The sequence below is a fragment of the Coffea arabica genome, chromosome 5e (genome assembly GCF_036785885.1).
Source record: "Coffea arabica cultivar ET-39 chromosome 5e, Coffea Arabica ET-39 HiFi, whole genome shotgun sequence".
NCBI classification, from domain to species: domain Eukaryota; kingdom Viridiplantae; phylum Streptophyta; class Magnoliopsida; order Gentianales; family Rubiaceae; genus Coffea; species Coffea arabica.
Genome location: NC_092318.1, coordinates 44,932,438 through 45,076,616, shown reverse-complemented (window position 1 = coordinate 45,076,616; position 144,179 = coordinate 44,932,438). Strand labels below are relative to the sequence as shown.

Below are 144,179 nucleotides of genomic sequence, written 5' to 3'. Positions count from 1 at the left end.
CATCATCTATGTCAATCATATAAAAATCAGTGGGGAAGACCAATTCATTAATTTTTACTCAAACATCCTCAACCAACCCATCAGGGTATGCATTGGTTCGGTCAGTCAATTGGATTATTATTCCCGTATCTTTCAAAGGGCCTAAGTTCAAAGAAGCATATATGGACTTTGGTATGACATTAATTGAAACTCCCAGATCCAACATGGCCCTACCAATCTAGGTATTACCCATCCTACAGGGAATAGTGAACATACTTGGGTCCCCGCATTTTGATGAAAGTTTCCTTTATAAGATTGCTGACACGTTCTCCCCCACTATAACCCGTTCATCTCCTTTCAGCCTCCTTCGGTTGACACACAAGTTTCTCAAAAACTTTGTGTATCTGAGTACTTGTTTAATAGCGTCCAGTAGGGCGATGTTGATCTCCACCTTGTGGAAGATCTCCAGGACCTCTTTCTCCTTGTCTTGCTTCTTTGGTTTCTCTAGCCTGCTAGGAAAGGAAGGTGAATTACTCTTAACTCTAGTAATCAAGTCCGGGGGTACCTTTTGATCTTTGTTGTCTCTGCCCTCCTCTTCCAACTCTTTCTAGATTTGTTCCTCGTCCTTGTCCTTAGGAATCACTGGTTCGGGTCCTTGGACTTCCTTGCTACTTCTCAAGGTCATTGCACTCACATTCTTCGGGTTCAACTCAAGTTGAGATGACAACTTCCCTTGAATTTGAGACTCCAAACGGTTGATCGTGATGGCCATTTGATTTAGTTGAGTTTGCAATGATTGTACTTGTTCCAGTTGATTCCTCATGCTTTGCAGGTCTGAATTCATCTTTTGTTGATTCGCAAGTAATTGCTTCATCATCTCTTCCATGGACGGACTTGAGTTCGAAGGGGGCGGTGGTTGGCGAGATTGGTACTGTTGCTGGTACCCTTGTTGCCTATTTGGTACGAAATTGGACTGCCTGTTCCCTCTATAGCTGAGGTTGGGATGATCTATCCAACTGAGACTGTAGGTGCTTGAGTAAGGGTCGTACTGCTTTCTTGGCGCGGGCGCGTGACCAGCCATGTTCACCTGTTTTGCAGTTTCTTCCTGAACCAGTGGGCACATCTCCGTAGAATGACCCACGGCAGCACATACCCCACACACTTTGGCTTGTAAAACACTTTCCACAGCTAATTGTCGCACGAAGGACGTCAATTCTGAGATTTGTTGTTGTATGGAGGATGTTTTTACCTCATTCACCCTACGTGTCGGGACATCCTCCCTCGTACCAAACTGCTGCGAATTCTCAGCCATTCCTTCAATTAGCTCCCATGTTTCCCGAGGAATCTTGTTCACCAATGCCCCTCCACTAGCAGCATCAATTATGCTCATATTTCTAAAAAGTAGTCCCTCGTAAAAATATTGGATGGGCAATTGCTCACTTATCTGATGTTGAGGGCATTTTATGCATAGCGTCTTGAATCTTTCCTAGTACTCATAGAGGGATTCGCTTGGGTGTTGCTTGATGCCGCATATCTCCTTCCTTAGATTTGCAGCTCGAGACGCAGGAAAATATTTGTCTAAAAATTTCTTCTTTAACTGGTCCCACGTGGTATACTACCTGGTGGTAGATAGTACAGCCAGTCTTTCGCGGAGTCCTTCAAGAAGAAGGGGAATGCCCTCATTTTTATCTGCTCCTCTGTAATACCCAGAGGTTTCATGCTGTTGCAAACTACATCAAACTCTTGCAAGTGTTTATACGGCTCCTCACCTGGTAAACTATGCAATGCCGACAAAAGATGAATTAGACCAGATTTAAGTTCAAAAGGAGTGTTATCATTCAAACTTGGGAAAGTAATGCATAAAGGTTGCTGATTTAAATTAGGAGCAGCCAACTCCCTTAGTGTTTGTGCATTCGCCATGGTGACTTCCTCTTGCTCTGAATCACTTGAGTTATCATCACGCAAATCCGTCAACTCAACCTCCGGATCAAGTCCTTGAGATGCAACACTGGACTGCTCCTCTGTGATCTGTTTGGTTTCTTTCCTTGTTCTACGCGCAGTCTTCTCTACTTCAGGATCGAAAATTAATTCGCCTGTACGAGAAGAATGAGGCATAAACTAGAAAAATACCAGAAAATTAGAACCAAATTGGAATTAAAAAAACAAACAATTAACGTCAATCTCCGGCAACGGCGCCAAAAATTTATAAGTTGTCGAACCTGTGCAATAATAATAATAAAAACCTAACTACCATTAAAAGCAGTCAACAATTAATCCTAAGTACTGGAGCAGGGACTCTAAGTGTGCAATGGGTTACTTGATTCACCCTGTTCCCGAAGAGTTTGCTTAATCCGATATACCAGAATTAATTAATTGATAAAATTTACTAAATAGTAGACAGTGGCAAGCAGGGTCGTCTCTTCAGGAACTGGGGATATTTGTCTCTTTGAGATTTCAATTGGTAAAGAGGGATTTTATCGGAATGGAACTAAAAATAATTAAGCAATTCAACTAAAAATAAATAATTAACTAGCACGAATATAGTAGGAATTAAATCAAGAGTAGATAAATTCTAGCCAAGGATACAACTATTTAAACACAGCCCACTTACCCGATCATTGATGCAAGAGAGATTCACTTAACTTATTAATAGGCTAGTTATAGTTGCCGACGAACTCTAACGACTAATTTTTCCTTAATTTATTGATAACCAAGGTACGATCATTGATTACCCCTAACCAGAAAATACTCCTAGGTACGACCGTAGGAACTAATTTCACAATTGCATTAAGATCTAGAAAAATCTAACGCCAATCAATAACACGCTACAAGGGTTATTTAAATTAGATTGCACATTCCCCTAGTGTGTAAACACGTCAGTTGCCACTAATATTAATCAATCAAACAATTACGGATTTAATTGACAAATTTGGCAGGAGATTAATAAGTCACATTGAACATCGGACCCTTGACATCAAATTAACAAAATAATCCCATGGGAATTCAAATAGGCAATGTGCAAATATTAACAAATTAAGAAACGCGTGAAAACTAATTAGATCTCACAAATATTTGGAACTGCGCCGTCGAGTTGATCCTTGACTAGATGAAAGACTTAGCCACGCCACATAAATAAATTCCCACGCAAATCAATTGATTGCAAAGGCATCAAGTTTTTTACTAGGTAGCGAGAAATAAAAGATATTTTTTTCGTTGAAAAATATTATCGAATAGTAGACGTGCGCCTGACAAGGAAAAAGAAAGAAAACTAAAAACTATGCTAAAGACTAATTTCTAAAAGATGTCTTGGCCTGTGTACGTTCTTTTCCTTTTAAAGCCAAAAGAAGTGACTAATGCTGTCCAGTGGTCCCCGTCGAAATTGAGAGCCAAAGTACCAAAGGAAAGCCCCTGCCAATTCCCCTTTTCTTGTTTCTTCTTGGTAGTAGAACTCTCGTACCAGCACTCCTCATCAGCAAGAGAAACGAAAATCTGTTTCTTCCCTCTTGTGGACCTAGTTAATGGAGCTTTGCCGAAGACTCCCACGTGTGAAGTAATTTGCTTCAGAAAGTCCCTCATTTTTTTTGTAATTGTCTGCTCCATTCCTTGAAATTAAGTTCAAATACCAAATATAAGTAGATATTAACAATTAAAACAATATTTGGTAGGGACAAGGGAAAAATTAATAATAAAATAACCAACAATTAACACCCTATCAATTAAATAGTGTAGTGATAAAAAGAACTTGTTTATAAAAACTTTGATAAAATATTTTACTTTGAGCTACAATCAGATAATTTAAAAGCTAAGAAATAGAAATTAAACAAAAAATACAAGCCAAAAATTTAAAATTACTTTTGAAAATTACCATTTTCGACACACAAAAGTTTGCTGCCTAACAAAAAGTCCTAGCTAAGCTACTGGTAGTCAAGGACTTTCAAGTAGAAGGAATAGTAAATGTTTTTGGTCTAGTGAAACAATGATGATGAAATGGTAAGTGCAAGTTTTTCGTAGGGCTATAAGTTACCTAAGGTTTCATTGTTTAGTGTGGCATATCAATAGTTAGAGTTCGTATAACATTATGGCAACGTGGGGTTCTAGATTTAATTCGTCTTTGATTGTAGAGCACCTTTCCTACTTCTCATTAAGTATTCTTAAGTTAGTTGAAGTCTTCCGCAAGTCATTAGTATTTGAGGGTGTTTTCTTGACTTATCATTAATATTTCTAAGTTGTAATTCCTTTGTAGGATTTGGTAATTTAAGAAGAGTCATAGTATCAAATATTAGTATAAGCTTCTTTTGGTATCAGTTCCTTAAGATATGTCGCTGTTGTTGGATAATCATGAATTTGGATGTAACTCTCAAACTTTTAATCCTGCCATACTACGTTTTACATATGATTAATTTGGTTAGAAGCCATAAGTTGGAATTTGTTTTACGCATAGATGCCTTTATAATTTTGTTGACATTGTAGTTTTAAGCCATTTAAATCCTCCAATAGAAGTATAGAATGTAAGAGCTTTGGAATGATAAATTCAATAAAGAGTCATGTATAATTGCGAGATGCTTAGGGTGGTGTAGACTATTGATAATTCGAGAACTACAATAGCATTTAAAACATTGTTCATTAGGATAGGATGATTTGGGAAATTTTTTTTTTATTATTCATAAGTTTCCTAATTATCTTTTTATTTTACATACACCACTTAAAAAAAGTGCTACAATAAATAAAATGAAAATCCTTTTCCCAACAATGATCTGAGAGCTACAGGGTTCGTGTAGATACGATGATTTGGGAAAAATTTTTCTTCTTATTCACAAAATATGTTTTTTAACCATATCTGACATACATCATATAAAAAGTACTAAATTAAATAAAATCAAAATTTTTTTCCAAATATTCTTCATGGTAATGGGAATAGCCCCAAGATTCCTAAGCACGAAGTGGGTACAAAAACTCATTTAATCTTATTATTGGGCCCTGGTTGGATTTGCTATGGATTATGGGTTTCACAAGTTTCAATTCAAATCAGTTGACAGTCTTGTTTACACATTACTAAAACTTATTTACATTGGCCTTCACTTATTTATACTCTAGGACAAACTGGTTTGAAATGAAACTTGTGAGGCCCCAGATTTGATGATTAGGGTGCTAAACAACAAAGATTGAGCTAGCTGGTCATATTTTTATAATACACCCTTGGAATCAAAACTAAAATCTTACAGAATGGGAAAAAAGATAGCTGCTTCATTCATTTCAATCTTCAGAAAGGATAAGAAACATTAAAGCAACCTGATTAACTGATACAGCAAAGCCAGTAGTAGTACAGAAGTAAAGGACTAGGGAGAAAAAAAACAGGTAAAAGGAATGAAAGTGACTGACCAAACTAAAGATACGTGAGAAGATCAGTAATCCATTTCATCTTCATGGGATGAAATGTCGATCTTCAGATCAGCATTTCCCAAGTCCATTTGTTCTTCCTGAAGTGGCTCTATAAAACTCGCAGAGAAGGGACAATGAGACACCTCAATAATTTCAAGAGTCGAACTCCCCAAACAAGAAGGAATCTCCTTTAAAGAGCCACAGCTTATCAATACTAGATTCTGTAGACTTGGAAAACAGTCCACGCCCTCGTAGGCAGTCCACTTGACAATATCCAAGGCAGATATTTCCAGAAATCTAACTTTAGGGAACCCCTCTTTTTCCATGTTCCATATTTCCCCCTTGAAGGCGTCACAGCGTAATTTGAGAACCTCCAGATTGGGAAGATTTTCGATCGCTGAAATTTTGCTCCAAGGGAAACGAAAACCGGATAGAGTCAACTTTCTGGTTGCCAAAGGGAATTGAAACTCAAACTGGCATGGATTTGGAAGCCATGTATCATGATGGAACATCAGATTCAGTGATTCTAGTCCACTTAGAAAGTCAAGTACCAGAATCTTGTCTGCCGAAACCCAATTATGTTCATTACCCGCAACGAGAGTGCATTTCAGCTTGTGGATATTAGGAATTTTTCTGAATACCTTGCGGATGGTTGCCCATGAAGAAAGAGATAAACCGGAGAAGGTATTCAAATCATACAAGTCTGCAGCAGTGTCAAGATTGTCTGTGGACAACTCAAAGTCCGTTATTTGTAAGCGCCTTAGCTTCTTCAGATTCCATATAGTATCAGGTAGTAAAATAGTCTGAACAACCATGTTAAAGATGAAAGTTTCCAAATTCGAGAGATTGTCTATGGAAGATGGAATTGATCTCATAGCTCCTAGAATTGCCAAGTACCTCAATTGAACCAATAATTCTAGTTCTCTAGGAAAAGCAGTACCTAGATTTATGTTGCTCAATTCTAACACTCTAACAAGTTTGAAGATACCAAAAATGGATGAAAGCTCAAGTCCACAACGTCGGAGCCTTTTACCTCCATAGGAGTGTATTAGAGAATGGATTGTGGGAGCAAATAACCTGGACTTGCAAAAGTGCTCTGGGTTAGAGTTGATGCATAGGCGGCGTAGGTTGCGTGGCACTCTGAAAGTATATATTTCATCATACCCACGTACCAGCTGCAGAAAATTTTCTTCTTTGCCTTTTGTCACACAAAACTCATGCAGCAAATCATGAACGCGACAAGCTTTGACACCACCAATGGAACTTTGCTTGGAAACAATGACCAAGCTTCTGTGGATAAGATCCATTAAGAAATCATTTGCCACATCCTCTACACTCTTGAACTCAGTTTTCTGGGTAAATCCTTCAGCCTCCCATAACCAAATCAACTTCTTAGTAGTGTGGTCATGGTCTTCTGGAAATGCTCTAAAGTATAGAAAGCATGGCTTCAAATTATCTGGTAAGTTCTTGTAACTCAACTCTATCGCAGCAGAGCATTGTTCTATACTAGAGACTATTCTTGAACTTAAACCGTCCACAAGTTCTTTCCAACCATGTTGGTCCTCATTTGCCAGAATTCCAGCTAGAATGACGATTGTAAGTGGCAGTCCTTGACACATTTCCACGATTTTCGTTTGCAATTCGCATAATTCTGGTGGAGGCAAATCATTTCCAGGAAATAACTTCATATTTAGCAAGTCCCAGCTTTCATCAGGAGTCAGCGGACGGAGGAAATGAGGCCCTTCACCAAGTTTGTCTATCGGAGCAGCAACATCAGACTTTCGACTTGTCACGATCACTCTACTTCCATTTCGATTGTCAGGGAATGATGCTTCCAATTCATTCCATGCTTCAGTGTCCCATATATCATCCAAAACAATGAGATATCTAGTCCTTAGCAGACCTCTTCTAACTTCTGCGGCCAAATCTTCTTCACACATCTCAGAAAAATTGGTAGGAGGCTTGGAGTGAATACAAGTCAAAATTTCAAGTAGCAGATTTTTTCTATGATACACTTGAGAGACAGTACACCAAGCACGTGTATAGAAATACGATGTAACAAAAGAATTATTGTAAACTTTTTTAGCTAAAGTTGTCTTGCCAAGTCCTGGCATACCTACAATGGGGACAATTTGCAGTTGGGATGATCCTCTTGTGAGTCGATTGATTATTGACGTTGCCTCATCCTCCAATCCCACGATCATGTCATTGATTATTGGCATGCTTCCCTGTGATGGCATGTTATTTGGTCTCTTGGTAACTTCCTTAACATTGAGATCAAGTGTTTTTCTATCAGAAATGTTCAAGGCCACAGCTTTGATGATCTTAATTTCTTTTTCAACAGAATCAAATGAGATTGAAGAAGAATCTAGAATATCTCCATCCAACAAGGAGTCGATAAGAAATTCTATATTGTATGCCACCTCAACAACACGATCCCAAAGTGCTTGAAGCTCCTGATCTTTATTGCGCAATTCCACAATTCTTCCCAAGAAAGAGCGTAAGTAAACAAGCTCTTCATGGATTGCATGAATTCGATAGTTTGAAAGAGCAACTGAATGAGCATCAGGATTTGTCAAATCTCCGATATATTTTAGAAGAAAATCGATAAATCCCAACTCATTAGTCCGAGGAAACTTGGATGATGGTGATGTTTCTGGATATTTCTCTGCAACTATTGCCTTGATAAGCTTTATCCTTTTCAGGAAATTTTGAAAAGACTCCAGATCCATTTCCTTGACTGATCCATCTTTAATTTCGTCGAGAGAAAGGGAAAAAATAACAAGTCCTGCATCACAGAGGAGGAGTCCAGTAAGATCTCTCATTTTCTCATCAAACACGTCAGGGTTCCCCTTGAGAATGATTCTCAAGGACCTCAACCCATCATAAACCATTTTCAATCGATCCTTCAAAGACATCATAACACAACCTCCAGTCTTTAGTATCTCCCACAGATAGATTAGGAGAGTATTGATGAAGACTCTGAATATGTGCTCATCTTTTTTCTCGTATGGTTGTCTTGATATCTTTGAAGCAATCAGGGCCTGGAAACAAGTCCTATGGACTTCGGGTTCTACAGGAATGATCTTCGGCAGCAGGTCCTGAACTGGATTTTCTTCTAACGGGAATGATCAAAAGCAACACAGGAGATAGTTGCATGCTGAAGAAGCGCTGAGCTTCCCCGGACCGAGCTGAACTGATGAGCTCGGGGTGCTGATGGAAGAGCTGATCCTAAGCCTGCAAAACAAACAAGGATGAACTAGCAAAAAGGGGGGCCCGAGGGTTGTCCCCGAGGGCACTCCGACGGTCAAGTTAGCTTTCCGGTGATTAGGGTTCACAGGGAGTATTGACGATCGGAGGTCATTTGCCGATAGTGAGCGTACCTTGTACAGTTGATGTCTGCTATTACTTATACCTGTTGAGGGAGTCCGACCTCCGTACGTTTCGGGACTTGCCCGGAATAGCCAGCATCCCGCACTCAGGAGGATTATCCCCGACCTCCTCGGGATGGACTCCTGCCTCCTTTACGAGCCCTAACAGGGCGGCCCAGGGCTGCTGCCAGGGGCCTGAGGTCAGGGCCCAGCTCGGCCCAGCTCGGCCCCGCCTGGGCTGCCACGTGTCTAGACCCAGAATAAGGCCTCTGCACTAGCCCCCTAGATTAGGTAGGACTGTCAGGCAGACCTAATCTACATCCGCCACGTGGGAGGCCAGCGCCGCGCACTACCCTGCCGAGGTCACCTCTAGTACAGTGCTGTTACAGGGACGCTGTGCCCGCGTCCTTTCAGTTGTCATACCTCTTCGGTTTTCGTACCGGCATTAAATGCGTTCACATGGGGGGCGGTTCAAATTCACGCAACCGTTTTCCCCCCACTCCTCCCCCTATAAATAGGGGGCACCAAATTCCCCTCTGTTCCATTTGCCACTTCCGCTTCCTCTTGTGCATTTTGAATTGCCACTCTCCTTGTGCATTCGCATTTCCATTTTCCAGCAGCTTCCGGTATCCTGTGCCCAGATTCCGGCGGGTCTCCCATCCCTCTTCTGCCTTGATCATCATCAGTAAGTCCCTTTTTGCGATTCATCTTCCCTTTTTGCAGTGTCCCTTTTTCCTTCTGCCACCTTCTGCTTTTTATGTCGGGTCATTCCGACGTGACTTCCACCGCACCCCCGAGTCCGGCCCGTCGCAGAGCCATCAGAATCCTCATTTCTTCCTCATCTTCGCCCTCATCCTCACCGTCGCCTTCTCCCCCTCCCCCTTCTTCCTCTTCCGCTTCTAACCCCGACCTCCTTGACCCTATAGTCATTATGAGTTCTCCTTCACCTCAGTCTCCTTCATCCCATTCTCCTTCTGCTCGCGCTCTAGAGGAGGCGGCCGAACTCGACGCCTACCTCGAGCGGGAGGCCGCAACCACCTCCTCTCCCCAGTCTCCACACGACTCCCCCGGCGGGGCCCAGGGCGGAGCTGGGGAGGACAGGGATCCCCCTGCTTCGGAGCAGGGGAATGATCCCGAATTCTCCTACGGTTATCCAGACCTACAGGAGGCCACCCTATCACCCCAGGACGGCGGCCGGGCCCGACGACCGAGCCTGCCGACCTCTCCCTGGCTTCGTAGCCATCTACAGGGAGCAGCTCATCGCAAGGCTCCGTCTCCCCATCCATTCAGCTCTAACTGAGATTCTGAACTACTGGGGGCTCAGAATCACCCAGCTTCACCCCACCTCTATCAGGATCATCACCGGATTCCTGATCTACTGCCTTCTCTGCGACATCCCTTACTCTCTCTCCCTCTTCCGAGCAGCCTTCATTCTTAAAACCGCCCTCCCTGGGTGGTACTACTTCTCCCGCCGTGGTCCCCAAACCAAGGGAGGGAAAGGTGCCCAGGAGTTGTTCTTTGAGCTCCCCTCCTCCGTGAAGGACTGGAAGGAGGACTTTTTCTTCGTTAAATCCACACATTTTCCCCCCAATGTGTGGAAGGTTGGGGGGGTCAAGGCCGACTCCTACCCGGAGGACCTGGGCTACGATACCCTCAACCAGCTGTTGGGCTCCAAGGTGAATCTTGATGTCACAAAGTTCTCCACTGAGCAGATATCCGCAGCCGGGCTGATTGGGACGTTGTCCGGATCCTCTGGGGAAGTGGTGACCCCCAAACCCAAACTTGACACCTGTAACGCTGGCTTTCCCCCTGTTGCATTTGCATATGTGTACTCTCTTTCCATCCTGCTCTGACTGACCCCATGATTCTTCTTGCAGTGAGGAAGCTGTCCAAGTTGCTGGGCGCGCCCATTGAGGAGGCGACCGCCACTCCTCAGCCAGAAGCTGCCCAGGAGGTCCCTGGGGCGACCCCGACCGTGGGGGGCGGCCAAGCCCCCCAGAAGGAAACGCAGGGAACCCCCTCCCCCACCAAGAAGGCCGCCAACAACAAGAAAAAGGCGGCCGGGCAGAAGAGGGGTCGAGTGGACGAGCCCTCCCAGCCCGGGAAGAAGCTCGCGCTGGTCCCCGCACATCCTTCTCCTCTCACGCTGGTCTCCGGGGGGCCAGTCCACCTGGGCGTGGGCTCCGCCGAGGAGCATGCCCAGGAGTCAACTCCCCCGAGCTTGTGGCACTTCCGCCACATAGCTCCCCTGAAGCCAGGCCAAGCCCCCACGATGCATGACCCCCGCCACTTCTGTCCGGGCTGGGAACTCTCCATCAACGACCGAGCCCAGTTTCCCGAGGTGGCTCGCGAGATGATGGTGGGCTCGGTCCTTCCTCGGGACAAGAGGTGGATGGAGCTGGCCAGCCCTTCCGAGCTCTTGGACGCATACTACACCGCCCAGACTCAAGTAAGTATAGCTCGTGGGTTAGTTTTTACCTCCGTGTCTGGGTTAAGTGATGTGGCGTGCTGACCCGTTCTCTTTCCTTATCAGTCCAACGCTGCCGGTGCTGCCCTGGCTACCCGCTTCTCCGAGCTGTCTCCCGACCTGGAGAAGTTGCGGAAGAAGAACCTGGAGGCGGAGAAGAAGCTCTCCCAGGCCCTTAAGGAGGCGAGCTCCCTTAAGGCCAAACTGGCCAAGGCCGAGGGGGAGTTGAACGAGGCTCAGGTCCAACTTGCCTCCACCAGGTCGGAGCTCGACCAGGAGAAGGCAGGCGTGGCCAAGCTGAAGGAGGACCACGCCCTCGAGCTCTCCGGCACCGTCAGCCGGGAGCGGAAGAAGGCTGTCCGGGAGTTCCTTTCTTCCGAGCAGTTTGAGGAGGACATCGCCCTCCTTAACCTGCCCATCCTCCAGGTCGGCGCTACGCGGGCCCTGGACAAGGTGAAGAGCCTCAACCTTCCTGGCTTCAACTTGGCGGACTTCAAGGACTACAATCCCGCGGCCGAGGAGAGGCTGGACTGGCTCTTCGACGGGTACCGCAAGGGGCATGCCCTGAAGGGGTTGGTAGGCCGAACCGACGTTGGGGCCGAGCTGGCGGAGGTCCCTTTGGAGGAGAGCGAGTCTCCTGGCAGAGCTGCTGGGAAGGAGCCGGTGGTCTAGGGCGGCGGCCACTCCAAAAACCCTTTCCGTCTTCTTATAAGGATGTGACCATGCTCCAGTTGAAAATGCTCTTGGAGGTCCATCTGAGACGGAAAGGTTCTCCCACCTGGGAAGCCTTCACCATACGCCTCTCAGCATGTTTAAGGTGTACCTTCAGCTCCTGCTCCAGGCGGACTACCAGCAAAAGGAAGGAGGCTCAAGCTGTATTCTCTTCATAGCTCGGCACATTTTGCAGCAGATAGGCAGCTCGGAAGCTTTGTAATAGATAGGCTTTGAATGCATATGCGAAATTTTGAAGAGTTATTCTGCCTTCCTTGTCTGCCCGCAACGCCATGTGCCGACCTCCTGGGCCGAGCACTCAACGCGTTACCTTTTCAATCCAGTCATGGAGTGGCCCAATCGGCAATCTAACTATTAAAATCATGCGCCGGCCTCTAGGGTCGAACACCAGATAGACCCACTAATGGGGTGTGCCAGTCTCTTGGGGCTGAGCACTTAAACATTAAGGGCGTTCCTGCCGACCTCCTGGGTCGAACGCGGAGCCCCCGGACTCGAAGGCCCGTGCCGACCTCTCGAGATCGCACGTCGGGCATCGAACTCCTCTTTCGCCGACCTCCTGGGTCGAGCGAGGAGTTTCTAGAATCCTCCCAAGCTTCCAAGTTTTTCTCCATCGTGTCGACCTCCTGGGCCGAGCACTTCCCCCGGATTCCTAATTCCCAGTCGTGCCGACCTCCTGGGCCGAACACTTGACCTCTTGGGATCGAACATCATGTGCCAGCCCCTTGGAGCTGAGTACTTAAACATTAAGCGCGTTCGTACCGACCCCTGGGTCGAACGCTTCACACCAAACCCCCTACTACCCCTAGCCCCCCACTAGGACAGTTAGTGAGGGATCGCTAAGTGTGCTAGTGCAAGGTGCAAACTTGAGCTTTCGAAAGGAAACAAGTACAAGTGAAATTAGAACAAGTATAAGTGCAAGCTGTGAAGTCGATCTTTTATTGAATGATAAAACAAAAATTCAGATTTCAAAGAACAGGCAACTGAACACCCTGGTCTAACCTATGCTACAAACAGTCGCAAATTGGAGAAGTGCCAAGTACGAGGTACTTCAGATCCATCCACCTTGGCGAGCCTGCAGTAGCCAGCTCGGCTCACCTCAAGGACCAGGTACGGGCCCTCCCAGTTTGGGTCGAGTTTGTTGGAACTGTAAGCTCTGCTGATCGAGTTCTTTCGCAAGACCAGGTCTCCTGGCTGGAACTGTATGCTCCTTACTCGGGCGTTGTGGTAGCGGGCGAGCTGGCTTTTGTACTTAGCCATCCGAATTGCTGCCTCCTCCCGCTTGGTCTCCACCCTGTCCAAGTTGCAGCTCAACTCTTCTTCGTTGGCTGTCGCAACGAAGTTCTGGGTCCGAGGAGATGGGAGGCCGATTTTCGCGGGGACCACTGCCTCTGCCCCATACGTCAGGGAGAACGGGGTCTCGTGAGTAGCCGCCCTAGGCGTGGTGCGATAGGCCCAGAGAACACTAGGGAGCTCCTCCAACCAGTTAGACTGGGCTAGCTCCAGCCTAGTTTTTAGTCCTTGCAAGATGGTTCGGTTGGCGTTCTCCACCTGACCGTTAGCTTGGGGATGGCCGACCGACGTGAAGTGTTGATTGATCCCGAGCTCGGCGCACCAGTCCCTGAAGGGGTTTTCGGCGAACTGGCGCCCATTGTCAGATATCAGAACATGTGGAATTCCGAAACGACAAACTACATTCTTCCAAAAGAACTTCTGAATCGCCTTCCCCGAAATAGAGACCAGGGGCTCGGCCTCCATCCACTTCGTGAAGTAGTCGATGGCCACCACGAGGTGCTCGTACCTTCCAGGAGCTCGGGGGAAAGGACCTAGGAGGTCTATCCCCCATTGGGCGAAAGGCCAGGGACTGTGAATGGGGATCATTTCCCGAGCTGGCTGGTGGCGCAGCGAGGAGTGCACCTGGCAAGCTCGGCATTTCTGTACCAGTTCTGCGGCGTCTCGGAAGGCGGAGGGCCAATAGTAGCCAAGAAGGAGACACTTTTTCGCCAGTACCCGAGATCCTACATGTGCCGCACATAGGCCTTCATGGACTTCCCGAAGTACTTAGTCGCCCTCTTCCGGGGTCACGCACTTTAGCCATGGGGACAAGTATGACCTCCTATAGAGGGTTCCCCCAGCGTAGGCGTATTTGGCAGCTCGGAGCTGGATTCGGCGGGCCTCGATTTTGCTCTCGGGGAGGGTACCCGAGCTGAGGAAGTCTATGAGGGGTGTCATCCAAGTGGCCGAGCTGTCTATAACCAGGACCTGGACCTGGTCGATACTTTTTTGTTTTACCACCTCTACCAAGACTTCCTTGCTCAGATGGGCAAATGAGGAGGACGCCAACTTTGAAAGGGCGTCTGCCCGCTTGTTCTGGGACCTCGGCACCCGCTCGATTTCAAATGTTCCGAACAAGGCCACCACCTCTCGTACCTTAGCCAGGTATTTCTTCATAACCTCGTCCTTGGCTTCGTACTCCCCGCGGACCTGGAGGACGACGAGGTGAGAGTCACTCCGGACTCTGATCGTGGTGATGCCCATCTGGTGGGCTATCCGCAACCCCGTCAACAGGGCCTCGTACTCCGTCTCGTTGTTGGATGCCGGGAAATCGAATCTAAGCGCGTATGTCAGTTCTTCCCCGGTGGGTGAGGTGAGCGGCAGGCCAGCTCCGCTCCCTTCCTTGCTCGAGGCGCCATCCACGAACAGCACCCACGGCTCCTCAGCCGGGGTGTCCGTGGGTGTCGGGGCTAACTCGGTCAGGTTTAAGTTAGCCCCCTCCGCAAGGAAGTCTGCCAAGGCCTGAGCCTTGATCGCGGTGCGAGGCCGATAACTAAGGTCATGCTCGGCCAGTTCGACGGCCCACTTGGTCATCCTGCCCGAGACCTCGGGCTTGGTGAGTATCTGACGCAGGGGCTGGTCGGTCAGGACTACAATGCTGTGAGTTTGGAAGTAAGGGCGGAGCTTGCGAGCAGCGTGTACCAAGGCAAGGACCAGCTTTTCCGCGGGCGTGTACCTCGTCTCTGGCCCTTGTAGAGCGCGGCTAACGTAGTACACCGGTCTCTGAACCCCCCCGTCCTCCCGCACTAAAACCGCGCTGATGACCTCGTTGCAGGCGGACAGGTAGAGAAACAGAGTCTCTCCTAGCTCCGGGGCGGTCAAAGTGGGCAGCTCAGCCAGATAGGCCTTCAGGTCGGTGAAGGCTTTCTGGCACTCATCTGTCCAGTGGAAATCCTTAGGCGCTTTCAGTACTCGGAAGAAGGGCAGCCCCCTGACCGCGGAGCGCGAGAGGAACCTGCTCAGGGCTGCCATCCTCCCCGTGAGCCGTTGGACCTCCTTTACGTTCCTCGGGGGGGCCATGTCCATGATGGCCTGGAGCTTATCCGGGTTGGCCCGGATTCCCTCCCGGGACACCAGGAAACCCAGGAACCTTCCTGATCTGACCCCGAAGGTGCACTTCTTCGGATTTAGGCGCATCCGGCTTTCCTGCAGGATGTCCAGGATCTCCCTCGGGTCGGGTAGGAGCCGCTGGTCAGTTCGGCTTTTGACGATCATGTCGTCCACATATACCTCCATGTTTTTGCCGATCTGATTTTGGAACAACTTGTTGACCAGGCGCTGGTAAGTAGCTCCCGCGTTCTTCAATTCGAACGGCATGGTCCTATAGCAGTAGGTTCCCTCCTCGGTGATGAAGGAGCTCTTATCGCGGTCCTCCTCAGCCATCTCGATCTGATGGTATCCCTTAAAGGCATCCAGAAAGCATAAAACGTCAAAACCCACGGTAGAGTCTACTAACCTGTCGATCCTTGGCAGGGGAAAATAGTCTTTCGGGCAGGCTTTGTTGAGGTCCGTGAAGTCTACGCACATCCTCCAGGTCTGGTCCTCCTTCTTGACCAGGACGGGATTGGCCAGCCAGGTCGGGTAGTAGACCTCCAGGATGATCTTGGACTCCAGCAACTTGCCTACCTCCGCCTTGATCACCTCATTCCTCTCGGGGGCAAAGCTCCTTTTCTTCTGCTTCACTGGCTTGAAGTGAGGGTCCACGTCGAGGTGGTGGACTGCCAGGTCTGTAGGGATCCCGGGCATGTCCTCCACCGTCCATGCGAAGACCTGGGAGTACTCTCTCAACAAGGCCTTCAAGCCTTCCTTCTCCTCGGCTGGCAGAAATGCCCCGATGCGGAAGACCTGGTCGGGCCGCTCCTCCCTCAAGGGGAATTCCTCAATCTCGTCCTGTGTGCCCAACTGCTGTGTCTCGTCCCCTGGGATGTAGGGCTCCAAACTAGTCGTCTGGGCGACCATCTTTTCCGGCCCGCGGAGCTTGGCCAAGTAGCAAGCTCTGGCCACCTCTGGATCACCGTGCACCTCGGCTATCCCTCCTGGAGTGGGGAACTTCACACTGAGATGGAGGGTGGACGGAATAGCTCGGAGGGCGTTCAGAGCTGGCCGACCCAGGAACACGTTGTATGAGGATTGCTGCTTGACCACCACGAAATTGACAGGGATGGTCCGGCATTTGGGGGCTTGCCCTACCGTGACCATCAGGGTGATCATTCCCTCTGGGTTAACAGGTGGTCCGGTGAAACCCACCAGAGGTGTTCGAACCGGGGTCAACTGGTCGTCCTTCAACCCGAGCTCCTTGAACACCCGATAGAACATAATGTCAACCGCGCTACCCTGGTCGACATACACCTTCTTCACCCGGTAGTTGTTGGTGACCACGTCTATCACTATGGCCTCGTGGTTCCCGGATGGTAAGGGGACCGCATTCCTTGGCCCGAAGGTGATCTCCTCCTCCATGCGCAACCGTTTCAGGGAGTCGTCCCCGTCGGGGGGTGGTCGCTTGTTCTTCCGAGCTGTGTGACTGTCTCCGCCCGTGGGACCTCCAGCGATGGTGTTTATCACCCCCGCTAGGTTCTGGCCGTCCCAGTCGGGAGAGTGGTTTCGAGGAGCGTCACGCCGCTCTGGGCAATCGCGACGCTGTCCCTCGTACCTATCTCCGTAGTTGTTGCGCCCGGGCTCTCGACCTGGTCGGCGTACGAACCGCCCTAGAAAGCCGCGCTGGATCAGGTCCTCGATCTCCTTACGCAGGGCCCAGCATCCCTCCGTGTCGTGTCCGACGTCGCGATGAAAGGCGCAGTATCTGTCCTGGTTCCTTTTGTTCCGTGGCGTCCCCATTTTGGGCGGCCGATCTCCCAGCTCTTCCGCTTCCATAACAGCCAAGATCTGGGCTCTGGGCCGTGTCAGAGGGGTGTAGGTCTTCTCTGGGAGTGGCAGCGGAGCAGGGGCCTTCTCTTTCGAGAGCCGATCGAAGACGTTTTTCTTGGACGGAACGTCCTTGCCCTCTGGGGGGTTTGTCCGACCTTTCCGATCTCCGAGCTCCCGATCTGATTCTTTCTTCAGGCGACCTGCCTCCTTCGCATTAGCAGCCTCATGCGCCCTGCGTAAGAGCTCCTCCAGGTTTGCGGGAGGCTTCTTGGCCAGGTCGTAGAAGAGCTCCTCTACCCTGAGCCCATTGGTGAAGGCGGCCATCGCCACTTTTTCGTCTTTCTCCCTGACCTGCAAGCTCTCCGCATTGAAGCGGGTCATGAAATTCCTCAGCGACTCATCGGGCCTCTGCCGGATGGACATCAGGTGGGTTGCGTTCCTCGCGTAAACCTTCGAGGAGACGAACTGGGCTGCAAACTGCCGAGCCAGCTCGGGAAAGCTCCGTATAGACCCCGGTGCCAGTCCCTGGAATCAGAGCCGTGCCTTCCCCTTCAGGAACATAGGGAAAGTTTTGCAGCGGACTTCGTTCGCGGCGGTTTGGAGGCGCATATGCGTCAGGAAGACCGAGAGGTGGTCTTCCGGGTCTGTAGAGGCATCGTACATCTCGATGCTCGGAATCTTAAACCTCCGGGGTAGCGGGTAGTCCTCTATCTCCCGGGTAAAGGGCGAGATTGCGTAGTTGTCCTCGTACGGCCGGGGCCTCAAGATCTGCTCGAGCTCATCCCGGGCAGGTTCCAGATAAAGGGGGTCGCGGGGTCGGCTCTTGACAGACCGAGCAGGGGAACGCTCGAACCCATTCCGTGTGGGCTTCCGCGGGGAGGGGTCTCTGGGACGGCTCCTTGCGGACCGGTCGCGGGAATACCTCTCGCTGTCTCCGACCACCGAGGCTCGCGGGCGAGGTGGAGTCCGTGGTCATTTCCTCCTGGGGGGCTGGTCTCGTGACTCATCCTCCGAAGGATCAGGGGGTGACTCCTTCTCCTTCCCCTTGGCCTTGGAGGTCTGCGCACCCCCAGCCCCGTCTCCCTCCTTCGCCTGTCGGATTATATCCTCCAGCATGGGTAGATTCTCCGTCACGAACTGGAAGATCTGTTGCCTCCGTTCCCCCGAAAGGGCTGATCCCCCGGCGCCCCGGGACGCCTCAGCCTCCTTTCCCTGGGACCCCTCACCGCCCCCAGGGCCGGTGCTCTCTACCGTGCGCTTGGATCGCGTCCTGGCCATCGACACAATCTCACTTACCTTACGGTTCCCACAGACGGCGCCAACTGAAGAAGCGCTGAGCTTCCCCGGACCGAGTTGAACTGATGAGCTCGGGGTGCTGATGGAAGAGCTGATCCTAAGCCTGCAAAACAAACAAGGATGAACTAGTAAAAAGGGGGGCCCGAGGGTTGTCCCCGAGGGCACTCCGACGGTCAAGTTAGCTTTCCGGTGATTAGGGTTCACAGGGAGTATTGACGATCGGAGGTCATTTGCCGATAGTGAGCGTACCTTGTACGGTTGATGTCTGCTACTACTTATACCTGTTGAGGGAGTCCGACCTCCGTACGTTTCGGGACTTGCCCGGAATAGCCAGCATCCCGCACTCAGGGGGATTATCCCCGACCTCCTCGGGATGGACTCCTGCCTCCTTTACGAGCCCTAACAGGGCGGCCCAGGGCTGCTGCCAGGGGCCTGAGGCCGAGGCCCAGCTCGGCCCCGCCTGGGCTGCCACGTGTCTAGGCCCAGAATAGGGCCTCTGCACATGCTGTGTTCACAGCGACAGATTTAGTGTGAGTCAGTAAAGGTCCCAATTGCCCATCATCGATGCCATGAAGTGTAACAAAACAGATGAAGTTTTTCAAGAATGTTAGCTTCTCTTCTAAGTCTTCGCATAGTTCTTCATCGTCTTCTAAGGCTTCTTCTAAGGAAACGTACCGAAGGCTCTTCAGAAGAGAGTCCATGACATCCATTAGGTCATCTTTCTTTACCAGGGACTTGCTAGACAACCTTGATGAGGTGTCTAAATCCTTGATTTCTTCTACGAGGGATGACGCTTTTTCTTCTAGATCATCGGGGATATGTTCCGCAAGTTCCATACGATATCCATCTTCCACACTAGTAAGATAGATCTTGTGAATCGCCTGTCCCACATTGGAAATGTAATCTTTCATCCTAATTACCAGTGCTCCTAGATTTGCATCATCAACATCGCCCCACTTTCTCACACAGAGAAGAAATGTTCTGAAAATTCCTAGAAGTATTTTTACTGCCCTCAATTCATTGAGTTCGTACTCCCAATCTGGAGTTTTAGGACACAGATTCTCCAGCAACTGCAGATCATCCAAGATGGCTGAAATGCAAGTAGGACAACTGGAGGCCATTTAACGAAAGGAAGATTAGTTAAATTTAGAGATGAAGTAAGCCAATGAATGATGAAAAAAGTTGTACAGATCTCTCTTTCAGAAACTAGGAAAGCTCTGAGCTCAGAAGAAGTTAGATCGAGGTTTTCGGACAACTGGAGGCCATTTAACGAAAGGAAGATTAGTTAAATTTAGAGATGAAGTAAGCCAATGAATGATGAAAAAAGTTGTACAGATCTCTCTTTCAGAAACTAGGAAAGCTCTGAGCTCAGAAGAAGTTAGATCGAGGTTTTCGTGAGAATTTGTGTACAGTGCAATTGGGAGAGCTGGTAAAGAGGGTCTGTCATTGCCTAGCTGGACCTGGTGGGATAATTTGGCCTTTTCTTTGCAGAAACTTTGATGCAAATATATATATTTCACATCTGGCTGATATTAATCTTTCTTTACTCCTATTCTTGGCTGGATATAGTTATTTCTTTTACTGAATTATTGGGCTCCTCACTTGCGTTATTTTATCTCAATGTGGGGACTCCACCGGTTCTGTTCTGAGATGTGAAAAGCCAATCAATCCTACTGAATTATTCGCTAAGGTTTTCGCTTTTGTCGAGCAACTTGCTCACATGCTTTCTTTCATAGTTTTGGCCAAAAAAAAAAAAAGGAAAGTATAAGAAATTTGACAGGTGAAAAAGTAATGAATTCCTCGTCGTAATCTGCTAGAATATTTTTATTTCCTTATTTTCGGTTAGTAATGTTTGACAAGCTTATTAGTTTACAACAATTACACGTTTAATCAAGTGCTCAACTCTTTCTGGATATTGAATTCCCAAAAAAGTGAGGCATTTCAAGAAAAATTTTCAAAGGGTAATATTTTTAAAACTTTTTCTCAAATTGTGAATATAGCATTTAGTGAAATGCAATCTTTTTTTTTTCACATGATGGATTTATAAATTTTTTTTTACTATTTGTATAGGTAGATATTACTTAAATAACGTACGAACGTATCGTTTAGAAATCACATTTATTGAATTTTTTTTTTCAAAACCTTGACTATTTGGGACCCTTTCTTAAAACTCTTATGATTTGGAAATTTCCTCCATAGTTGCTAGTATATATACTCACAATTAGATATATTATTTATTCATAAGGAATAATTTTGTAGCTGAATTATTGACCCAAAAAGCTGATCTTATATAGAGTCAGCAAGTCATAATTTTGTGCATGCTGTTTATCATATTTCGGGAAATGCTAAAAATTAGTAGGACTCTATTTTCATTTGTTTATCTTTGACACTTTTTTTTTTGTCCAAATAGTTTCAACAACTTGCTCATCTTAACCTTTGATTTTTATTGACTCCTTATAATACTTACTAAGAATATGGGAAAAGATATTAATGAGCCTGTTAATTTGTTAATGTTGTCATAATATGCACATTATCGAGAGCTCATATTGACTATTTTATTATAGTTCAAAACTTTTGTGGTGAGATTATAAATAGCAAGAGATTGGTAATTTGGTCAGTTCACGAAATCATATGCTTTTCACTTGACTGGTTTCTTGGCTGACCCAACTTCGAGCACTAAAAACCAAATACAGAATTGTTTGATTCCATTGAATTGAAGCCACAGCTGGCAATGATTTTGTGTTTCAATTAGTTATTAGAATAAAATCATTACTTGAGCAATGTGAACCTAAGATTGTGAAAGATTGTTAGTCAGTCAGATAATCCTGGTCTGAAAACACCATTGGTATTCCTGGTCAAAAGTTCTCGTGATGGGAAAAAATTACAAAAAAGAAACGCAAGACTCCAAGCAGAGTTTGTCAGGTCTGGTCTTTAGAAATTGACCAATGAGAATAAGAGGAATCTTGACAATCAAATAAAAATAATAATAAAGCAAATAAAACACATGATTTGGTTGAATTGACCTATATCCACGAGCCAAAGGGAAGCAAATTTAGTCCACGGACGAGAGGCGAAGGGATAACAAATTTATTATAACTAAAAAAGAATATAAAAGAAAGAGTACGAAATTCTAGGAAATAATTTCAAGGCCAGCAGACGCCTAAAACTGAAAACATAAAAGGGACTAAATAATTCAAAATGCTTAACGGTCCAAAGTCTCATAATTAGTTCATTTCGTTTGATGTTTAACCAAAACTCCTCTCAAATTGGGTGTGGGTCTCCTAAAATTCTCTTGAACTAGTGCATACGGGGCACTTGGACTGATGCCCTTAACACATTTAAATTCACTTAAATGCATTGTATTTATAACTAGTAAGAGGAGAGATTTTTTTATAAAACTTCTAATGTGGGGATACAAAAATTAAATTCAATAATCTCCATCTTGGCGTGCATAAATATCAAACATACTCCACTTTTTTCACAAAGTCTCAAATGAATCCCAATGAACCACAAAAGTGCCAACAGACCTCAATGACCTACCAACGAGCCAAGATGCAAAAGATTTATCGAGTCCCAACGGATCAAAACTCATAAAATGTTCAACAGATCCCAATGGGCTAAAATATCAAACATAATAATCTTGCTTCATCCTCAACGAGTTCCAATAGGCGAAATAGCTTTTCAAAATTCAACTAAACTCCAATGGGAGATTTTTCTTCACTCTCTGTAGTGTAGCGTTAAATCAATATTTCGAAATTGATATTGATAGTCTGTTATCATCATCGTTGTCACCGAACCCAAAGCCTGAAACTCTGATACCAGTTTGTTAGGTTTGGTTCTAGAAAATTGATCACTAAGAACAGTAGGGTTCTTGGCAACCCAATAAAAACAATAACAAAGCAAATAAATAAAATAGAAAAACATAAAATTTTACGTTGTTCGGTCGAATTAACCTACGTCTATTAGCGAAGGAGTAACAGATTTACTATAACAAAAAAGAGTACAAAATTCTAGAAGATAATTCCAAGACTCAAAAGAGACTAAACAAAAGAGACTAAATATTATAAAATGCTTAATGGTCCAAAGTCTCGTTATTTGCTCTTCTCATTTGATATCTAACCAAAACTCCTCTCAGACTAGAGTGTGGTCCTCTAAAATTTTCTTGATCTAGTATATATGACACTTGAGTTGGTACCCTTAGCATATTTAAATTCACTTAAATTTATTGTAATGATAACCATTAAGATGAGAGATTTCTTTGTAAAACTCCTGATGTCGAATATGAAGACAGACTCAGCAACAGAATTGAATAATGCAAGTGGCAAATTGGGGACAAAAGGAAGGAAGAGGAGGAGGAGAAGGAAAGATTCATAAGTACTAGGTGGGTACAAATTACTCATTTAATCTCATTATTGCGCTTGGGTTGGACAGCTAGACTGCAAAACCTAGCAGAAAGAAATTGTAGAGGTAGACAATGGAAAAAAGAATTGGTAAATTATGAAATCCTAGTAATTAAATTAGTCGATGGCATTCGTTCTTTTTTGTAAGCAAATTACGTACTAATGGTATGAAAAACTTGACTAAATTTGTAGTTATTCTTCAAAACATAACTAAAATTTGAAAAACAACAACAGCTGCCTCATTCATTTAAATATTTAGAAACAACAAAAATCCTAGGAAGTGATCCTACCACACAGGTTTGAGACGGGATAATGAACAATAAAACAAAATGAGTAACTTGATCTTGATGTTAGACTGATGCAACACAACTAGTTACACTACAAAAGTAAAAAAAAAATAGAGAAAAATAAAATGAGTAAATTGGTTGTCCATACTAAACAAACTTGAGAAGATCCGCAGTCCATTTCTTTGGATGAAAATTTCCCATGTCCATTTTTATCTCCTGAAGTGGCTCTATAAAACTTGCAAGAGTAGGGACAATTAGACACCTCAATTATTTCAAGACTTGAATTACCAAACAAGAAGGGATCTCCTCCAAATAGTGACAATCTTCCAAAATTAATTTCCTTATCCATGGAAAACATTCCACGCACTCAGAGACGGTCCACTTGACAATATCCAGGGAAGCCAATTTCAAGAAACTACCTTTTAGGGGCCGCTGTTCTTCCATGTTCCATTTTCCCCCTCAAATGCTCCGTCAAGTAATTTGAGAACCTCAAGATTAGGTTGATTTTCGATTGCTGATATTTCGCTCCAAGGGAGTAAAAACGCGAAAGATTCAATTTTTTAATAGTGGAAGAGAATTGAAACTCAAACTGGCATTGAACATAGCTTTTCAACTTCAAAATAAGTGATCTAGTTGACTTAGAGAGTCAAGTACTAGAATCCTGTCGGATGCACCCGAAGCAGGATAATCCGATTCAAGGATTTCGATGCTACATTTCAGCTTGTGAATATTGGGAAACTTTCTGACTATCTTGTCCGCATTCTCCCATGAAGAAATAATTGTGTCAGATAAAGTATCTAAATTGCATAACTGTGCAGCATCATCAAGATTGTTGATGGGCAACCGAAAAGTGGAATAAAATCTAGGCTTTCTCCTAATGTGCAAATGCCTTAATTTCTTCAGATTCAACATGGTATCTGACAGTGAAACAATATGAGAAAATGTTCCCACAATGAAAGTTCCCAAGTTTGTTAGATTGGTTTATGGATGATGCAATGGACTTTCATGGTTCCTAGAACTGCCAAATACCTCAGCTGAACAAGTAATTCGTTCTTTTGGTAAAGTAGAACCTAGACTGGGATCAGTTTAAGAGACTGGAGCTAAAAGACTGGGTGGATTGGAATTTGGAACCTCCGAGAGAGAAATGTTGGGACAGATAGGGAGGTATGCTGGCAATTATTATTTGAGAACTTGGTCTATTTGGCCTGGTCAGCTAGAAATGCTTTTTGCTGTGCAGGGGATGGCAGCAAGCTGAGATGTAGCTATAGGCAAGTACTAGCTCAAGCAAAGCAAGTGCAAACAGCGTTGCAGAAGGAAGGTAAGATGGAGGGGAAGGAGTTGATGTCTATTAGTTGGGTAAAGCCACCAAAGGGCTGGATGAAAGTCAATGTAGACGGGGCTACTACAGCTAACCCAGGAGAGGCAAGAGGAGGGGGACTAAATGACTAATACGAGACGATAGGGGTCTATGGAAGGGGGGTTTTGTAGCGAACCTAGGGATAACCACAAATGTAGTGGCGGAGCTGTGGGGAATGATGTACGGCTTAGAAATGGCTTGGGAGCAAGGGCACAGGAAAGTGGTGTTAGAGTCAGACATTAACAGCATTATCTCTGTTGAAGACTGGCACTAGCACAGGTCTTTACTCGAATCTTGTTAAGTAGATACAGGAATGATTGAGGAGGGAATGGGAAGTTATGCTTGTCCACACTTGGAGAGAGGGAATGCGAGTGCGGACTTTTTAGCCAAGAGTAGTTTGAGGCAAGAAATGGGAGTGAAGTGGTTGGAGTAGCCCCGAGTCGACTGAGAGAGATTTTGGGCCAGGATATCATGGGACTGACAGTTCCCCGTCTAGTGTCCTTGTACTGAGCCAGAGGCTCTCCAATGTACCCAAAAAAACAAAAAAAAAAGTAGAACCTAGACTTATGTGTATTAGAGAATTTTCAAATTTGATCTAATACAACAAATCATTCCTACTAAATCTTTATAGTGTTGAGATTGAGAATGATCAAGGGTTGCAATCTTTCTTCATTAATTTGTGACTTCATCTTGAATTTTGATCAAAAAGTGTTGGGCTCAGAGAGAGCCTAACTCGGGGAGAATTTAACCATGAGTTAGAATGGGAACCACAACCATGGGGTTGACACCACATCCAACCCAAAACCTTAAGGTATTGAGTCTATGGATCATTCCTACTTATATGTTTCTCATTCTACTCATCTCTTTCCGATGTGGGATATTGATTCACACTTGATATCCCAACAATCTCCCCCTCAATTGTGGATCTCTTCCACATCGGACCTCTCTCCCTAGCCCATCCACTCCATCAAGCCCACTTCAATTTGGAGTGTACGATTCTTGCTCAAGAGCCCACATGCGCTTGCCTCACTGCAGGTCTGCATGATTCTTTTTTTTCCTCGCTCTTATCCAAGTCACGCCTTACCACTCCCACTGGCTTTTTATCCTGGAGTCACTGCCTAGCCGAACCATCGGCTCTGATACCACTTGTTGGGCTCAGAGAGAGCCTAACTCGGAGAGAATTTAACCATGAGTTAGAATGGGAACCACAACCATGGGGTTGACACCACATCCAACCCAAAACCTTAAGGTATTGAGTCTATGGATCATTCCTACTTATATGTTTCTCATTCTACTCATTTCTTTCCGATGTGGGATATTGATTCACACTTGATATCCCAACAAAAAGTTTCTCAACACTAATGCAAGTGTTCATATAGTTTTTGGATATTCAAACATTAGTTTTTGGATGTTTAAATACCATTTCGGTGGCAATTAACCATCAATCCTAGTTTGAAAATAATAAAAACCATTGTACATTTTCTGTTTTCGAAGAAAAAATGATCCTATTAATGATTATGTCTACTGTGAGATCATTCAAACCTTCGAATTTTTCTTATGATTAATTCCAATAAACTCCCTTAAAATACCTTTTCTTCACATTACCTCCTTGAACATTTAATTGAACCAATCAACACTAGTGTTATTACAATTTTCACAATCAGGTACTATTTAATCAGGAAGCTCAAATTTTTACCGGAATTAGTCATATGCAACACATAATCATTTCATAAAGCGATCAAATTAACCCACAATTTCTTAATTATAAAATTTTATTTATTTACTCTTGATCGAAAATTTTCTAAAACAATCTAGTAATTCCCCATAATGCCAAAAATTCTATTATTTATAGCTTTTGGCTTATTATCATAATTGAAATTTATTTTCAAGCCTTGTTTTGATGGTCACTTTTCCCCCTAAAATTTTTTACATTTTTTTGTAAACACATTTTCTAATCATCTTTTTATCCCACATACATCAAATTGTTACAGTGCATTTTTCTATAAAAACTCTAAAAAATTGCAATCAAAATCGGAAAAACTCATAGAAAATATCATTGTGAAGTACAACGTATTTTATGTTTGAGTAGGTCAAATGTCTTTACAAAGGTGTAATTATCTAGAGTTCATCTTAGTAGTTTAATTAGTTCTACAATCTGGTCAGTTCATGAAACCATGTATGCTTCACGTGACTGGTTCAACCTAAAATTGAGCTGCTAGACCCAATGGTAGTTGAATGGGAAGTTTGTAATAGTACAAGGATGGATTTGTTCAATTAAATGTTTAGCGGGGCAATGTGAACAAAGACACTTTTGCAGGCGGTTTATTGGAATTCACTCTTTATCTTATCGCCACACCATTTCCATTAATTATTCCATCTGGTTGGCTGACCGAGTTTTTAACACAAAACCAAATACAGAATGGTTGGATTCCATTGAACCGAGGAGTAGTACACTATGTTATATTCTTGTTAGTGTACCAAGAATCAACAATCATGGGCTATTGCACAGGCAGGGTTTATTCAGTGCATATTTTCGGATAGCGATTGAGGATTCCCTTGCAGAAAAAAAAAATCAATAATCATGACTAGTTTGATAATTTCATTAGTTATTAGAATAAAATCATTGAGCGAGCAATGTGAAACTATCAGCTTGAACCTCTTTTTGATCCATCTTTCAGAACAATTAGTCTGATAATCCTAGTCTGACAGTCCTGGTTAGACTTTCTTGTGAGCAATGAATGAAGAAAAGGTTCGCATGATGGCATAAAGTACAAAAAAGAAACGCAAATTCCCTATCCAAAAGTGTTCTTACCTTCTTGGGACTAAATAAAATTGTGTAATCCAAGTGGCAACATGGGAAAGGAAAAAGAAAGAGACAATCTATTAAATCTGGCGGCAGACTGGATTCATTTTCATGCTTATTGATACTAGTTAGTACCATACAAAATGCTTGATGGTTTAAGTTTATTTATGATACAGAACGATGAAGCTGATAGAGCACAACGAACCGGGATTCTGGAACTTAACGTTTGAATCAATAAAAATGCCACATAGGATTCTTAATTTTTAAGAGTACTTAAAGAAAGCCCAAACATTCTTGGAAATATAACTGAAAAAAAGGTTGCTTCATTTAAATCTTTAGAAACAATAATAATCCATTTCAAGAATAGCATGATCTTGATGGTAGACTGATGCAACACTACTAGTAAAGTCAGCATTTCAAAAGTGAGATGAAAAAATTTATTTCATGAAATATGAGAAATATTTTAAATGATTTTTCTTTAATTAATCACCAACAGAAATATATGTGGCTTGAAGAAGAATAAAGTCACAATCATATTAAGGGTGTGTTTGCTTCCCACTGAATTGGAGGCTTAGAATTAGAAATGTGATTGAAAGGACATTTGGTTTGTTCAAGAAGCGGTGGGCCATTTTGAGAGATGCATCTTTTTTTGATGTTAAGACTCATGTCATGATAATTAATGCATGTGCCATCCTTCATAATCTTATTCGAGTAGAACAACCAAATGACCCTTACTTGGATGAAGTTGATGCTGAGATGCGAAGAGTACAACATGAGGTTGATGATGAAGATGAAATGGAAGATGAAGATGAGGAAAATGGAATGGAAGATGATGGTCCAAATAATGATGGTGGTGTAAATGCTTTTAACGAGAATCGAATTCGAACAGTACAACCAACTAGCGAGTGGACACAATTTAGGAATGCTTTAGCACGAGCAATGTTTATTGACTATCAAATTAGACAAAGCCATCATGGAAGTTGAAATTTGATAGGAATTTATTCGAACTTAATTTAATATTAGAATGGCCATTTATTGAAAAATAGTAGCAATGTATAACTGTGCTTTTCTTTCTCTTTTCTTTTTTGGCTAAAAACATTTTGTTTGCGTATTCATCTATTGAAATTTCTTGTAAGATACAAAACTCACATATTTATAATAGGTACAAGTTATGATTTTCCTCCCAATTCATATCATAGAGTAGGCTTTTGATTTTCTAAAATTTAAAGTTCTTAACTTTAAAAAAGTATCAAGGTTTTAACTCGATAAATATTAACTACTTTTTAAGTTAGAATATACAATTATTTTTTATTTAATATAATTTAATTTAAAAAAAAGAATTTTTTTATTTTTGCAAAAAGGGAACTAATTTTTTTTCTTTTAAAGCTTTATTAACAATTAGTTAAATGCAAGAAAAAATAAATTATTAAAGGTACTAATTGGTTTTTTCCTTAAAGCTTTAGTAACAATTAGCTAAATGTTAAAAATTATTATATAGTAAAAAAAAGAAATTTTTTATGTAAGGAAATATTAGTTGGAAACAATTCTAATTTTTAATGAATTCTTCTCCCATCCAAACAAAGAATTTAAAATTTCAAATGAATTATGTATCAATTCTATGCATTACCCAAACAAAAGAATTCAAATGTTTTGGAATTCCAATTCATAGAATTCTAATTTTATAGAATTCCAATTCCAATGCAATTCCAATTCTGTAGAACCAAACGCACCCTAAGAGTAAAAAACCCTTTTGTGTATTTTTAACGCTCTAATTAATAGATTTTTTTTTTTTTGCTCCGTTGAACGTCCGACAACGTATATTAACAATTCCTCTGTGCATCTTTTGCGCCATTATTACTGCCAGCAAAACACCATGTGCAACGCAAGGTGAAAATAGAAAGGCCAGTCAACGTAGTAATGGGAATAGCCCCAAGATTCCTAAGCACGAAGTACAGTAGTACAGAAGTAAAGGACTAGGGAGAAAAAAAACAGGTAAAAGGAGTGAAAGTGGCTGCCCAAACCAAAGATACTTGAGAAGATTAGTAGTCTGACTTATTAAGGATCTTCAGGTCTGTATTTCCCAAGTCCATTTGTTCTTCCTGCAGTGGCACCATAAAACTTGCAGAGAAGGGACAATGAGACACCTCGATAATTTCAAGAGTCGAACTCCCCAAACAAGAAGGGATCTCCTTTAAAGAGCGACAGCTTATCAATGCTAGTTTCTGTAGACTTGGAAAACAGTCCACGCCCTCGTAGGCAGTCCACTTGCCAACATCCAAGTCATCTATTTTCAGGAATCTTACTTTAGGGAAGCCCTCTTTTTCCATGTTCCATATTTCCCCCTTGAAGGCTCGATCAAGTAATTTGAGAACCTCCAGATTGGGAAGATTTTCGATAGCTGAAATTTTGCTCCAAGGGAAAAGAAAACCGGATAGAGTCAACTTTCTGATTGCCAAAGGGAATTGAAACTCAAACTGGCAAGGAAGACGTGTATACTGATCGAACATCAGATTCAGTGATTCTAGTCCACTTGGAAAGTCAAGTACTAGAATCTTGTCTGCTGAAACCCAATTATGTTCATTACCCCAAACGAGAATGCATTTCAGCTTGTGGATATTAGGAATTTTTCTGAATACCTTGCGGATGATATCCAAAGAATGAAAAGACACACCGGAGATGGTATTCAAATCACACAAGTCTGCAGCTGTGTCAAGATTGTCTGCGGGTAACATAAAGTTCCTTATCTGTAAGTGCCTTAGCTTCTTCAGATTCCATATAGTATCAGGCAGTAAAACAACCCCACGAAATGTTTCCACGATGAAAGTCTCCAAATTTGAGAGATTGGCTATAGAAGATGGAATTGACTCCATATTTCCTAGATTTGCCAAGTACCTCAATTGAACCAGTACTTCTAGTTCTCTAGGAAAAGTAGTACCTAGATTTATGTTGCTCAATTCTAACACTCTAACAAGTTTGAAGATACCAAAAATGGATGAAATCTCAAATGCACAATGTCGGTGCCTTTTACCTCCATCGGAGTGTATTAGAGAATGGATTGTGGGAGCAAATAACCTGGACTTGCAAAAGTGCTCTGGGTTAGAGTTGATGCATAGGCGGCGTAGGTTGCGTGGCACTCTGAAAGTATATATTTCATCATACCCACGCACCAGCTGCAGAAAATTTTCTTCTTTGCCTTTTGTCACACAAAACTCATGCAGCAAATCATGAATGCGACAAGCTTTGACACCACCAATGGACCTTTGCTTGGAAACAATGATCAAGCTTCTGTGGATAAGATCCATTAAGAAATCATTTGCCACATCCTCTGCACTCTTGAACTGAGTTTTCTGGGTAAATCCTTCAGCCCCCCATAACCAAATCAACTTCTCAGCAGTGTGTTCATGGTCTTCTGGAAATGCTCCGAAGTATAGAAAGCATTGCTTCAAATTATCTGGTAAGTTCTTGTAACTCAACTCTATTGCAGCAGAGCATTGTTCTGTACTAGAGACGATTCTTGAACTTAAACCATCCACAAGTTCTTTCCAACCATGTTGGTTCTCATTTGCCAGAATTCCAGCTAGAATGATGATTGTAAGTGGCAGTCCTCGACACATTTCCACGATTTTCATTTGCAGTTCGCATAATTCTGGCGGAGGCAAATCATTTCCAGGAAATAACTTCATGTTTAGCAAGTCCCGGCTCTCATCAGGAGTCAGCGGACGGAGGAAATGAGGCCCTTCATCAAGTTCATCTCTCGAAGCAGCAACATCAGACTTTCGACTTGTCACGATCACTCTACTGCCGTTTTGATTGTCAGGGAATGATGCTTCCAATCCCTTCCATGCTTCGGCGTCCCATATATCATCCAAAACAATGAGATATCTAGTCCTTAGCAGACCTCTTCTGACTTCTGCAGCCAAATCTTCTTCACACATCTCAGAAAATTTGTCAGGAAGTTTGGAGTGAATACCAGTCAAAATTTCAAGTAACAGATTTTTTCTGTGATACACTTGAGAGACAGTACACCAAGCACATGTATAAAAATGCGATGTAACTAAAGGATTATTGTAAACTTTTTTAGCTAAAGTTGTCTTGCCAAGTCCTGGCATACCTACAATGGGGACAATTTGCAGAAGGGAGGATCCTCTTGTGAGTCGATTGATTATTGAGGTTGCCTCATCCTCCAATCCCACGATCATGTCATTGATTATTGGCATGCTTCCCTGTGATGGCATGTTATTTGGTCTCTTGGTAGCTTCCTTAACTTTGAGATCAAGTGTTTTTCTATCAAAAATGTTCAAGGCCGCGGCTTTGATGATCTTAATTTCTTCTACAACGGAATCAAATGAGATTGAAGAAGAATCTAGAATGTCTCCAACCAACAAGGAGTCGATAAGAAATTCTATCTTGTATGCCACCTCAACAACACGATCCCAAAGTGCTTGAAGCTCCTGATCTTCATTGCGCAATTCCACAATTCTTCCCGAGAAGGAGCGTAGGTAAACAAGTTCTTCATGGATTGCATGAATTGGATAGCTTGAAAGAGCAACTGAATGAGCATCAGGATTTGTCAAATCTCGGATATATTTTAGAAGAAAATCGATAAATCCCAACTCATTAGTCCGAGGAAACTTGGATGATGGTGATGTTTCTGGATATTTCTCTGCAACTATTGCCTTGATAAGCTTTATCCTTTTCAGGAAATCATGAAAAGATTCCAGATCCATTTCCTTGACTGATCCATCTTTAATTTCGTTGAGAGAAAGGGAAAAAATAACAACTCCTGCATCACAGAGCAGGAGTCCAGTAAGATATCTCATTTTCTCATCAAACACGTCGGGGTTCCCCTTGAGAATGATTCTCAAGGACCTCAACCCGTCATAAACCATTTTCAATCGATCCTTCAAAGAAATCATAACACAAGCTCCAGTCGTTAGTATCTCCCAAAGATAGATTAGGAGAGTATCGATGAAGACTCTGAATATGTGCTCATCTTTTTTCTCGTATGGTTGTCTTGATATCTTTGAAGCAATCAGGGCCTGGAAACAAGTCCTATGGACTTCGGGTTCTACAGGAATGATCTTCGGCAGCAGGTCCCGAACAGGATTTTCTTCTGGCCGGAATGATCTAAAGCCCCACAGGAGATAATTGTGTGCTGTGTTCACAGCGACAGATTTAGTGTGAGTCAGTAAAGGTCCCAATTGCCCATCATCGATGCCATGAAGTGAAACAAAACAGATGAAGTTTTTCAAAAATGTTAGCTTCTCTTCTAAGTCTTCCCATAGTTCCTGCTCTTCATCATCTTCTAAGACATCTATTAAGCAAACGTACCGAAGGCTCTCCAGAAGAGAGTCCATGACATCCATTAGGTCATCTTTCTTTGCCAGGGACTTGCTAGACAACCTTGATGAGCTGTCTAAATCCTTGATTTCTTGTTTGAGGGATGACTCTTCTTCTTCTAGATCGTCGGGGATATCTATATCATGATCCGTACGATATCCATCTTCCACACTAGTAAGATAGAACTTGTGAATCGCCTGTCCCAGTTTGGAAATGTAATCTTTCATCCTGACAACCAGTGCTCCCAGATTTGCATCATCATCATCGCCCCACTTTCTCACAGATAGAAGAAATGGTCTGAAAGTTCCTAGAAATATTTTTAATGTCCTCAAGTCAATGAGCTCGTCCTCCCAATCTGGAGCTTTAGGACACAGATCCTCCAGCAACTGCAGATCATCCAAGATGGCGGAAATGCAAGTAAGACAACTGGAGGCCATTTAACGAAAGGAAGATTAGTTAAATTTAGAGATGAAGCAAGTCAATGAATATGGCTAGGAATGATGAAAAAAGTTGTACAGATCTCTCTTTCAGAAACTAGGAAAGCTCTGAGCTCAGAAGAAGTTAGGTCGAGGTTTTCGAGAGAATTTGTGTACAGTCCAATTGGGAGTGCTGGTAAGGAGGGTCTGTCAATGCCTAGCACCTGGTGGGATAATTTGGCCTTTTCTTTGCAGAAACTTTGATGCAAATATACTTCCATTGCAGAAGAAGTGGAGAGCTACTGAATTATTGGGCTCCTCCTCACTTGCATTATTTTATCTCGATATGGGGACAACACCGGTTCTGTTCTGAGATGTTGCGCTTGTTTTCACAGTTTACTTTCACAGTTTTGCCCAAAAAAAAAGGGAAAGTATAAGAAATTTCACATGTGAAAAAGTAATGAATTCCTCGTCTGTGGCCTTGTTTGGTAGACAAATTTTTTGCTAAGTTTGTTTATTACAAGTTTTTTAAAAAAATTTAGCTACAGTAACCTCAAAAAACTTCTCAAAGTTTTTAAACTATACACTTCAAAATATTAAAAAAAAACACACTTCAAAAATTTTTTAAAAAACTTCTACAGTAAGTTATAATAAAGTTTTAGACAAACATCCAAAAAACTCACTTGCCATTTTTGGTCAGTAATTTTTGACAAGCTTATTAGGCTACAACACTATGTTTAATCAAGTGCTCAACTCTTTCTGGATATTGAATTCCCAAAAAGTGAGACATTTTAAGAAAAAATTTCAAAGGATAATCTCCCTCCATCTCATTGAAATTATTATATTTTTCATTTTGGAATGTCCCAAAACAACTGTCATGTTAGTAAAGTTGAAACACCTTTTAATCTCTCTTTCCAATATAGCCTTTTTTTCTAATCATATGCATGTTACCATTCAAATTTAAAATTTGAATTTGTGGGGATAAAATTAAATAGAAAAGTATAAATATCACAATCAAATCACTATTTTTAAAAAGTTGGATTTCCCAAATATAACTAAATAAATGGGACGGAGGTAGGGCTGCAAACGAGTCGAGTCGAGTCGAGTCGAGTTTTGGGTTAATCGAGCCGAGCCTCGACTAAATTTTACCAAGCTCGAGCTCGAGCTCGACGAACGGCAATTTTCGAGCTCGAAAAAAATTAAAAAAATAATTATTTTATTTTTAAAAAAAATAAATAAAATAATATATTTTTTAATAAATAATAAAAATATTAAGGATATATATGTAATTTTACTATTAAAATAAAAAATATATATACTTAAAAATAAAAAATATATATATACTTAAAATAAAAAAAATAAAAAATATTATATATATACTCGAGCTTGCAAGAGCTTAATATTTTGAGCTCGATTTCGACTCGAACCAGCTCGAGCTCGACTCGAGCCGCTCGCGAGCGGCTGGATTCGTTTGCAGCCCTAGACGGAGGGAGTAATTTTTTTTAACTTTTTCTCAAATTGTGAAAAGCACATTTAGTGAAATGCAATCTTTTTTTTTCACATGATGTATTTATATATATTTTTTTACTATTTCTATAGGTAGATATTACTTAAATAACGTACGAATGCATCATTAAGAAATCACATTTATTGAATTTTTTTTCAAAACCTTGACTATTTGGGACCCTTTCTTAAAACTCTTATGATTTGGAAATTTCCTCCATAGTTGCGAGTATATAGACTCACAACTATATATATTATTTATTCATAAGGAATAATTTTGTAGCTGAATTATTGACCCAAAAAACCTGATCTTATATAGAGTCAGCAGGTCATAGAAAATTGAACCAGTGCATGCTGTTTATCATCTTTCGGGAAATGCTAAAAATTAGTAGGACTCTATTTCCATTTGTTTATCTTTGACATTTTTTTTTGTCTAAATAGTTTCAACAACTTGCTCATAACCTTTGATTTTTATTGACTCCTTATAATACTTACTAAGAATATGAAAAAAGATATTAATGAGCCGGTTAATTTGATAATGTTCTCATAACATGCACATTATCGAGAGCTCATATTGACTATTTTATTGTAGTTCAAAACTTTCGTGGTGAGATTATAAATAGCAAGAGATTGGTAATTTGGTCAGTTCACGAAATATGCTTTTCATATGACTGGTTATATATTTACGTATGCGGCTTTCTTAATTGCCTCTATGTCGGGCAAATTTGATTAATTTTGAAATTTATTTTTGAAGTGTTGTATCCACGAAAAGATAATTTCTTTCGATGAAGAGGGGCCCGCCTTCTTATATTTCTACATCTAGGATTCCACTTGTATTATATTAAAGTGGGACTCACCCTTTGTCTCATTGTCGCACCGTTTCCACTATTCCAGCTGGTTTTTTTGGCTGACCCAACTTCGAGCACTAAAAACCAAATACAGAATTGTTTGATTCCGTTGAATTGAACCCGCAGGATAGTGCGCAGTATCATATTCTTGTTTGTGTATCATGGTTACGTCTAGCTGGCAATGATTTTGTGTTTCAATTAGTTATTAGAATAAAATCATTACTTGAGCAATGTGAACCTAAGAGTGTGAAAGTCGTTTTGATCCATCTTTTAGATCCAGTTAGTCAGATAATCCAGGTCTGAAAACACTATTGGTATTCCTGGTCAAAAGGTCTTGTGATGGGAATAAAAGTACAAAAAAGAAACGCAAGTTGATCTACCAAGGAGTATTTATATGCAAGTACCTTTTTCGAGACTCCAAGCAGAATTTGTCACGTCTGGTCTCAAGAAATTGACCAATGAAAATAAGAGGATTCCTGACAATTCAATAAAAATAATAATAAAGCAAATAAAACACATGGTTTGGTCGAATTGACCTATATTTATGGGCGAAAGGGGAGCCAATTTAGTCCAAAGACGACGGCGAAAGCGTAGCAAATTTATTATAACTAAAAAAGAATATAAAAGAAAGAGTATGAAATTCTAGGAAATAATTTCAAGGCCAAAAGACACATAAAACTGAAAATACAAAAGAAACTAAATAATTCAAAATGTTTAACGGTCCAAAGTCTGATAATTAGCTCTTTTCGTTTGATGTTTAACCCAAACTCCTCTCAAATTGGATGTGGGTCTCCTAAAATTCTCTTGGATTAGTGCATACAGGGCACTTGGACTGATGCCCTTAACACATTTAAATTCACTTAAATGCATTGTATTTATAACTAGTAAGAGGAGAGATTTCTTTATAAAACTTCTAATGTGGGATACAAAAATTAAATTCAATATCTCCATCTTGGCGTGTATAAATAGCAAACATACTCCACTTTTTTCACAAAGTCTCAATGAATCCCAATGAACCACAAAAGTGCCAATAGACCTCAATGACCCACTAACGAGCCAAGATGCAAAAGATTCAATAGGTCCCAACGGATCTTTTTTTATTATTATTATTTTTTTTAAGTGTAAACAAGAGAACTCGAACCCAAGATCTCACAATTACACTCCCTCCCGCCGTACCACCCAACACATCCCTCCCCCCCTAATAGGTCCCAACGGATCAAAACTCACAAAAGATTCAACATATCCCAATGGGCTAAAATATCAAACATAATAATCTTGCTTCATCCTCAACAAGTTCCAACAGGCGAAATAGCTCTTCTTCAAAATTCAACTAAACTCCAATGGGAGATTTTTCTTCACTCTCTGTAGCGTTAAATCAATATTTCGAAATTGATATTGATAGTCTGTTATCATCATTGTTGTCACTGAACCCAAAGCCTGAAACTCTAATACCAGTTTGCTAGGTCTGGTTCCAAAAAATTGATCAATCAGAACAGTGGGGTTTGTGGCAACCCAATAAAGATAATAACAAAGCAAATAAAAAAAACAGAAAAATACAAAATTTTATGTGGTTCGGTTGAATTAACCTACATCTATTTGGCGAAGGAGTAACAGATTTACCATAACAAAAAAAGAGTACAAAATCCTAGAAAATAATTCCAAGACTCAAAAGGCACATAAAACTGAAAACACAAAAGAGATTAAATATTATAAAATGCTTAATGGTCCAAAGTCTTATAACTTACTCTTTTCATTTGATGTCTAATCAAAACTCCTCTCAGAGTAGGATGCGGGCCCTCTAAAAGTTTCTTGATCTAGTGCATATGACACTTGAGTTGGTACCCTTAGCATATTTAAATTCATTGTAATTATAACCACTAAGACGAGAGATTTTTTTGTAAAACTCCTGGTGTAAAATACGAAGACAGACTAAACAACAGAATTGAATAATGCAAGTGGCAAATTGGGGACAAAAAGGAGAAGGAGGAGGAGGAAAGATTCGCAAGTACCAAGTGGGTACAAAATACTCATTTATCTCATTATTGGGCTCGGGTTGGACAGCTAGACTACTAAACCTAGCAGAAAGAAATTGTAGAGGTAGACAATGGAAAAAAGAATTGATAAATTATGAAATCCTAGTAATTAAATTAGTCGATGGCATTCGTTCTTTTTTGTAAACAAATTACGAACTAACGGTATGAAAAGATTGACTAAATTTGTAGCTATTCTTGAAAGCATAACTAAAATTTGAAAAACAAAAACAGTTGCTTCATTCATTTAAATATTTAGAAACAACAAATATCCTAGGAAGTGATCCTACCACACAGGTTTGAGACGGGATAATGAACAATAAAACAAAATGAGCAACTTGATCTTGATGTTAGACTAATGCAACACAACTAGTTATAGTACAAAAGTAAAAAAAAAAAATTGAGAAAAATAAAATGAATAAATTGATTGTCCAGACTAAATAAATTTGAGAAGATCCGTAGTCCATTTCTTTGGATGAAAATTTCCCATGTGCATTTGTATCTCTTGAAGTGGCTCTATAAAACTTGCAGAGTAGGAACAATTAGACACCTCAATTATTTCAAGACTTGAATTCCTCAAAGAAGAAGGGTTCTTCTCCAAAAAATGACAATCTTCCAAATTTAATTTCCTTATCCTTGGAAAACATTCCATGTACTCAGAGACAGTCCACTTGATAATATCCAGGGAAGCCAATTTCAAGAAACTACCTTTTAGGGACCCCTATTCTTCCATGTTCCATTTTCCCCCTCAAGTAATTTGAGAACCTCAAGATTAGGTTGATTTTCGATTACTGATATTTTGGTCTAAGGGAAGTAAATGCGCGAAAGAGTCAATTTTTTAATAGTGGAAGAGAATTGAAACTCAAATTGGCATTGAACATAGCTTTTCAACTTCAAAATAAGTGATTCTTGTTGACTTAGAGAGTCAAGTACTAGAATCCTGTCGGATGTACCCCAAGCAGGATAATCAGATTCAAGGAGTTCGATGCTGCATTTCAGCTTGCGAATATTGGGAAACTTTCTGACTATCTTGTCCGCATTCTCCCATGAAGAAAGAATTGTGTCAGAGAAAGTATCTAAATTGCATAACTGTGCAGAATTGCCAAGATTGTTGGTGGGCAATCGAAAAGTGGAATAAAATATAGGCTTTCTCCTAATGCACAAATGCCTTAGTTTCTTCAGATTCAACATGGTATCTGACAGTGAAACAATATGAGAAAATGTTCCCACAATGAAAGTTTCGAAGTTTGTTAGATTGGTTTATGGATGATGCAATGGACTTTCATGGTTCCTTGAACTGCCAAATGTTGGATTGAGTTGTAGTAGTTGGTAGGTGAAGTTGTAAATATCCTATTAGGAGTTAATGTGTATCAATTAAGGATTTGATAGGTGTTAGTAGTTGGTAGTTGGTAGGACTCTAATTACTACTCTTGTGTAAACCTATCAATAGGCACTTGTATCTTTGTATATTGATAAGAGAAATACATGAAAAACTTCCCCAATCTCTCTCTCTCTCTCTAAGCTTCTCTCTTCTTAACATGGTGTCAGAGTAGGGATTCTAAGATCTCTGCTCCAAAGTGTTACTCTGATAATCTTTGAGCAATAACCATGGCTGAATCATCTGTGCTCATGTAAGGTGAGAAAGGGCAGGATGACATAGTTCTAGAGGAATTGGCCACCCGAATGATGGAAGTCCTGAATAGATGTCAGAAGCCTTCACCGAGTACTGATTCATCTACGGTTCAAATCGACATTAAGTTGGACGACACCAACTATGCCTTATGGTCCCAAGTTGTCGAGATATACATCTCCGGGAAGGGCAAGTTGGGAAATATCAATGGTGAATTCCCTCAACCTCACCGACAGATCCGGCATACCGACGGTGGCGGACTGAAGATTCTATTGTGAAAGGATGGCTGATAAACAATATGGACCCATCCTTGATCGGTACCTTCATCCGTTTCCTACAGCAAAAGCGGTATGGGATGCTATTGCTACTACATACTTTGATAGGGCTAATATATCCCAGTTGTATGAGTTGAGGCGGAGGGTGACCAGGTTAAGACAAGCTGGCGGGCCGATTGAGAAGTACTACAACAACCTGCAAGGCTTGTGGAGAGAAATTGACTTTCGTCGGTCGAACCCAATGGAGTGTGCTGCCGATATCGACAGGTATAACTCTCTCATTTAGGAGGAGAGGGTATACACTTTCCTCGATGGGTTAGATGATCAATTGGATCAAATTCAGAGTGATATTCTGTGATTGAAACCTTTTCCGATAGTAGAAGAGGCATATGCCTATGTTTGACATGAGAATAATAGGCAATCGGTAATGCTGACAGGCGGAGATAGTCCAATCGGCACTGTCATGGCATCCAAGGGAAAGAAGAATGAGCCGATCATAGTGGCCCAATCTGTGATGCCAACTGGGAAAGATAGCTGTATTCATTGCGGTAGGAAAGAGCGCACACAGGATGCGTGCTTCAAACTGCATGGATACTCAACTTGGTGGAAAGAGCGCAAAGGGCGAAATCAACGGACTGATCGATTAAATGTTGCTGATCAAGATGGAAGCTCTGGAAGAGTGGCTGTTACAACTGCTGATACAACAACAACAGCTATTGTCCTCGATATTGCCCAGGTGCTTTCTACATATTCTGCTGATCAACATCAAGATATGTGCTACCCCAATCGACGTGATAGTAATTGGATTGTCGATTCAGGTGCGATCATATGACCTATGATCCCAATAATTTCTCATCGGTGACAAAACCACGACGGTCGATGATCTGCAATGCTAATGGTGTTTAGTATCCAGTTACAAAAGTTGGGATTGCTACTTTATCTCCATCTTTGTCTCTACCGAATACCTTATTGATTCCCTCACTGTCAAATAAGTTATTATTAGAGAGTCAAATAACTGCTGATCTACATTGTATAGCACTAATGTATCCAACCTTTTGTCTTCTTCAGGATATTCTCACAAAAGAGACAATGGGTCGTGGTACTAGGAGAGGGGATCTATATTACATTGATGATTTCAATCTCGATAGACCCAATCAGATAAAAAGTGCTGATAACACCAAAGAGCGAGATATCCGGTTGTGGCATCAGCGACTAGAACATCCTTCTTTTAGGTATATGAATCACCTATTTCCAAATCTCTTCTCAAATATCAATACTACTGATTTGAAGTGTGAGGTCTGTGTATTAGCTAAGAGTTATAGAGTCCCATACCCCATCAGTTTGAATAAGACTGATACTTCTTTTGCTTTAGTACATTCTGATGTTTGAGGGCCCTCACCGATTACTTCATCTAGTGGAGTCCGTTAGTTTGTAACTTTTGTAGATGACTGTACTCAAATGATTTGGCTGTATCTGTTGAAACATAAGAATGAAGTACTTGATATTTTCAAATCATTTTGTTCTATGATTCGTACACAGTTTTCAGCTATAGTTAAGATTTTTCGATCTGATAATGGTGGTGAATATGATAATCGGCCACTACAAGAGTTCTTTAATGCCAACGGTCTTATACATGAAACATCCTGCACTCCAACTCCACAGCAAAATAGAGTAGCCGAGAGGAAGAATTGGCACTTACTTGAAACAACAAGAGCATTACTAATCGGTGCCAATGTTCTATGCCGATATTGGCCTGATGCAGTCACAACGGCAGTCCATGTGCTAAATAGATGGCCTTAAAAAACTATTAATTTTCAAACCCGCTGCAAGCACTGTCTCAGTATTTCACTCTACCATCGGTCCTGATGCTTCCAACAAGAGTATTTGGTTGCATGGCATTTGTTCATTTGCACAAGAATCAACGAAATAAACTTGATCCTTGTGCTGTTCGGTGTGTCTTCATAGGGTATGCAATGCACAAAAGGGCTATCGGTGCTTTGACCCACTCACTAGCAAGATGTATGAGACAATGGATGTCATATTCTTGGAATTAGAAACATTTTTCTTATCGGCATCCAATTCATCTCTTCAGAGGGAAATAAGGGATATGGAAGAAAAGAATTGGCCAGGATTAGCATGACATGATGATTCTGCTGCCGATGCTGCTGCTACTGATTCTTCTACTGATAATGCTGATGGAAATATGATGAGCATGATGAACGTGCTGCTGCTAATTCAGATGGTGCTGATATAGGGGGTGTTGGTGATCTACCAGTTGCTGATATAACCCCTTTCTCCTCAATACCTGACTATACATCTCCTGAGAATATCCTTGAGGTAAGTACTCTTACCGATCCTACTATTATTTTGGATACTACTGTAAGATATGTATTACCTGACAGATCCACTCGTGGCAAGCCACCGTCTCAATACTCTCCAGAGACTCGTACAAAACGATCAAAGTATTCTATTGCCAATTACATGTCCACTGACAGGCTTTCTAAACCTCTTGAAGCCTTTGTGAATAATGTGTCAATAGCTGATATTCCAAATGATGTGCATGCTACCTTCAAGGATCCAAATTGGACTCAAGCAATTAAAGATGAGATGTCGGCATTGCAGAAAAATGACATGTGGACTTTGGTCACACTGCCAGATGGGAAGAAAACGGTGGGATGCAAATGGGTATTCACAATCAAGTATAAGGCTGATGGATCGATTGACAGATATAAAACTCAACTCGTTGTCAAGGGATATACTCAGACTTATGGCATCGATTACCGGGAAACGTTCTCATCAGTAGCTAAATTGGATACAGTCAGAGTACTGTTGTCCTTTGCAGCAAATTTGGATTGGCCATTGCATCAGTTTGATGTGAAACATGCCTTTCTGCATAAAGATCTTGAGGAGGAGGTTTACATGAATATTTCACTTGGATACTCTTCAGCACCAGAAACAAATGTTATGTGCCGATTGCAGAGAGCATTGTATGGGCATAAAGAGTCACCACGTGCTTGGTTCGGCCAATTTACTCTAGTTATGAAGAAATATGATTTCCAGCAAAGTAATGCCGATCATACTCTTTTCCTGAAGCATCAGCATGGAAAGGTAACTGTTTTAATAATCTATGTTGATAACATGATTATTACAGGAGATGATGAAGAGGAGATCTCTAGGTTACAAGATCAGCTGGCTGCTGAGTTTGAAATTAAGAGTTTAGGAAATCTCAAGTACTTTTTGAGAATTGAAGTGGCAAGATCGGCACAAGGCATCCTCATATCTCAAAAAAAGTATGTGCTGGATCTTTTGGCAGAAGTTGGGCTTTTAGACTGTAAACCTGCTGATACGCCGATTATGCAGAACCGCAGGTTGGGAGAATTTCCAAATCAGAAGCTGACTAATAAAGAGAGATGTCAGAGATTGGTCGGTAAGCTGATCTACCTGTCACATGCTCGGCCTGATATTGCCTATGCAATCAGTGTGATCAGTCGATTTATGCATTCACCTAGTAATCAACACATGGAAGCTGTGATGAGGATCCTTCAATATTTAAAAGGGCCTCCTAGAAAAAGTCTCCTATTTTCCAAGAACGACACTCTCAATGTCGAAGGTTATACTGATGCCGATTGGGCAGGAGGTGCCACCGATCGAAAGTCAACCGCAAGCTACTTTACATTCATCAGTGGTAATCTAGTTACTTGGAGAAGCAAGAGATAAAAGGTGGTAGCATTTACGAGTGCAGAAGCTGAATTTAGAGGCATGGCTAAAGGAATGTGTGAACTTCTGTGGCTCAAGAGGCTGATGGCCGATATTGGCTTTGCTCCTCAATCAGAGATGAACTTATCCTGTGATAACAAAGTTGCTATCTATATCAGCCATAATCCGGTTCAACATGATCGTACTAAACATATTGAGGTCGATCGACACTTCATCAAGTAGAACCTTGAAGAAAGAGCGATACGGTTTCCGTTCGTGAAGTCAGAAGATCAACTAGCCGATATACTCACAAAAGCTGTGCCGACTAAAATTTTCAACAACTCATTAGGCAAGTTGGGCATGTACGATATTTATGCACGAACTTGAGGGGGAGTGTTGGATTAAGTTGTAGTAGTTGGTAGGTGAGGTTGTAAATATTCTATTAGGAGTTAATGTGTATCAATTAAGGATTTGATAGGTGTTAGTAGTTGGTAGGACACTAATTACTACTCTTGTGTAATCTTATAAATAGGCACTTGTATCTTTGTATGTTGATAAGAGAAATACATGGAAAACTTCCCCAATCTCTCTCTCTCTCTCTCTCTCTCTAAAAGCTTCTCTCTTCTTAGCACCAAATACCTCAGTTGAACAAGTAATTCGTTCTCTTGGTAAAGTAAAACCTAGACTAGGATCAGTTTAAGAGACTGGAGCTAAAATACTGGATGGATTGGAACCTCCGAGAGAGAAATGTTGGGACAGATAGGGAAGTATGCCGGCAATTCTTATTTCAGAACTTGGATTATTTGGCCTGGTCAGCTAGAAATGCTTTTTGCTGTGTAGGGGATGGCAGCAAGCTGAGATATAGCTATAGGCAAGTGCTAGCTCAAGCAAAGCAAGTGCAAACAGTGTTGCAGAAGGAAGGTAAGATGGAGGGGAAGAAGTTGATGTTTATTAGCTGGGTAAAGCCACCAAAGGGTTGGATGAAAGTCAATGTCGATGGGGCTACTACGGGTAACCTAGCACAGGCAGGAGTCAAAAGGACTAATACGTGACGACAAGGGTCTATGGAAGGGGGATTTTGTAGCGAGCCTGGGGATAACCACAAATGTAGTGGCGGAGCAGTGGGGAATGATGTACGGCTTAGAAATGGTTTGGGAGCAAGGGCACAAGAAAGTGGTATTAAAGTCAGACTCATTAACAACATTATCTCTGTTGAAGACTAGTACTAGCACAGGCCTTTACTCAAAACTTGTTAAGCAGATACAGGGATGGTTGAGAAGGGAATGGAAAGTTATGCTTGTCCACACCTGGAGAGAGGGAAATACGAGTGTGGACTATTTAGCCAAGAGTAGTTTGAGGCAAGAAATGGGAGTGAAGTGATTGGAGGAGCCCCTGAATCGACTGAGAGAGATTTTGGCCCAGGATATCGTGGGAGTGACGGCTCCCCGTCTAGTGTCCTTGTAATGAGCCAGAGGCTCTCCAATGTACCAAAAAAAAAAAGTAGAACCTAGACTTATGTGATTAGAGAATTTTCAAAATTTGGTCATTTATAAAGTTAGACAAACTTACTTGAACTATGGTGTGTTTTTTTAAAGAATTCTAATAGTAAGTAAATGATCTTCTACAACAAATCATCCCTACTAAACTTTTATAGCGTTGAGATTGAGAATGATAAAAAATTGCAACCTTTCTTCATTAATTTGTGACTTTATCTTGAATTGTGTTGATCAAAAAGTTTCCCAAAACTAATGCGATTGTTCATATAGTTTTTGGATATTCAAACATCAATTTTTGGATGTTTAGATAGCATTTCGGTGGTAATTAACCGTCAATCCTAATTTAAAAATAATAAAAACCATTGTACATTTTCTCTTTTCGAAGAAAAAAAGATCCTATTGATGATTATGTCTACTATGAGATCATTCAAACCTTCGAATTTTTCTTATGGTTAATTCCAATAAACTCCCTAAAATTACCTTTTCTTCACATTACCTCCTTGAACATTTAATTGAACCAATCAACACTAGTGTTATTACAATTTTCACAATCAGGTACTATTTAATCAGGAAGCTCAAATTTTTACCGGAATTAGTCATATGCAACACATAATCATTTCATAAAGCAATCAAATTATCCCACAATTTCTTAATTATAAAATTTTATTTATTTACTCTTGATCGAAAATTTTCTAAAACAATCTAGTAATTCCCCATAATGCAAAAAATTCTATTATCTATAGCTTTTGGTTTATTATCATAATTGAAATTTATTTTCAAGCCTTGTTTGGATGGTCACTTTTCCCCAAAAATTTTTTTACGTTTTTTGTAAACACATTTTCCAATCACCTTTTTATATCATATACATCAAATTGTTACTGTGCATTTTTCTGTAAAAACTCTAAAAAATAGCAATCAAAATAGGAAAAAACTCTTTAAAAATATCATTGTTAAGTACAACGTATTTTATGTTTGAGTAGGTCAAATGTTTTTACAAATGTGTAATTATCTAGAGTTCATCTTAATTGTTTAATTAGTTCAACAATCTGGTCAATTCATGAAACCATGTGTGCTTCACGTGATTGATTCAACCTAAAATTGAGCTGCTAGACCCAACGGTAGTTGAATGGGAAGTTTGTAATAGTACAAGGATGGATTTGTTCAATTAAATGTTTAGTGGGGCAATGTGAAGAATGATACTTTTGCAGGGGGTTTATTGGAATTCACTCTCTTTCTTATTGCCACACCATTTCCTTTAATTTTTCCATCTGGTTGGCGTTTTTAACACAAAACCAAATACAGAATGGTTGGATTCCATTGAACCGAGAAGTAGTACACTGTGTTACATTCTTGTTAGTGTACCAAGAATCAACAATCACGACTGGCTGGCGATATTTTCATTAGTTATGAGAAAGAAATCATTGAGCGAGCAATGTGAACCTCTTTTTGATCCATCTTTCAGAACAATTAGTCTGATAATCCTAGTCTGAAAACATTGACAATCATGGTTAGAATTTCTTATAAGCAATGAGTAAGGAAATATTCGCATGATGGCATAAAGTAAAAAGAAAGGCAAATACCCTATCCATGAGTATTCTTACCTTCTTGAGACTGAATAAAATTGTGTAATCCAAGTGGCAAAATAGGAAAGGAAAAAAAGCTGCTTCATTTAAATCTTTAGAAACAACAATAATCCTGGGGAGTGTTTGCACCACACAGTTTGAGACAAGATAAAGCATATTAAAACAACAGGAATAGCATGATCTTGATGGTTGACTGATGCAACAGTACCAGTAATAGTACAAAACTAGAAAATTAATAGAAAATGTAAAATGAGTGAATTGACTGACCAAACTAAACATACACGAGAAGATCAGTAATCCATTTCATGGCATGAAATGTGGATCTTCAGATCAGTGTTTTCCATGTCCATTTGTTCCTTTGAGGACCTCCAGACTGGGAAGACTTTCGAACGCTGAAATTTTGCTCCAGGGGAAAAGAAAACCGGATAGAGTCAACTTTCTAATTGCTAAAGGGATTGGGAAGAAGTGTATAACGATTGATCATCAGATTCAGTGATTCTAGTCCACTTGGAAAGTCAAGTAGTAGAATCTTGTCTGCTGAAACCCAATTATGTTCAGTATACGCAATGAGAATGCATTCCAGCTTGTGAATATTAGGAATTTTACTGAATACCTTGCGGACGATATCCAAAGACGAAAAAGATATTTGTCCCCCTGCCCCTGAATTGAATTGATATACACCTTCATCCTTTTGTCATTGGATCAGAACATGATACCTTGTACTAATTAGAATTACAAGTAGAACTCGATCCAAACTAGGGATAATTTGGGAATTCGATATTTGGATAGAAAGAGAGGAACTCCATTACCCAACACCAAGATTGAAGTCTTTATTCGTACTACGATATGAAGTACACCCAGGGACGTACAAAACTGCATTTGTACTTATACAATGTTGGTTTGTTGTGACTCCTTTATCACCCTTTTTTCTTTTTCCTTTTTTTTTTCAAGAACCCTTTTATGTCTTTTAGTATGTACCTAAGTGCACATGCCCATTTCATCTGTTAGGCTTAGGCATGTTAATGGGTTGGATCTTATTCAAATCCAATCCAAACCTAATTTATTTGGATAGGGTTTGAATTTAATTTCTCAAATCTAGACCCTACCCAGACCCGGACCCTGTGAGAGAGTCATGGATTTGGGTAGAGTCTAATTTTCTAGAATCCATATCCAAATTCAAATTCATATCAAATCTTACCCAGACCCATATATATTTAATTACATAATATATATTAGAAAATTTATAAAACAATATAATATGTTATGGCTATTGGATCGAATGCGGTAAAATTTTATGGCATCAAAATATGCATTTAGTGTTAGTGGCTGAGTGATTGACGAGACTCATGCCAAATTGCTTCTAGATATGGTCAAAACATTAGTGACTACTGATGATTGGATTGAATCAAAAAAAAAAAAGAGTATGTGTTTATAAATCTTCTTATTCTATTATTTATTTGCCATAGGTTCTTAGTCAAATGACTTTTATTTCATTCACTATTTTAGTACTAGATTGCGAGACATCTACCAACATTAAGATTTAAATAAGAGAAAGAGGTACAAAATTACATTTTTTTAATAAGACTAATATATATGTTATGGTTGTTTTCTTTTTTAAAAACTAATCCTAGTTGTTATTGTAATTGGTACAAACTTTTTCAATAAAAGGAAAAAAGGTAAAGGCAAATAAATGAAATATTGATGTGGATGTAGTTGAAACTTTGAAAATATATAGAAGTAGTCAATAATAATTCTTTCTTTGAGTTTACAATATTGCATTCAACTTGTTGAATGTTAAATTTTATTATTTGCAAACAAAAATTGGATGGTATTTATATTATTTATGAACTCTATATATTTTTAGTACATTTTTACTTTAGTATTTTTAGAAAATACACATGGATGCCCATTGGATATCCAAATCCATAAAGATCTGAGTATGGACTTACTTTTCAAACCCAAAAGGGTTTGGATCTGGGTTTGGGTCTAACTAAATTAAATGGGTCTGAATCTGGATCCCTTTGATTCAGATCCAGACTCTACCCATTGACATACCTAATTAGGCCCAAACCAATTATGTGTATTTTTTTTTTGGTGTTCTTCTAAGGATTCCTATGGAGATTTTTATTTATTTTTATTTTTTTAATGTTACATCTAAATTTATTTCAGATCTGGTTATTAGATCTGAATTTTTTCGAATCTTGAATCTATTTTGATAGATTTCACCATCATTATTGGAGTTTAAAATTGTTGACTAGTAGATCTAGCAATTACAACATACACAAAAGGGAACTGCAATGATTTATCTATTAAAAAACAAATTTCAAATTTCTTATATTTTTCAAATATGTTTATAATTTTTTGAATCCATTGTATAAATTAAATTGCAGATCTATAATTTCTAATACATATTTAATCTACCATTAGGATAGTGATGTAGATCAAATTGTGCTGGATAATTTTTAGCAATTTGTTAATGAGTTTTGCTTCTTATAAAAAAAAATTATGTATAAAACAAAGAAATGAAGTATACATCAAATTAAGTAAAATATACAACAATCGCACAATTGTATGAAAATTCCAATTGTATTACCCCTTCTCTCATAGATAATTACTTCAATCTCATGTATCAGCCTCTCTGGGACTCTCTGAAAACAGGCCGAGCTTAGTATGACCCACTTGGAAAATGGGAGTTCAATTTTTCCCATCCTCAGCCCAGACCATTTTCAAGAAAAAGTTGGCCCTATTGTTGATGGGCAATATGGGCCCAGTTTGGGTCGGACCAACCAAATTCATTTTGCAAGGTCGAAGAGAATTTTGTTATCCGCTTTAATGAAATTGTTTTCTTGATTTTGTCAGTAGGGTCACTCCTTTGGGCATTGTTAAAATGCAGTTCAAATATTAATTTCTTTGAAAAAAATGAAGCTAATTAAGAAAATATATAAATATAAGGAAAGATAATAATTATTAGTATATGTATTCACATAATAGATTAGATGTATTAAAGGGTGTCCAGCAGGCATACATTAGAAAAACCCTTATTGAAATGAGTAGCTTAAACATCAACATGTAAGCAGATTTCATTCGAATAAGGATAAATTATAGAAAAGCCCTTGAAGTTGAGTGAACATACAAAATGATCTCTTATAGTTTCAAAACATACATTCCGGTACCTTATTGTTTGAACTAATTTAAAAAAACGATGAAAATCGTCTGAGTTTCTTTTGCATTTGTACTAAAAACAAACAAATTTTCAATTGATATACCTATTATATTCTTAGAGTAATAATATAGAAAAGCCCCCTGTGGTTTAGTAAACCTATAGAAAAACTCCCTTATAGTTTCAAATCATACAATCCAATAGTTGTGGTTTGAACTAATGTGAAGAATAGACCAAAATCATTTAAATTAATGAGTTTGAGGTTGCTTGACATGGAAAATAATTTTTTAAATCAAATTTTAGCTGATATACCTATTAAACACCTTAGAACTCGTAAAATTTTCAAAAGCAACTCAAACTCCCAAATACAACTCACCTTATTTCTATACTTAAAATAAATAAATAAAAATTTCCAAATAAAACTCTCCTTATTTCTATATACAAAATAGATAAATAAAAACCTTCAAATATACCTTACCTTATTCTTATGTACAAAATAAATAAGGGGCTTTTTCCGTAAGTTGGTTTAACCACAGGAGAGCTTTTTCCATAAATTTGCTTAATAGGATGATTGTTAGAAGTTCTTTTATTGCTTATATATATTAGGCTAATTAGATCATTTCATCCTCCTCTGTTAGTTTTGACGATTTCCATGGTTGTTTCAAATTAGCTCAAATCATGAGGGCCGAAATGTATGGTTTAAAACTATAAAGAGCTTTTGCGTAGGTTAGTTTAACCACAAAATGGTTTTTTGTATTTTACCCAAATAACTAAGAATGTTGCTTTTACGTATAAAATAAGAAGTACGCTTTTGGGATGTTTTAGAAATATATTTTTATCTATAGTAACTAGTTAAACAACATACCAAACCATCGAAAGATGAATACTAACAAAAATACACCAAAGAAATACCCAAAATATTTAAAATCTCCAAGAGTTAAGAACCCGCACTTACACACACGTCAACACCCTGTTCCTCCTTTCCACCACCACCTCACGTCAATAATGACGGGTAGGCAAAAATACTAGTTGGTCTATGAAAGTCACTTCGATGCATTTTGAAAATTAGATACCTGATTTATATTTCTTGACTAGGCAAAATTGGGTCAAGTACCCAATAATACGCGCGGGAGGAGGATTAGGATAAGAGGTTTGAGAAACCACGGGCCTCTTGAGAAACCACGGATGCCCAACCCATCATTTATACACTTTTTTTTTTTTAATCTTCGTATATATACATAAAATACAAATTTTTTGAAATAACTGTAATTTCATTTAGCAAATTACATACCAATTGTTAGAGGCAATATATTTTTTACAAGATTCATTTGAAAAGGTCATGAACTTATTTTTGTTCTAGTAGAGTTTGTTTGATCTAGAACTTGTAAAGAAAGGTAATGCTTATCACACTTTATTTTTTTTGTGTGATTCTTTTATCTCAACGTAATATTCAAATTCCATTTTTGGCTCAAAAGCATTTGATTAAGACACTGAAATTGAGAAACATTTTGAAGTTTTAATTGAATTGTAATGGATATTGAATAATGATTTTTCAAGTAATTAGCTTTAAGTTTTATTATTGTTTTGGGTAAATGACACTAACATCTGTATCGAAATACTGACAACGTGTAGCTTCCTTGTCTTGTTTCATAGGCTAAGATTTGGTTTATTTATTAAGTAGTGTAGTGATAAAAAGAACTTGTTTATAAAAAATTTGATAAAATATTTTACTTTGAGCTACAATCAGATCATTTAAAAGCTAAGAAATAGAAATTAAACAAAAAATACAAGCCAAAAATTTAAAATTACTTTTGGAAATTACCATTTTCGACACACAAAAGTTTGCTGGCTAAGCTACTGGTAGTCAAGGACTTTCAAGTAGAAGGAATACTAAATGTTTTTGCCTAGTGAAACAATGATGGTGAAATGGAAGTGTAAGTTTTTCGTAGGGCTATAAGTTACCTAAGTGAAACAATGTTGGATTATTCTCCATTTTTGTTACAAGGGTCGAACTCTGGTGGATGTCCTAACTAGGGACTACACCACCAAGTCGGCTACCTTGGAGGGACAAAAAATCAAGTTATACTGATGGCTCTCCGATTTGTATTTATCTCCAAAACGAAACTAGGCAACCTGTTGTACCTTTTACTACCTTTTGTCAAATTCTATAGTACTGAGTTTTGCTTGGCTGCCCTGTTTTAAAAGTTTTATTGTGATTGTTTCTCTTGGATGAGTCTTTAGCATCATGATCTGTAAGCACTTGGTATAAATTCTCATGAGACATCAACTATAATGTTGTTAATTCGTTAGTGGAGCACAATCGCAATATGTGGTCTTTAGCTATCTTAATCGTAAATACTCAAATATGTATGTATACACACACATACAAAGTCCACCTTTCTACTAGTACCACTAAATGTGTTTGGATTTAGAAGAAGAAAGAACAATACCTCTTGTTTAATCAGCATGCCTTCATAGCATGTTATGTTATATATAAGGGTAAATTACTTTTTATCCCGTTATGATTTAGTCCTTTACGACATAATCCCTTATAGTTTAAAAATTCATATATAATTACCTCATAGTTTGAGTTCAAGTGCCATCGTTAGTTATTACGGAAAAACTAACGGTCAATAGTAAAAAATTAAAATCAAACTAATAAATCGACAAATTTATCCTTTCAATACAAGTTAGAGCAAATTATTCGGGTAGCCACTAAACTTTTTCAATGGTCAAGATTTGACCATTCAACTACAAATAGTATGTTTTTATCCATTGAACTATCAAATATGTAAATTTTGAGCCATTCCCTCTGATTCCACCTTTAACTCTGCCAGATTTAAGAAGTCGCACGATTTATGAGATATACTATTAATAGTTAGATCTAATAGAGTTAACGGTGGAATTAGACGGAATGATTCAAAAATATACTTTTAATAGTTCAATGGGTAAAAACATACTATTAATAGTTGAGTGGTCAAAACTCAACTATTCGAAAAGTTTAGTAACTACCCAAATAATTTGCTCTACTCGTTAAATACACCTAATCATGTAGTGATCAAAAACCCCAATGTGATTATCCTCAAATCTTAAAAAACTATATTTTTAGGAAGAAATATTCATAGTATAGTAAAATCTATTGTTATCTCATAAACAAAATTAAAATTTTATATATTACACATAAGATGGCCCAAAAATCCCTAAAGCCATGAAATTTGTGTTATGAAATTCACTATCCATTAGATAGCTTTTCTAAAATAAGAGATTATAAAATTCGAAAAAACATGTGAAAGATAAAAAAGATTGAAAAATAATTATTCTCATAAAAAATACTACAAGGCAAAACATTTCTTTATGTGAAAGCAAAAATTTAGAATAAACAAAAAGTTAGAAGAAACCCATTAAATGTCAAGAACTTCAATATTCTGATGGCATTTAAGGTGTGGATTTTGGGATGGAAAGATGTGGATTTAACCCTCTCTTTTGTAATTTACATACTTGCGCCTTTGTCTATATCATTACAATTATTTGCATACCCCTTCCCTGACAATCATAGTTTTACTGCTTACTGCAGTCATCACCAACTGTGCTTGGGTCATCACCCACAATTTTTTGACCTGAATAGATCACCAACACATGATCATTTTAATACGTGAAAAAGGGTTAGATTCTATTTGTAGTTAAGTAAATTTGACAGACTTCATTTTTTTAAGAGACGTAAAGTCAATTTTTTTTTATGGGATGTAAAGTCAATATTTTAAAAATATGAGATGAAAAAATTTATTTCACAAAATATGAGACACGTTTTAAATGATTTTTCCTTAATTAATCACCAACAGAACTAGGTGGCTGGAAGAAGAATAAAGTCACAATCATATTAAGAGTAAAAAACCCAGTCAACCCTCAACTTTTTAGGTTTGTGTATTTTTAACCCTCTAATTAATAAATTTTTTGGCTCCCTTGAACGTCCAACAACGTACATTAACAATTCCTCCGTGCATCATTTGCGCCATTATTGCTGCCAGCAAAACACCACGTGCAACGCAAAGGTGAAAATGGAAAGGCCAGCCAACGTAGTACTGGGAATAGCCCCAGGATTCCTAAGCACGAAGTGGGTACGAAAACTCATTTAATCTTATTATTGGGCTCGGGTTGGATTTGCGGGTTTCACAAGTTTCAATTCAGATCAGTTGAGAGTCTTATTTTTAATTTTTTCACACCATGATCCCACTTGTTTACACATTACTAAAACTTGTTTACATTGGACCTTTCACTTATTTACACTCTAGGACAAACTGGTTTGAAACGAAACTTGTGAGGCCTCAGATTTGATGATCAGGGGTGCCAAACAACAAAGATTGAGCTAGCGGGTCATATTTTTATGATTCGCGGGAAGATCAGAAATTGTAATGCAAGAAACACTATGAAAAAAGAACTGATAAATTGGCAAATCCAGGTAAATACATTAATCGGTGGCATTCGAAAACAAATTACTAATGGTGTGGAAAGGCAATAAATTTGTAACAATTATGCAGCTAAGCAGTAGCATTAACTTACAGAATCACAACTAAAATCTTAGGGGGGGAAAGGAGATAGCTGATCCCACCGCACAGTTTGAGAGAGGATAAGAAACATTAAAGCAACCTGATTAACTGATCTTGATGCTACACTGATACAGCAGCAATTGGACATTTTAGCAAACATTAAGGCTAGACAAACAAATGCTACTTTCTGGACTGGCTAGTGATTGAGTATTTCTGTCTCATCCTCCTCCTTTTCCATATCAATATCGTGGTCCAGTTGATATCCCGTGAGCTAGCAGCAATTGGCAGCTCGAGGGCAGTGGGTTCCAAACCAAACCAAAGATACATGAGAAGATTAGTAGTCTACCTTATTAAGGATCTTCAGATCAGTATTTCCCAAGTCCATTTGTTCTTCCTGAAGTGGCACTATAAAACTTGCAGAGAAGGGACAATGAAACACCTCAATAATTTCAAGACACCTCAATAATTTCAAGAGTCGAACTACCCAAACAAGAAGGGATCTCCTTTAAAAAGGTACAGCTTTTCAATACTAGTTTCTGTAGACTTGGAAAACAGTCCACGCCCTCGTAGGCAGTCCACTTGACAATATCCAAGGCAGCTATTTTCAGAAATCTAACTTTAGGGAACCCCTCTTTTTCCATGTTCCATATTTCCCCATCAAAGGCGTCACGGAGTAATTTGAGAACCTCCAGATTGGGAAGATTTTCGATCGCTGAAATTTTGCTCCAAGGGAAGAGAAGACCGCATAGAGTCAACTTTCTAATTGCCAAAGGGAATTGAAACTCCAACTGGCATGGATTTGGAAGACTTGTATAATGATTGAACGTCAGATTCAGTGATTCTAGTCCACTTAGAAAGTCAAGTACTAGAATCTTGTCCGCTGAAACCCAATTATGTTCATTAGCCAAATCGAGAATGCATTTCAGCTTGTGGATATTAGGAATTTTACTGAATACCTTGCGGACGATATCCAAAGAAGAAAAAGATACTCCGGAGAAGGTATTCAAATCACACAAGTCTGCAGCAGTGTCAAGATTGTCTGTGGGTAACAAAAATGAACAATCAAAGTCCTTTATTTGTAAGTGCCTTAGGTTCTTCAGATTCCATATAGTATCAGGTAGTAAAACAGTCCGAACAACTGTTTTCAGGATGAAAGTTTCCAAATTCGAGAGATTGGCTATGGAAGATGGAATTGAATCCATATTTCCTAGAATTGCCAAGTACCTCAATTGAACCAATAATTCTAGTTCTCTAGGAAAAGTAGTACCTAGATTTATGTTGTTCAATTCTAACACTCTAACAGGTTTGAAGATACCAAACATGGATGAACTCTCTAAAGCAAGACGTCGGGAATGTATTAGAGAACGGATTGTGGGAGCAAATAACCTGGACATGCAAAAGTGCACTGGTTTAGAGTTGATGCATAGGCGGCGTAGGTTGCGTGGCACTCTGAAAGTATATAATTCATCATACCCACGCACCAGCTGCAGAAAATTTTCTTCTTTGCCTTTTGTCACACAAAACTCATGCAGCAAATCATGAATGCGACAAGCTTTGACACCACCAATGGACCTTTGCTTGGAAACAATGATCAAGCTTCTGTGGATAAGATCCATTAAGAAATCATTTGCCACATCCTCTGCACTCTTGAACTGAGTTTTCTGGGTAAATCCTTCAGCCCCCCATAACCAAATCAACTTCTCAGCAGTGTGTTCATGGTCTTCTGGAAATGCTCCGAAGTATAGAAAGCATTGCTTCAAATTATCTGGTAAGTTCTTGTAACTCAACTCTATTGCAGCAGAGCGTTGTTCTGTACTACAGACAATTCTTGAACTTAAACTGTCCACAAGTTCTTTCCAACCATGTTGGTCCTCATTTGCCAGAATTCCAGCTAGAATGACAATTGTAAGTGGCAGTCCTCGACACATTTCCACGATTTTCATTTGCAGTTCGCATAATTCTGGCGGAGGCAAATCATTTCCAGGAAATAACTTCATGTTTAGCAAGTCCCGGCTCTCATCAGGAGTCAGCGGACGGAGGAAATGAGGCCCTTCATCAAGATCATCTCTCGAAGCAGCAACATCAGACTTTCGACTTGTCACGATCACTCTACTGCCATTTTGATTGTCAGGGAATGATGCTTCCAATCCCTTCCATGCTTCAGCGTCCCATATATCATCCAAAACAATGAGATATCTAGTCCTTAGCAGACCTCTTCTGACTTCTGCAGCCAAATCTTCTTCACACATCTCAGAAAATTTCTCAAGAAGCTTGGAGTGAATACAAGTCAAAATTTCAAGTAACAGATTTTTTCTGTGATACACTTGAGAGACAGTACACCAAGCACGTGTATAAAAATGCGATGTAACTAAAGGATTATTGTAAACTTTTTTAGCTAAAGTTGTCTTGCCAGGTCCTGGCATACCTACAATGGGGACAATTTGCAGTTGGGAGGATCCTCTTGTGAGCCGATTGATTATTGAGGTTGCCTCATCCTCGAATCCCACGATCATGTCATTGATTATTGGCATGCTTCCCTGTGATGGCATGTTATTTGGTCTCTTGGTAGCTTCCTTAACTTTGAGATCAAGTGTTTTTCTATCAAAAATGTTCAAGGCCGCAGCTTTGATAATCTTAATTTCTTCTACAACGGAATCAAATGAGATTGAAGAAGAATATAGAATGTCTCCAACCAACAAGGAGTCGATAAGAAATTCTACCATGTATGCCACCTCAACAACACGATCCCAAAGTGCTTGAAGCTCCTGATCTTCATTGCGCAATTCCACAATTCTTCCCAAGAAAGAGCGTAAGTAAACAAGTTCTTCATGGATTGCATGAATTGGATAGTTTGAAAGAGCAACTGAATGAGCATCCGGATTTGTCAAATCTCCGATATATTTTAGAAGAAAATCGATAAATCCCAACTCATTAGGCCGAGGAAACTTGGATGATGGTGATGTTTCTGGATATTTCTCTGCAACTATTGCCTTGATAAGCTTTATCCTTTTCAGGAAATCATGAAAAGACTCCAGATCCATTTCCTTGACTGATCCATCTTTAATTTCGTTGAGAGAAAGGGAAAAAATAACAAGTCCTGCATCACAGAGGAGGAGTCCAGTAAGATCTCTCATTTTCTCATCAAACACGTCGGGGTTCCCCTTGAGAATGATTGTCAAGGACCTCAACCCGTCATAAACCATTTTCAATCGATCGTTCAAAGACATCATAACACAAGCTCCAGTCTTTAGTATCTCCCACAGATAGATTAGGAGAGTATCGATGAAGACTCTGAATATGTGCGTGCAGAGGCCCCATCCTGGGCCCGGACACGTGGCAGCCCAGGCGTGGCCGAGCTGGGCCTCGGCCTCAGGCCCCAAGCGGCCGTCCTGGACCGATCTGCTAGGGCTCCGGAGGGCAGCACAGGTCCCTCCCGAAGAGGTCGGGGATGATCCCCCTGAGTGCGGAAGATTGATTATTCTGGGCAAGTCCCGAAACGTACGGAGGTCGGACTTCCTCCCAGGTATAAATGATAGCACGCATTGACTGTACAAGGTACGCTCACTATTGGCAAATTACACCCGACCGTTTGTGCTTCCCGTGAACCATACTCACCGGAAAACTAACTTGACCGTCGGAGTGCCCTCGGGGACCACCCTCGGGCCCCCCTTTGCTAGCTCGTTCTTATCTGTTTTACAGGCTTAGGACCAGCTCTGCCGTCAGCACCCCGAGCTCATCAGTTCAGCTCGGTCCGGGGAAGCTCCGTGCTTCTTCAGTTGGCGCCGTCTGTGGGAACGTAAGGTAAGTAAGGTTGTGTTGATGGCCAGGACGCGATCCAAGCGCACGGTAGAGAGCACCGGCCCTGGGGGCGGTGAGGGGTCCCAGCGAAAGGAGGCTGAGGCGTCTCGGGGCGCCGGGGGCTCAGCCCTTTCAGGGGAGCGGAGGCAGCAGATCTTCCAGTTTGTGACGGAGAATCTCCCCATGCTAGAAGATATAATCCGACAGGCGAAGGAGGGAGATGGGGCTGGGGGTGCGCAGACCTCCAAGGCTATGGGGAAGGAGAATGAGTCACCCCCTGATCCTTCGGAGGATGAGTCACGAGACCAACCCCCCAGGAGGAAATGACCCCGGACTCCACCTCGCCCGCGAGCCTGGGTGGTCGGAGACAGCGAGAGGTATTCCCGCGACCGGTCCGCGAGGAGTCGTCCCAGAGACCCCTCCCCACGGAAGCCCACACGGAATGGGTTCGAGCGTTCCCCTGCTCGGTCTGTCAGGAGCCGACCCCGCGACCCCCTTCATTTGGAACCTGTCCGGGATGAGCTCGAGCAGATCTTGAGGCCCCGACCGTACGAGGACAACTACGCAACCTCGCCCTTTACCCGGGAGATAGAGCACTACCCGCTACCCCGGAGGTTTAAGATTTCGAGCATCGAGATGTACGATGCCTCTACAGACCCGGAAGACCACCTTTCGGTCTTCCTAACGCATATGCGCCTCCAAACCGCCGCGGACGAAGTCCGCTGCAAAACTTTCCCCATGTTCCTGAAGGGGAAAGCACGGCTCTGGTTCCAGGGACTAGCACCGGGGTCTATACGGAGCTTTCCCGAGCTAGCTCGGCAGTTTGCATCCCAGTTCGTCTCCTCGAAGGTTTACGCGAGGAACGCAACCCACCTGATGTCCATCAGACAGAGGCCAGACGAGTCGCTGAGGAATTTCATGACCCGCTTCAATGCGGAGAGCTTGCAGGTCAGGGACAAAGACGAAAAAGTGGTAATGGCCGCCTTCACAAACGGGTTCAGGGTAGAGGAGCTTTTCTACGATCTGGCCAAGAACTCTCCCGTAAACCTGGAGGAGCTCCTGCGCAGGGCGCACGAGGCCGCTAAGGCGGAGGAGGCAGGTCGCCTGAAGAAAGAGTCAGATCGGGAGCTCGGAAATCGGAAGGGTCGGACAAACCCTCCAGAGAGCAAGGACGTCCCGGCCAAGAAAAACGTCTTCGATCGGCTCTCGAAGGAGAAGGCCCCTGCTCCGCCACCACTCCCAGAGAAGACCTACACCCCTCTAACACGGCGCAGAGCCCAGATCTTGGCTGTTATGGAGGCGGAAGGGCTGGGAGATCGGCCGCCCAAGATGGGGACGCCCTGGAACAAAAGGAACCAGGACCGGTACTGCGCCTTTCACCGCGACGTCGGACACGACACGGAGGGATGCTGGGCCCTGCGTAAGGAGATCGAGAACCTGATCCAACGCGGCTTTCTAGGGCGGTTCGTACGCCGACCAGGTCGGGAGCCCGGGCGCAACCACTACGGAGATAGGTCCGAGGGACGGCGTCGCGACCGCCCAGAGCTGCGTGACGCTCCTCGGAACCACTTCCCCGACCTGGACGGCCAGAACCTAGCGGGGGTGATAAACACCATCGCTGGGGGCCCCACGGGCGGAGACAGTCACACAGCTCGGAAGAACAAGCGACCTCCCCCCGAGGGGGACGACTCCTTGAAGCGTTTGCGCATGGATGAGGAGATCACCTTCGGGCCGAGGGATGCGGTCCCCCTAGCATCCGGGAACCACGAGGCTATAGTGATAGACGTGGTCACCAACAACTACCGGGTGAAGAAGGTGTATGTCGACCAAGGTAGCGCGGTTGACATCATGTTCTATCGGGTGTTCAAGGAGCTCGGGTTGAAGGACGACCAGTTGACCCCGGTTCGAACACCTCTGGTGGGCTTCACCGGGCCACCCATTAACCCGGAGGGAATGATCACCCTGATGGTCACGGTAGGGCAGGCCCCCAAATGCCGAACCATCCCTGTCAATTTCGTGGTGATCAAGCAGCAATCCTCGTACAACGTGTTCCTGGGTCGGCCAGTTCTGAACGCCCTCCGAGCTATCCCGTTTACCCTCCATCTCAGTGTGAAGTTCCCCACCCCAGGAGGGATAGCCGAGGTGCACGGTGATCCAGAGATGGCCAGAGCTTGCTACTTGGCCACGCTCCGCGGGCCGGAGAAGGTGGTCGCTCAGATGACCTGTTTGGAGCCCTACATCCCGGGGGACGAGGCCCAGCAGTTGAGCACACAGGACGAAATTGAGGAATTCCCCTTGAGGGAGGAGCGGCCCGACCAGGTCATCCGCATCGGGGCATTGCTGCCAGCCGAGGAGAAGGAAGGCTTGAAGGCCCTGTTGAGAAAGTACTCCCAGGTCTTCGCATGGACGGTGGAGGACATGCCCGGGATTCCAACGGACCTGGCAGTCCACCACCTCGACGTGGATCCTCACTTCAAGCCGGTGAAGCAGAAGAAAAGGAGCTTCGCCCCCGAGAGGAATGAGGTGATCAAGGCGGAGGTCGGCAAGTTGCTGGAGTCCAGAATCATCCTGGAGGTCTACTACTCGACCTGGTTGGCCAATCCCGTCCTAGTCAAGAAGGAGGACCAGACCTGGAGGATGTGCGTAGACTTCACGGACCTTAACAAAGCCTGCCCAAAGGATTGTTTTCCCCTGCCAAGGATCGACAGGTTAGTAGACTCTACCGTGGGTTTTGACGTTTTATGCTTTCTGGATGCCTTTAATGGATACCACCAGATAGAGATGGCTGAGGAGGATCGGGATAAGACCTCCTTCATCACCGAGGAGGGAACCTACTGCTACAGGACCATGCCGTTCGGGTTGAAGAACGCGGGAGCTACTTACCAGCGCCTGGTCAACAAATTATTCCAAAATCAGATCGGCAGAAACATGCAGGTCTATGTGGACGACATGATCGTCAAAAGCCGAACTGACCAGCAGCTCATACCCGACCTAAGAGAGATCCTGGATATCCTACAGGAGAGCCGGATGCGCCTAAATCCGAAGCAGTGCACCTTTGGGGTCAGATCGGGAAGGTTTCTCGGTTTCCTGGTGTCCCGAGAGGGGATCCGGGCCAACCCGGATAAACTCTAGGCCATCATGGACATGGTCCCTCCGAGGAACGTGAGGAAAGTGCAATGGCTCACAGGGAGGATGGCCGCCCTGAATAGGTTCCTCTCGCGCTCCGCGGTCCGGGGGCTGCCCTTCTTCCGAGTCTTGAAAGCGCCTAAGGATTTCTACTGGACAGAGGAGTGCCAGAAAGCCTTCACCGACCTGAAGGCCTATCTGGCTGAGCTGCCTACTTTGACCGCCCCGGAGCTAGGGGAGACTCTGTTCCTTTACCTGTCCGCCTGCAATGAGGCCGTCAGCGCGGTCTTGGTACGGGAGGACGGGGGAGTTCAGAGACCGGTGTACTACGTCAGCCGCGCTCTACAAGGGCCAGAGACGAGGAAAACGCCGGCGGAGAAGCTGGTCCTTACCTTGGTACACGCTGCCCGCAAACTTCGCCCCTACTTCCAGACTTACAGCATTATAGTCCTGACTGACCAGCCCCTGCGTCAGATACTCACCAAGCCCGAGATCTCGGGCAGGATGACTAAATGGGCCGTCGAGCTAGCCGAGCACGACATCGGTTATCAGACTCGCAAAGCCATCAAGTCGCAAAGCCATCAAGGCCCAGGCCTTTGCGGACTTCCTTGCTGAGGGGGCTAGCTTGAGCCTAACCGAGCTAAGCCCCCTGCACAAGGAGGTACTGCCGAAGGAGCCATGGGTGTTGTTCGTAGACGGGGCCTTCAGCAAGGAAGGAAGCGGGGCAGGTCTGCTACTCATCTCACCCACCGGGGAAGAGCTGACCTACGCCCTCCGATTGGACTTCCCCGCGTCCAACAATGAAGCCGAGTACGAGTCCCTGCTCACAGGATTGCGGATAGCCCACCAAATGGGGATAACCGCGATCCAGGTCAAGAGCGACTCTCAGCTCATCGTCCTCCAAGTCCTCAGGGAGTACGAAACCAAGGAGGATGTCATGAAAAAATATTTGGCCAAAGTGCGAGATGCAGTATCCCTTTTCGATACCTTCGAAATCGAGCGGGTACCAAAATCGCAAAACAAGCGCGCAGACGCCCTGTCAAAGCTGGCATCTTCCTCATTTACACACCTGAATAAGGAGGTTCTGGTAGAGGTGGTAAAACAGAAAAGTATCGACCAGGTCCAGGTCCTGGCTATAGACAGCTCGGCCACCTGGATGACGCCCCTCATAGACTTCCTCAGCTCAGGTGTCCTCCCAGAGAACAAAACCGAGGCCCGCCGGATCCAGCTCAGAGCTGCCAAGTACGCCTACGCTGAGGGAACCCTCTACAGGAGGTCTTACTTATCTCCCTGGCTAAAGTGCGTGACGCCCGAGGAAGGTAACTATGTCCTCCGCGAGATACATGAAGGGCTATGTGCGGCACATGTGGGGTCCCGAGTGTTGGCCAAAAAGTGCCTTCTCTTGGGCTACTATTGGCCATCCGTCTTCCGAGACGCCGCAGAACTGGTACAGAAATGCCGAGCTTGCCAGGTGCACGCCTCGCTGCGCTACCAGCCGGCTCGGGAAATGATCCCCATTCACAGCCCCTGGCCTTTCGCCCAATGGGGGATAGACCTCCTAGGTCCTTTCCCCCGAGCTCCTGGAAAGTACGAGCACCTCGTGGTGGCAATCGACTACTTCACGAAGTGGATGGAGGCAGAGCCCTTGGTCTCTATTTCGGGGAAGGCGATCGTCGGCCCCTTGGTCTTTTGGAGGAACATCTTCTGCCGCTTCGGCATCCCGCGCGTCTTGATATCCGACAACGGCCGCCAGTTCGCCGAGAACCCCTTCCGGAGCTGGTGCGCTGAGCTCGGGATCAATCAGCCCTTCACGTCGGTCGGTCACCCTCAGGCCAATGGTCAGGTGGGGAACGCTAACCGAACCGTTCTGCAAGGGTTGAAGACTAGGTTGGACTCCGCCCAATCGAGCTGGCTAGATGAGCTCCCCAGTGTCCTCTGGGCTTACCGTACCACGCCCAGGACGGCCACCCATGAGACCCCGTTCTCCTTAACTTACGGAGTAGAGGCGGTGGTGCCCGCGGAGATTGGTCTCCCCTCGCCCCGGACACAGAACTTCGTTGCAAGGACCAATGAAGAAGAACTGCGGTACAGCTTGGACATACTGGAGGCTAGGCGTGAAGAAGCGGCGGTACGGATGGCTAAGTACAAAAGCCAGCTCGCCCGCTATCATAACGCCCGAGTAAGAAGCGTACAGTTCCAGCCAGGAGACCTGGTCTTACGAAAGAACTCGGTCAGCAGAGCTTACGGTTCCAACAAGCTTGACCCAAACTGGGAGGGTCCATACAAGATCCTTGAGGTGAGCCGAGCTGGCTACTGCAGACTCGCCAAGATTGATGGATCTGAAGTACCTCGTACTTGGCACTTCTCCAATCTGCGACTGTTTGTAGCGTAGGTTAGACCAGGGTGCTCAGTTGTCTGTTCTTTGAAATCCGAATTTTTGTTTTATCATTCAATAAAAGCCCGACCTCACAGTTTTAATTTCACTTGTACTTGTTTCCTTTCAAGATTTAAAGTTTGCACCTTGCACTAGCACACTTAGAGTTCTCTCACTAAATGTCCTAGTGGGGTGCTAAGGGTAGTGATGAATCGAGGTGAAGTGTTCGGTCCCAGAGGTCGGTACGAATTAAAAGCTTCCAGGCGATGCTCGACACCGGGAGGTCGGCACGACTAGGAAGAACATGGAAACTGGGAAGGGTTCTAGAAACTCCGCGCTCGATCCAGAAGGTCGGCGAAAAAGGAGTTCGAAACCCGATGTTCGATCCCCAAGAGGTTGGCACGGGTTATCGCTTCGGAGTGGAAGGAATCCAGGTGAAGTGTTCGGCCCAAGAGGTCGGCACGACTTGGAAGTCGGAATCCAGGTGAAGTGTTCGGCCCAGGAGGTCGGCACGATTGAGGAAAAATTGGAGGCTTGGAAGGGTTCTGGAAACCCCGCGCTCGACCCAGGAGGTCGGCGGAAGAGGAGTTCGAAGCCCGAGGTTCGACCCCAAGAGGTCGGCACGGGCTACCGCTTCGAAGTAGAAGCCCGACCCCGGGAGGTTGACCAGGCCCCCAGCCTTCGAATCCGGGGGCCCCGCATTTGACCCCGGAGGTCGGTGAGAACGCCCTTAATGTTTAGGTGCTCAACCCCAAGAGGCTGGCACATCCCCTCAGTAAGTTTATTTGGTGCTCGACCCAAGAGGCCGGCACATGATTTTAATAGTTAGATTGCCAATTGGGCAACTCCATTGCTGGATTAAAAAGGTGACGCGTTTGGTGCTCGGCCTAGGAGGTCGGCACATGGCGTTGCGTGCAGGCAAGAAAGGCAGAATAACTCTTCGAAATTTCGCATATGCATTCAAAACCTATCTATTACAAAACTTCCGAGCTGCCTATCGATTACAAAGCTTCCGAGCTGCCTATCTGCTACAAAATGTGCCGAGCTATGAAGAGAATACAGCTCGGGCCCCCTTCTTCTTGCTGGTAGTCCGCCTGGAGCAGGAGCTGAGGGTACACCTTAAACTTGCTGAGAGGCGTACGGTGAAGGCTATTCAAGCAGGGGAGCCTTTCCGTCTCAGATGGACCTTCAAGAGCATTTTCAACTGGAGCATGGTCACATCCTTATAAGGAGACGGAAAGGGTTTCTAGAGGGGCCGCCGCCCTAGGCCACCGGCTCCTTCCCGGGGGCTTTTCCGGGATCCTGGTCCTCCTCCAAGGGGACCTCCGCCAGGTCGACCCCCACATCGGTCCTGCGCACCAGCTCCTTCAGGGCATGCCCCTTGCAGTACCCATCGAAGAGCCAGTCTACCTTCTCCTCGGCCTTAGGGTTGTACTCTTTGAAAGCAGCCAAGTCGAAACCAGGCAGGCCGAGAGCATTGACCCTGTCCAGGACTCGCGTGAAGCCGGCCTGGAAGGTGGGCCCGTTGAGAAGGGCGACGTCCTGCTCAAATTGTTTGGAGGAGATGAACTCCCGGACAGCCTTCTTGCGCTCCCGGCTGACGGTGCCGGATAGCTCGATGGCGTGCTCCTCCCTCAGCTTCTCTGAGCTCGCCCTCTCCTGGTCGAGCTTTGACCTGACGGAGGCGAGCTCGATCTGAGCCGTTTCCAGCCCTTTCTCCGCTTGGCCCAGTTTGCCCTTCAGGGTGCTCGCCTCCTTGAGGGCCTGGGTGAGCTTCTGCTCTGTCTCCTGATGCTTCTTCCGCAATTTCTCCAAGTCAGGAGACAACTCGGAGAAGCGGGTCACCAGGGCGGCACCAGCAGCATTGGCCTGAGGAAGGGAACAGGTCAGCACACTACGCTATCCCATCAAAACACAGGCGCAACTGGCCCAAGGGCAGGGAACTTACTTGGGCTTGGGAGGTGAAGTACATGTCCTGGAGCTCGGCCGAGTCGGCAAGCTCCATCCACCTTCTGTCCCTTGGGAGGACCGAGCCCACCATCAGCTCCCGACCGGCCTCGGGAAATTGGGCCCGGTCGTTGATGGAGAGCCTCCAGGAGGGACAGAAGTGGCGGGGGTCGTGCATGGTGGGGGCCTGGCCCGGCTTCTGGGGGAGGATATGGCGGAAGTGCCACAAGTTCGGAGGAGGGGACTCCTGAGCGTGCTCCTCAGCGGAGCCAACGCCCACGTGGACTGGACCCCCGGAGGACGCCGGGGGGAGCGGTTGTGGAACGACCACCGCGAGCCTCTTCGGCCCGGCCTGGGAGGGCTCGTCAGCCCTGCCCCTCTTCTGCCCGGTCGCCTTCTTCTTGTTGGCGGCCTGCTTGGAGGGGGATGGCTGCGGTGCCTCTGTCTGGGGGGCTGAGCTGCCCCCTGGGACCGGGGAGGCCGCAGAAGCCCCCTGGGCGATCTCTGGTTGAGGGGTGGAGGTGGCCTCCTCAAGGGACGCGCCCAGCAACCTGGAGAGCTTTCTCACTACAGCGAACACAACTAGGTCAGCAAAAGATGGGACAGTTCAAAAATTACAATATACTGTAAATACAACAGGCAACAAGGGCAAAGTCAGCGTTACAGGTGTCGAGGTTGGGCTCGGGGGTCACCACCTCCCCAGAGGATCCGGACAACGTCCCCATCAGCCCGGCCGCGGAGATCTGCTCAGTGGAAAACTTGGTGGCGTCAAGCTTCACCTTGGAGTCCGACAGTTGGCTGAGGGTTTCGTAGTCCAAATCCCCCGGGTAGGGGTCGGCCTTGACCCCCCCAACCATCCACACATTAGGGGAAAATGTGTGGACTTGACGAAGAAGAAGTCCTCCTTCCAATCCTTCACGGAGCTGGGGACTCCGTAGAACAACTCTTGGGCGCCTTTTCCTCTCTGGGTTTGGCCGGCACCACGGCGGCAGAAGTAGTACCATTCGGGAGGGCGGCCTTGAGCATGAAGGCAGCTCGGAAGAGAGAGGGAGAGTAAGGGATATCGCAGAGCAGGCAGTAGATCAGGAATCCAGTAATGATCCTGATAGAGGTAGGGTGGACTTGGGTGATTCTGAGCACCCAGTAGTTCAGAATCTCGGCCAGAGCTGAAGGAATGGGGAGACGGAGCCCTGCAATGAGCTACTCCCGATAGATGGCTACGAAGCCGGGAGGAGGTCGGCAGGCTCAGTCGTCGGGCCCGGCCGCCCTCGGCTCGAAGGCCGAAGGAATTGAGTAAGACTTGGCCAGTTCGGCCACAGCCTTGGGTGATAGGGTAGCCTCCTGCAGATCGGGGTAACCATAGGAGAATGGGAATGCCGAAATGCGCAAGGGGGAGAAGAAGTGGCAAAGGGAGCGGATGGAAATCTGGTGACCCCTATTTATAAGGGAAAGAAATGGGGGGAAAACGGTTGCTTGAAATTGAACCGTCCCATGTGAACGCATTTAATGCTGGTACGAAAATCGAAGAGTCGTGGCAACTGAAAGGACGTGAGCGGAGCGGCCACTGTGACAGCACTGTACCAGAAGTGACCCCGGCAGGGTAGTGCGCGGCTCTGGCCTCCCACGTGGCAGTTGTAGATTAGGTCTACCTGACAGCTCTACCTAATCTAGGGGGCTAGTGCAGAGGCCCCATCCTGGGCCCGGACACGTGGCAGCCCAGGCGTGGCAGAGCTGGGCCTCGGCCTCAGGCCCCAGGCGGCCGTCCTAGGCCGATCTGCTAGGGCTCCGGAGGGCAGCACAGGTCCCTCCCGAAAAGGTCGGGGATGATCCCCCTGAGTGCAGAAGATTGATTATTCTGGGCAAGTCCCGAAACGTACGGAGGTCGGGCTTCCTCCCAGGTATAAATGATAGCACGCATTGACTGTACAAGGTACGCTCACTATTGGCAAATTACACCTGACCGTTTGTGCTTCCCGTGAACCATACTCACCGGAAAACTAACTTGACCGTCGGAGTGCCCTCGGGGACCACCCTCGGGCCCCCCTTTGCTAGCTCGTTCTTATCTGTTTTGCAGGCTTAGGACCAGCTCTGCCGTCAGCACCCCGAGCTCATCAGTTCAGCTCGGTCCGGGGAAGCTCCGTGCTTCTTCAGTGCGCATCTTTTTTCTCGTATGGTTGTCTTGATATCTTTGAAGCAATCAGGGCCTGGAAGCAAGTCCCATGGACTTCGGGTTCTACAGGAATGATCTTCGGCAGCAGGTCCCGAACAGGATTTTCTTCTAACGGGAATGATCTAAAGCAACGCAGGAGATGGTTGCGTGCTGTGTTCACAGCGACAGATTTAGTGTGAGTCAGTAAAGGTCCCAATTGCCCATCATCGATACCATGAAGTGTAACAAAACAGATGAAGTTTTTCAAGAATGTTAGCTTCTCTTCTATGTCTTCCCATAGTTCCTGCTCTTCATCATCTTCTAAGACACCTATTAAGCAAACGTGCCGAAGGCTCTCCAGAAGAGAGTCCATGACATCCATTAGGTCATCTTTTTTTACCAGGGACTTGCTAGACAGTCTTGTCGAGTACTTTAAATCCTTGATTTCTCCTGCGAGAGATGACACTTCTTCTTTTAGATCATCGTGGATTTGTGCCGCAAGTTCCATATGATATCCATCTTCCACACTAGTGAGATAGAACTCGTGAATCGCCTGTCCCAGTTTGGAAATGAAATCTTTCATCCTAGCAAACAGTGCTCCCAGATTTGCATCATCATCAGCGCCCCACTTTCTCACAGATAGAAGAAATGGTCTGAAAGTTCCTAGAGATATTTTTACTCTCCTCAAGTCAAAGAGCTCGTCCTTCCAATCTGGAGTTTTGGGACACAGATTCTCCAGCAACTGCAGATCATCCAAGATGGCTGAAATGCAAGTAAGACAACTGGAGGCCATTTAACGAAAGGAAGATGAGTTAAATTTAGAGATGAAGTAAGTTAATGAATATGGCTAGTGAAGAAGCACGGAACTTCCCCGGACCGAGCTGAACTGATGAGCTCGGGGTGCTGATGGAAGAGCTGATCCTAAGCCTGCAAAACAAATAAAGGTGATCTCACAAAGGGGGCCCGAGGGTAGTCCCCGAGGGCACTCCGACGGTCAAGTTAGTTTTCCGCTGAGTATGGGTTCACGGGAGGTATTGACGGTCGGGGGTGAATTGCCAATAGTGAGCGTACCTTCTACAGTTGATGTCTGCTATTATTTATACCTGTGGGGGAGCCCGACCTCCGTACGTTTCGGGACTTGCCCGGAATAGTCGGTATCCCGCACTCAGGGGGATTATCCCCGACCTCTTCGGGATGGACCCTCGCCTCCTCTGGGAGCCCTAGTCGGTGCAGCCCAGGGCTGCTGCCAGGGGTCTGAGGGCCAAGGTCCAGCTCGGCTATTCCTGGGCTGCCACGTGTCCGGGGCCAGAACGGGGCCTCTGCACTATCCCCCTAGATTAGGTAGGACTGTCAGGCAGACCTAATCTACCTCCGCCACGTGGGAGGCCAGAGCCGCGCACTACTCTGCCGAGGCCACCCCTGGTACAGTGCTGTCACAGGGACGCTGTGCCCGCGTCCTTTCAGTTGTCACGCCTCTTCGGTTTTCGTACCAGCATTAAATGCGTTCACATGGGGATCGGTTCAAATTCACGCAACCGTTTTCCCCCCACTCCTCCCCCCATAAATAGGGGCCGCCGCACTCCCATCTGTTCCATTTGCAACTTTCGCTTCCTCTTGTGCATTTTGAATTGCCACTCTCCTTGTGCATTCGCATTTCCACTGTCCGGCAGCTTCCGGTGTCCTGTGCCCAGATTCTGGCGAGTCTTCCATCCTTCTTCTGCCTTGACTATCATCAGTAAGTCCCTTCTTGCGATTCATCTCCCCTTTCTGCAGTCTCTTTTGCCTTCTGCCACCTTCTGCTATTTATGTCGGGTCATTCCGACGTTACTTCCACCGCATCCCCGTCTCCGGCCCATCGCAGAGCCACCAGAATCTTCATTTCTTCCTCATCGTCGTCCTCATCCTCGCCGTCGCCTTCCCCTCCTCCTCCTTCCTCTTCTTCTGCTTCCAACCCTGACCTGCTCGACCCCACAGTCATTATGAGTTCCCCTTCATCCCATACTTTTTCTGCCCGCGCTCTAGAGGAGGCGGCCGAGCTCGACGCCTACCTCGAGCGGGAGGCCGCGACCACCTCCTCTCCCCAGTCTCCGCACGACTCCCCCGGCGGGGCCCAGGGCGGAGCTGGGGAGGGCAGGGATCCCTCTGAGGGGACCCCCGCTTCGGAGCCGGGGAATGACCCCGAATTCTCCTATGGTTATCCAGACCTACAGGAGGCCATCCTATCCCCCCAGGACGTGGCCGAGCTGGCCAAGTCGTACTCCATCCCTCCGTCCTACGAGCCGAGGGCGGCCGGGCCCGACGACCGAGCCTGCCGACCTCCCCCCGGCTTCGTAGCCATCTACAGGGAGCAGCTCATCGCAGGGCTCCGTCTCCCCATTCATTCAGCTCTAACCGAGATTCTGAACCACTGGGGGCTCAGAATCACCCAGCTTCACCCCACCTCCATCCGGATCATCACCGGATTCCTGACCTACTGCCTTCTCTGCGACATCCCCTACTCTCTCTCCCTCTTCCGAGCTGCCTTCATTCTTAAGACCGCCCTCCCGGGATGGTACTACTTTTCCCGTCGTGGTCCCCAAACCAAGGGGGGAAAAGGCGCCCAGGAGTTGTTCCACGGACTCCCCTCCTCCGTGAAGGATTGGAAGGAGGACTTTTTCTTTGTCAAATCCACACATTTTCCCCCAAATGTGTGGAAGGTTGGGGGGGTCAAGGCCGACTCCTACCCGGAGGACCTGGGCTACGATACCCTCAGCCAGCTGCTGGGCTCCAAGGTGAAGCACGACGTCACCAAGCTCTCCTCCGAGCAGATCTCCGCAGCCGGGCTGATAGGGACGTTGTCCAGATCCTCTGGGGAAGTGGTGACCCCCAAGCCCGAACTCGACACCTGTAACACCGGCTTTGCCCCTGTTGCATTTATAGTATATTGTGGTTTCTTGTACTGCCCTGCCTTTTGCTTATCTGGTTGTGTTGGCTGCAGTGAGGAAGCTCTCCCAGCTGCTGGGCGTGCCTCTTGAGGTCACCTCCGCCTCCCAGGCTGACACTGCTCAGGGGGCCCCAGGAGGGGTTTCCACCCCGGGGAGCGGCTCAGCCCCCCAGAAAGAGGCATCGCAGCTGTCCCCCTCCAAGCAGGTCGCCAACAAGAAGAAGGCGGCCGGGCAGAAGAGGGGCAGAGGGGACGAGCCCTCCCAGGCCGGGCAGAAGAAGCTCGCGCTGGTCGCGCCGCAGCCGCTCCCCCTGGCGACCTCCGGGGGCCCAGTCCACGTGGTCGTTGGCTCCGCTGAAGAGCACGCCCAAGAGTCACCTCCCCCGAGCTTGTGGCACTTCCGCCACATCCCTCCCAAGAAGGCGGGCCAGGCCCCTACCATGCACGACCCCCGCCACTTCTGTCCACCTTGGGGGTTGTCCATCAATGACCGGGCCCAATTCCCAGAGGCAGCTCGGGAGCTGATGGTGGGCTCGGTCCTCCCGCGGGACAAGAGGTGGATGGAACTCGCCGCCCCAGCCGAGCTCCAGGACATGTAATTCACCGCCCAGGCCCAAGTAAGTTCTCTAGCCCATGGGTTAGTTTTGCCCCTATGTTTTAGTTGGGTATCATGACGTGCTGACCTGTTTCCCCTCCTCCGCAGGCCAACGCCGCTGGTGCTGCTCTGGTGACCTGCTTCTCCGAGCTGTCCCCCGACTTGGAGAAGCTGCGGAAGAAGAATCAGGAGACGGAGAAGAGGCTCTCCCAGGCTCTCCAGGATGCGGATTCCCTCAAGGCCAAACTGGGAAAGGCCGAAAAGGAGCTGGATACGGCTCAGGTCCAGCTCGCCTCCACCAGGTCGGAGCTCGACCAGGAGAAGGCTGGCGTGATTAAACTGAAGGAGGAGCATGCCATCGAGCTCTCCGGCTCCATCAGCCGGGAGCGGAAGAAGGCCGTTCGGGAGTTCATCTCCTCCGAACAGTTCGAAGTGGACGTCGCCCTCCTCAACCAGCCCATTCTCCAAGTCGGCTCTACGCGGGCCCTGACCCAGGTGCAGAGCCTCAACCTCCCCGGCTTCAACGTGGCGGACTTCAAGGACTACAATCCTACGGCCGAGGATAGGCTGGACTGGCTCTTTGATGGGTACCGGAAGGGGCATGCCCTGAAGAGCCTGGTCAGTCGAACCGACGTTGGAGCAGAGCTAGCGGAGGTTCCCCTGGAGGAGGACGAGTCTCCTGGCAGAGCCTCCGGGAAGGAGCCGGTGGTTTAGGTCAGCGACCCCTCCAGAACCCTTTCCGTCTGCTTAAAAGGATGTGACCATGCTCCAGTTGAAAATGCTCTTGTGGCTTGGCGGGCCCTGTGGGGGGAGGGGCGACTTGGGAACTTTGTAATAGACAGGCGGCATGGGAACTTTGTAATAGATAGGCTTTAAGTTCATATATAAAATTTGAGGAAAATTATTTCACCTTACCGTCCTGTGCTCACTTCGGTTAGCCCGGAAGTATTCCTGCCTCCGCCTTTCGAGGCACTTTGTTCATGCCGACCTCTTGGGTCGAGCGTTGAAATTGAACTTTGAAAAGCGTTAATGCCGACCTCCTGGGGAGAGCACCGAAGCGTTCATGCCGACCTCCTGGGTCGAGCACCGAACTTCCCAATTCAGGCCGCGCCGACCTCTTGGGGCCGAGCATCAAACAACTTCTGGACCAACCTCTTGGATCGGATCCTCCCGGGCGGTCATGCCGACCTCCTGGGTCGAGCACCGAAGCGTTCATGCCGACCTCTTGGGTCGAGCCCCGAACTTCCAAATTCAGGCCGTGCCGACCTCTTGGGGCCGAGCACCAAACCTTAACCTCTGGACCAACCTCTTGGATCGGACCCTCCCGGGCGGTCATGCCGACCTCCTGGGTCGAGCACCGAACTTCCATATTCAGGCCGTGCCAACCTCTTGGGGCCGAGCATATCATGAGTCCTGGGCAGCGCGTCAAGCTTCCCCAGCTCAAACGTGCCGACCTCACATCATCACTTACCCCAGCCCCCCACTAAGGCACTTAGTGAAGGAGCGCTGAGTGTGCTAGTTTAAAACATGAACTTAAACGCCAAATAATGAATTGGAAACTGGAAAGTTACACATTTTATTCAATGATGAAACTGAAACTTACATCCCGAATGTGAAACATCTTGGCCTAATCTACTCTACGAATAACCGCAAATTTGAGAAGTGCCATGTACGGGGTACCTCAGACCCATCCATCTTGGCGAGCCTGCAGTAGCCAGCTCGACTCACCTCAAGGATCTGGTATGGGCCCTCCCAGTTTGGGTCGAGCTTGTTGGAACTGTAAGCTCTGCTGATCGAGTTCTTTCACAAGACCAGGTCTCCTGGCTGGAACTGTATGCTCCTTACTCGGGCGTTGTGGTAGCGGGCGAGCTGGCTTTTGTACTTAGCCATCCGAATTGCTGTCTCTTCCCGCTTAGTTTCTAGCATGTCCAGGCTGCACCTTAACTCCTCTTCGTTGGCTGTCACAACGAAGTTCTGGGTCCGAGGGGATGGGAGGCCGATCTCCACGGGGACCACTGCCTCCGCCCCATATGTCAGGGAGAACGGGGTCTCGTGAGTAGCCGCCCTAGGCGTGGTGCGATAGGCCCAGAGAACACTAGGGAGCTCCTCTAGCCAGTTAGACTGGGCCAACTCTAGCCTAGTTTTTAGCCCTTGCAAGATGGTTCGGTTGGCGTTCTCCACCTGACCGTTAGCCTGGGGATGGCCGACCGACGTGAAGTGTTGATTGATCCCGAGCTCGGCGCACCAGCCCTTGAAAGGGTTTTCGGCGAACTGGCGCCCATTGTCAGATATCAGAACATGTGGAATTCCGAAACGACAGACTATATTCTTCCAAATGAACTTCTGAATCGCCTTCCCCGAAATAGAGACCAGGGGCTCTGCCTCCATCCACTTTGTGAAGTAGTCGATGGCCACCACGAGGTGCTCGTACCTGCCAGGGGCTCGGGGGAAGGGACCTAGGAGGTCTATCCCCCATTGGGCGAAAGGCCAGGGACTGTGAATGGGGATCATTTCCCGAGCTGGCTGGTGGCACAGCGAGGCGTGCACCTGGCAAGCTCGGCATTTCTGTACCAGCTCTGCGGCGTCTCCGAAGGCGGAGGGCCAATAGTAGCCCAGAAGAAGACACTTTTTCGCCAGTACCCGAGATCCTACATGTGCCGCACATAGGCCTTCATGGACTTCCCGGAGTACGTAGTCGCCCTTCTCCGGGGTCACGCACTTTAGCCAGGGGGACAAGTATGACCTCCTATAGAGGGTTCCCCCAGCGTAGGCGTATTTGGCAGCTCTGAGCTGGATTCGGCGGGCCTCGGTTTTGCTCTCGGGGAGGGTACCCGAGCTGAGGAAGTCAATGAGGGGTGTCATCCAGGTGGTCGAGCCGTCTATAACCAGGACCTGGACCTGGTCGATACTTTTCTGTTTTACCACCTCTACCAAGACTTCCTTGCTCAGATGTGCAAATGAGGAGGACGCCAACTTTGAAAGAGCATCTGCACGCTTGTTCTGGGACCTCAGCACCCGCTCGATTTCAAATGTTCCGAACAAGGCCACTGCCTCCCGTACCTTAGCCAGGTATTTCTTCATAACCTCGTCCTTGGCTTCGTACTCCCCGAGGACTTGAAGGACGACGAGCTGTGAGTCGCTCCTGACCTGAATCGCGGTTATTCCCATCTGGTGGGCTATCCGCAATCCTGTGAGCAGGGCCTCGTACTCGGCCTCGTTGTTGGACGTGGGGAAGTCCAATCGGAGGGCGTAGGTCAGCTCTTCCCCGGTAGGTGAAATGAGTAGCAGTCCTGCCCCGCTTCCGTCCTTGCTGGAGGCCCCGTCTACGAACAATACCCAGGGCTCCTTCGGCTGTGCCTCCTCGCGCAGGGGGCTCAGCTCGGTTAAGCTCAAGCTAGCCCCCTCAGCAAGGAAGTCTGCCAAGGCCTGGGCCTTGATGGCCTTGCGAGGCTGATAGCCGATGTCGTGCTCTGCTAGCTCGACGGCCAACTTGGTCATCCTGCCCGAGACTTCGGTTTGGTGAGTATCTGACGCAGGGGCTGGTCAGTCAGGATTACAATGCTGTGGGCCTGGAAGTAGGGGCGGAGCTTGCGAGCAGCGTGTACCAAGGCAAGGACCAGCTTCTCCGCCGTCGTGTACCTCGTCTCTGGCCCTTGTAGAGCGCGGCTGACGTAGTACACAGGCCTCTGAACCCCCCCGTCCTCCCGCACCAAGACTGCGTTGACGGCCTCGTCGCAGGCGGATAGGTAAAGGAACAGAGTCTCTCCTAGCTCCGGGGCGGTCAAAGTAGGCAGCTCGGCCAGATAGGCCTTCAGGTCGGTGAAGGCTTTCTGGCACTCCTCTGTCCAGTGGAAATCCTTAGGCGCTTTCAAGACTCGGAAGAAGGGCAGCCCCCGGACCGCGGAGCGCGAGAGGAACCTATTCAGGGCGGCCATCCTCCCGGTGAGCCGTTGGACTTCCTTCACGTTCCTCGGAGGGGCCATGTCCATGATGGCCTGGAGTTTATCCGGGTTGGCCCGGATCCCCTCTCGGGACACCAGGAAACCGAGAAACCTTCCCGACCTGACCCCAAAGGTGCACTTCTTCGGATTTAAGCGCATCCGGCTCTCCTGTAGGATATCCAGGATCTCCCTTAGGTCGGGTATGAGCCGCTGGTCAGTTCGGCTTTTGACGATCATGTCGTCCACATAGACCTCCATGTTTCTGTCGATCTGGTTTTGGAATAGTTTGTTGACCAGGCGCTGGTACGTAGCTCCCGCGTTCTTCAACCCGAACGGCATGGTCCTGTAGCAGTAGGTTCCCTCCTCGGTGATGAAGGAGGTCTTATTTCGATCCTCTTCAGCCATCTCTATCTGGTGGTATCCCTTGAAGGCATCCAGAAAGCATAAAACGTCAAAACCCACAGTAGAGTCTACTAACCTGTCGATCCTTGGCAGGGGAAAACAGTCCTTCGGGCAAGCTTTGTTAAGGTCCGTGAAGTCTACGCACATCCTCCAGGTCTGGTCCTCCTTCTTGACCAGGATGGGATTGGCCAACCAGGTCGGGTAGTAGACCTCCAGGATGATCTTGGATTCCAGCAACTTGCCGACCTCCGCTTTGATTACCTCATTCCTCTCGGGGGCGAAACTCCTTTTCTTCTGCTTCACCGGCTTGAAGTGAGGATCCACATCGAGGTGGTGGACTGCCAGGTCCGTTGGAATCCCGGGCATGTCCTCCTTCGTCCATGCGAAGACCTGGGAGTACTTCCTCAACAGGGCTTTCAAGCTTTCCTTCTCCTCGGGGGGCAGCAGCGCGCCCATGCGGATCACCTGGTCTGGTCGGTCTTCCCTCAAGGGAAATTTTTCAATCTCGTCCTGCGTGCCCACCTGCTGGGCCTCGTCCCCCGGGATGTAGGGCTCCAAACAGGTCGTCTGGGCGACCACTTTCTCCTGCCCACGGAGCGTGGCCAAGTAGCAAGCTCTGGCCACTTCTGGATCACCGTGCACCTCGGCTATCCCTCCTGGAGTGGGGAACTTAACACTCAGGTGGAGGGTGGATGGGATAGCTCGGAGGGCGTTCAGAGCTGGCCGACCCAGAAACATGTTGTACGAAGATCGCTGCCTGACCACCACGAAATTGACAGGGATAGTCCGGCATTTGGGGGCCTGCCCTACCGTGACCATCAGGGAGATCATTCCCTCCGGATGAATGGGTGGTCCGGTGAAGCCCACCAGTGGCGTTCGGACCGGGGTCAACTGGTCGTCCTTCAACCCGAGCTCCTTGAACACCCGATAGAACATAATGTCGACCGCGCTACCCTGGTCGACATACACTTTCTTCACCCGGAAATTGTTGGTGACCACGTCTATCACTATGGCCTCGTGGTTCCCGGATGCTAGGGGGACCGCATCCCTCGGCCCAAAGGTGATCTCCTCATCCATGCGCAAACGCTTCAAGGAGTCGTCCCCCTCGAGGGGAGGTCGCTTGTTCTTCCGAGCTGTGTGACTGTCTCCGCCCGTGGGGCCCCCAGCGATGGTGTTTATCACCCCCGCTAGGTTCTGGCCGTCCAGGTCGGGGGAGTGGTTCCGAGGAGAGTCACGCCGCTCTGGGCGGTCGCGACGCTGTCCCCCGTTCCTATCTCCGTAGTGGTTGCGCCCGGGCTCCCCACCTGGTCGGCGTACGAACCGCCCTAGAAAGGCTCGCTGGATCAGGTCCTCGATCTCCTTACGCAGGGCCCAACATCCCTCCGTGTTGTGTCCGACGTCGCGGTGAAAGGCGTAGTACTAGTCCTGGTTCCTCTTGTTCCGGGGCGTTCCCATCTTGGGCGGCCGATCTCCCAGCCCTTCCGCCTCCATAACAGCCAAGATCTGTGCTCTGGGCCGTGTCAGAGGGGTGTAGGTCTTCTTTGGGAGAGGCAGCGGAGCAGGGGCCTTCTCCTTCGAGAGCCAGTCGAAGACATTTTTCTTGGCCGGGGCGTCCTTGCCCTCTGGAGGGTTTGTCCGACCCTTCCGATCTCCGAGCTCCCGATCTGATTCTTTCTTCAGGCGACCTGCCTCCTCCGCATTAGCGGCCTCGTGCGCCCTGCGTAGGAGCTCCTCCAGGCTTACGGGAGGCTTCTTGGCCAGATCGTAGAAGAGCTCTTCTACCCGGAGCCCGTTTGTGAAGGCGGCCATTACCACCTTTTCGTCTTTGTCCTTGACCTGCAAGCTCTCCGCATTGAAGCGGGTCATGAAGTTCCTCAGCGACTTGTCAGGCCTTTGTCTGATGGACATCAGGTGGGTTGCGTTTCTCGCGTAAACCTTCGAGGAGACGAACTGAGCTGCAAACTGCGGAGCCAGCTCGGGAAAACTCCGTATAGACCCCGGCTTCAGGCCTTGGAACCAGAGCCAAGCTTTCCCCTTCAGGAACATAGGGAAAGTTTTGCAGCGGATTTCGTCCGCGGCGGTTTGCAGACGCATATGTGTCAGGAAGACCGAAAGGTGGTCTTCCGGGTCTGTAGAGGCATCGTACATCTCGATGCTCGGAATCTTAAACCTCCGGGATAGCGGGTAGTCCTCTATCCCCCGGGTAAAGGGCGAGGTTGCGTAGTTGTCCTCGTACGGCCGTGGCCTCAAGATCTGCTCGAGCTCATCCCGGGCAGGTTCCAGATAAAGGGGGTCGCGGGGTCGGCCCTTGACGGACCGAGCAGGGGAACGCTCGAACCCATTCCTTGTGGACTTCCGTGGGGAGGAGTCTCTGGGACGGCTCCTCGCGGACCGGCCGCGAGAATACCTCTCGCTGTCTCCGACCTCCGAGGCTCGCGGGCGAGGTGGAGTCCGAGGTCGTTTCCTCCTAGGGGGCTGGTCTCGTGACTCCTCCTCCGAAGGGTCAGGGGGTGACTCCTTCTCCTTCCCCTTGGCCTTGGAGGCCTGCGCACCCCTAGCCCCATCTCCCTCCTTCGCCTGTCGGATTATATCTTCCAGCATGGGGAGATTCTCTGTCACGAACTGAAAGATCTGCTGCCTCCGGTCCCCTGAAAGGGCTGATCCCCCGGCGCCCCGAGACGCCTCAGCCTCCTTTCGCTGGGACCCCTCACCGCCCCCAGGGCCGGTGCTCTCTACCGTGCGCTTGGATCGCGTCCTGGCCATCAACACAATCTCACTTACCTTACGGTTCCCACAGACGGCGCCAACTGAAGAAGCACGGAACTTCCCCGGACCGAGCTGAACTGATGATCTCGGGGTGCTGATGGAAGAGCTGATCCTAAGCCTGCAAAACAAACAAAGGTGATCTCACAAAGGGGGCCCGAGGGTAGTCCCCGAGGGCACTCCGACGGTCAAGTTAATTTTCCGGTGAGTATGGGTTCACGGGAGGTATTGACGGTCGGGGGTGAATTGCCAATAGTGAGCGTACCTTGTACAGTTGATGTCTGCTATTATTTATACCTGTGGGGGAGCCCGACCTCCGTACGTTTCGGGACTTGCCCGGAATAGTCGGTATCCCGCACTCAGGGGGATTATCCCCGACCTCTTCGGGATGGACCCTCGCCTCCTCTGGGAGCCCTAGTCGGTGCAGCCCAGGGCTGCTGCCAGGGGTCTGAGGGCCAAGGCCCAGCTCGGCTATTCCTGGGCTGCCACGTGTCCGGGCCCAGAACGGGGCCTCTGCAGCTAGGAATGATGAAAAAAGTTGTACAGATCTCTCTTTCAGAAACTAGGAAAGCTCTGAGCTCAGAAGTAGTTAGATCGAGAGAATTTGTGACAGTCCAATTGGGAGAGCTGGTAAAGAGGGTCTGTCATTGCCCAGTTGGGAAGGCTGGTGCTGGACCTGGGGGGGATAATTTGGCGTTTTCTTTGCAGAAACTTTGTTGCAACTGGCTGTACAACTGGGACTCCACCGATTCTGTTTTGAGAGATGTGAAAAGTCAATCAATCCTACTTTTATTCGCTAAAGTTTTCGCTTTTGTCGAGCAACTTGCTCCCAAGCTTTCTTTCACTGTTTTACCCCAAAAAAAAAACGAAAGTATAAGAAATTTCACAGGTGAAAAAGTAATGAATATTTATATTTCCTTATTTTCAGTCAGTAATGTTTGACGAGCTTATTAGGCTACAACAATTACACGTTTAATCAAGTGCTCAACTCTTTCTGGATATTGAATTCCCAAAAGTGCGACATTTTAAGAAAAATTTTCAAAGGGTAATATTCTTTTTAACTTTTTCTCAAATTGTGAAAAGCGCAATAAGTGAAATCCATTTTTTTTTCTTTCACATGATGCATTTATAAAAATTTTTTACTATTTGTATAGGTACGCAGATATTACTTAAATAACGTACGAATGCATCGTTTAGAAATCATATTTATTGAATTTTTTTTTCAAAACCTTGACTATTTGGGACCCTTTCTTAAAACTCTCATGATTTGGAAATTTCCTCCATAGTTGCGAGTATATATACTCACAAGTAGATATATTATTTATTCATAAGGAATAATTTTGTAGCTGAATTATTGACCCAAAAAGCTGATCTTATATAGAGTCAGCAGGTTAATTTGTTAATGTTTTCATACTATGCACATTGTCGAGAGCTCATATATATTGACTATTTTATTGTCGTTCAAAACTTTCATGGTGAGATTATATAAATAGCAAGAGATTGGTAATTTGGTCAGTTCACGAAATCATATGCTTTTCACATGACTTGGTTTTTTTGGCTGACCGAACTTCGAGCACTATTGAATTGAACCCACAGAGTAGTGCGCAGTATCATAGTCTTGTTTGTGTATCATGGTTACGTCTGGCTGGCAATGATTTTGTGTTTCAATTAGTTATTAGAATAAAATCATGACGCGAGCAGTGTGAACCTAAGACTGTGAAAGTCGTTTTGGTCCATCTTTTAGATCCAGTTAGTCAGTCAGTTAGATGATCCTGGTCGGAAAACACTTCTGGTATTCCTGGTCAAAAGTTCTTGCGATGGGAATAAAAGTACAAAAAAGAAACGCGAGTTGATCTACCAAAGAGTATTTATAAGCAAGTGCACAAAAAAGAAAAGCAAGTTTTGGTGTTTTGGTTCCAAGACACCAAGCAGAATTTGTTAGGTTTGGTTCCAAGAAATTGACCAATGAAAATGAAAGAATTCTTGAAAATTCAATAAAGATAATAATAAGACAAATAAAACGCGTGGTTTGGTCGAATTGACTTAAATTCACGGGTAAAGGGACAGCAGATTTAATTCACGGACGAAAGAGTAGCAGATTTATTATAATAAAAAGAGAGTATAAAAAAGAAAATACGAAATCATAGGAAATAATTCCAAGGTTAAAAGTCACCTAAAATTGAAAATAAAGAAGAGACTAAATAATATAAAATGCTTAACAGTCCAGAAACATAAAAGAGACTAAATAATACAAAATGCTTGACGGGTCCAAAAGATTTATAATTTACTCTCTTGGTTTGATACCTAACCAAAACTCCTCTTAGATTGGAGTGTCGGTTTCCTAAAACTCTTTTGGATTAGTGCATAAGACACTTGCACAGCTGCCCTTAACATATTTAAATTCACTTAAATCCATTGTATTTATAATCACTAAAAAGAGAGATTTATTTATAAAACTTTCCATGTGGGATACAATAACAAACTCAACAAATCTCTATCTTGGTGTGTATCTCATATCGATAAATAGCAAACATGTTTCACCATCTCCATAAAGTCCTAACGAATCCCAATGAACCACAAAAGTGCTAACAGACCTCAAAGACCCACCAACGAGCCAAGATGTAAAAAGTTCAACCGGTCCCAATGGGTCAAAATTTACAAAAGGTTCAATAGATCACAATGAGTTAAAATATCGAACGTAGTAATCTTGCTCCACTTTTTTCATAAAATCCTCAGTGGGTTTCAATGGGTCAAATAACTCTCTTCAAAACTCAACTGAACTCCAACGCGAGATTTTTCTTTACTCTCTATAGCTTTAAATTAATGTTTCGGAATTGATATTGATAGTCTATTATCGTCATCATTGCCGCACCCAAAATCTGAAACTCTAATACTAGTTTGTTAGGTCTAATTTCAGAAAAGTGACCAACAAGAACAATAGGGTTCTTAGTAATTCAATAAAAACAATAACAAAGCAAATAAAAGTTATTGGCCTTTGGGCTAGGGTGCTAGACAACATTAGTGATTCTTCTTATCCTGATTTGATGACTTGGCATTCGAAACAAATTACTAATGGCGTGGAAAGGCAATAAATTTGTAACATTATGTAGCTAAGCAGTAGTATTAACTTACAGAATGCGTGAAACACTCTTGGAACCATAACTAAAATCTTAGGGGGGAAAAAAGATAGCTGCTTCATTCATTTCAATCTTCAAAAACAACACGATTCCTGGGAATGATTCCACCACACAGCTTGAGACAGGATAGGAAACATTAAAGCAACCTAATTAACTGATCTTGATGCTACACTGATACAGCAAAGCCAGTAGCAGTACAGAAGTAAAGGACTAGGAAAAAAAAAACAGGTAAAAGGAGTAAAAGTGGCTGCCCAAACCAAAGATACTTGAGAAGATTAGTAGTCCACCTTATGAAATAAGGATCTTCAGATCAGTATTTCCTAAGTCCATTTGTTCTTCCTGAAGTGGCTCTATAAAACTTGCAGAGAAGGGACAATGAGACACCTCAATAATTTCAAGAGTCGAACTCCCCAAACAAGAAGGGATCTCCTTTAAAGAGCGACAGCTTATCAATGCTAGTTTCTGTAGACTTGGAAAACAGTCCACGCCCTCGTAGGCAGTCCACTTGCCAACATCCAAGTCATCTATTTTCAGGAATCTTACTTTAGGGAAGCCCTCTTTTTCCATGTTCCATATTTCCCCCTTGAAGGCTCGATCAAGTAATTTGAGAACCTCCAGATTGGGAAGATTTTCGATCGCTGAAATTTTGCTCCAAGGGAAACGAAAATTGGATAGAGTCAACTTTCTAATTGCCAAAGGGAATTGAAACTCAAACTAGCATGGATTTGGAGGACGTGCATAATGATTGAACATCAGATTCAGTGATTCTAGGCCACTTAGAAAGTCAAGTACTAGAATGTTGTCTGCTGACACCCAATTATGTTCACTACCCGCAACGAGAATGCATTTCAGCTTGTGGATATTAGGAATTTTAATGAATACCTTGCGGACGATTGCCCAAGAAGAAAGAGATAAACCGGAGAAGGTATGTCAAGATTGTCAAGATTGCAGCTGTGTCAAGATTGTCTGTGGGTAAAAAAAATGAACTAACACTGTAGTTGTCCTTTATTTGTAAGTGCCTTAGCTTCTTCAGATTCCATACAGTATCAGGTAGTAAAACAGTCCGATCAAATGTTTCCACAATGAAAGTCTCCAAATGCAAGAGATTGGCTATAGAAGATGGAATTGAGCTCATATGTCCTAGAATTGCCAAGTACCTCAATTGAACCAGTAATTCTAGTTCTCTAGGAAAAGTAGTACCTACATTTATGTTGCTCAATTCTAACACTCTAACAAGTTTGAAGATACCAAAAATGGATGATCCACAACGTCGGTGCCTTTTACCTCGACCGGAGTGTATTAGAGAATGGATTGTGGGAGCAAATAACCTGGACTTGCAAAAGTGCTCTGGGTTAGAGTTGATACATAGGCGGCGTAGGTTGCGTGGCACTCTGAAAGTATATATCTCATCATACCCACGCACCAGCTGCAGAAAATTTTCTTCTTTGCCTTTTGTCACACAAAACTCATGTAGCAAATCATGAACGCGACAAGCTTTGACACCGCCAATGGATCTTTTCTTGGAAACAATGACCAAGCTTCTGTGGATAAGATCCATTAAGAAATCATTTGCCACATCCTCTGCACTCTTGAACTGAGTTTTCTGGGTAAATCCTTCAGCGCCCCATAACCAAATCAACTTCTCAGCAGTGTGTTCATGGTCTTCTGGAAATGCTCCGAAGTATAGAAAGCATGGCTTCAAATTTTCTGGTAGGTTCTTGTAACTCAACTCTATTGCAGCAGAGCATTGTTCTGTACTAGAGACGATTCTTGAACTTAAACCGTCCACAAGTTCTTTCCGACGACGTTGGTTCTCATTTGCCAGAATTCCAGCTACAATGACGATTGTAAGTGGCAGTCCTCGACACATTTCCACGATTTTCATTTGCAGTTCGCATAATTCTGGCGGAGGCAAATCATTTCCAGGAAATAACTTCATGTTTAGCAAGTCCCGGCTCTCATCAGGAGTCAGCGGACGGAGGAAATGAGGCCCTTCATCAAGTTCATCTCTCAAAGTAGCAATATCAGACTTTCGACTTGTCACGATCACTCTACTGCCGTTTTGATTGTCAGGGAATGATGCTTCCAATCCCTTCCATGCTTCAGCGTCCCATATATCATCCAAAACAATGAGATATCTAGTCCTTAGCAGACCTCTTCTGACTTCTGCAGCCAAATCTTCTTCACACATCTCAGAAAATTTCTCAGGAAGTTTGGAGTGAATACAAGTCAAAATTTCAAGTAACAGATTTTTTCTGTGATACACTTGAGAGACAGTACACCAAGCATGTCTATAAAAATGCGACGTAACTAAAGAATTATTGTAAACTTTTTTAGCTAAAGTTGTCTTGCCAAGTCCTGGCATACCTACAATGGGGACAATTTGCAGAAGGGAGGATCCTCTTGTGAGTCGATTGATTATTGAGGTTGCCTCATCCTCCAATCCCACGATCATGTCATTGATTATTGGCATGCTTCCCTGTGATGGCATGTTATTTGGTCTCTTGGTAGCTTCCTTAACATTGAGATCAAGTGTTTTTTTATCAAAAATGTTCAAGGCCGCAGCTTTGATAATCTTAATTTCTTCTTCAACGGAATCAAATGAGGTTGAAGAAGAATCTAGAATGTCTCCAACCAACAAGGAGTCGATAAGAAATTCTATCTTGTATGCCACCTCAACAACACGATCCCAAAGTGCTTGAAGCTCCTGATCTTCATTGCGCAATTCCACAATTCTTCCCAAGAAGGAGCGCAAGTAAACAAGTTCTTCTTGGATTGCTTGAATTGGATAGTTTGAAAGAGCAACTGAACGAGCATCAGGATTTGTCAAATCTCCGATATATTTTAGAAGAAAATCGATAAATCCCAACTCATTAGTCCTGGGAAACTTGGATGATGGTGATGTTTCTGGATATATCTCTGCAACTATTGCCTTGATAAGCTTTATCCTTTTCAGGAAATCATGAAAAGACTCCAGATCCATTTCCTTGACTGATCCATCTTTAATTTCGTTGAGAGAAAGGGAAAAAATAACAAGTCCTGAATCACAGAGGAGGAGTCCAGTAAGATCTCTCATTTTCTGATCAAACACGTCGGGGTTCCCCTTGAGAATGATTCTCAAGGACCTCAACCCATCATAAACCATTTTCAATCGATCCTTCAAAGACATCATAACACAAGCTCCAGTCTTTAGTATCTCCCAAAGATAGATTAGGAGAGAATCGATGAAGACTCTGAATATGTGCTCATCTTTTTTCTCGTATTGTTGTCTTGATTTCTTTGAAGCAATCAGGGCCTGGAAACAAGTCCTATGCACTTCAGGTTCTACAGGAATGATCTTCGGCAGCAGGTTCCAAACAGGATCGCCTTTTAACGTGAATTTGCAAAGGCTCCACTTGAGATAGTTGAGTGCTGCGTTGACAGCGACAGATTTGGTGTGTGTCAGTAAAGGTCCCAATTGCCCATCATCGATGCCATGAAGTGTAACAAAACAGATGAAGTTTTTCCAGAATGTTAGCTTCTCATCATCTTCTAAGACATCTATTAAGCCGATGTTCCGGAGGCTCTCCAGAAGAGAGTTCATGACATCCATTAGGTCATCTTTCTTTACCAGGGACTTGCTAGACAACCTTGATGAGCTGTCTAAATCCTCGATTTCTTCTACGAGAGATGACGCTTCTTCTTCTAGACCATCGAGGAAATATATAGCAAGGTCCATACGATATCCTTCTTCCACACTAGTAAGATAGAACTCGTGAATCGCCTGCCCCAGTTTGGAAATGAAATCTTTCATCCTAGCAACCAGTGCTCCTAGATTTGCATCATCATCATCGCCCCACTTTCTCACAGATAGAAGAAATGGTCTGAAAGTTCCTAGAAATATTTTTGCTGTCCTCAAGTCAGTGAACTCGTCCTCCCAAACTCGAGTTTTAGGACACAGATCCTCCAGCAACTGCAGATCATCCAAGATGGCTGAAATGCAAGTAAGACAACTGGAGGCCATTTAACGAAAGGAAGATGAGTTAAATTTAGAGATGAAGTAAGTCAATGAATATGGCTAGGAATGATGAAAAAAGTTGTACATATCTCTCTTTCAGAAACTAGAAAGCTCGGAGCTCAGAAGAAGTTAGATCGAGGTTGTCGAGAGAATTTGTGCACAGTCCAATTGGGAGGGCTGGTAAAGAGGGTCTGTCATTGCCCAGTTGGGAGGGCTGGTGCTGGACCTGGTGGGCTAATTTGGCCTTTTCTTTGCAGATTTGTTGCAAATATATAAAGTATTTCACATCTGGCTGATATAAATCTTTCTTTATACCTATTCTTGGCTGGATATAGTTATTTATCCTTTCTATTGCAGAAGCAGTGGAGGGCTACTGAATTATTGGGCTCCTCACTGGCATTATTTCATCTTAATATGTGGACTCCACCGGTTCTGTTTTGAGATGTGAAAAGTCAATCAATCCTACTTTTATTCGCTAAAGTTTTCGCTTTTGTCGAGCAACTTGCGCTTCTTTTCACAGTTTACTTTCACAGTTTTGCCCAGAAAAAAAAAAGGGAAAGTATAAGAAATTTCACAATTTCACAGGTGAAAAAGTAATGAATTCCTCTGCTAGAACATTTATATTTCCTTATTTTCAGTCAGAATGTTTGACAAGCCAATTAGGCTACAACAGTATACACGTTTAATCAAGTGCTCAACTCTTTCTGGATTTTGAATTCCAAAAAAGTGAGACATTTTAAGAAAAATTTTCAAAGGGTAATATTTTTTTTTAAACTTTTTCTCAAACTGTGGAAAGCGCATTTAGTGAAATGCAATCTTTTTTTTTTATCACATGATGCATTTATAAATTTTTTTTTACAATTTATATAGGTAGATATTACTTAAATAACGTATGACTGTATCGTTTAGAAATCACATTTATTGAATTTTTTTTCCAAAACCTTGACTATTTGGGACCTTTTCTTAAAACTCTTATGATGTGGAAATTTCCTCCGTTGTTGCTAGTATATATACTCACAACTAGATATATTATTTATTCATAAGGAATAATTTTGTAGCTGAATTATTGACCCAAAAAACCTGGACTTATATAGCGTCAGCAGGTCATAGAAAATTGAACCAGTGCATGCTGTTTATTATCTTTCGGGAAGTGCTAAAAATTAGTAGGACTCTATTTTCATTTGTTTATCTTTGACACTTTTTTTTGTCTAAATAGTTTCAACAACTTGCTCATTATAACCTTTGATTTTTATTGGCTCCTTATAATACTTACTAAGAATATGAAAAATTATTAATGAACCTGTTAATTTGTTAATGTTCTCATAATATGCACATTATCGAGAGCTCATATTGACTATTTTGTTATGGTTCAAAACTTTCGTGGTGAGATTATAAATAGCAAGAGATTGGTAATTTGGTCAGTTCACGAAATCATATGCTTTTCACATGACTGGTTTTTTTGGCTGACCGAACTTCGAGCACCAAAAACCAAATACAGAATTGTTTGATTCCATTGAGTTGAACCACAGAGTGGTGCGCAGTATCATATTCTTGTTTGTGTATCATGGTTACGTCTAGCTGGCAATGATTTTGTGTTTCAATTAGTTATTAGAATAAAATCATTACTTGAGCAATGTGAACCTAAGAGTGTGAAAGTCGTTTTGATCCATCTTTTAGATCCAGTTAGTCAGATAATCCAGGTCTGAAAACACTATTGGTATTCCTGGTCAAAAGGTCTTGTGATGGGAATAAAATCACATAAAGGAAACGCAAGTTGATCTACCAAGAGTATTTATAAGCAAGTACCTTTTCCCGAGACTCCATGCAGAATTTGTCGGGTCTGATTCCAAGCAATTGACCAATAAAAGTAAGAGGATTTTTGGCAACCCAATAAAAATAATAATATAGCAAATAAAGCACATGGTTCAGTCGAATTGACCTATATCTAGGTACTAGGAGGAGATCACCGCGCATCGCGCGGTGGATGAATGGAATTATGCCCACTAATGTCCGATATATTTTTGAAATATTGTAATCCTGATGAATTAAAATAATAAAGATGAATTCAGGATTATGTTTTGAATAAGTATATTGATAATTAAAATTTGAGGAAAAGTAATAAGAAGATTGGAAAATGAGTAATGTAATGTATTTAATAGTGCAATACGGAAAAGCAGTGATGATTAGTAGGCATGAAAGTGGTGATGATTAGTAGTGTAATATGTTCAATAGAGTTGAATCCTTAATATCGGGAGCTCTCCCAATAACATAGCTATATCTTGAGATATAGAACTCATATGACCATGACTCTTAAAGATAAAAATAGTGTGATTTGTGGATGTCTAGAGAGACCTGTAGTTGTTTGAGAAGATGCAATGGTATGAGACGGAGCACGTGCTTTATAGCCACAGCTTTGTATGTGTATCAAAATCAACCATAAATTTACAAAAGGTAGGTTGGAACCATAGCTTTGCATTGTACAAAATTAAGGATGCTGTCATCTAATACTGTGATAAATTGTTGAAGCCAAACACTTCCTAATTGAAGAAAAACACAATTCAGTTGAACGCAATAACGCTATCATAGAAAAAAAAATATGAGAAAGGAATTATCGAATAAGTAAAGAGGCCAGTTGATCCCTAGACAATCGTTGATGTTCCCATAAATATATTTATACATAAATAATTTTGGATGATTACTAATCATCACCGAGGCAAGAATTAAGAAAAAAAAAGAAATTCAAACTGTCAAATGCACACTGATCGTGGTTGGAAAGATATTATCTTGCGTCTTGATCATGACAGTATAGGAGAAAAGCGAAAAAGCAGTCATCTCAAGTAGTTAATCAACTTTCGCACTCTTCATCCTAGAAATTCAGCCCGTAATTCTGTCAGAAGTACCATATCACAAGTGATTATTTAAAACAAGATCAATGAAAAGAATCTTAGGAGCGATTTGAAAATTTGAAAAATGTGACAATATTGTAAAACAAGTACACTGGAGTCATCTAACTGGTTTTCATCATTTTATAAGAAAGAACAAGGGTATGTGATGACTTGAAATTCAAAAACTCAAATTAAAACATATTTCTAATAAAAGATAAAAATGTAATCCCCTAACAAAGTTGACGTTAACTGTTTAAACAATGATAGGTTGTAATTTTATCATTTATTTTATTATTAATTTTCCCTATTACCTGACCCGATGTGAATTAATTGCTGGATTCTACTCACTTTTAGTATTTTACATATATTTCAGGGAGTAGAACGAAAATACCATAATAAGTGCCGATTTGACAGTTATCAGGAAAGAGTTCAAGTAGCAGGCATTCAGGACATTTTTGGAACAAGAAGATACAAGGCCTTTTTGGTAATTCGCAGAGCGCAGCATTAAAAGGAGGAACGAAGGGCTGAAGTGGGAGTCTTCTTCCTCCCCCTGGGGGAGCCGCCGCACAGTAGGGAGCTGGCTTCCCTCTTAGTTTTTTCCATTTTTATAGTTTAGCTTTTCCTTTGACCGTTTGGTCTCCTTCGTCTTGTAGTGGAAAGCTTTTGACTTTTCCTTGGAATCTTTTGTGGCTACCTCCTACGTGAGTCAGGAGCATTGAAGACAAAATCATCCTTTGTAACCTTACTTTGCTTTATTCCTTCGATTGAATTGAAGTTTCCTAAATTTCTATACTATGGCCGCGACTGATGCTTTGATTTTACATGGGTTTTCCTCATCAGCAATGAGCTAAACCCCTTTGTCTAGTCAAGGGACAACTGAGGCTCTGGTTTGCCTAAAAATTGTGAGATCGTTTTAATTTAATCTTTTCCTTTTATTTATTGGTATCCGCATATTTCTTGGTTGCTATGCTTATGGTTATTTAATTAATTGATTGTCTTGGATCCAGATAATTAGTTGATTGGATAATCTATTGTCAATTAGGGCATTAAATCCGTAATTGTTTAATTGCTCTAAAATAGTGGCAACTGGCATGATTAGGTTTGTGTCAGGGGAATACGCGGGCTAATCTAAAATAACCCTGGTAGTGCGTTATTTGGTTAGAATAGGGCTCCTCTAATACGTAAGGCAATTGGGGAATTAAATTCTATGGGCGTACCTAGGATTATTTCTCAATTAGAGCAGTGATTAACGGGCGTACCTTGATCACCGACACAGTAAGGAGGGGTTGACTGCCATCGCTTGTTTGGTAGTTATAACCTATTTATTGATGAATAATTGGAATTGCCTTTGCTTCAATGATCAACTAGGTGAACCATTGCTGAAGTTATTCCTTGGCTAGATCCTTAATTATCATTCATTTGATTTTAGTAAATTGTTATTTAATTTCTAGTTGGCTATTTTATTTTTATTATTTTACTTTTAGTTGGATTGCTTAAATTGTTACCCCTGAGATAAAAACACCCCCCTTTGTCACTGTGAACTTGAAAAGAAATAATTACTCCCAGTCCCTGTGGATTCGACCCTGCTTACCACTATCTACAGAAATTAAGTTTAGCTGAGCAGGTTTTTATTATTGCACAGGCTGACGACCTGTCAAACAACCAGTCAAATAGAAAGTTGAAACTCCCGTGGATTATATGAGGGTATACCACTTAAAAGTATAATGTTGCAGATTTAATATTGAAGGCCTTATGAGGTGAACCATTTTATGTTGTCAACTTACAATGAATCGACTCTAAACATTTCAAGCTGATGTAATCTGAAACGCAAACTTTAAGAAAGGAGCTGATGTAATCTGGAATGCATACCAAAATGAACCATTTTTAAGAAAATTTTCTTTTGGTTGCTAATATTCGAATAAAATGCTAGGTCCTAATAAATGCTATAGTGAAACTATAGTCAAATTTCAGCCCAATCCATAATATTCGAACAAAATGCTAGGTCCTAATCAATGCTATACTGAACAATAGTTCGTCAAATTCCAACTATTGCCAGCCCCATTTCTCACCTCAAATTCAATTTTGAAAGTTCTATCACCCTCCCTATATGGGGAAACCAACCCAGATACAAAATAAAAAAAAATTTCTTTTGCGGCAAGACTTCACACTGAGTTGATAGAGCATCTTACCTTCACGGAACTTGTATGCAAAATTCAACATTAAGCAAAAGTAGCAGTCTTCGATACCTCTTTATGTCAATACAATGCAATCCATAAAATGGTTTTACCTGGGAACAGAATGTTAAAAGATATAAGAGCGTCGGCATAAAAACCTTAATTTACTGTTTGTTTCTTAATGACCATACCAACAAAATTATAAACAATAATATTTTCCAATTATATAGAGTTACCATTTTGGAAAATGGTCAATGGTTCTCAAAAAGAGAGAACAAATGATCTGCTATATTTGCACTTGTCAAACCAGAAAATACATTATTCACATAATTTAATACATTATTCAAGAAGAAGAAAGAGATGTAAATTTTTAAAGCCAATGTCACCACTGAATTTGAGAATAAGAAGCAAAAACACCAAAAACATGAGAATTTTGATACATTGATGACCACTCAACTCCTTTTTGACCTCAACCAAGTTCCAGTGATTCTAGAATTCTACTGATTTTAAAAAAAATTGGAATGATATATAAATAATTTTAAAAAATAATACAACGATGAAACTAATAATAAAGGACAAAGTACAAAATATGACTACTCTTGCAATATGTAAGAAAAATATTAACAGATCATTTTCTGTGTTTAACAACTATTTTTAACTGCCTAAACTCTTGCAATTTTAGTCCATCTGCTGCCAAATAACTTTTGTGCCTGCATATCATCTCTAAATTATATAATACACTCCCCATAACAAGAAAATTGGTCATTTGGCTTGAAATGATTAGATTGGTTAAATATGCAATCTTAGAGAACATGTTATCTGATGGAAAACCAAATTTATGGTATACAAAGTCAAAGAAATTTCAAATACACACACACACACAAACACCAAAACACATACACTAAGCATCAATAGCATCTTCCAGTTATTCCTTCAATTGATTTCAAAAAGTTGAATGATTTCATAAAGACGAACAAGTAGCCAAGAATAAATGCATAATTTAGTATTTCTAAGAAAAATGGCAATTTACTTACCGCTTCTAGCCTGTACAAAAAATCTAATATTTGGGACTTCTTCTTTGGCAAATGTTTTACTACCTACAAGCATCAAAACCATTTATATTAGTCGTATTAAGCAAAAACTGCCCCTAGGTAAAAAGCAATTGGTTAGTTTGTACAACTTAGATTCATAAGATAGATATTGATAAGTCCTATCAAGAAAAGTACTATTTTCAAGTCAACGCTGATAAAATTAGTCCAGCCATTACAGCAGTTTCAGTCTAATTAAGCAGAATTGAACATAAAGCCATCATGGATACAAAAACAAGAGACCAAAAAAATCCCAACAATGGCAGGAAAAGACTCAAAACAAGAAATAACCAGACACTATGCACTAAATTTGGAGTAATTTACCTTACTCCAGGGGTTAAAAAAAAGGTTCCTACTCATTCCTTTCTCCGGATTAATTCACCGACAAAAACTTAAGCAAAATTGATTAAATTAGATCAAAGATTGTTTATAGCGCAAAAACACTACGGCTCAACTAATTTTTTCAACATCTATTCTCTCGTAACAACTCAGCAGATGCTCAAGAATAAGAAAGAAAAAGGAAATATTCCAAATGGGTCCAAATGCGTAGAGACTGAGTTTTTTTTAAAGTTCTAAAAAAATTTAAGAAAATAAAAGAGCAGACGACACCTCCGGAGAACAGAATAAAATCTAGTAGATCTACAAGCCATTTGTAACGTATCTCAGAGAAAAAATAAAAGAGAAAATAAAGGTCCGAAAATAAAACTTGTGATACTGATAATGGTTGCAACCAGTCAAGAAAAGTGAGTAGTCAAAGAAAATTTCGACAAAAACCTGCAAAATAACAAAATAATTATGGCAAAAAAGAAAGAAGAAATTAGGCATAAAATAGATAGAAATACTTCAGCAAGAAAATGAAACCAGTACCATGGAAACCTACAGATCCAAACAATAGAAAAGAAAACGATAGCAACAAAATAGATCGTAAATAACTACTTTAATAAAAGGAAAAAATAAAGGCTGTATAGAGAAAGGTTGTAAAAAAATTAAAAATGAAAATTAGGCTAATTAAGAGAGAAAGAGAAAGGAAAATACCCTTTAACCTGCAAGAAGAAGACCAATGTATGACCTCTGATTTGTCTTGCACTGTTGTTTAATGTTTAATTAAAGGAGAAGCAAGGGAGAAGGAACCAGAGAAGAAAGAGAGAAAATAGCTTCGAAGAAGAAGAGACACGGTGAGCGGCGTAAATGAATTCTCAGCAACTCTGTCCATCCAATAAGGAGGCGAAATCTCAATTTTGTCCTCAATTGAATCCATCATCTCAATTGATCGGGGGAACTACCATCAATTCACCAATAAGGAGATGCCAAGTCAGCAATTAAAACTCAATTGAGAACCCTGGCATTCGCACATAGACTATATATGTTAACAAGCAGAGCATGTAATCGAGCGAGGCAACTGAAAGAGTAAATATGAAAGCACACCAGCATGATATGAAAGCAAGCAGAAGACAAAATACCTTAAGCAGTAAACGGAGGCTAAGAGAGGACACGGTAGAGGGGCGAGCCGAAGTTGGCCTGCATAAGCAAAAGCGACATAAAGGTTAAGAAAATAGCGGAAAGCAGGGAACATAACAAAAGGGAAGCAATTATAAGAAGCACAAAGAGCTGCGAATAAACTGAAAGGAAAGGGACCAAAAAGGAACACACGAGCAGCGCACTAAACGCAGTCCAGGGGGAAAAGAGAACAAAAGCTGGGAACAACACAGTGCCGGCAACAAAATGCTAGGCAAGACGGGGGTTTTGTTCAGCGGCAATCCGAGGACAATCGTAGGCCTGGGAGGAGGTATTAACGGTATGGGGGAAAGACCGAGCCCAAATATTGGCAAGCAAAGGGGTGTAAGCAGCAGAGGCAGCCCGGAATTATAATGGACAACACGGGGAGACAGAGGGAGAGGGAGAGGGAGGGGGACGGCGGCGGGGCGGGGGTGGGGGGGGAGTGGAAGCTGAGCAACGAAAGAGCAGCGGAGATAACCTGGTGCAGCAAAGAGGGCAATGGCAAGGAGCAGCAACAACACCAAAACAGGAACAAAAGGGCAAATAGCGGCCTTCGACGAGCAGGCAAGAGGAGAAGCACCATGGTTCATGATGGCAGTCAACTAATAGGTCAGGTTGGAAGAGGTCAGAGCAGGTGGGAGAAGGCGTGCAAGATAGCTAAAGGAACAGTTTTGTGTGAGGGGAAAGCGGAAGTGGGTGAAGAAGTAAGTGGGGGAAGATGGATGCAGGATGGAGGCAGGATGGAGTAGATGGAGACAGGACTGAGGAGCAGGAAAACAGTACAAAATGAAAGACGGGGCAGCGGAGCGGGAAGGCGTACAAGAGTGGAAGGCAAACAGCAAGTTGGGAGTGGGAGCAGCTGGAGCACGTGGCAAGCTCAAGACAGCAACTCCAGAAGGCCACAACAGAGCTAAACAGTGGCAACGAAAAAGGAAGAAGAGAGATGCAACGACCACCTGACGGAGCCAACCTAACGGATGCAGGCAAATAGGGCCAACGAAAGACGGGTCGTACAAGGTGAAACTTGAGTTGAGGGTAAAACTTGAGGGTAAAACTTGAGCTGCAAAGAATACCGCACAAGGAGGAAAAGCTTCAGCTTGGTGGAGTTGGTACACAGGAGACTGAGCAAGTGGCAGAGAAGTGACCCACGACCTCAGCCAGCCTCCCACCGAGCAAGAAGAAAAAAAGAAAAGAAGAAAACAGCCGGGGGGGGGGAAATAAACAACGCAGCCGCTCCACGCCAGCATCAAACAAACGAATCCCCAGTCGCCACGCGGAGGACGACCACGTCCACGTGTACACCAGGCTTCCGCCCTTAGTCTATATAGTTAATAAAGGGATAGCAAATTTAATCTATGGGTAAAAGGATAACAAATTTATTATAACAAAAAAAGAATATAAAAGAAAGAGTGCGAAATCCTAGGATATAATTCCAAGGCTAAAAGGCACTTAAAACTAAAAATACAAAACAGACTAAATAATTCAAATTGCTTGACGATCCAAAGGTTCATAATTTGCTCTTTTCGTTTGATACTTAACCAAAACTCCTCTCAAATTAGATATGGGTCTCCTAAAATTCTCTTGAACTAGTGCATACGGTACTTGGATTGATGTCTTTAACACATTTAAATCATTATCATTATCATTATCATTATTATATAAAAAGTACAATGAGTCCACTTTGGAGTGCGGGTGTAATCAGCATTTTGATCTTAATTTCTGTTATTTCAATTATGCCCTTTTAAATTTGTTATTAAGGCTTCATTTAATCTTAATTGTGGATTAAAGTTTAATTATTGCACCCAAGGCAAGACAAAGGGTCACAACTGACTAGAACTTCTGTTATTTCAATTGTGTCCTTTTAAATTGTTGTTAAGGCTTCATATAATTTAATTATGAGTTAAAGTTTAATTATTGTGCCTAAGGTAAGACAAAGGGTTACAAGTGACTAGAACTCCAAAACTAAAAACATCATATTTAATAGAGAAGATGTCATCCATTGCATATTCTCGGGACATGAAACCACTGCCCAAAAAAAATAGCATCTAGGATATACTTTAATTATTGTACTCAAGTAAGACAAAGGGTCACAAGTGACTAAAAATTTTGTTATTCTAATTATGCCCTTTTAAATTTGTTGTTAAAGCTTCATTTAATCTTAATTGTGGGTTAAAGTTTAATTATTGTACCTAGGTATTCCAATTATGCCCTTTTTAATTTGTTGTTAAGGTTTCATATAATCTTAATTGTGGATTAAAGTTTAATTATTGCACCCAAGGTAAGACAAAGGGACACAAGTGACTAGAAATTTTGTTATTCCAATTATGCCCTTTTTAATTTGTTGTTAAGGTTTCATATAATCTTAATTGTGGATTAAAGTTTAATTATTGCACCCAAGGTAAGACAAAGGGTCACAAGTGACTAGAACTCCAAAACTAAAAACATCATATTTAATAGAGAAAATGTCATCCATTGCATATTCTCGGGACATAAAACCACTTTCCAAAAAAAAAAATAGCATCCAGGATATAGTTGTAAGTGGTAGTGCATTAATAGCAACCCTCAAAACAACAAAAACTGAAAAAACTGAAAACTATTCATAAAATGACATAACTAAATAGCAAATGAACCAAGAAGATGAGAATAACAATCCAATAAGATTAACTATAGGAGAAGATTTTTTAGATTTTGATTCTTTCAATAAGTCACACATTATTTCTAGGGAGATGCACTTGCAAATTGATGACGGCTGGGGACATCGCATTAAGATTGAATTCAAAAATTCTCCAAAAAAGTACCATGAGTCTATTTTGGAGTGCGAGCGTAAGCAGTATTTTGATCTTAGTTTCTGTTATTCCAATTATGCCCTTTTAAATTTGTTATTAAGGCTTCATTTAATCTTAATTGTGGATTAAAGTTTAATTATTGCATCTAAGGCAAGACAAAGGGTCACAACTGACTAGAACTTCTGTTATTTCAATTATGCCCTTTTAAATTTGTTGTTAAGGCTTCATATAATTTAATTATGGGTTAAAGTTTAATTATTGTGTCTAAGGTAAGACAAAGGGTTACAAGTGACTAGAACTCCAAAACTAAAAACATCATATTTAATAGAGAAGATGTCATCCATTGCATATTCTCGGGACATGAAACCACTGCCCAAAAAAAAAATAGCATCTAGGATATAGTTGTAAGTGGTAGTGTATAAAAAGTACCATGAGTCTACTTTGGAGTGTGAGTGTAAGCAGTATTTTGATCATAATTTCTGTTATTCCAATTATGCCCTTTTAAATTTGTTGTTAAGGCTTCATTTAATCTTAATTGTGGGTTAAAGTTTAATTATTGTACCCAGGTAAGACAAAGGGCCACAAGTGACTAGAAATTTTGTTATTCCAATTATGCCTTTTTAAAATTGTTGTTAATGTTTCATATAATCTTAATTGTGGGTTAAAGTTTAATTATTACACCCAAGGTAAGACAAAGGGTCACAAGTGACTAGAATTCCAAAACTAAAAACATCATATTTAATAGAGAAAATGTCATCCATTGCATATTCTTGGGACATGAAACCACTTTCCAAAAAAAAAACATCCAGGATATAGTTGTAAGTGGTAGTACATTTATAGCAACCCTCAAAACAAGAAAAACTGAAAACTATTCATAAAATGACATAAAGTGAATAGCAAATGAACCAAGAAGATGAGAATAACAATCCAATAAGATTAACCATTAGAGAAGAGTTTTTAGATTTTCATTCTTTCAATAAGTCACACATTATTTCCAGGGAGATGCACTTGCAAATTGATGATGGCTGGGGACATCTCATTAAGATTGAATTCAAAAATTCTCCAAAAAAGTACCATGAGTCTACTTTGGAGTGCGAGTCTAAACAGTATTTTGATCTTAGTTTCTGTTATTCCAATTATGCCCTTTTAAATTTGTTATTAAGGCTTCATTTAATCTTAATTGTGGATTAAAGTTTAATTATTGCACACAAGGTAAGACAGAGGATCACAAATGGCTGGAACTTATGTTATTTCAATTATGCCCTTTTAAATTTGTTGTTAAGGTTTCATATAATCTTTATTATGGGTTAAAGTTTAATTATTGTGCCCAAGGTAAGACAAAGGGTCACAAGTGACTAGAACTCCAAAACTAAAAACGTCATATTTAATAGAGAGATGTCATCCATTGCATATTCTCGGGACATGAAACCACTGCCCCAAAAAAAAAAAAAAAGCATCCAGGATATAGTTGTAAGTGATAATGTATAAAAAGTACCATGAGTCTACTTTGGAGTGTGAGTGTAAGCAATATTTTGATATTAATTTCTGTTATTCCAATTATGCCCTTTTAAATTTGTTGTTAAGGCTTCATTTAATCTTAATTGTGGGTTAAAGTTTAATTATTGTACCCAGGTAAGACAAAAGGTCACAAGTGACTAGAAATTTTGTTATTCCAATTATGCCTTTTTAAATTTGTTGTTAAGGTTTCATATAATCTTAATTGTGGGTTAAAGTTTAATTATTGCACCCAAGATAAGACAAAGGGTCACAAGTGACTAGAACTCTAAAACTAAAAACATCATATTTAATAGAGAAAATGTCATCCATTGCATATTCTTAGGACATGAAACTACTTTCCAAAAAAAAAAGCATCCAAGATATAGTTGTAAGTGGTAGTGCATTGATAGCAACCCTCAAAACAACAAAAACTAAAAAAAAAAATCGAAAACTATTCATAAAATGACATAAAATGAATAGCAAATGAACCAAGAAGATGAGAATAACATTCCAATAAAATTAACCATTGGAGAAGATTTTTTTGATTTTGATTCTTTCAATAAGTCACACATTATTTCCAGGGAGATGCACTTGCAAATTGATGACGGCTAGGGACATCTCATTAAGATTGAATTCAAAAATTCTCCAGATAGCTTCCTAAGCTGAAACCTATCTTGCATCTTGAAAGTGTTGAATTTCATCTACCATAGTCTCACCATCAGGGTGTGCTATGTACTACTCCTGACCTAATGCGGGTTGCACCTTTTCAGTTTTCAAAATTATGGCTTGCAATCATGCAACCCCTACAATCATTATAAAAATTAAAAACTGAACAGTCAGGTTACAGAAAATCTAAAACTGAAATAATGCTATGAATCATTAACACCAACTGAAATACCACTACGAATCATTTACACCGATCATTAACAGCTAAAAAACAAAAACTAAAAACCCCTACCAAAATTTAAAATACAATCTTAAAATCATATGAAGCTAAACAACGAATTAATCACAGAAACTGAAAAAATTAATTCATATGACATAGAAAACAACATTACATTTATATAAATATCGCATCTTTACTAAGTTCTATACCCAATTTCCAACACCCTTAGACACAGAAAAGAGAGAAAAGAAACAGAAGAAGAGCAAAAGAAGTATTATAGGTATGTGCAATACACATACCTTTCTCAAACTTGGTGATATCTCTTTACATTCCCTTCAATACAACCATGCAATACAAATTCATCGATCAACAGACACAAATAGAATAGTTTGATTTTGCCAAAAAAATATAGAGAGAGAGAATTGGGCAGGAGAGGGAGGAGGTGGAAAGGAAAGCAAAAATTGTTTGGTTTTACGTGTAGATGTTAGGAAAACATTGCCACATCTGTGATCTGTTATCCTTGTTTCCTTTCCTTTTTTTTGTTTTTTATTACCATTAATTTACTTTCTCAAATACCCTTTTACGTATTATATTTATGCTTAAAACCTTTACTATATTTGTATTTTCACATTTCATTTTACTAATCTACCAGTTTCGAGTTTTTTTCCCTCATATTTTTAGGTATCATGGCAATACAAGAGAACCGTTTCATCGGTTCACTGAAGTCAAAAGAAAAGATGTGGACAATTCGAGTTTTACTATTACAAAAATTTAATATCGAGCATTATGTTGAAAAACAGAAATCTGGAACTTTGCAGAATTGATTTTTGTTGATGTTGAGGTGAGAAGATATATATTTTTCTGTTCATCTCTTAATTTATATTTATACTTTGTAATTTATTCCCATTTCCAGGACCAAGTTACTATTATTTCTTTTTTTTTTTTTGCTTTTGTATTTGGTTTTTTCAAATTTTAAAATTAATTGATTGGCTAGAAAATGATTTTTTTAAAAAGTGAACATGTCAAAGCTTACTTCTAATTTTTTTTAAAAAAATTACAAAAAACTCTAATATTCTGTCTATTTACTATGGCGACTAATAATCAAATCACCACTATATTTATTCCTTTTTCTGCTTCTTCTTCAACTTTGCAAAATTTAATTTTGGTCCATGATAAAGTGAGAAAATATATACTTTCATATTCATCTATTAATTTTTATTTATATTTTGCAATTTATTACCATTTCTTATTTACATTTTAATAAATTTACAGGGAACAAAAATTCAAGCTATCATGTTTGATGATATCATCACAAGATTTGGACATAATTTTCAATACAATAAGTTGTACTTACTTTCAAATGGAAGTGTAAATAAAACAAACACTTTGTATGCAAATGTCAACAATGAGATTGATTTGGTCCTACGAAATTACACTCACATCAAAGAAGACCATTCTCATGTACCAACAAGGAACATTATCTATGCACCTATTGAGTTTGAAGAGGCAAAAAAATCAGACTTTATCAACAAACAAATAGGTAACATTTTCTTCCAAAATCAATCAAATTTCTTGTGCAAAACTTCTAACAATTTTCTACATTGTTAGGCTGAATTGTTGTACTTATTTACATTCAAAATAAACTTATTTTCTACAGATATCATTGGAGTGAGTTGTTACAAGTGTGGCTCAAATATTGGTGCTTCCAAAAAGACAAGGTGGATACACTCAAAAGAGAGAAATCACCATAATAAACAAAAAGTAGATTACTTTTTAGCTTGCTTTCTTACTATATAAATGTTTGAAGCTCCAAGTATGAAAAAAAACATACGTCTAGCATCACTTTTTCCTTTATACGTAGAGTGTTCATAATTCAGCCACCTAATACTTTTCCTATTTCACAACTTAGCAATCATTGGGGGTAAGGGTTGGGTTGGGTGGTACGGGGGAAGGGAGTGTAAGCAAGAGGTCTCGGGTTCGAGTCCTCCTGTTTACACAAAAAAAAAAAAACTTAGCAATCATTACTTCATGCCTAACATTTTTATATTAAAATATAAAAATTATCCTGACACTATAGGTTTGCCACTGAAAATCATCTTATAGGGAGATATGGTATTTAATGAAGGTCAATTTCTACAACAAGTTGCATCTCAAAAACCAGCAATTGTAGCAATACAAATCCAAATGTCTAAATACCAAGGTAAAAATATCAATAGTAAAAATAAAATAGTATTATAATTACAACTTGACATTTTAAAATATTCTAGGAGAGTTTCAACTGTCAACAACATTCATGTCAACTCTAAAAGTCAATCCAAATTGCAAAGAAGTTTTGAAACTTCAAAAGTGGTATGAATACAAATTCTTTTAGACTTTTTTTTTATATAAATTGAATGCCTTGAATTACAATACTGAAAATTGATATAGGATCATTACAAAGAAAAGTGAAAATATTGAAGCCGCAACCTTAAAGAACAAGATGGACTTGGTCGAGCACATTCAACTCAAAAATATTATTCGTCAACAACATTCATTGAAAGAGGTAAATTTATCGTCTCATAAATCTTCAATTTAGAAAATTCCTTGAAAAAAAAAGCCAAACATCATAAAAACAATAACAAATAAATGCTTTTTGCAGCATGCTTTCTACACTTCCAACGCAATTGTTAACAATATAGAGAACAAAGTCGAACTATACTATAATGCTTGTAAAGGATGTAACACCAAAATTATCAACTTCGAAGAAGATGCAGAATGCCCCAAATGCAATCATCCAACAAAAGATTTTACACCAAGGTAAGTCACTCAATTAAATACATGACATGAAAGCTAGACTTTAAAAAGGCAAACTTGAAAAGCACAGTTAACAACTTAATATCATTTCCAAAATAGGTACAATATAAGGATGGAAGTCGTCGATGGACAAGATGTAGCAACAATAATATTATTTGAGGACTTGGCAAATAATTTTATTGGATGCCCAATACAAGAATACATAGATAACACTACATCTTTCAAGGTAAGTTCCTAAAAATTATTAAAATAATAAACACATCAACTCTTATTAGTTAAGCATTCAATTTAAACCTATCTGATTTAGAAATACTGAAAACCCAACAGGATAAGGAGAAATCAAAGTTGTATAAGAAAATGATTGCCCCAAAGCATAAGGAGTTCAAATTCCTCATCAAGCTTAATAAGATCGGGGCACTCCTCTCATGGACATCTATCAATGGTGGCAATAGCATTCGAGCAACTACCAAATACAACAAACAAGAAAATGCCACTCCATCTATTACATCTAAACAACATGCTCGGCAAAGCATAATAAAAGACAAAAATTCAAAGGTGATTAAAATTGACGATGATGTTCCACTACAGTCCTTCAAAATCAAAAAGGGGGGGGGGAGCAAGAAGTAATGCATCCAAGCTCAAAACTCAATTGAAAAAGAAGATAAAAGTCGAGAAAGATTAAAACACTAATGATTACGATTTTACGCTTAATATCTTCTCTTTTTCTTCATCTTACATTCAATAAGATTGCTTTGAATTGCTTACTTTACAAAATTTTGTAACATGCAATTCCCACCTTTGCTTCTATTCCCAACTCTACATTACAAAGGTAAACTCATTATAAAAACAAAACAAAATGATATAACTACATATCATCCAACCATGTACAACGCATGTACGGTATCCCTAGTTGACTTAAATGCATTGTATTTATAACTACTAAGAGGAGAGATTTCTTGGTAAAACTTTCAATGTGGGATACAAAAATAAACTCAACAATCTCCATTTTGACGTGTATCTAACATTGATAAATAGCAAACATACTCCACTTTTTTCATAAAGTCTCAATGAATCCCACTGAACCACAAAAGTGCCAACAGATCTCAATGAACCACCAATGAGCCAAGGTGCAGAAGGTTCAATAGGTCCCTACCGATCAAAACTCACAAAAGTGCAACAAATCCCAATGGGCTAAAATATCGAACATAATAATCTTGCTTTACTTTCTTCACAACGTCCTCAACGAGTTCCAATAGGCAAAATAGCTCTTTTTCAAAACTCAACTAAACTCCAACGGGAGATTTTTCTTCACTCTCTATAGCGTTAAATCAATATTTTGAAATAGACATTGATAGTCTGTTATCATCATCGTTGTCGTCGAACCCAGAGCCTGAAACTTTGATACTAGTTTGCTAGATCTAGTTCCAAAAAAATGATCAACAAGAACAGCAGGGTTCTTGATAATGCAATAAAGACAATAACAAATCAAATAAAAAAACAGAAAAACACAAAATTTTACATGATTCGGTCGAATTGACCTATGTCTATTGGCGAAAAAGTAACATATTTACTATAAAAAAGTACAAAAGAGATAGTATAAAATTCTAGAAAATAATTCCAAGACTCAAAAGGCAAGTAAAACTGAAAACACAAAAAAGACTAAATATTATAAAATGTTTAACGGTCCAAAGTCCCATCATTTGCTCTTTTGATTTGATGCTTAACTAAGACTTCTCTCATACTAGGATGTGGGCCCCCTAAAATTTTCTTTGTCTAGTGCATATGACACTTGAATTGGTACCCTTAGCATATTTTAATTCACTTAAATCCATTGTAATTATAACCATTAAAATGAGAGATTTCTTTGTAAAACTCCTGATGTAGAATATAAATACAAACTCAACAACAAAATTGAATAATAAGAATGGCAAATTGGGGACAAAAGAGAGAAGGAGGAGGAGGAGGAAAGATTCGTGAGTACCAAGTGGGTACAAAATACTCATTTAATCTCATTATTGGACTCGGGTTGGATAACTAGACTGCTAAACCTAGCAGAAAGAAATTGTAGAAGTAGGCAATGGAAAAAAGAATTGATAAATTATGAAATCCTAGTAATTAAATTAGTCAATGGCATTCATTCTTTGATAGGGTGCAATTTAATTATTTGGATAAGAGTTTGTTTGGATAAGAGTTTATTTGGATGATTTATTTGAGATATTTACTGTAGCACTTTTTGTGATATGATGTATGTGAAATAAAAAGGTGATTGGGAAGATAAAAAGGTGATTGGAATTTGTGAGAATAAATTTTGCAAACCAAATTCTCTCTATCCAAACAAACTCAATTTATTTTATTATTAATTTTCCCTATTACCTGACCCGATGTGAATTATTTGCTGGGTTCTACTCACTTTTAGTATTTGACATTTATTTTAGGGAGTAGAACCAAAATATGATAACAAGTGCCAATTTGATAGAAAAGAAGTGCAAGTAGCAGCGCTTATCCTAGGGGTAATTTTGGAAAAGAAAAAATCTTTGGCCTTTTCGTTTGGCAACGGCTGAACCGAAGACGGGAGTATTCCTTTCCCTGGGGAGCCGCCGCAAGAAGGGATAGCAATTAGATAGGGAATAGAGATAGCAGACAATCGGGAGTCAATTTTCTTAGGTTAGCTTTTGACTTTTCTTTTCGTCTTTTAGTAAGTTATTCCTTCTTTCGTATGTGGAAAAACAAACAGGGAAGCATTGAATTCTTCTCTGCAGCTTCATTTTCTTTCATTGGCGAGAACGAATTGAATTTGCCCATTTTCCAATTGATGGCCGCGGCTCTCTCTTCACTTTTGTGTGGGTTTTTCGCATCCAATATGAGCTAATTTCTTCACTCTAGTCAAAGAACAACGGAGGGTTTGGTTCGTCTAAAAATTGTGAGATCGATTTAATTTTATCTTTTTTTTATTTATTGGTATTCGCATATCCCCTGATTGCAGTATTTATGATTATTTAATTAATTGATTGTTTTGGATTCGGATAATTAGTTAACTTGATAATTTATTGTCAATTAGGGCATTAAATCCGTAATTGTTTAATCGCCTTGAATTAGTGACAACTGGCATGATTAGATTCGTGTCGGGGGGATACGCGGGCTAACTTAAAATAACTCTAGTAGTGCGTTATTTGATTAGAATAGGGTTCCTCTAATACGTAAGGCAATTGGGAAATTAAATCTTACGGGCGTACCTAAGATTATTTCTCAATTAGAGCAGTAAGATTATTTTTCAATTAGAGCAGTGATTAATGGGCGTACCTTAATCACTGACACGGTAAGGAGGGGTTGACTGTCATCGCTTGTTTGACAGTTATAACCTATTTATCAATAAATAATTGGAATTACCTTTGCATCGATGATCAATTAGATAAACTATTACTGAAGTTATTTCTTGGCTAGACCTTTAGTTATTATTACTCTGATTTTAGTAAATTGTCATTTAATTCTTAGTTAGCTATTTATTTTTATTTGAACTCCTTTGGTTGTTATCGTTTATACAAAAGCACCCCCTTGTTATTGTGAATTTCAAAAGAAACAATTACTCCCAATCCCTGTGGATTCGACCCTGCTTATCACTATCTACAGAATTAGCTTTTGTTTGAGCAGGTTATTATTATTGCACAGGCTTGACACCCTGTCATTCTTTTTTGTAAACAAATTACCTACTAATGGTATGAAAAGATTGACAAAATTTGCAGTTATTCTTGGAAGTATAACTAAAATTTGAAAAACAAAAAAAGCTGGTTCATTCATTTAACTCTTTAGAAACAACAAATATCCTAGGAAGTGATCCTACCACATAGGTTTGAGACGGGATAATGAACAATAAAACAACATGAGTAACTTGATCTTGACGTTAGACTGATGCAACACAACTAGTTACAGTACAAAAGTAAAAAAAAAATTTGAGAAAAATAAAATGAGTAAATTGGTTGTCCAAACTAAACAAGCTTGAGAAGATCAGTAGTCCATTTCTTTGGATGAAAATTTCCCATGTCCATTGGTATCTCCTGAAGTGGCTCTATAAAACTTGCAGAGCAGGGACAATTAGACACCTCAATTATTTCAAGACTTGAATTCCCCAAACAAGAAGAGATCTCCTCCAAAAAGTGACAATCTTCCAAAATTAATTTCCTTATCCTTGGAAAACATTCCACGCACTCAGAGACGGTCCACTTGACAATATCCAGGGAAGCCAATTTCAAGAAACTACCTTTTAGGGACCCCTATTCTTCCATGTTCCATATTCCCCCCTCAAATGCTCCGTCAAGTAATTTGAGAACCTCAAGATTAGGTAGATTTTCAATTGCTGATATTTTGCTCTAAGGGAAGTAAAAGAGCGAAAGAGTCAATTTTTTAATAGTGGAAGAGAATTGAACTCAAACTAGCATTGAACATAGCTTTTCAACTTCAAAATAAGTGATTCTAGTTGACTTAGGGGGTAAAGTACTAGAATCCTGTCGGATGCACCCGAAGCAGGATAATCAGATTCAAGGAGTTCGATGCTACATTTCAGCTTGCGAATATTGGGAAACTTTCTGACTATCTTGTCCGCATTCTCTCATGAAGAAAGAATTGTGTCAGAGAAGGTATCTAAATTGCATAACTGTGCAGCATCGTCAAGATTGTTGGTGGGTAGCCGAAAAGTGGAATAAAATCTAGGCTTTCTCCTAATGTGCAAATGCCTTACTTTCTTCAGATTCAATATGGTATCTGATAGTGAAACAATACGAGAAAATGTTCCCACAATGAAAGTTTCCAAGTTTGTTAGATTGGTTTATGGATGATGCAATGGACTTTCACAGTTCCTAGAACTGCCAAATACCTCAGCTGAACAAGTAATTCGTTCTGTTGGTAAAGTAGAACCTAGACTAGGATCACTTTAGGGAAGACTGGAGCTAAAAGACTGGGTGGATTGGAACCTCCGAGAGAGAAATGTTGGGACAGATAGGGAAGTATGCTGGTAATTATTATTTCAGAACTTGGTTTATTTGGCCTGGTCAGCTAGAAATGCTTTTTGCTGTGCAGGGGATGGCAGCAAGCTGAGATGTAGCTATAGGCAAGTGCTAGCTCAAGCAAAGCAAGTGCAAACAACATTTCAGTCCGAAGGTAAGATGGAGGTAGGGCTGCAAACAAGTCGAGTCGAGTTTTGGATTTATCGAGCCAAGCTCGACTTAATCATAGATGGGTTCAAATTCGAGCTCGAGCTCGACTCGACCAAGGAAAAACCAGGCTCGAGCTTGACTCGACAAGGCTCGCGAGCTGTAGCTCGATTTCTAACTTGCGAGCAGCTCGAATTGTCAGCTCGGAATATAGCTCGATTTCTGGCTGGCAAGTAGTTCGTTAGCTCGAGTTTCTATATATTAATCTAATAAAAATAACAAATAATTATTTTTTTAATAGAGAATAAAATATTAGGGATATATATGTAATTTTACTATTAAAATAAAAAATATATATAGTAAAATTAAAAATTTTATATATATACATATATATATACTCGAGCTCGCGAGCTGGCTTGCGAGCTAACGAGTTTAATATTTTGAGTTTGAACTCGAGTTCGAGTTCGATATCGCCAGCTCGATCTAGAGTCGAGTTCGATATTAACCGAACTCGAGTCAAATTTTGACTCGAGCGGCTCGTGAGCAGCTCGATTCATTTGCAGCCCTAGATGGAGGGGAAGGAGTTGACGTTTATTAGCTAGGTAAAGCCACCAAAGGGCTGGATGAAAGTCAATGTCGATGGGGCTGCTACGGGTAACCTGCGAGAGGCAGGATCAGGGGGACTAATACGAGACTATAGGGGTCTATGGAAGGGGGATTTTGTAGCGAACCTGGGGATAACCACAAATGTCGTGGCGGAGCTGTGGGGAATGATGTATGGCTTAGAAATGGCTTGGTATTAGAGTCAGAATCGTTAACAGCATTATCTCTGTTGAAGACTGGTACTAGCACAGGTCTTTACTCGACTTGTTAAGTAGATACAGGAATGGTTTAGGAGGGAATGGGAAGTTATGCTTGTCCACACTTGGAGAGAGGGAATGCGAGTGCGGACTGTTTAGCCAAGAGTAGTTTGAGGCAAGAAATAGGAGTGAAGTGGTTGAAGGAGCCCCTGACTCGACTGGGAGAGACTTTGGGCCAGGATATCATGGGAGTGAGTGACAGCTCCCCGTCTAGTGTCCTTGTAATGAGCCAGAGGCTCTCCAATGCACCAAAAAAAAATGTAGAACCTAGACTTATTTGTATTAGAGAATTTTCAAAATTTGGTCATTTATAAAGTTAGACAAACTTATTTGAACTATAGTGTGTTTTTGTAAAGAATTTTAATAGTAGGTAAATGATCTACTACAACAAATCATTCCTACCAAATCTTTATAGTGTTGAGATTGAGAATGATCAAGGATTGCAACCTTTCTTCATTAATTTGTGGCTTTATCTTGAATTGTGTTGATCAAAAAGTTTCTCAAAACTAATGCGAGTATTCATATGATTTTTGGATATTCAAACATTAGTTTTTGGATATTTAGATACCATTTCGGTGGTAATTAACCGTCAATCCTAGTTTGAAAATAATAAAAATCATTGTAAATTTTCTCTTTTCTGGGAAAAAAAGATCCCAGTAATGATTACATCTACTATGAGATCATTCAAACCTTCGAATTTTTCTTATGTTTAACTCCAACAAACCTCCGGAAAATGCCTTTTCTTCACATTAGCTCCTTGAACATTTAATTGAACCAATCAACACTGGTGCTATTACAATTTTCACAATCAGGTACTATTTAATCAGGAAGCTCAAATTTTTACCGGAATTAGTCATATGCAACACATAATCATTTCATAAAATGACCAAATTATCCCACAATTTCTTAATTATAAAATTTTATTTATTTACCCTTGATCGAAAATTTTCTAAAACAATCTAGTAATTCCCCATAATGCCAAAAATTCTATTATTTATAGCTTTTGGCTTATTATCATAATTGAAATTTATTTTCAAGCCTTGTTTTGATGGTCACTTTTCCCCCTAAAATTTTTTACCTTTTTTTGTAAACACATTTTTTAATCATCTTTTTATCTCACATACATCAAATTGTTACAGTGCATTTTTTCTGTAAAAACTCTAAAATATTGCAATCAAAATCGGAAAAACTAATAGAAAATATCATTGTGAAGTACAACGTATTTTATGTTTGAGTAGGTCAAATGTTTTTACAAAGGTGTAATTATCTAGAGTTCATCTTAGTAGTTTAATTAGTTCAACAATCTGGTCAGTTCATGAAACCATGTATGCTTCACGTGACTGGTTCAACCTAAAATTGAGCTGCTAGACCCAATGGTAGTTGAATGGGAAGTTTGTAATAGTACAAGGATGGATTTGTTCAATTAAATGTTTAGTGGGGCAATTGAAGAAAGACACTTTTGCAGGGGGTTTATTGGAATCCACTCTCTTTCTTATTGCCACACCATTTCCTTTAATTTTTCCATCTGGTTGGCGTTTTTCCAGTGTGTTACATTCTTGTTTTTTTTGTTTGTTACATTCTTGTTAGTGGACCAAGAATCAACAATCACGACAGTTAGTCTGATAAAATCATTGAGCGAGCAATGTGAACCTCTTTTTGATCCATCTTTCAGAACAATTAGCCTGAAAACATTGATAGTCATGGTTAGAATTTCTTATGAGGCACAAAATAAAAAGAAAGGCAAATACCCTATCCAAGAGTATTCTTACCTTCTTGAGACTAAATAAAATTGTGTAATCCAAGTGGCAAAATGGGAAAGGAAAAAAAGCTGCTTCATTTAAATCTTTAGAAACAATAATAATCATGAGGAGTGTCCCCGCATCACACAGTTTGAGACAGGATAAAGCGTATTAAAACAACAGGAATAGCATGATCTTGATGGCTGACTGATGCAACAGTACCAGTAATAGTACAGAACTAGAAAATTAATAGAAAATGTAAAATGAGTGAATTGACTGACCAAACTAAACAGACATGAGAAGATCAGTAATTCATTTCATGGGATGAAATGTGGATCTTCAGATCAGTGTTTCCCATGTCCATTTGTTCCTTTGAGGACCTCCAGATTGGGAAGATTTTCGATCGCTGAAATTTTGCTCCAAGGGAAAAGAAAACCGGATAGAGTCAACTTTCTAATTGCCAGAGGGAAAGTCAAGTACTAGAATCTTGTCTGCTGACACCCAATTATGTTCAGTATACGCAATGAGAATGCATTCCAGCTTGTGAATATTAGGAATTTTAGTGAATAGTAGAGGTAGCAAAATGGGCGGGATGGGCGGGATTTGCTTGGGTTTGAGATGGAACCGAGTCATATGGGTTTGGGCCAAACCTTACCCATATGTGTTTTGGGACTAACTTGGGCGGGATCATTTTGGGATGTGTTTAGATTGATCCCGCCCAATACCCAAATCCATTTTCTACATATTTTTTTTTCCTTTAATTCATTTTTTATTTTTTATATAATTTTAATATTTTTGATTTATTAAATTTCTTTTAGTTTTATTAAATAAACATGCAAGTGCTTTATATTCAAGATTCCCACCAAAAATTGGATTAACAAATAAAGGAAAAGATAGATATACAACCATATTCCAACATATATCAAGATGGCCAAGGTCCTTAGGATGTTGAATATTTATCCTCATCATTGTCCAAGGATGACAGGTCTAAACTAACTGAAATGTTGGAAATTCTTGTGGATAATGACTAGGGAGACTACTAGATTATATTCGCTGGTATGACTATAAAAATTGTTAAAGATAATTTTTGAATCTAAGACTCCGTTTGGATTGACTATTTTTTCAAAAAATAAGTTTTTCAAATACAATGTTACAGTAATATACAATAACTCAAGAAACATCCCATCCATATTAGTATATCAAATATTTCAAAAAAATTTTATAGTAAAAATTTTTCATATACACTGCTACAATAAAATATTTCAAAAACACCCCCCAAAAACAGCTAATCCAAACGGAGCCCTTGCCATTTGAGCCCAATGGGTACCCAAGTATTTCCCATCCTTTCCCATTCATTAATGGGTATAGTTGGGATGTGTCCCAACTTAAACCCAATACCAAATTATAATACCCATCCCGCCCAAAGTTCCTTTGGGCATGGGTAGCCCATTGGGACTTGGGACAAATTGCCAGCTCTATTGAATACCTTGCGGACGATATCCAAAGAAGAAAAAGACACTCGGGAGAAGGTATTTAAATCACACAAGTTTGCAGCTGTGTCGAGATTGTCTGCAGGTAACAAAAATGAACAAACAGACGCAACGTAGGTGTCCTTTATTTAAGTGCCTTAGAAAGTCAGATCTGAATTTTTTTCGAATCTTGAATCTATTTTGATAGATTTCACCATCATTATTGGAGTTTAAAACCATTGACCAGTAGATTTATCGATTACAACATACACAAAAGGGAACTGCTATGGTTTATTTGTTAAAAAACAAATTTCAAATTTCTTATATTTTTCAAATATGTTTATAATTTTTCGAATCCATTGTATATATTAAATCGCAGATCTATAATTTCTAATACATGTTTAATCTACCATTAGGATAGTGATGTAGATCAAATTGTGCTGCACGATTTTTAGTAATTTGTTAATGAGTTTTGCTTCTTATAAAAAAAATTATGTATAAAACAAAGAAATGAAGTATACAACAAATTAAGTAAAATATACAACAATCGCATAATTGTATGAAAATTCCAATTGTATTACCCCTTCTCTCAGAGATAATTACTTCAGACTCATGTATAAGCCTCTCTGGGACTCTCTGAAAACAGGCCGAGCTTAGTATGACCCACTTGGAAAATGGGAGTTCAGTTTTTCCCATCCTCAGCCCAGACCACTTTCAAGAAAAAGTTGGCCCTATTTTTGATGGGCAATATGGGCAGAGTTTGGGTCGGACCAACCAAATTCATTTTGCAAGGTCGAAGAGAATTTTGTTATCCGCTTTAATGAAATTGTTTTCTTGATTTTATCAGTAGGGTCACTCCTTTGAGTATTGTTAAAATGTAGTTCAAATATTAATTTCTTTGAAAAAATAAATTTAATTAAGAAAATATATAAATATAAGGAAAGATAATAATAATTAGTGTACGTATTCACATAATAGATTGCATGTATTAAAGGGTGTCCAACAGGCATACATTAGAAAAACCCTCTTATTGAAATGAGTAGCTTAAACATCAACATGTAAGCAGATTTCATTCGAATAAGGATAAATTATAGAAAAGCCCTTGAAGTTAAGCGAACATACAGAATGATCCCTTATAGTTTTAAAACATACATTCCGGTACCTTATCGTTTGAACTAATTTAAAAAAAATGATGAAAATCGCAATAGTTTCTTTTGTATTGTACTAAAAACAAACAAATTTTCAATTGATATACCTATTATATTCTTAGAGTAATAATATAGAAAAGCCTCTTGTGGTTTAGTAAACCTATAGAAAAACTCCCTTATAGTTTCAAATCATACAATCCATTACTTATGGTTTGAACATGTGAAAAATAGACAAAAATGATTTAAATTAATGAGTTTGAGGTTGCTTGACATGGAAAATAATTTCTAAAATCAAATTTTAGCTGATATATCTATTAAACCCCTTAGAACTCGTAAAATTTTCAAAAAAATAACTCATACTCCCAAATACAACTCACCTTATTTCTATACTTAAAATAAATAAATAAAAATTTCCAAATAAAACTCTCCTTATTTCTATACACAAAATAGATAAAGAAAAACTTTCAAATATACCTTACCTTATTCTTATGTACAAGATAAATAAATAAAAGCAACGTGTAATCATAAGGGGCTTTTTCCGTAAGTTGGTTTAACCACAGGAGCTTTTTCCATAGATTTGCTTAATAGAATGACTATTAGAAGTTCTTTTATTGCTTATATATATATATATATATTAGGCTAATTATATGATTTCATCCTCCTCTATTAGTTTTGACGATTTCCATTGTTGTTTCAAATTAGTTCAAATCATGAGGGCCGAAATGTGTGGTTTAAAACTATAAAGAGCTTTTCCGTAGGTTAGTTTAACCACAAAATGGTTTTTTGTATTTTACCCAAATAACTAAGAATGTTGCTTTTACGTATAAAATAAGAAGTATGCTTTTGGGATGTTTTAGAAATATATTTTTATAAAAACATCTATAGTAACTAGTTAAACAACATACCAAACCATAGAAAGATGAATACTAACGAAAAATACACCAAAGAAATACCCAAAATATTTAAAATCTCCAAGAGTTAAGAACCTGCACTTACACACACGTCAACACCCTGTTCCCCCTTTCCACCGCCACGTCACCTCAATGATGAGCAGGCAAAAATACTAGTTGGTCTATGAAAGTCACTTTGATGCATTTTGAAAATTAGATACCTGATTTATATTTCTTGACCAGGCAAAATTGGGTCAAGTACCCAATAATACGCGCGGGAGGTGGATTGGGACAAGAGGTTTGAGAAACCACGGGCCTCTTGAGAACCCACGGATGCCCAACCCCATCACTTATATACTTTTTTTTTTTTAATTTCGTATATATACATAAAATACAATTTTTTTTGAAATAACTATAAGTAATTTCATTTAGCAAATTGCATATCAATTGTTAGAGGCAATATATTTTTTACAAGATTCATTTGTAAAGGTCATGAACTTATTTTTGTTCTAGTAGAATTTGTTTGATATAGAACTTGTAAAGAAAGGTAATGCTTATCACACTTTATTTTTTTTGTGTGTGATTCTTTTATCTCAACGTAATATTCAAATTTCATTTTTGGCTCAAAAGCATTTGATTAAGACACTGAAATTGAGAAGCATTTTGAAATTTTAATTGAATTGTAATGGATATTGAATAATGATTTTTGAAGTAATTTTATTGGGTTTGGATGCTTTAAGTTTTATTATTGTTTTGGGTAAATGACACCTAACATCTGTTTCGAAATACTGACAACGTGTAGCTTCCTTGTTTTGTTTGATAGGCTAAGATTTGGTTTATTTATTAAGTAGTGTAGTGATAAAAAGAACTTGTTTATAAAAAATTTGATAAAATATTTTACTTTGAGTTACAATCAGATATCAAGATTTAAAAGCTAAGAAATAGAAATTAAACAAAAAATACAAGCCAAAAATTTAAAATTACATTTGGAAATTACCATTTTTCGACACAAAATTTTGCCACCTAATAAAAAAGTCCTAGCTAAGCTACTGGTAGTCGAGGACTTTCAAGTAGAAATGGTAAGCGTAAGTTTTTCGTAGGGCTACAAGTTACTTAAGGTTTCAGTGTTTAGTGTGGCATAGCATTTCAGAAGTTAGAACTCGTATAAAATTATGGTAACGTGGGGTTCTAGATTTGAATCGTCTTTTATTGTAGAGCACCTTTCCTAGTTCTCCTTAAGTATTCTTAAGTTAGTAAAAGTATTCCCCAAGTCATCAGTATTTGAGGGTGTTTTCTTGACCTATCATTAATATTTCTAAGTTGTAATTCCTTTGTAGGATTTGGTAATTTAAGAAGAGTCATAGTATCAAATATTAGTATAAGCTTCTTTTGGTATCAGTTCCTTAAGATATGTTGCTCTTGTTGGACAATCACGAATTTGGTTTTACTTTGGCTAGAAGCCATAAGTTGGAATTTGTTTTAAGCATAGATACCTTTATAATTTTGTTGACATTGTTGTTTTAAGCCATTTAAATTCTCCAATAGAAGTATAGAATGTAAGAGCTTTGGAATGATAAATTCAATGGAGGGTCATGTATAATTGCGAGATGCTTGGGGTAGTGTAGACTATTGATAGTTCCAAAACTACCAGAGCATTTAAAACATTGTTCATTAGGATAGGATGATTTGAGAATTTTTTTTTTTTTATTATTCACAAGTTTTCTAATTATTTTTTTATCTTATATATGTCACTTTTGGTGATTTGGGATGACATAGATAGGATGATTTGAGCATTTATCTGAGAGCTACAGGGTTCGTGTAGCTAGGATGATTTGCGAAAAATTTTTCTTCTTGTTCACAAAATATGTTTTTTTTTTCACTATATCTCACATAATCACATCAAAAAAGTAATACATTAAATAAAATCAAATTTTTTTCCAGATATTCTTCAATCCCAACAAACTCTTGTGGTTTTATTGTTTGCAAATCTTTACCATACAGTCAGTGAAAAATCAAGTTATACTGATGGCTCTCCGTTTTGTGTTTATCTCCAAAACGATACTAGGCAACCTGTCGTACCTTTTACTACTTTTTATCAATTTCTATAGTACTGAGTTCTGCTTGGCTGCCCTGTTTTAAAAGTTTTATTGTAATTGTATCTCTTGGTTGAGTCCTTAGCATCATGATCTGTAGGCACTAGGTATAAATTCTCATGAGACATCAACTATAATGTTGTTAATTCGTTAGTGGAGCACAATCTCAACGTGTGTTAATATGTATGTATACACACATACAAAGTCTACCGTTCTACTAGTACCACTAAATGTGATTGGATTTTGAAGAAGAAAGAACAATACTTCTTGTTTAATCAACATGCCTTCATAGTATGTTATGTTATATATAAGGGTAGATTACTTTTTACCTCTTATGATTTGGTAATTTACCACATAACCTTCCCTTTAGTTTAAAAATCTATGTATAACCCCCTTATGGTTTGGGTTCAAGTGTAATTGTGATTTTTCCCGTTAAAACAAACGATTAATAGAAAAAAGTCAAAGTCAACCTAATAAATTGATAAATTTTCCCATTTAATACTAGTTAGAGCAAATTATTCGGGTAGCACTAAACTTTTTCAACAGTCAAAATTTGACCACTTAACTTTTAATAGTATATTTTTACCCACTGAACTATCAAATGTGTAAATTTTGAGTCTTTTGTTTTAAAAGTGTAAATTTTGAGTCATTCCGTCTGATTTTACTATTAACTCTATCAGATTTAATAGTTCGCATGATTTATGAGATATACTATTAATAGTTAGATTTAGCAGAGTTAACGGTGGAATCAGACGAAATGTTCAAAAATTTATACTTTTCATAGTTCAATGGGTAAAAAGTACTATTAATAGTTGAGCGGTCAAAATTCGACTATTCAAAAAGTTTAGTGGCTACCCAAATACCTCGCTCTACTAGTTAACTTCACCTAATCATGTAGTGATCAAAACCCCAATGTGATTATCCTCAAATCTTAAAAAAAAAAGATTTTTTTTAGGAGAAATATTCATAGTATAGTAAAATCTATTGTTATCTGATAAAAAATTAAAATTTTGTATATTACGCATAAGATGGCCCAAAAATCACTAATGCCATGAAATTTATGTTTTGAAATTCACTGTCCATTAGATAGTTTTTATAAAATAAGAGATTATAAAATTGAAACACATGTGCAAGGTAAAAAGATTGAAAAGTAATTATTCTCATAAAAAAAAACTACATAGCAAATCATTTATTTTATGTGAAAGCAAAATTTAGAATAAACAAAAAGTTAGCAGAAACCCATTAACTGTCAAGGGCTTCAATAGTTTTATGACATTTAAGGTGTGGATTTAACCCCTCTCTTTTTTAATTTACATACTTGCGTCTTTGTCTATATCATCACAATTATGTTCATACCCCTCCTTCCCAGACAATCATGTTCTACTGTTTACTGCGTTCATCACCAACTGTGCGTGGGTCTTTTCTATGGCTTTTCTTTTAAACACATAGTATCAACATTCAATCAGCAAACTGGGGAGCTGTCCTTTAGGGACCAAGGGCCTCTCCAATTACGGGTAGAGTTGGGATGACCAGAAGTTGAGTGAGTAGACTAAGAAATTGTACAATACGACTATGAAAAAGAGATGTCTAAATTGTCGCAACTTAGTAATTAGATTAGTAGATCGCCATTTTGTAACCAAATTATTAATGGTATGAAAAGATTGACTGAATTTGTAGTTACAATGCAGCTAATTAGTAAAAGAACGTAATGCAACATTTGTTGGAAACATAACTAAAATTTGGGAAACAAGAACAGCTGCTTCGTTCATTTAAATCCTTAGAAACAACATATATCCAAGGAAGCGATCCCACCATACAGTTTGAGACAGGATAAAGAACATTAAAACAACACAACCATAAAAAGTACAAAAGTACAAAAATTCGGTGGTGTAAAATGAGTAAATTGGCTGTCCAAGCTAAACGCGCCTGAGAAGGTCAGTAATCCATTTCTTTGGATGAAATGAAGATCTTCAGATCATTATTTCCCATGTCTAATTGCTCCTCTTGAAATGGCTTTATAAAACTTGCAGAGAAGGGGCAATCAGACACCTGTCACACCTCAATCTTTTTAAGCTATGGTTTCAAATTCGAACTGGATGCCGACTTGACCAAATTCAGGGTTTAGGGGCCAATGAATTAGATCGAGGTCGAACCAGTTTCAAAATTGGGTGACATCATCATTATGTCATAAATATTAATTATAAATAAAATAGCATGAAGAAATAACCTATAGATATATTAGTGACATAATAAGTATCCTTTAGTCTCAATTTTTGTTTCACACAGCTTAGGAAAATTCAAAAGTATTAAAGCCTAACCCTAATTTGATATTTGTGAATTTTAAATGCAAATTAATGAGTCTATGACAAAATGTATGGGACTTATTTGAAAAGATACATCAAAATTGACCTTGCAAATGACATTAGAAAATGTTTTAGGAACCTTGAAAACAATTCAAAACATCATAGGGGAAAAATGAAATATTAAAAAAACTTAAAGCAACTATCTCCAATTTCTCATTCTATTTTTTTTTTTGGTCAAAATCTAATTTCTCATTCTGCTGCCTACATCTTTCAAGTGCGCAACGGATTAAAAAAATATCACTGATTAGTTGTATGAACCATTTCTGAAGTTATTACTTTGGCTAGAACCTTCATTATCATTATTTAGATTTAATTAATTTTTACATATTTGTCTTTATTAGAGTTAATTAGTTAGTTTAATTTCCTCGAAAAATTCCCCTATTTAACTGTCCCTCTGGAAAGAATAAACTATTCCAAACCCTGTGGACATAATCCTATTTACCACTGTACTCTAATTTTTATTTATTTTAGAATAAGTAATTTTATTTTGATTGTCTGACAACCTATCATGCCATACACATGAAATAGACAGGAAAACTCACAATAACATCTCGAATATATAATGAAGAATTTCCCAAGAATTCAAGATCCAATAGTAGTCGTAAGTACTTTCATTAAATTCTCTATATTTTTGACAAAAAAGTTCCTCCAACATATACCTTATCCATGGGAAAAAATTCACTTTTTATCCTTAAACTTTGAGTTAGGGATATATTTCGTCTCCAAACTTTTAGATGCACCACATTTAGTACATGAATTATTTATTTTGGGCCACATTTAATCCAAAAATGGTAAAAAACCCAGTCTACCCACAACTTTTTAGGTTTGTGTATTTTTAACCCCCTAACTAATACTTTTTTTTTGCTGCCTTGAACGTCCAACAACGTATATTAACAATTCCTCCGTGCATCTTTTGCGCCATTATTACTGCCAGCAAAACACCATGTGCAACGCAAAGGTGAAAATGGAAAGGCCAGTCAACGTAGTAATGGGAATAGCCCCAAGATTCCTAAGCACGATGTGGTACAAAAACTCATTCAATCTTATTATTGGGCTCGAGTTGGATTTGCTAGGGATTATGGGTTTCACAAGTTTGAATTCAAATCAGTCGAGAGTCTTGGTTCCGTTTGGATTAACTATTTTTTGGAATGTTTTTGAAAAACTTTGCTATAGCAAAGTTTTTAGAGTATATTTTGAAATATTTTTAAAAAATATTTTGGGATATTTAAGAGTATAAGAGTTTTTAGAATATATTTTGAGATATTTTTTAAAATTTTTAAAAAATTTAAACTAATTTTTAAATTACCTTGTAGAATACTTTTTAAAAATTTTATTATATTTGAAAAACTAATTTTTGAAAAACACTCCAAAAACAGGAATCCACACTTATTTTTTGAAAAACTTATTTTTTCACACCATGATCCCACTTGTTTACACATTACTAAAACTTGTTTACATTGGACCTTTCACTTATTTATACTCTAGGACAAACTGGTTTGAAACGAAACTTGTGAGGCCTCAGATTTGATGATTAGGGTGCTAAACAACAAAGATTGAGCTAGCGGGTCATATTTTTATGATTCGCGGGAAGGAGTCGGAAAGATCAGAAATTGTAATGCAAGTAACACTATGAAAAAAGAATTGATAAATTGGCAAATCCAGGTAAATACATTTAATCGGTGGCATTCGAAAACAAATTACTAATGGTGTGAAAAGGCAATAAATTTGTAACAATTATGCAGCTAAGCAGCAGTGTTAACTTACAGAATGTGTGAAACACTCTTGGAATCATAACTAAAATCTTAGGGGGGAAAAAAGATAGCTGCTTCATTCATTTCAATCTTCAGAAACAACACGAATCCTGGGAATGATCCCACCACACAGTTTGAGACAGGATAAGAAACATTAAAGCAACCTGATTAACTGATCTTGATGCTACACTGATACAGCAAAGCCAGTAGTAGTACAGAAGTAAAGGACTATGAAAAAAAAAACAGGTCAAATTAGTGAAAGTGGCTGCCCAAGCCAAAGATACTTGAGAAGACTAGTAGTCCACCTTATGAAATAAGGATCTTCAGGTCAGTATTTCCAAAGTCCATTTGTTCCTCCCGAAGTGGCTTTATAAAACTTGCAGAGTAGGGACAATTAGACGCCTCAATTATGTCAAGAGTTCTCCCCAAACAAGAAGGGATCTCCTTTAAAGAGCGACAGCTTTTCAATACTAGTTTCTGCAGACTTGGAAAACAGTCCACGCCCTCATAGGCAGTCCACTTGACAATATTCAAGGCAAATATTTCCAGAAATCTAACTTTAGGGAACCCCTCTTTTTCCATGTTCCATATTTCCCCATCAAAGGCGTCATAGAGTAATTTGAGAACCTCCAGATTGGGAAGATTTTCGATCGTTGAAATTTTGCCCCAAGGGAAACGAAAACAGGATAGAGTCAACTTTCTAATTGCCAAAGGGAATTGAAACTCAAACTGGGATGGATTTTGAAGACATGCATAATGATTGCACATCAGATTCAGTGATTCTAGTCCGCTTGGAAAGTCAAGTACTAGAATCCTGTCTGCTGACACCCAATTATGTTCCTTACCCCCAACGAGAATGCATTTCAGCTTGTGGATAATAGGAATTTTACTGAATACCTTGCGGACGATATCCAAAGAAGAAAAAGATAGTCGGGAGAAGGTATTCAAATCACACAAGTTTGCAGCTGCGTCAAGATTGTCTGTGGGTAACAAAAATGAACAATCAGATGCAAAGTAGGCTTCCTTTATTTGTAAGTGCCTTAGCTTCTTCAGATTCCATACAGTATCAGGTAGTAAAACAGTCCGAACAAATGTTTTCAGGATGAAAGTTTCCAAATTCGAGAGATTGGCTATGGAAGATGGAATTGATTCCATATTTCCTAGAATTGCCAAGTACCTCAATTGAACCAGTAATTCTAGCTCTCTAGGAAAAGCAGTACCTAGATTTATGTTGCTCAATCCTACCACTCTAACAAGTTTGAAGATACCAAAAATGGATGAAATCTCAAAAGCATGATTTGGGTACCTTTTACCTCCATCGGAGTGTATTAGAGAATGGATTGTGGGAGCAAATAACCTGGACTTGCAAAGGTGCTCTGGCTTAGAGTTAATGCACAGGCGGCGTAGGTTGCGTGGCACTCTTAAAGTATATATTTCATCATACCCACGCACCAGCCGCATAAAATTTTCTTCTTTGCCTTTTGTCACACAAAACTCATGCAGCAAATCATGAACGCGACAAGCTTTGACACCACCAATGGATCTTTGCTTGGAAACAATGACCAAGCTTCTGTGGATAAGATCCATTAAGAAATCATTTGCCACATCCTCTGCACTCTTGAACTGAGTTTTCTGGGTAAATCCTTCCGCGCCCCATAACCAAATCAACTTCTCAGCAGTGTGCTCATGGTCTTCTGGAAATGCTCCAAAGTATAGAAAGCATTGCTTCAAATTATCAGGTAAGTTCTTGTAACTCAACTCTATTGCAGCAGAGCATTGTTCTGTATTAGAGACAATTCTTGAACTTAAACCGTCCACAAGTTCTTTCCAACCATGTTGGTCCTCATTTGCCAGAATTCCAGCTAGAATGACAATTGTAAGTGGCAGTCCTTGACACATTTCCACGATTTTCATTTGCAGTTTGCATAATTCTGGCGGAGGCAAATCTTTTCCAGGAAATAACTTCATATTTAGCAAGTCCCAGCTCTCTTTAGGTGTCAGCGGACGGAGGAAATGAGGCCCTTCATCTCTCGAAGCAGCAACGTCATACTTTCGACTTGTCAAGATCACTCTACTGCTGTTTTGATTGTCAGGGAATGATGCTTCCAATCCCTTCCATGCTTCAGCATCCCATATATCATCCAAAACAATGAGATATCTAGTCCTTAGCAGACCTCTTCTGACTTCTGCAGCCAAATCTTCTTCACACATCTCAGAAATTTTCTCAGGAAGTTTGGAGTGAATACAAGTCAAAATTTCAAGTAACAGATTTTTTCTGTGATACACTTGAGAGACAGTACACCAAGCACATGTATAAAAATGCGATGTAACTAAAGGATTATTGTAAACTTTTTTAGCTAAAGTTGTCTTGCCAAGTCCTGGCATACCTACAATGGGGACAATTTGCAGAAGGGAGGATCCTCTTGTGAGTCGATTGATTATTGAGGTTGCCTCATCTTCCAATCCCACGATCATGTCATTGATTATTGGCATGCTTCCCCGTGATGGCATGTTATTTGGTCTCTTGGTAGCTTCCTTAACATTGAGATCAAGTGTTTTTTTATCAAAAATGTTCAAGGCCGCAGCTTTGATGTTCTTAATTTCTTCTTCGACGGAATCAAATGAGATTGAAGAAGAATCTAGAATGTCTCCAACCAACAAGGAGTCGATAAGAAATTCTACCTTGTATGCCACCTCAACAACACGATCCCAAAGTGCTTGAAGCTCCTGATCTTCATTGCGCAATTCCACAATTCTTCCCAAGAAGGAGCGTAAGTAAACAAGTTCTTCATGGATTGCATGAATTGGATAGTTTGAAAGAGCAACTGAATGAGCATCAGGATTTGTCAAGTCTCCGATATATTTTAGAAGAAAATCGATAAATCCCAACTCATTAGTCCGAGGAAACTTGGATGATGTTTCTGGATATTTCTCTGCAACTATTGCCTTGATAAGCTTTATCCTTTTCAGGAAATCATGAAAAGACTCCAGATCTATTTCCTTGACTGATCCATCTTTAATTTCGTTGAGAGAAAGGGAAAAAATAACAACTCCTGCATCACAGAGGAGGAGTCCAGTAAGATCTCTCATTTTCTCATCAAACACGTCAGGGTTCCCCTTGAGAATGATTCTCAAGGACCTCAACCCGTCATAAACCATTTTCAATCGATCCTTCAAAGAAATCATAACACAAGCTCCAGTCTTTAGTATCTCCCAAAGATAGATTAGGAGAGTATCGATGAAGACTCTGAATATGTGCTCATCTTTTTTCTCGTATGGTTGTCTTGATATCTTTGAAGCAATCAGGGCCTGGAAACAAGTCCTATGGACTTCGGGTTCTACAGGAATGATCTTCGGCAGCAGGTCCCGAACAAGATATTTTTCTAACCAGAATGATCTAAAGCCCCACAGGAGATAGTTGCTTGCTGTGTTCACAGCGACAGATTTAGTGTGAGTCAGTAAAGGTCCCAATTGCCCATCATCGATGCCATGAAGTGTAACAAAACAGATGAAGTTTTTCAAGAATGTTAGCTTCTCTTGTAAGTCTTCCCATAGTTCCTGATCTTCATCATCTTCTAAGACATCTATTAAGCAAACGTACCGAAGGCTCTCCAGAAGAGAGTCCATGACATCCATTAGGTCATCTTTCTTTACCAGGGACTTGCTAGACAACCTTGATGAGCTGTATAAATCCTTGATTTCTTGTTTGAGGGATGCCCCTTCTTCTACTAGATCATCGGGGATACATGTCTCAAGGTCCATACTATATCCATCTTCCACACTAGTAAGATAGAACTTGTGAATCGCCTGTCCCAATTTGGAAATGTAGTCTTTCATCCTAACTGCCAGTCCTCCTAGATTTGCATCATCATCATCGCCCCACTTTCTCACACATAGAAGAAATGTACTTAAAATTCCCAGAAACATTTTTGATGTCCTCAAGTAAATGAGCTCGTCCTCCCAAAGTGGAGTTTTAGGACACAGATCCTCCAGCAACTGCATATCATCCAAGATGGCTGAAATGCAAGTAAGACAACTGGAGGCCATTTAACGAAAGGAAGATTAGTTAAATTTAGAGATGAAGTAAGTCAATCAAGGAATGATGAAAAAAGTTGTACAGATCTCTCTTTCAGAAACTAGGAAAGCTCTGAGCTCAGAAGAAGTTAGATCGAGGTTTTCGAGAGAATTTGTGTAAAGAGGGTCTGTCATTGCCTAGCTAGACCTGGTGGGATAATTTGGCCTTTTCTTTGCAGAAACTTGATGCAAATATATTTCACATCTGGCTGATATAAATCTTTCTTTATTCCTATTCCTGGCTGGATATAGTTATTTATCTTTTCCATTGCAGAAGAAGTGGAGAGCTGCTGAATTATTGGACTCCTCCTCACTTGCATTATTTTATCTTGATATGGGGACTCCACCGGTTCTGTTCTGAGATGTGAAATGTCAATCAATCCTACTTTTATTCGCACAAGCTTTCTTTCACAGTTTTACCCCAAAAAAAAAAAAATGAAAGTATAAGAAATTTCACAGGTGAAAAAGTAATGAACATTTATATTTCCTTTTTTTCAGTCAGTAATGTTTGGCAAGCTTATTAGGCTACAACAATTACACGTTTAATCAAGTGCTCAACTCTTTCTGGATATTGAATTCCGAAAAAGTGAGACATTTTAAGAAAAATTTTCAATGGGTAATATTTTTTTAAACTTTTTCTCAAATTGTGAAAAGCGCATTTAGTGAAATGCAATCCTTTTTTTTCACATGATGCATTTATAAAATTGTTTTACTATTTGTATAGGTAGATATTACTTAAATAACATACGAATGTATCCTTTAGAAATCACATTTATTGAATTTTTTTTCAAAACCTTGACTATTTGGGACCCTTTCTTAAAACTCTCATGATTTGGAAATTTCCTCCATAGTTGCGAGTATATATACTCACAACTAGATATATTATTTATTTATAAGGAATAATTTTGTAGCTGAATTATTGACCCAAAAAACCTGAGCTTATACAGAATCAGCAGGTCAGAGAAAATTGAACCAGTGCGTGCTGTTTATATCCTTCGGGAAACGCTAAAAATTAGTATGACACTTTTTTTTTGGGTCTAAATAGTATCAACAACTTACTCATAACCTTTGATTTTGTTTTGTTGACTCCTTATAATACTTACTAAGAATATGGAAAAATATTAATGAGCCTGTTAATTTGTTAATGTTCTCATACTATGCACATTATCGAGAGCTCATATTGAATATTTTATTGTAGTTCAAAACTTTCGTGGTGAGATTATAAATAGCAAGAGATTATTAATTTGATCAGTTCACGAAATCATATGCTTTTCACATGACTGGTTTTTTGGCTGACCGAACTTCGAGCACTAAAAACCAAATACAGAATTGTTTGATTCCATTGAATTGAACCCGCAGAGTAGCGCGCAGTATCATATTCTTGTTTGTGCATCATGGTTACGTCTAGTTGGCAATGATTTTGTGTTTCAATTAGTTATTAGAATAAAATCATTACTTGAGCAATGTGAACCTAAGAGTGTGAAAGTCGCTTTGATCCATCTTTTAGATCGGTAAATTCTGTAGTGTATTCATCTAATCCAAAGACAGGTGTGGAAAGGTAAAAAATATGGCAAAGAAGCAGGCACGTGGAAAGGTAAAGAATATGGCACAGAAACTGACATGTACGGATGATGAAAGGAATATGTTTACAAAAGCAAGTGGTGACCTATAACAGGCACGGGCCGGTTTGGAAATGTTGCGTATGGCAGAAGCTGAAAATGTATTGGGGTGTCACGGAATTAACATATATATAATGGGGGTAAATTCTGTAGTGTATTCATCTAATCCAAAGACAGGTGTGGAAAGGTAAAAAATATGGCAAAGAAGCAGGCACGTGAAAAGGTAAAGAATATGGCACAGAAACTGACATGTACGAATGATGAAATGAATATGTTTACAAAAGCAAGTGGTGACCTATAACAGGCACGGGCCGGTTTGGAAATGTTGCGTATGGCAGAAGCTGAAAATGTATTGGGGTGTCACGGAATTAACATATATATAATGGGTCTAGAAATAAAACACCGAAGAGGAAGCGTAAGCAGTACTAAACACAGCCATGCTTGGTTTTGAAACAACATATGGACATTAGTGAATAACGAGTTGAGAGCCTTTAAAAAGTGAAACTTAAGAAAATAAATGTTTGAAATATTAAGTTTTTTAATTATGTAATCTATTTTGATTATCGTTATTCTAATATATAGTCATTTGGAGGATTTCTAGAGCTGAAGTACTAAATTCTTTTTGGACTTTTAATAAATTTGAGTTATTTTTCTTTTGGTTTCTCACTTTTCTAACAACTTTTATCTAACCTACTAAATTTGAATTATTGAAATTGATTTTAATTGTTATATTAGTAAAATATTAACATTTGTGGAAACTGGGTTCATGGGAAGACAGATTGTTGCCTGTTTCATATTTAATTGAATACAAATATCTCTACTTTACATAAAGCGTCCAAGACTGAGGAATAGTGGATTCCAATTGATTCTCCCGATTATGGGTATTACATCAACAAAATACTATCTATTTATTGGCATTTTACTCTGAATAATTACCATTATGTAAAATAAATAAATGTTTATAACTAAAATTGAAAAACAGTTACACTAATATTTTTGTGAAAGGTAAACTGATTGTCCTGTATTTAGCATAAACTGATTTTGAAAGTAAAAAATAAATTGCCCATAACATACTTGCTCTTTATAATTTTTTTTGCATTATATCAACAAAATACTAGCTATTTATGGACATTTTACTCTGAATCATTATATTTATGTAAAATACAAAAATGTTTGTAACTAAAATTGAAAAAGTGTTACACTAATATTTTTACAAAAAGAAAACTAGTAAATTTTGTATTTAACAATTTTTAAATATGTGAAAGTAAAAACGTTTTTGCCCATAACATACCAGCTCTTTATGAGTTTTTTGCATTACATCAACAAAATACTAACTATTTATGGGTATTATACTCTGAATCATTATATTTATATAAAATACATAAATGTTTGTAACTAAAATTGAAAAAGTGTTACACTAATATTTTTAGAAAAAGGAAACTAGTAAATTTTGTATTTAACAATTTTTAAATATGTGAAAGTAAAAAAGTTTTTGCCCATAACATACCAGCTCTTTATGAGTTTTTTGCATTACATCAACAAAATACTAACTATTTATGGGTATTTTACTCTGAATCATTATATTTATATAAAATACATAAATGTTTGTAACTAAAATTGAAAAAGTATTATACTTATATTTTTACGAAAGGGAAACTGGTAGATTTTGTATTTAACAAAATTTAAATATGTGAAAGTAAAAAAGATTGCGCCCATAACATACCAGCTCTTTATGGATTTTTTGCATTAAATTAACAAAATACTAGCTATTTATGGGCATTTTATTCTGAATCACTACATTTTTGTAAAATAAATAAATGTTTGTAACTAAAATTGAAAAGGTGTTATACTTATATTTTTACGAAAGAGAAACTGGTAAAATTTGTATTTAACATAAATTAAATATGTTAAAACAACATTACAGGTGATTTTATTAGTTATTTAATTTGTTGGTAAGAAACAAGGTTTTTTTTTGCAAAATTTGTTCATTAGATTTTTTCAAATAATTAGGATATAAAGGTAAATTTTCACAATCTTTTATTAGCAATAGACCCCAATTTCTTCCTAAGCAGTGACGAAATCAAGATTTTTTCCTTGGAGGGGGGGCCAAAATGATTGACAAATAAAATTATTTTAATATGTTATGTTCAAAATAATTTTCATCTATTTAAATATATGGCATCCTAAAATATCAAATATTAACTTTAATTATAAAGGTATGTCTATTTAATAAATATGTAATATAGTCATAACAAAAATTAAGATAAGAAATAACATTTGATTAAATATTTTATAGGAAAAAAGTAAAATACAAAAATGTTTGTAACTAAAATTGAAAAAGTGTTACACTAATATTTTTACAAAAAGAAAACTAGTAAATTTTGTATTTAATAATTTTTAAATATGTGAAAGTAAAAACGTTTTTGCCCATAACATACCAGCTCTTTATGAGTTTTTTGCATTACATCAACAAAATACTAACTATTTATGGGTATTTTACTCTGAATCATTATATTTATATAAAATACATAAATGTTTGTAACTAAAATTGAAAAAGTGTTACACTAATATTTTTACAAAAAGGAAACTAGTAAATTTTGTATTTAACAATTTTTAAATATGTGAAAGTGAAAAAGTTTTTGCCCATAACATACCAGTTCTTTATGAATTTTTTGCATTACATCAACAAAATACTAACTATTTCTGGGTATTTTACTCTGAATCATTATATTTATATAAAATACATAAATGTTTGTAACTAAAATTGAAAAAGTATTATACTTATATTTTTACTAAAGGGAAACTGGTAGATTTTGTATTTAACAAAATTTAAATATGTGAAAGTAAAAAAGATTGCGCCCATAACATACCAGCTCTTTATGGATTTTTTGCATTAAATTAACAAAATACTAGCTATTTATGGGCATTTTATTCTGAATTACTACATTTATGTAAAATAAATAAATGTTTGTAACTAAAATTGAAAAGGTGTTATACTTATATTTTTACGAAAGAGAAACTGGTAAAATTTGTATTTAACATAAATTAAATATGTTAAAACAACATTACAGGTGATTTTATTAGTTACTTAATTTGTTGGTAAGAAACAAGGATTTTTTTTTTTGCAAAATTTGTTCATTAGATTTTTTCAAATAATTAGGATATAAAGGTAAATTTTCACAATCTTTTATTAGCAATAGACCCCAATTTCTTCCTAAGCAGTGACGAAATCAAGATTTTTTCCTTGGAGGGGAGGCCAAAATGATTGACAAATAAAATTATTTTAATATGTTATATTCAAAATAATTTTCATCTATTTAAATATATGGCATCCTAAAATATCAAATATTAACTTTAATTATAAAGGTATGTCTATTTAATAAATATGTAATATAGTCATAACAAAAATTAAGACAAGAAATAACATTTGATTAAATATTTTATAGGAAAAAATGCACTTTTCATCCTCAAAGTTTCACCCCAAACATATAGCATCCTCAAAGTTTCGTAATTTTGGCCAATTAAGGACAATTGACGGGAAATGAAGAATTGATCGTTAGAACCAACGATTTTACCCAACAAAAAATGGGTAAAATCGAATAGAGCCATTTTTAATGGAACAATTGCAACGGACAAAAAGCTCAATTCTTCTCCTTCTTCGCTCTGCCTTTATGCAGCCCCAAAATTTTTTTGCCAATCTCTGGAGTTTTAACGACCGTTATACAACTTTCAAAACAAATAAATTCATTCTAAATTTTTATTTGGGATTATTTCATAAACCAAATTGCGGTCACTTTGTGTAAAGTATCGCTTTCCCATAAAAGACCAGTTCTTTATGATTTTCCTCCATTATTAGAACAGGGTACCCATTTTTTTATAACTAAATTTATTTATCAAATAAAATAAAAATAAATTTATTTTCTAATAAAAGACCAACTCTTTATGGTTTTCCTCCATTATAAGAACAGAGTACCCATTTTCTCATAAATAAATTTATTTATCAGATAAAATACAAATAAATCTATTTTTTAATAAAAGACCAGCTCTTTATGACTTTCCTCCATTATAAGAACAGAGTACCCATTTTTCCATAAATAAATTTATTTATCGGATAAAATAAAAATAAACCCGTTTTTCAATAAAAGACTGGCTCTTTATGACTTTCCTCCATTTTAAGAACAGAGCACCCATTTTTTCAATAAAACACCAGGTCTTTATGACTTTCCTCCATCATAAGAACAGAGTACCCATTTTGAAAGTAAAAAGGAATTTGTTTATCGGATAAAATAAAAATAAACTCATTTTTCAATAAAACACCAACTCTTTATGACTTTTTTCCATTATAAGAAAAGAGTGCCCATTTTGTCATAAACAAGTAACTTCTTTAATTAAAAACCATCGACCCCTTACCAAAGACGATCAAATGCAACTAAATGACCGTTATACAACTTTCAAAACAAATAAATTCATTCTCTGGAGTTTTAACGACCGTTATACAACTTTCAAAACAAATAAATTCATTCTAAATTTTTATTTGGGATTATTTCATAAACCAAATTGCGGTCACTTTGTTTAAAGTATCACTTTCCCATAAAAGACCAGCTCTTTATGATTTTCCTCCATTATTAGAACAGGGTACCCATTTTTTTATAACTAAATTTATTTATCAAATAAAATAAAAATAAATTTATTTTCTAATAAAAGACCAACTCTTTATGATTTTCCTCCATTATAAGAACAGAGTACCCATTTTCTCATAAATAAATTTATTTATCAGATAAAATACAATAAATCTATTTTTTAATAAAAGACCAGCTCTTTATGACTTTCCTCCATTATAAGAACAGAGTACCCATTTTTCCATAAATAAATTTATTTATCGGATAAAATAAAAATAAACCCGTTTTTCAATAAAAGACTGGCTCTTTATGACTTTCCTCCATTTTAAGAACAGAGCACCCATTTTTTCAATAAAACACCAGGTCTTTATGACTTTCCTCCATCATAAGAACAGAGTACCCATTTTGAAAGTAAAAAGGAATTTGTTTATCGGATAAAATAAAAATAAACTCATTTTTCAATAAAACACCAACTCTTTATGACTTTTTTCCATTATAAGAAAAGAGTGCCCATTTTGTCATAAACAAGTAACTTCTTTAATTAGAAACCATCGACCCCTTACCAAAGACGATCAAATGCAACTAAATGATTTTCTTGCAAGAAAGTTGCCAAAAGCAGCTTTGTGACTATAGTTGCTACTTTTTTTTTCAACCATTTTTCAACGGTACAAAGCACAAAGATACTCAAAGCCAAAAGCCAAAAGCCAATATCTTTTTTCCCTAAACAGCAATTCTACAGCTAAAAGCCAAAAGAAAAATGAAAAATGTCGAGAGCTCAATTGCCAACAAAGCTCTTCTTCGCAGCAGCATGTTGGGCCAACCACAGCACTCGCACGTATTTTCCTACAGCTCGTCCTGCAAAAGGGTGGAAGTAAGAGAGTTAAAACAATTGAAATTTCTGATAACAAATCATCATGGTTAACTCAGCACTGAAGGATCAGACAAAGCCCTTACTTTAACATTTTCCTCAGCTGCGGCAGTAACATCTTCCTTTGTTTCTGATTTGGCGTCTGCATCATCACTATCTGCTTCATCAGCAGCATCATCATCATCGCCTTCCTCAGCCTAAAAGAACAAGTTTTTCCCATTAAGAAAGTGCACGTAATAAGAACATATCACAGATAAAATCTGGAGCAAAAAGAGTCTCTTTTGAGAACAACATTTTAGTCAGGAACTTACATCAGAATCGACTGGGTCATCCTTTGCTTCCTGAAACAAAATCAGACAGGAGTTTGAGATATAAGTTGTCTCTTCATAATCAAATGATCACTGTTCAAATAATGCAGTATAAAGGAAGTCCAAAGTCCAAACTATACAGAAATGGAATTCAAATGTACTCAAGACATCATGCAACAGAGGAGAATTAATGAAAAGTACCTCCTCCTCTCTCTTCTTTTCTGCCTCATCAAAAGCAACTTTTTCAGCCTACAACATGAACATTTTCATGTGTCAACAAGCAGACGAAAGTAATTTAAACCTTTTTATTTTTTGTGCATCGCTTGGGGAAAAAAAATTCCACATACATCCTTATGCTTGCCCCATGTCTCTTCAGCCAACTTCTTAGCATATTCAAGATCATCAGATACCAATACATTGTCAAATAGAGTTCCAGATTTCACCTGAAGAGATACTAATATATTGTCAAATAGAGTTTTTCTTGCGATTGTTAAATTGACCAAAAATGCAAGAAAAAGGCAATTGACAAAACAGAGATGAAAATAACCAGAAGAAGAGAAAAAAAAAAGAGGTACTTTAACCTGTAATGGTACATTATTCAAAGGCCAACACTCTACATTTCCCTTTAATGACTTCAACACAGCTAAGAATAATTGTTTCTTCCACTCACCGGTCAACTTCTTAAAGCTAAAACAGTTGAAAAACCTACTTCTAAGCCCATGTTGCCATTAACAAACATTACGTAAATATATTACTGTAAGTCAGATAAGGATCAGATTCAAGAACCTCTAGCTTGCTAAAGCATTACCATAGTAGGACTATAAAAAATTTACCCTCACAATGCCGAGATCATAACCCCAAATCAACCATAATTAGTTATCACTTGAACATTAACATGAAGAAGAATATCAGAAGCAAGCAAATTTTCAATCCTAAATTATTTAAGAAAATTATGCATTGTCAAAGATGTCTTGCCTCATTGAATTACCCAAGCGGAGTGAAATAAAATACAAACTGGCATTATGAAGAATGTTGCAAATAAAACCTGTGAAAAATGTTACAGCTTGCCAGAAAATTGCAACTCATCAATGCAGAATGACAAGGCCATGGTTTTAATACAATACATGTTTCTACAAAGCTGTCCTCAATCTAAAAATAAGTAAGATTATGAATAAAACCTGTTAGAAATGTTAATGCTCATTGGAAAATTGTAACTAGTCAACGCAGAATGAGAGGGCCATGGTTTTCATATAACAATTGTTGCTACAAACTCTCCTTAGTCGACCAATCACATGGCTGCATATGAAACCAGAAAACAATCAACTCTGTCCTCAAGGAACAGACATAAAGCACACCAATGAAGAGCAGGGATTGTCAAGAAACGAACAGGAAACCACGCCTATAAAGAGTAAGGCTCACTGACGTAAATATAGCCCAAACAAAAGTTATCCACCAAGCCAGAACAAGGCCATTTCTTTGACCAAAGCAGAGCAAGGCAGTAGATTACATGGCAACTTGAAATCTGCCAGCAAGTTAACATCAATATGGGATAATCCAAGAAGGAGAAGTGCAATCGCGGCAGGCGCAAAGAACTGCAGAACTACAAGAAACATGTAATGGTTGTGCAAGAAAACTTTTGCCCTGCTATAATCCAAGTCAGGGACCTTACTGGCATGCAATCTCTGGTACCAACACAGTACCGCTTCATTTAAAAACATCTGCACATTTGGCCGCAAAGACAAAATTTGCAAAATACCAGAACTGAACATGCACCAAACCCTGAACTTGTAGAAATCTGATCGCAACATGCCCAATCTACCTATCAACTCCTCAGTATATCTGTTCCTACCATTGGAATGAAGCCCTTTGATTCCATCAGATTTATCGCAGACGAGGAGTTCAATAAACGGGCCAACCCAAAGCGTGGAAGTGAATACAACTAACAAGTAATTGCCATAAAGAAGCATTCTTCCAAACCATCCACAGGAAATTATGGACAAATTAGAACGAATCTGATCAGTTCCAAGCCAAAAGGCACGAGCATTCCTCGTAGCTGGGATGTAAAAGAGACCCACAATGCAGCCCATTAGAACAGCAATAAAGAACTTCCCAAATCCGTCCAACGATTCAAAATCAAAATCAAGACCCCAACCGGGAACCATCTCCAAAACAATCGCGAGGCCCCAGAAAAACCCAAGAACCCCAAATACAAGACTCAACAGCCTCTCTGACCTTTTAGAAGCTGATCGCTCAAATGAAAGCTTGGCAATCAAAATTAACAATCTACATACCCCAACAATTCCTAACAAAATCGGGATCACGGACCCATTTTCTAAAATAACATATTAAAAAACCTACACCATCGCTTTTCCTTGAAGTCTGCCATTGCATCGGAAGGGTCTTTAAAGTGTGTCCATGATTGTATAAATTCAGATCTGGATGCTAGAGAGGAAGAGGGGAACCATATGTCTATGGGAAACTGAAAATTGATAGAGAGGGAAAGAGAGATAGAAGGAGAAAGGTGCAGGGGAGGTTGCAATTGAACTTTCGAGCGCTCTGATCTGAGAACAATATTTGGGAAAGTAGCCTTGCAAGTGTGGAAGGCTTGAAATTCATGTGGTGCTAGGCTTGACAAGTGCTGTGCCGGGAATGCTTAAAAAATTTTCAATGCGCGGCTCTGCTAAAAATTGAAAGGGAGCAAAATTTTGAAATTTTCACAAAAAAGCACCCATGATTTCTCACCAATAACATAGAAACTTTGGCCCACTAGAATCAGTATTTGGAGGGAAGCTTTCCCGCTCTCCTTTTGGCGAGAATTTTAAGCGAGAAAAGTCCTTGCCCTCGCAGAGTATATGATGGCTCCAATTTTTGGTGAGGTATTGTCCTTTTCCTTGCTATAAGCCTCTTAAAAGCGTCAAGCTTTCTACTTCTTCCTAAAGTTGTTGTCGCTAATACCCTTTTTTGTTGTAGTGAAGGGAGGAAAACTATAAAAAACTGGTGTTTTATTGAAAAATATATTTATTTTTTCATCCGATAAATAAATTTATTTATGAAAAAATGGGTAGTCTGTTCTTATAATAGATGAAAACTATAAAGAGCTTGTGTTTTATTGAAAAACGGGTTCATTTTTATTTTATTCGATAAATAATATTTTTTTTTAGAAAAATGGGTACTATATTCTTATAATGGAGGAAATTCATAAAGAACTGGTTTTTTATTGAAAAAAGAGTTTATTTTTATTTTATTCGATAAACAAATTTGTTTATGGCAAAATGGATACTCTTTTCTTATAAGGGAGGGAAGCCATAAAGAGCTGATGTTTTATTGAGAAATGGGTTCATTTTTATTTTTTCGATAAATAAATTTTTTTTATCCGATAAATAAATTTGTTTATGGCAAAATGGGTACACGGTTCTTATAATAGAGGAAAGGCATAAAGAGTTAGGATTTTATTGAAAAATGGGTTTATTTTTATTTTATCTGATAAATAATTTTTTTTAAGAAAATGGGTACTCTGTTCTTATAATAGAGAAAAGTCATAAAGAGTTTATTTTTTTATTGAAAAACGGGTTTATTACTATTTTATTCCAGCCAACTGTGACCCATTTTCCCATTAACCTAAGTTAGACGGACTAAATCATTGAGTTTGTTAACCACAGTCAAAATTAACACAGAAGCAACTGACTCAAATTACTCAATCCTTTATGGCTTATACCGAATGAATACTAGGAAGCTTATTTGAAATAACAATAAAAATATTCTATAAATGATTAAAATTTAGTACATTAGTTAGTAAGTACTTGTAACATACTTGTATAATGCATGATTATATGTATAATTTAATATTCTTTTGTACTTATATATTTTAAAATATTTTGTGAAAAATATTTTGACCTTTCACATAACCTTAGAAAATAATAAAATTTTATCGTATTATAAAATAATAATTTTATCTTATTATATTCATAGGTTTTAAGTTATAAAAATTGTGATATAGAAACAAGTGATATTCTACATGTAACTAGGAAGATTTGTTGTTATTGTTATCCAAACTTTCAAATTTTTCAAAAATTGAAAATGATTACAAACTTACTATTCTACAATTAGTATAATTTGTTAATTAGCCAAAATTCTAGCAAAAGGCAAGCAAATGCAACTTGTAATCAATCCATTCTGATGCATGAAAAAATAAGGTAGCATTCTGCAAATAAATAAAAAAATCCACTTTATATGGTTCGTTGTGACAACCAGGCTTATCCCCACTTTTGTTTGAGTTTTGATTACAATGGATATAACCTATTCCCTCCAAACCCCAAATTTTGAATTATAACATTCAACCAAAACATGCTCAAACTCTCAGGCTTGATCATACAAGGACAACTAGTGTGAATATCCGTGCTACGCACGGTACTTACATTATTAAAATAAATTAAAAAATTATACCATTTTAATTTGAAAAAAGTTAAAAAAATTATACCAACATAATTCAAATTTAAGATTTGTCTAACAATAGTTCAAAATATGACAAAAACTGTAAATCATTCAAGAATTGTGTTTTTGCAAAAGATGGATCTTAAAATAATAATAATAATTTACATTAGAAAATGAATGATATATGGATAGAAATAAATGTAATTTCATGTTTTTTTATTTTAAAATGAAATACTTACCAATATTATGCATTCGATTTGATAATCTTATATATATATGCATTATGAGAATATATATATGTATGTATATATCTGTGTGTGTGTGAATTAACTACCTTTGAATTAATTTTTTTTAAAAAAATTATTTATTTTTAATGCCTTTATAATTTGTGAATGATTGTGAGAGTAAAATATATTATGACAATAAGATACGTTGAATTGTGAAAATTGTAATTTAAACAGGCTCCTAAATTTTGGATATTTGACTTTCGTAGTTGCGAATTTCTTAAATTAACGGTTAGTTATTACTCTAAGTGATATGGTAAGTGTCAGTAATAAATGTGAGATGTGAATTGGAATTTGCAGATATCATTTTACAGGGGTGGTTATTATCCGTTAGTTAAAGTTTAGGAGTTTGAATTTTATGGGGTAGTGGAAAAAACATAAGGGAAATGTGGAAAAAATATAAGTATGATTATAGGATTTGTAGGGCCGGTTACATGATTAGTTAAGAGATAAATATTTTTTAATTAAAAAATGTAAAATTCTATTAAAATAGCATTCAGACTTTTGATAATTTTGAAAGATCCTTATCCAAAACCCCCTCAGCAATACATTTAGATATAGATACTAAGCGATAGTTATGATAGCGCAATAGTTTTTACCTGATATAACACGTTGTTACACTTTTAGCGATCATTTGATTTATTGTTGGACATATTCGCCTAAATAAAATAACACCTAAAATTATGGAAGTAAGTTTCCTATCTAAAATAGTAAGTTAAGTGTAATAGATTAGTAACTTTTATACCTCAAAAGGTAAATTGGAATAAATATTAAACTTAATTTTTAAATAAATAGATTACTACTTGATATCCCAAACTTACTTTTAAAAGAGTAAGTTTAGTTCAAATAACAGTTAGTTTTTATACATCAATAGTAATTCTTACTAATAACATGGCAATAAAAATGATTAAGGATCAAAATTTACCATTTTTTGGAATGCATGTACAATTTTTACATTAAAACCTTATCTCAAAGTAGTATTAGAAAGCTTATTTGAAATAACGATAAGATGTTTTTATTAATGATTAAAACTTAGTACCTTAGTTAGTAAGCACTCATAATATACCTTAGTAAGTTTAATTCAAGTAATAGTAAGTTTTTATACATAAATAGTAATTATTACTGATAACATAGCAAATTTGATTAATAATCAAGATTTATTGATTTATGGGACGCATGTACTATTTTACTTTAAAACTTATTTCAAACTAATATTAGGAAGTTTATTTGAAATAACGATAAGATGTTTTATCAATGATTAAAACTTAGTACCTTAGTTAGTAAGTACTCATAATATACTCGTATAATACATTATTATAGGTATAATTTAAAATTTGTTGTACTTATATATTTTAAAATACTATGAAAAATAGTATGAACTAAACCTACTCTCCAAAAAGTAAATTTCTGATATGCAGTAGTAATTTATTTTTAAAAAATTTAAGTTGCATATTTATTTCAATTTACGCTTGAACATACATCGATCGGTGCTCTTTGGATGCGTCCAAACTCCAGTGAATGTCTTTAAACTAAATTCTAATCAAAGTAGTATCCAAAATGTTATGATTCAGAGTAAAATGCTCATAAAACTTAGTACAAGGATAGCTAGTGTGAATATCCGTGCTATCCAAAATATTTATGTATTTTACATAAATATAATGATTCAGAGTAAAATGTCAATAAATAGATAGTATTTTGTTGATGTAATGCCCATAATCGGTGGCCCCAGGATGGCTTTGTTTAGTAATTAGTACTGCTTACGCTTCTTCACAAATGTTTTATTTTTAGGCCCTTTATATTTATGTTAATTCCGTGACATCCCAACACACGTTTAGCTTCTGCAGTACGCAACATTTCCAAATCCCGGTTATAGGTCACTACTTACTTTTGTAAAAATAACCCTTCTTGATCCGTACATGTCAGTTTCTTTGACATATTCTTTACCTTTCCACGTGCCTGCTTCTTTGCCATATGCTTTACTTTCCACACCTCTTCTTTGATTACTAAACATACTGCAGCAACATCCGATGGGAGTAAAAGTTCAAAAAAGAAACGCAAGTTGATCTTCCAAAGAGTATTTATAAGCAAGTACCTTTTCCGAGACTCCATGCAGAATTTGTCAGGTCTGATTCCAAGTAATTGACCAATGAGAATAAGAGAATTCTTGGCAATCCAATAAAAATAATAATAAAGCAAATAACCTATATCCACGAACGAAACGGGAGCAAATTTGGTCCATTGACGGACGAAGAGGTAGTAGATTTAATCTACGGGTGAAAGAGTAACAAATTTATTATAACAAAAAAAGAATATAAAAGAAAGAGTACAGAATCATAGGAAATAATTTCAAGGCCAAAAGGTACCTAAAGGCACCTAAAATTGAAAATACAAAAATGACTAAATAATTCAAAATGCTCAACGGTCTAAAGTCTCATAATTTGCTCTTTTCGTTTGATACTTAACCAAAACTCTTGGGTCTCCTAAAATTTTCTTGAACTAGTGCATACGGCACTTGGACTGATGCCCTTAACACATTTAAATTCACTTAAATGCATTGTATTTATAACCACTAAGAGGAGAGATTTTTTTATAAAACTTCTAATGTGGGATACAATAATAAACTCAACAATCTCTATCTTGACGTCTATCTAGCATCGATAAATAGCAAACATACTCCATCTTTTCCATAAAATTTCGACGAATCCCAATGAACCACAAAAATGCCAACAAACCTTAATGACCCACCAACGAGCCAAGATGCAAAAGGTTCAACAGGTTCCAACGGATCAAAACTCACAAAAGGTTCAACAGATCCCAATGGGCTAAAATATCGAACATAGTAATCTTGCTCCACTTCTTCACAAAATCCTCAATGAGTTCCAATGAGCCAAATAGCTCTTCTTCAAAACTCAACCGAACTCTAACGGGAGATTTTTGTTCACTCTCTATAGCATTAAATCAATATTTTGAAATTGATATTGATAGTCTGTTATCATCATCGTTGTCGCCGAATCTAGAGCTTGAAACTCTGATACCAATTTGTTAGGTCTGACTTCAAGAAATTGACCAATGAGAACAGTATGGTTCTTGGCAATCCAATAAAAACAATAGCAAAGCAAATAAAAAAATAGAATGACACAAAATTTTAGGTGGTTCGGTCGAATTAACTTACGCTCTTAAGCAAAAGAGTAACAGACTTACTATAACAAAAAAAAAAGGTACAAAAGAGAGAGTACAAAATCCTAGAAAATAATTCAAAGATTCAAAAGGTACATAAAACTAAAAACACAAAAGAGACTAAATATTATAAAATGCTTAACGGTCCAAAGTCCCGTTACTTGATCTTTTGACTTGATGTCTAACCAAAACTCTTCTCAAACTAGAGTGTGGGCCCCCTAAAATTTTCTTGATCTAGTGTATATGACATTTGAGTTGGTACCTTTATCATATTTAAATTCACTTAAATTCATTGTAATTATAACCATGAAGATGAGAGATTTCTTTGTAAAACTCCTGGTGTAGAATACGAGACAGACACAACAACAGAATTGAATAATGCAAGTGGCAAATTGGGGACAAAAAGGAGGAGGAGGAAAGATTCGCAAGTACCAAGTGGGTACAAAATACTCATTTAATCTCATTATTGGGCTCGAGTTGGACAGCTAGACTACTATACCTAGCAGAAAGAAATTGTAGAAGCAGACAATGGAAAAAAGAATTGATAAATTATGAAATCCTAGTAAATAAATTAGTCGATGGCATTCGTTCTTTTTTGTAAACAAATTACGCACTAATGGTATGAAAAGACTGACTAAATTTGTAGTTATTCTTGAAAGCATAACTAAAATTTGAAAAACAAAAACAGCTGCTTCATTCATTTAAATCTTTAGAAACAACAGATATCCTAGGAAGTGATCCTACCACACAGGTTTGAGACGGGATAATAAACAATAAAACAACATGAGTAACTTGATCTTGATGTTAGACTGATGCAACACAACTAGTTACGGTGCAAAAGTAAAAAAAAAAAAAATTGAGAAAAATAAAATGAATAAATTGGTTGTCCAAACTAAACAAACTTGAGAAGATCAGTAGTCCATTCCTTTGGATGAAAATTTCCCATGTCCATTTGAATCTCCTAAAGTGGCTCTATAAAACTTGCAGAGTAGGGACAATTAGACACCTCAATTATTTCAAGACTTGAATTCCCCAAACAAGAAGGGATCTACTCCAAAAAGTGACAATCTTCCTAAATTAATTTCCTTATCCTTGGAAAACATTCCACGCACTCAGCGACGGTCCACTTGACAATATCCAGGGAAGCCAATTTCAAGAAACTACCTTTTAGGAACCCCTATTCTTCCATGTTCCATATTCCCCCCTCAAATGCTCCGTCAAGTAATTTGAGAACCTCAAGATTAGGTAGATTTTCGATTGCTGATATTTTGCTCTAAGGGAAGTGAAAGCGCGAAAGAGTCACTTTTTTTAATAGTGGAAGAGAATTGAAACTCAAACTGGCATTGAACATAGCTTTTCCACTTCAAAATAAGTGATTCTAGTTGACTTAGGGGGTCAAGTACTAGAATCCTGTCAGAAGCACCCGAAGCAGGATAATCAGATTCAAGGATTTCGATGCTGCATTTCAGCTTGCGAATATTGGGAAACTTTCTGACTATCTTGTCCGCATTCTCCCATGAAGAAAGAATTGTGTCAGAGAAGGTACCTAAATTGCATAACTGTGCAGCATCGTCAAGATTGTTGGTGGGCAGCCGAAAAGTGGAATAGAATCTAGGCTTTCTCCTAATGTGCAAATGCCTTCAGTTTCTTCAGATTCAATATGGTATCTGGCAGTGAAACAATACGAGAAAGTGTTCCCACAATGAAAGTTTCGAAGTTTGTTAGATTGGTTTATGGATGATGCAATGGACTTTCACGGTTCCTAGAACTGCCAAATACCTCAGCTGAACAAGTAATTCGTTCTTTTGGTAAAGTAGAACCTAGACTAGGATCAGTCTAAGAGACTGGTGCTAAAAGACTGGGTGGATTGGAACCTCCGAGAGAGAAATGTTGGGACAGAGAGGGAAGTATGCTGGCAATTATTATTCAGAACTTGGTTTATTTGGCCTGGTCAGCTAGAAATGCTTTTTGGTGTGCAGGGGATGGCAGCAAGCTGAGATGTAGCTATAGGCAAGTGTTAGCTCAAGCAAAGCAAGTGCAAACAGCGTTTTAGAAGGAAGGTAAGATGGAGGGGAAGGAGTTGACGTTTATTAGCTGGGTAAAGCCACCAAAGGGCTGGATGAAAGTCAATGTCGACGGGGCCGCTACAGGTAACCCAGGAGAGGCAGGAGCAGGGGGACTAATACGAGACGATAGGGGTCTATGGAAGGGGGATTTTGTAGCGAACCTGGGGATAACCACAAATGTCGTGGCGGAGCTGTGAGGAATGATGTATGGCTTAGAAATGGCTTGGGAGCAAGGGCACAGGAAAGTGGTATTAGAGTCAGACTCATTAACAGCATTATCTCTGTTGAAGACTAGTACTAGCACAGGCCTTTACTCGAATCTTGTTAAGCGGATACAGGGATGGTTGAGGAGGGAATGGGAAGTTATGCTTGTCCACTCCTGGAGAGAGGGAAATACGAGTGCGGACTGTTTAGCCAAGAGTAGTTTGAGGCAAGAAATGGGAGTGAAGTGGTTGGAGGAGCCCCGAGTCGACTCAGAGAGATTTTGGGCCAGGATATCATAGGACTGACAGCTCCACGTCTAGTGTCCTTGTAATGAGCCAGAGGCTCTCCAATGTACCCAAAAAAAAAATGTACAACCTAGACTTATGTGTATTAGAGAATTTTCAAAATTTGGTCATTTATAAAGTTAGACAAACTTACTTGAACTATAGTGTGTTTTTGTAAAGAATTCTAATAGCAGGTAAATGATTTTGTGACGACCCCACCTCCCCCTAAAGCGAATCAGAGGGTTCGGCGGGCCGCCTGCCCGGCTCTCGCCGGGACTCAGTCGTTCACTAAAGTCCTCAAATGAATTACAAGAATAAACCTCAAATATACATCACATGGTCCACAAATATACATCCAAGTCTCCAATAATTACATGTCACAAATGCAGCGGAAACAATTCCCAACTATACATAAAATGATTCCAAATCCAAATTGTACAACATAAAGGCCATCCATTCACGTGAATAAGCACAACAAGTCCTGCCTTCGCCTTGAGCCCTGTGGAGGGGAATAAAATATTTTTGGGGTGAGCTAAAAGCTCAGCGAGTAACCAGAAAATCAATAATCAAATCGGTTTAACAATATTTCTTTTCAATGATGTCATAAATCAATGATGTCATAAATCAAATGATAAGTCCAGAAACGATTACAGCCTTTACAAAACATTAAATATGGAGTATCAATAATTCAAGAAACATGTACAATGGAAAGCGATAGTAACATTCATGAAAAGGATACGTTCATTTTTTTATAAATAATCCCTCGTTCATCTTTTGATTCGTTCATCTTTTTTTTTTTCCGGACGTTGGCCGGTCTCCACCCATCCGGACGTAGCCGGACTCCACCCATCCGGACGTAGCCGGACTACAAGGTAATACTCGAGTATACCAAATTCACCCAGGGTCACCATATCGCCCGACCGAATCCGCTTCTGGCTCGAGTCAATCGGCAACGAAGGGCAGTGGCCAGTTCAGCCAAACGGCTTACATTCATGCGCAACTAACATTTAATCATTAATCATTGAAAATTTCATATTTATTTAGGTCGAGTGCGATAAAGTACACACTCGCCCAGAAAACTCGTTTTAACAATCATTGAAAGCACTTAACACATTATCAATCCATAATAACAAGCCAATAAGTCAGGGAAATATATCAAACAAAGAACACTCTCATATAAGCATGCATGATATGCAAGAAAACAGTTCAAAAGTAACTTTGAAAACAGATCAAAAGTAAATAATGCAAGAAACAGTTTATAAATAACTTTAGAAATAGTTTGAGGTCACTCACCTCAATGGCTCAGAAATCATCCATCATATAACATTGCCTTGCTCAAATCCAAGTCTTAGATCACAAACTCAATACAAACAAATCCTTTAAAAGTTCGGACAGCACTTCCCCTGAATTTGCTTACTTTTCCAGCCGTCACGGCTTCATTATTTCCTCAGCCAGTCCCAAAGGTACACACACAACAACAAGTTCATCCAATAGCCATTCAGCAAGCTCCAAGTAGTACTAGTACAAGTCAAGCTAGGGAAAAGTTCGGAAATGAAAGTTAAGCTCAAAACCAGAAAAACAGTTTTGACGTCATTTTGCGGTAATGGTACCAATGGCACTACGATGGTCGGATGAAGGTACAAGATCCACCGTTTCGAAGCTAAGAGATAGGGCTACAATATTGCAGAAGGTCACTCAACCCAGTTTCGAGTGTAACCAGGTCAAAAATGCAAGATACTACACCAGAATCACAAAAACAGATTCACAGAACGCATTCTAGCGGAAACATCATAACTCAGGCTCTCCAAGTCCAAATCCAGAAATTCCAAAACCAGTTGAAAGCTAAGAAACAGGGATAAATTTCATCAGAAGACCTCAACATCCAATTCGGAAGCAATTCCAGCCAAAACAACCAATTACAGTCGAAAATCCCAATTTCGGGTAAACCAGAACAGCAATAGTAATTTCGACTTTTCTCACTCTACGCTACTCCGATTGACCTGAAATTTTGTAGCCACCTTTAAAATGTCATTCCCTACAACTTTCATGTTTTGAGCTAAGGCCAATTCGGCCTCTATCTATGAGCTATAAATTCGGACAGAATGTTCCTTCACAAAACCTAATTTTCTGAAATTTCTTCCAAAACAGAAATTACTTGCAATCTTCCACTTTTTCCACCTTCTAGAATCATTATATACCATTTCCAATCATCATATATAGCCACACAATCATGTTCATAGTAAAACAGAAAAATCCCCAAAAATAATAAAAGTTCATCCATTCAACCACAACTCAAAATATAATCCATCAAACCATCTCTTTAGCCATCACAAGTCTCTAATTTAGCATAATCAAGAACAAAGAAAGGATTGCTAGACATGAACCTTGAAATATCAAGAAAGTTGATGGCTTAGTCCTTTGCCTTCTCTAATCACTCCACCACTACCTTCAATCTTCCTAAACAAGTGACTTTTGTGGAGGAATTTGAAAGTTTAACGGTTGATTCACAAGATTGAGCAAGAAATGGAGTTGGAGTTGAAGGCTTTCTTCTTGTATTTTTGCTCCAAGAGGTTCGGCCAAGCTTGCAGAAATTTAGGTGATTTTTGGGTCAAAATTGAGTATTAGTAAAGGTAAGAAATAATAGTCAAAGTCAAGGTTGAATAGGAAGGTGACACTTGTCACCCTTTTTAATGCAACTCTATCCTTTTGTCTCTCCAATACAAATATCTTAACACTTTGTAAAATAATATCACTTAATACAAAATTCCAACAAGTTGTCAAAAATATAATGCATTTACCGCACTAGCGGGTCCCACGTCCAAAATACGCTTTTAATTTCTCAAAAACTAACCGATACTAGAAAAATCATTTTAAAACTATCTTTGCTCATAAACTTTATCTGGGGAATTTTTCTAATAAAGAAAATGTAGAAAAGGCGGGCGATTAAATAAAATAAACCCTAGAAATTTAGAAAATTTTCGGGTTCTCACACTCATAATTTTCGGGGCGTCACAATCTCCCCTCCTTAAAAGAATGTCGTCCTCGACATTCCATCTTGTACCAATCAAGTCGAGACATCCCGCAAGAATCACGAATATTGTAAACCAAACCCACAGTCCGGCATCCTAAACTTCAAGCCTAGGATACACTACAGAGATCTGAAGCCTAAGCTCTGATACCAACTGTGACGACCCCACCTCCCCCTAAGGCGAACCAGAGGGTTCGGCGGGCCGCCTGCCCGGCTCTCGCCGGGACTCAGTCGTTCACTAAAGTCCTCAAATGAATTACAAGAATAAACCTCAAATATACATCACATGGTCCACAAATATACATCCAAATCTCCAATAATTACATGTCACAAATGCAGCGGAAACAATTCCCAACTATACATAAAATGATTCCAAATCCAAATTGTACAACATAAAGGCCATCCATTCACGTGAATAAGCACAACAAGTCCTGTCTTCGCCTTGAGCCCTGTGGAGGGGAATAAAATATTTTTGGGGTGAGCTAGAAACTCAGCGAGTAACCAGAAAATCAATAATCAAATCGGTTTAACAATATTTCTTTTCAATGATGTCATAAATCAATGATGTCATAAATCAAATGATAAGTCCAGAAACGATTACAGCCTTTACAAAACATTAAATATGGAGTATCAATAATTCAAGAAACATGTACAATGGAAAGCGATAGTAACATTCATGAAAAGGATACGTTCATTTTTTTATAAATAATCCCTCGTTCATCTTTTGATTCGTTCATCTTTTTTTTTTTTCCGGACGTTGGCCGGTCTCCACCCATCCGGACGTAGCCGGACTCCACCCATCCGGACGTAGCCGGACTACAAGGTAATACTCGAGTATACCAAATTCACCCAGGGTCACCATATCGCCCGACCGAATCCGCTTCTGGCTCGAGTCAATCGGCAACGAAGGGCAGTGGCCAGTTCAGCCAAACGGCTTACATTCATGCGCAACTAACATTTAATCATTAATCATTGAAAATTTCATATTTATTTAGGTCGAGTGCGATAAAGTACACACTCGCCCAGAAAACTCGTTTTAACAATCATTGAAAGCACTTAACACATTATCAATCCATAATAACAAGCCAATAAGTCAGGGAAATATATCAAACAAAGAACACTCTCATATAAGCATGCATGATATGCAAGAAAACAGTTCAAAAGTAACTTTGGAAACAGATCAAAAGTAAATAATGCAAGAAACAGTTTATAAA

At 40.0% G+C, this 144,179-nt stretch overlaps 9 protein-coding genes and 1 long non-coding RNA gene across 13 annotated transcripts in view; 1 reads left to right on the top strand and 9 right to left on the bottom strand.

Moving 5' to 3' along the window:
- Nucleotides 1-1,369, bottom strand: part of LOC140007061 (uncharacterized) — a 3,570-nt gene extending 2,201 nt beyond the window's left edge. Inside the window, exons 1-2 of the mRNA XM_072049760.1 lie at nt 674-1,369; nt 392-586 (exon numbers count right to left, since the gene is read on the bottom strand). Coding sequence (XP_071905861.1) covers nt 392-586; nt 674-1,369 — 891 coding nt within the window. The remainder of the gene's footprint in view (nt 1-391; nt 587-673) is intronic.
- A 4,012-nt stretch (nt 1,370-5,381) lies between these two features.
- On the bottom strand, nt 5,382-9,437 carry LOC113687511 (putative late blight resistance protein homolog R1A-3). The gene is made up of 2 exons (XM_027205107.2): nt 9,230-9,437; nt 5,382-8,476 (listed from the first exon to the last, which is right to left on the bottom strand). Exons 1-2 carry the CDS (start codon nt 9,435-9,437, stop codon nt 5,382-5,384), a joined length of 3,303 nt encoding a protein of 1,100 aa, XP_027060908.2.
- A 19,869-nt stretch (nt 9,438-29,306) lies between these two features.
- Nucleotides 29,307-33,044, bottom strand: LOC113687510 (putative late blight resistance protein homolog R1A-3). Its single transcript, XM_027205106.1, has one exon. The coding sequence runs from the start codon at nt 33,042-33,044 to the stop codon at nt 29,307-29,309; it is 3,738 nt and encodes a 1,245-aa protein (XP_027060907.1).
- A 20,025-nt stretch (nt 33,045-53,069) lies between these two features.
- LOC113687508 (putative late blight resistance protein homolog R1B-16) lies at nt 53,070-56,991 on the bottom strand. Its single transcript, XM_027205105.2, has 4 exons — nt 54,306-56,991; nt 54,135-54,193; nt 53,225-53,344; nt 53,070-53,093 (listed from the first exon to the last, which is right to left on the bottom strand). Exons 1-4 carry the CDS (start codon nt 56,989-56,991, stop codon nt 53,070-53,072), a joined length of 2,889 nt encoding a protein of 962 aa, XP_027060906.2.
- A 1,231-nt stretch (nt 56,992-58,222) lies between these two features.
- LOC113687507 (uncharacterized) lies at nt 58,223-60,718 on the top strand. Its single transcript, XM_027205104.2, has one exon. It carries the CDS (start codon nt 58,223-58,225, stop codon nt 60,716-60,718), a length of 2,496 nt encoding a protein of 831 aa, XP_027060905.2.
- Nucleotides 60,719-72,503: 11,785 nt separating this feature from the next.
- Nucleotides 72,504-74,198, bottom strand: LOC140007059 (uncharacterized). The gene has a single exon (XM_072049758.1). It carries the CDS (start codon nt 74,196-74,198, stop codon nt 72,504-72,506), a length of 1,695 nt encoding a protein of 564 aa, XP_071905859.1.
- A 7,033-nt stretch (nt 74,199-81,231) lies between these two features.
- LOC113687505 (putative late blight resistance protein homolog R1A-3) lies at nt 81,232-84,946 on the bottom strand. The gene is made up of 2 exons (XM_027205103.2): nt 81,826-84,946; nt 81,232-81,581 (listed from the first exon to the last, which is right to left on the bottom strand). Exons 1-2 carry the CDS (start codon nt 84,944-84,946, stop codon nt 81,232-81,234), a joined length of 3,471 nt encoding a protein of 1,156 aa, XP_027060904.2.
- A 1,966-nt stretch (nt 84,947-86,912) lies between these two features.
- On the bottom strand, nt 86,913-93,777 carry LOC113743485 (uncharacterized). 4 transcript variants are annotated; one of them, XR_011814313.1, is made up of 6 exons: nt 93,063-93,777; nt 92,548-92,605; nt 92,123-92,426; nt 91,034-91,096; nt 90,015-90,112; nt 86,913-86,977 (listed from the first exon to the last, which is right to left on the bottom strand). It is a non-coding gene; the product is annotated as an uncharacterized lncRNA (long non-coding RNA). The 4 variants fall into 4 exon arrangements; XR_011814314.1 differs by lacking the exon at nt 86,913-86,977 and adding an exon at nt 87,423-87,827; XR_011814312.1 differs by lacking the exon at nt 86,913-86,977 and having other exon boundaries at nt 87,423-90,112.
- A 25,063-nt stretch (nt 93,778-118,840) lies between these two features.
- On the bottom strand, nt 118,841-122,264 carry LOC140006594 (putative late blight resistance protein homolog R1B-16). The gene is made up of 2 exons (XM_072048751.1): nt 119,310-122,264; nt 118,841-118,983 (listed from the first exon to the last, which is right to left on the bottom strand). The coding sequence occupies exons 1-2, from the start codon at nt 122,048-122,050 to the stop codon at nt 118,974-118,976; spliced, it is 2,751 nt and encodes a 916-aa protein (XP_071904852.1). The 5' UTR covers nt 122,051-122,264; the 3' UTR covers nt 118,841-118,973.
- A 6,628-nt stretch (nt 122,265-128,892) lies between these two features.
- LOC140006593 (calreticulin-like) lies at nt 128,893-132,080 on the bottom strand. The gene is made up of 6 exons (XM_072048750.1): nt 131,850-132,080; nt 129,839-129,934; nt 129,693-129,740; nt 129,495-129,524; nt 129,270-129,380; nt 128,893-129,170 (listed from the first exon to the last, which is right to left on the bottom strand). The coding sequence occupies exons 1-6, from the start codon at nt 131,880-131,882 to the stop codon at nt 129,159-129,161; spliced, it is 330 nt and encodes a 109-aa protein (XP_071904851.1). The 5' UTR covers nt 131,883-132,080; the 3' UTR covers nt 128,893-129,158.
- Nucleotides 132,081-144,179: the final 12,099 nt, after the last annotated feature.

Excerpts from the sequence above, each read along its gene's own strand:
- LOC113687511 (XM_027205107.2), bottom strand. The coding sequence starts at position 9,437 with ATGAATCGCAAAAAGGGACTTACTGATGATGATCAAGGCAGAAGAGGG. Across the intron at positions 8,477-9,229 it reads CCCTATTTATAGGGGGAGGA|AAGAAAATCCAGTTCAGGAC; the intron begins GTGGGGGGAAAA and ends CATTCCCGTTAG.
- LOC113687510 (XM_027205106.1), bottom strand. The coding sequence starts at position 33,044 with ATGGCCTCCAGTTGTCTTACTTGCATTTCCGCCATCTTGGATGATCTG.
- LOC113687508 (XM_027205105.2), bottom strand. The coding sequence starts at position 56,991 with ATGGTTTATGACGGGTTGAGGTCCTTGACAATCATTCTCAAGGGGAAC. Across the intron at positions 53,345-54,134 it reads ATCTGAAGATCCTTAATAAG|GAATCCTGGGGCTATTCCCA; the intron begins GTAGACTACTAA and ends CTTCGTGCTTAG. Across the intron at positions 53,094-53,224 it reads TGCACGGAGGAATTGTTAAT|CCACCTAGTTCTGTTGGTGA; the intron begins GTACGTTGTTGG and ends TTCTTCTTCCAG.
- LOC113687507 (XM_027205104.2), top strand. The coding sequence starts at position 58,223 with ATGTACGATGCCTCTACAGACCCGGAAGACCACCTTTCGGTCTTCCTA.
- LOC140007059 (XM_072049758.1), bottom strand. The coding sequence starts at position 74,198 with ATGACCAAGTTGGCCGTCGAGCTAGCAGAGCACGACATCGGCTATCAG.
- LOC113687505 (XM_027205103.2), bottom strand. The coding sequence starts at position 84,946 with ATGGCCTCCAGTTGTCTTACTTGCATTTCAGCCATCTTGGATGATCTG. Across the intron at positions 81,582-81,825 it reads CTTGGGCAATCGTCCGCAAG|CGATCGAAAATCTTCCCAAT; the intron begins GTATTCATTAAA and ends GCAAAATTTCAG.
- LOC140006594 (XM_072048751.1), bottom strand. The coding sequence starts at position 122,050 with ATGGCCTCCAGTTGTCTTACTTGCATTTCAGCCATCTTGGATGATATG.
- LOC140006593 (XM_072048750.1), bottom strand. The coding sequence starts at position 131,882 with ATGCAATGGCAGACTTCAAGGAAAAGCGATGGT. Across the intron at positions 129,741-129,838 it reads CATGGGGCAAGCATAAGGAT|GCTGAAAAAGTTGCTTTTGA; the intron begins GTATGTGGAATT and ends TTCATGTTGTAG. Across the intron at positions 129,381-129,494 it reads ATGACCCAGTCGATTCTGAT|GCTGAGGAAGGCGATGATGA; the intron begins GTAAGTTCCTGA and ends TTGTTCTTTTAG.